General features: G+C 42.8%; 1 protein-coding gene across 1 annotated transcript; it reads right to left on the reverse strand.

The window, feature by feature from the left end:
• Nucleotides 1-11073: 11073 nt before the first annotated feature.
• Nucleotides 11074-98881, reverse strand: LOC122435699 (heparan-sulfate 6-O-sulfotransferase 2-like). Its single transcript, XM_043459830.1, has 4 exons — nucleotides 98877-98881; nucleotides 96137-96169; nucleotides 54847-54933; nucleotides 11074-14217 (listed from the first exon to the last, which is right to left on the reverse strand). Exons 1-4 carry the CDS (start codon nucleotides 98879-98881, stop codon nucleotides 13320-13322), a joined length of 1023 nt encoding a protein of 340 aa, XP_043315765.1. The 3' UTR covers nucleotides 11074-13319.
• Between the last annotated feature and the right edge of the window lie 45298 nt (nucleotides 98882-144179).

Genomic DNA, 144179 nt, shown 5'->3' on the forward strand with positions numbered 1-144179 from the left:
AGCAAATATGTATTGAGTACCTGAAATATGCTTCTTCTCTCCCCTGATGCACTGCCTGTTTGCAGCACTAGCTCCTTCTCATCCTTCATGTTGCAGTTTAAATGTCACCTGCCAAAGTAATCTTCCTGTTCACTCTAAATATTTCCTATTTGTTACCCTTTATCACTTTCATCTATACATTTCCTTCATGGCATAATAATTGACTTGTAATCTGTTTTGACTAATAGTCTTGAATGCTAAACTGTAAGCTCCACAAGAGGGGGTATCTTGTCTCTTCTATTTATATCTGAATATCCAAGATGAGCACACACCCAGTCACATGGTAGATTAAATATTTTTTGAGTGAATGACTAGCAGGACTACGTGAACTGAGAACTTTCAGATGTTCAAGATGGATTTAGAAAAGGCAGAGGAATCAGAGATCAAATTGCCAACATCACTTGGACTATAGAAAAAGCAGGAGGATTCCAGAAAAATATTTACTTTTGCTTCACTGACTACACTAAAGCCTTTGACTGTGTGGATCACCACAAACTGTGGAAAATTCTTCAAGAGATGGGAATACCAGACCACCTTACCTGTCTCCTGAGAAATCTGTATGCAGGTCAAGAAGCAACAGTTAGAAGTGGACAAGGAACAACGGACTGATTCCAAATTGGGAAAGGAGTACAACAAGGCTGTATATTGTCACCCTGCTTATTTAACTTATATGCAGAGTACATCATGCGGAATGCCAGGCTGGATGAAGTACAAACTGGAATCAATATTGCCGGGAGAAATATCAACAACCTCAGATATGCAGATGACACCACCCTTATGGCAGAAAGCGAAGAGGAACTAAAAGAGCATCTTGATGAAAATGAAAGAGGAGAGTGACAAACCTGGCTTAAAATTCAGCATTCGAAATCTAAGATCACGGCATCCAATCCCATCACTTTATGGCAAGTAAATGGGGAAACAATGGAAACAGTGACAGACTTTATTTTCTTGGGCTCCAAAATCACTACAGATGGTGACTGCAGCCATGAAATTAAAAGACACTTGCTTCTTGGAAGAAAAGCTATGACCAACCTAGACAGCATACTAAAAAGCAGAGACATTGCCAACAAAGATCCATCTAGTCAAAGCTATAGTTTTTCCAGTAGTCATGGATGGATGTGAGAGTTGGACCACAAAGAAGACTGAGCACTGAAGAATTGATGCTTTTGAACTGTGGTGTTGGAGAAGACTCTTGAGAGTCCCTTGGACTGCAAGGAGATCCAACCAGTCCATCCTGAAGGAAATCAGTCCTCAATATTCATTGGAAGGACTGATGTTGAAGCTGAAGCTTCAATACTTTGGCCATCTGATGAGAAGAACTGACTCACTTGAAAAGACCCTGATGGTGGTAAAGATTGAAGGCAGGAGGAGAAGGGGACGACAGAGGATGAGATGGTTGGATGGCATCAGCGACTCAATGGACATGAGTTTGAGCAAGCTCCGGGAGTTGGTGATGGACAGGGAAGCCTGGAGTGTTTCAGTCCATAGGGTTGCAAAGAGTCGGACATGACTGAGTGACTGAACTGAACTACCAGGACACTGGAACTATAAAGATGGCTGGGACAAGCCAAATCCATGCTTTTCTGGGGCTCACAGTCCATCAGAGGAGGGAAATGGGCAAGCAGAAGAATGATTGATAGAATGGCCTCAAAGAGCTTAATTCATCACCTCTTAAAGATACTCCTATCCCATCAAGTTTTTTAAAGTTAACCTTCTACAGTGTTGTAAAGTAATTAGCCTCCAACTAATAAAAATAAATGGAAAAAAAATAAAGTTAACCTTTATTGGAGTATATTTGCTTTACAATGTTGTGTTAATTTCTACTGTACAGCAAAGTGAATCAGCTATATGTATACACATATCTCCTCTCCTTTGGATTTCTTTCTAATTTAGGCCACCACAGAGCACTGAGTATACTTTCCTATGTTATACAATAGGTTCTCATTAGTTATGTGTCTTATATATAGTATCAATAATGTATATACGTCAATCCCAATCTCCCAATTCATCTCACCCCCAATTTTCCCCTTGGTATTCACACATGTGTTCTCTATGTCTGTGTCCATCAACAGGTGAATGGATAAAGAAAATGTGGTCCATAGACACCATGGGCTATTACTCAGCCATTGAAAGGGATAAAACTGGTTCATTTATAGAGATGTAGATGGACCTAGAAGCTATCATACAGAGTGAAATAAGTCAGAAAGAGAAAAACAAATATCATGTGTTAATGCATACATGTGGAATCTAGAAAAAATGGCAGAGATGATCTTATTTGTAAAGCAGAACTAGAGACACAGACCGATCAAGTTTTTGAAGTGTATATAAATCAAAGAGGACAAGTCATGCAAAAGACTATTTGCCATGCTAGGATGAGTGCTGGGATGGGGGTTAACACAGAGGTTTGGGGGAGCACAGGGAAGAAAGGACTAAATCCAGTTTGGAAGGGATCAGGGAAGATTTGCCAGAAGCAGTGACGTCAAAGCAGAGTCTGAAAGGAGAGCAGGGATTACTTATGTGAAGAGGGTGCTTTTATGTCTGTGGTTTTTAAGTGGAGGGACAAGCAATGCTGATATGGAAGGCAAGAGAGAGGCGGATATGGAATAGCATTGAAGGTGGAGAGAAGAGAATGTGTAAAATTCTTCAAGGTGGAATAAGAGACGATGGGAAACCTCTAATAGCTCCTCTCAGCTGGTGCCTGGGGTGTGAGGGGCAAGTGTTGAGAGAGAATACAAACAAGTGACACATTCTGAGAGGTCTTGAATGCCAGACTTTGGAGTGACACTTCAAGAGAGTCATTGAGTGTGCTTTATTTACAAACATATCATTTTGTTGGTCATATGCCACCATGCATTTGCATGAAATGATGCTAAAATTTAGTACTGATACTAAAGATAACCATAGTTTTCAGAACAAAAACTGAAACTTATGGACTGATCTTGGATTAGAACAATAGAAACCATGATTATCATGGAAAATGCAGAGTCCATGGCTGATGTACTGGAATCAACACACAGGAAATTCTCAGTACAAAGTCAGGTACACCTTGTGCATCTGCTAAATATGATAGTAACTGCCAGTATTATTGAGAATAGCCATTGTCCTTTTCCATCAAAAAAAGGGAACTTTAGACAGATAGTACTGTGTCAGATAAAATGCCCAGTATATGTAAAATACAGTACTGGACCCCTGAGGGGAGAGTAGGAGAAAAATAGAAAGGAAAAAAAATAGAAATCTAGTTTCGGCAGGGATTTTAGTAAATATTTCCTTTTAGTGATAATGAATTCAATTACTGAGTAACTTAGAGTTCAATAAATGGTTGAGGTGGGGGAAGACTGTAAAACATTACCAAGAAAAACAGTGTAGGTGTTCCATTAAAAGTTTCTGTATGAATAAAACATATGAGTCCAAAATAATAAATTGCTTCAATGCTAGAAATGTTTACCTATATTAATCCAATCTAATTGCAAAGTACCAGAACGCTGTTCTAAACTGCTTTGCATGTTTTAGCTCATTTAATCATTACCACAAACCTATGGAGTAAATACTATTATAATTTCAGTCTTAGAAATAAGGAAAGGCTCAGAAAAATGAAGTCTGGGTCACATAGCTAATAAGTCAAGGCTTATTAGAGTTCATTAAAACTCTGTTAAGATGGCAATCAGCCTAAGTAAGATTTTATAGAGTCTGTTAGAATCAATGATATCTCAAAAACTCCTATTTAAAATCATTTTGGATGGCCAATGCTTAGGGCAAGAAGTAAGGTTCCAGTAGTCAAGAGTCAGTTTCAAGGAGGGTGGCTTTCAATGGTGAGTCTTGGCAGAGCGGAGTGCTTCGGGCATTTAGTTGATGAGTGTGGACTTCCATCTGTAGATGGTGCAGAGCTCCTGGCACTTTCTGAGAAGGGCAGTGCAGAATCAGACCTATGATTTAGGACAGTAGCTCTCCACTGTACCTGAGCATCTTGGCATCTCCTTAGAATCTCACCCCAAAAGGCAGGATCTCTCACTTCACAACTGAAATTTTGATACGGAACCTCTGCAGTGGGGCCCAGGGTATTTGCATCTTTAAACAAACATGTCAGTGAGGCTTCTGAGGCCTCAGGTCCATGGTTTAGGGTTTGAGATGCAGTTTGAGGAAGATGAGTGTGGTGGTCGAGAAAGAGGCTGAGAACGGGAGAATAATTAAGGAGTTACTTTGACCATTCAGGTGGGCTACATAGAACAACAGACTGGTTCCAAATAGGAAAAGGAGTACATCAAGGCTGTATATTGTCACCCTGCTTATTTAACTTATATGCAGAGTACATCATGAGAAACGCTGGGCTGGAGGAAGCACAAGCTGGAATCAAGATTGCCGGGAGAAATATCAATAACCTCAGATATGCAGATGACACAACCTTTATGGCAGAAAGTGAAGAGGAACTAAAAAGCCTCTTGACGAAAGTGAAAGAGGAGAGTGAAAAAGTTGGCTTAAAGCTTAACATTCAGAAAACTAAGATCATGGCATCTGGTCCCATCACTTCATGGCAAATAGATGGGGAGACAGTGGAAACAGTGTCAGACTTTATTTTGGGGGGCTCCAAAATCACTGCAGATGGTGACTGCAGTCATGAAATTAAAAGACGCTTACTTCTTGGAAGGAAAGTTATGACCAACTTAGATAGCATTTTAAAAAGCAGAGACATTACTTTGCCAACAAAGTTCTGTCTGGTCAAGGCTATGGTTTTTCCAGTGGTCATGTATGGATGTGAGAGTTGGACTCTGAAGAAAGCTGAGCGCAGAAAAATTGATGCTTTTGAACTGTGGTGTTGGAGAAGACTCTTGAGAGTCCCTTGGACTGCAAGGAGATCCAACCAGTCCATCCTAAAGGAGATCAGTCCTGGGTGTTCATTGGAAGTGATGTTGAAGTTGAAGCTCCAATACTTTGGCCACCTCATGCAAAGAGCTGACTCATTGGAAAAGACCCTGATGCTGGGAGGGATTGGGGGCGGGAGGAGAAGGGGACGACAGAGGATGAGGTGGCTGGATGGCATCACCGACTCGATGGACATGAGTTTGAGTAAACTCCAGGAGTTGGTGATGGACAGGGAGGCCTGGTGTGCTGCGATTCATGGGGTCGCAAAGAGTCGGACACGACTGAGCGACTGAACTGACTGAGCGACTGAACTGACTGAACTGACAAAGAAACCTGACCTTGCATGGGAGTGCCGGGCAACCAAAACAATGACCTCCCTGTCAAGTTCCCTGGAGTCTGAGTAAAGCATGCTTCCAATGACAATGGACACTGGGGAGCACTGGGAAACTACTGATGACTGTTAGGTCAAGTTCATTCCTGATAAATCCTATTCATCTTGGCTAGACAGTGCTGAGGCTCCTTACTTAACCTTCCTTCCTAGTTGTTTACCTTTGCAAAGCCTAAATCTGCCTCTTGGGTCAAATTGACAAAAGTCTTTACAACAGAATCCCAAGGACATTGATGGGCACATGGTCCTGTTCTAGCTAGTTTCAGGGGCAGAAGACCTTTTTCCGACCTGACAGGAGAAAAAACACTCATGTGTTTGAGCTAATCCTTGAGAAAGCTGGTAAGGTTGGGTTCCAGCTGGCCTATTATAGCCCATCGAACTATGGTAAAGCCCTCTCTTCTAATACTTGACAATTCCTCTCAGGTTCTCTGAAGTCACATGAAATCCAATGGAGCATTTTAAAGTCACAAAAACTGTTAAACTTTTCTTAGGCCCAGTTAGGCATCAGTAAATCTTAGTGAGCCTCGTGAAGCCACAAGATTTAAGCCAAGCACAATGAGAGTAGAATGTATACAATTTAATGAGACTTAATGAGGATTATTGAACCTTATCCTGCCCTTCAGGCAAACAAGGTCAAAAATTTTAAAGTCAAATGACAGGGAAGCCAAACATTCTATTTCTTTTTTTTAAAGTGAAGTGAGCTACACCTCAATTTACATGACTTGAGTGTCGCCTTCCCTGAGGGCCCTTCGTGACTGCTAATATGATAAACTAGGAGGTGCTTTTAATGGGTTAGTGGCTCTCCTCCCTCCTAGGCGGCATAGATGCATTTTAATAGGGTCTCCTGCACAGAGTAGAGACTTGGAGTGTGGGAATTCCAAGCACCCACCTGGGTCTGTGTGGGAGGTAGCTGGATCTCTGAAACCCTCTGGGATCTCAGGGTACAGACAGGCCCATACTCTGACAATATAGGGTGGGGAGGTGGGTGGGAAAGGAAGGGGCCTGGTGGTGAGTCATCCTTGGCTAAGTGCACTAAAGTAGGTCCCCAGCCAGCAGGGGACATCAGATAATGCATTTTCACTGCTGGAGAGAGTATCCGTGTCTCAATTGGCATTTTGTTGATTAGATCTTTCAGGAGATCTGTCACTGGCTACATTCAAAGCTCAGAAGTAAACCTTAGGGTAGGTCTTTATACATTTAATTATGTAAAAAATCTGTTTTATAAATATATATTTTCAATTCTTCATCTCAGAGTCAGCCTTTAGCTATTAAAGAGATAGGCATTCACCAGACAGCTAGTTTTCATATTAGGAACAATAATAATGATAATACTATCAAACGCATATTAAGGTTATTTTGTGTCAGATTCTGTTCTGAGTCCTTTACAAATATGAACTCTTTTATTTCTCACAATAACCATTTGAAGTTGGAGCTGTAATTTTCTCCATTTATAGGGGAGGAAACGGGGGCATGGAGAGGCTAGTGACTTCTCCAAGGTCACAGACATGGTAAATGATGGGACTGAGATTCAAACCCATGCAGTATGGATCAAGAGCCTACATTCTCAATCTATAATATCAGCATTAATCTATTTGGGGGCTTAGGGGTTTAGGGTCAACCACTCACTATATTCTCATTTTGGAAGGAAAACCAGGATACATTGCTGAGCTTTAAAAAAGGAAATTGAGAACTATATGGTATGGTTTCATTTTTGTGTTGTGTGTTGGGGGAGAGGGAAAAAGTGAGGGAAGAGAGAAAGAGAGATGTTAGATTTGAACGTGAAAAGGACAAGGTGGTCTGGAAGAAATCATATAATTCCACTAGTTATTTTGGAAGAGTGAGAATTGTGTAGGTAATTGTTCATTTCATTTTTTACTTACATGCTTCCATATCATTTGCAGTTTTTACAAGCATGTAATAAAACACACACACATTGAAGAACTAATTAAGCTTTTAACTATACTCTCTGACACAGCATTTGGTTTAGATTTTCATAATTCTTTGGGGGAAAGATCAGATTCTTCTCTGTTCTCAGGCCTCATGAAATGATTTGCATATAATAGTAGGTACCCCATAAATGTGGGCTTTCCTGGGGGCTCAGACAGTAAAGAATCAGCCTGCAACGCAGGAGACCTGAGTTCCATCCCTGGGTTGGGAAGATGCCTTGGAGGAGGACATGGCAACCCACTCCATTATTCTTGCCTGGAGAATCCCCATGCAAAGAGGAGCCTGGAGGGCTACAGTCGATGGGGTTGCAAAGTCAGACACAACTAAGCACACATCCCATAAATATTAGTGTGGTGTTGTTGATTGGAAAGTATGTTGTCTGAATCACACTCTTCTATCCTCTCTGACCCTGGAATCATTACAGACTCTGCTGAGATTTTACTATTCGGGAAATTTGGATTGGCTCTCTAGCTCAGAGGTTGACCAGTTTTTTTCTCTCAAGGGCGAGAAAATAAATATTTTAGCTTTTTGGGCCATCAGTGTTTCAGCTGTTCCTGCCTCTGGGGTTGTGAGAGTAGCCAGAGGAAATATGCAAAAATATGGGCGTGGCCATGTTCCAATACACTGTTATTAACAAAAGCAGGTGGAGGGACTTGGCCCCAGGTCTGTCATTTTTTGAACCTCTGGTCTAGCTGCTCAGAACAGTGTTATTTACACTGAGAAATAGCTGATTTGCTTTTCTCAAGATAGGTTTCTCCTGCAGTTCTAAGTGTTAGTCGCTCAATCAAGTCTGACTCTGCAACCCCATGGACTGTATAGCCCACCAGGCTCCTCTGTCCATGGAATTCTCCAGATGAGAATACTGGAGTAAGTTGCTATTCCCTTCTCCAGTGGATCTTCCCAACCCAGGAATTGAACCCGGGTCTCCTGCATTGCAGGCAGATTCTTTACCATCTGAGTCACCAGGGAAGCCCTTGTTCTGAAGGTCTGATTGATGTGTTATAAATTTACTTTAGAATTTTTGAGGTCTTGATCAAGTTCCTCTGATGTTTAAGACCATCAGCTCATCTCACTCTGGCTATATGAGAGATTAGGATTGCCCTATTCCACAATCCCATGGGATTATATTTGGCGTCAGCATACACTGTATCTTATTAGACTCTTTACAACCCACACTCCCCCAGCCCAGGCTTTGTCTGTTTGCTTGTTCTGATTCCTAGTAAAGACAAGAGAGAAGCAGTCCTCAGAACAGGACAATAAAGCTTGGAGTTGCAGATCACCAGCCTAGCCGAGTCTGTTGGTCTCTTCTGTGTCTCAGGCATGGGGAGAGTGCGGTTGTCTAAAGCCTGGCCTGTGAGTTTTTTAGAGTTCTTTTCACTTCTAATTCCCCACCCCATGAAACAAAATCACCCGTGCCAGTGTAACAGTTCTTTAGATCTCCCACCTCCCAAAGACAGCCTTGCTTTTACTTTGCTATAACTCCTATTGAGAATCCTAAGTCCTTAGAAACTGAGCCAGTTAGTTATTTCTTCTCTGGGCTACCTGTAGCCCCTTTCCTCGGTCTCTGTGCCCAGAAGCAGAGTGCAGGTTTTCAATATTTTCCCCATTTCAGCGAGTACTCTCCAAGAATATCCTCCTGGAGGGTAAAGAGAAATAATCTTTATTTCCTAAATATTTCAAGTTCTTGAATCTAGAGGGCTACTGTCCATGGGGTCGAAGGGTCAGACATTACTGAGCAACTAATACTTGAGCTCTATATTCCTGTTCACAGTTCCGCCCAAGAGGAGACCATGGGGCCCTCTGACAAGCAGGAACTTTGACCACCCAGTTATTGCTCAGTGAACACTTGATGGGCAGAACTTTGTAAGTATGAATAGTTGGTAGGCTGAGTATAGTTAAACTCCTCAAATTCTGTAGCTTTCTTCCTTCTAATCCCATGATCTGGCATCTAAATTCTCTTTTGAAAAAGACAAGAACAAATCATCCCCACTCATAGTCATAACCATAATTTTTTTGGGAAAAATATGTACATTGAATATAATTAGAAGACATTGTCTTCATAACTTTCAAAGACAATATTTTTTTTTGCAAAAGCACTGTATGGTTTATTTATTTATTTTTAATTTTTCCCATTTATTTTTATTAGTTGGAGGCTAATTACTTTACAATATTGTAGTGAGAAGGCGAGGGTGGGATGTTCTGAGAGAATAGCATTGAAATAAGTATACTATCAAGGATGAAACAGATCACCAGCCCAGGTTGGATGCATGAGACAAGTGCTCAGGGCTGGTGCAAAGCCAATACTTTAATGCTCACGTTTAACCTATATCCCAGACAGAAGGGATAGATAAAAGATAAAAAATAAAAAAGTATTATTTTTCTTTCTCACATGCTCTTAAATGTGCAAGTATTTCGTTGAATAATTTTTAAATTAAAACACTCACATATTTCATTTGCATAGCATAAGGGATGGAATGTCCCCACCAGATTCATGTGTTGAGACTCTAATCCCACTGTGATGGTATTAGGAGGTGTGGCCTTTGGGAGGTGATCCATGGGAGCCCTCATGAATGGGACTAGTGCCCATATAAGAAAAACCCAGAGAATTAGCTAGCTACTTCCTGTGATATGAGGACACAGCAAGAAGACAGATTTCTGAAACTGGGAAGAGAGTCATCAGAACCCAACCATACTGGCCACCTGATCTCAGACTTTTGGCTTCCAGAACTGTAGAAAATAAATTTCCATTGTTGACAAGCCACCCAGTTTATGGTATTTTGGTATAGCAACCAGAGCTGACTAAAACACATAGCCAACTTTGTCTTTCATGGATAACTTTGTTTTATTCAAAAGAGCGAGGGTGGGATGTTCTGAGAGAATAGCATTAAAACAAATGTACTATCAAGGGTGAAACAGATCACCAGCCCAGGTTGGATGCATGAGACAAGTGCTCAGGGCTGGTGCACTGGGAAGACCCAGAGAGATGGGATGGGGAGGGAGGTGGGAGGGGGGATCGGGATGGGGAACACATGTAAATCCATGGCTGATTCATGTCAGTGTATGGCAAAAACCACTACAATATTGTAAAGTAATTAGCCTTCAACTAATAAAAATAAATGAAAAAAAAGAGAGAAGGGGATGACAGAGGATGAAATGGTTGGATGGCATCACCAACTCAATGGACACGAGTTTGAGCAAGCTTCAGGAGGTGGTGATGGACAGAGAAGCCTGGTGTGGTGCAGTCCATGAGGTAGCAAAGAGTCAGACATGACTGGGCAGCTGAACTGAACTGAATTGATATGAAAGCTGAGCAGAAGCTTTAATGAATCAAATAATAGACAATAACTGGCTTTAAAAATTATATTTTCACATATTCAAAAATGGCCAATATTGTCATACACTTGAGCAAAATACTTCCTTAAACAACAGCAGCACTAAAAGGACACAAAAAAGTAAAGAAAGAAATAAATTATGCACACTTGCTATCTGTCAGTTATTTGTTGTGACTTCTCAATATTCAATCAGTGAACTACCAGAAATATAGGAATTTTTATTGCAACTGTAACCTTTCAAATGACAAGGATTAACATTTTGAGCACATTTTTACTATGAATAATAAAATCATTTAAACTAGTAAAAAAAAAAGAGAGAGAGAACACACTCTGGACCCTCAGAGGGAAGCACCCAAGATTAAGGTCATTGGCACATGCTACATTAGAGTGGCTCATCTCATCTCCATATCTGGTGGCCAAGAGGAAAATAAGAAACTCCTTGAGAAAAGAGAATTCTCTCTGTGATGTCATGACGTCTAGTGGCTGCAAACTTTGAAATCACGAAATAACTCAGCGTCCGTAATTTAAACTTTATTTCATATCTATTGTTAAATTACACAAAATCAGTAAATGGTTTGTAAAGCTACATCACTGGACAGATGTTTACAGTTGAAGTCATGGGATTTACATGATGATGACCAAAATGTATATTTATAACATCCCCTATATACAGTAAATCAGTATAGACAGAGAAAATGCACTTAATCTCTGCAAACCATGCACACCACAGCAATAACACAAAATATTTTTTTTTCTGTAACAAGCTTTTCCACTGGCTCGGGCTTCATCCTGCTTTCCAACATTACCTATCAGCTTTAAAAGCAAACATCATCCATTAAAACAAAACAAAATTGAAATACCACAGTGATCTACAGAATCATTAGTTTAAAAACACAAAGTACACAAAATAGTTTCACTCTAAAACAGTTTGACGTTAAGGTATTTTGGATTTTGAAAATTTTTTTCCTTTCAGTTTTCCAGTTCTCAGATTCCCAGGACTGCGATACTGTCAGGCAAAACAAAATTTAGATCTACTGATACAAGCGCAGAGTCAAAAACACTTTTTAACCCAAGTACTCAGCTTCTTGTCCAGTTTGTGGCCTTATTATTACAGATGAAGCTAGATCATGCAAATGGGCAGATTGTACAAGACGTGACTTTATGGTCACATTTCTAAGCATGTCCCTCATGAAAACATAAATGCCACTTCCAGTTGCCTTTCTGATTTACAGCCAGAGGCTTAGTTTAAGTCCTTACGAAAGGACAGCAAAACCCGTAATGTGGAAGCTGCCCAGAATCAGGATGCTTGCTAGCATAGTGGGTTATATACTTCTTTTTGCCCCCTGCAATTCAAACTTGATACCCTGAAAGTATTTTTGCACAGACTTCCAATACCAAATCACTTTCTTCAACCCATGTTTCTGATGTTTAACCTCACTGCAGAATTCTTTTGCCTTTTGTTTTCTCAAAACTAAACCTGGTACACGGCTCACCCAAAGTATCGAGGTAAAGCTTTTGGTGTTCCTGAATAACGTTGGCTATCCTAGTGCTTATTCCAACCTTGTTTTTCTCTTGTAATTGTCTACACTCTGTCAACATGAAAAAGAACTAATGGGCTAGAAAGAGCCAGCCCAACTGGAAACATTACAATAAAAATGTACAAAAAGTAAATAACAATTCATTCACATTCAGGTTCAATTCTATCTGATCAAGAATAGAATACTAACTTCAGCAATATTTTAAGACACGCTATCCTGTTCAAGAGTTTCTTGATAAGGATCTCACTACACAAACATTGATAAGACAATTCTATAGAAAGAAAGTCCTGACTTTAATCCAGGATTATATATCACAATAAATTCAGCAACACACCATTTAGATGATGAAGAAAGATTCTAAAACGGGTTAGTTTGGAATGAGCACAACTCGGAGAAGCTTTAAAATGAATGAGAAGCAGCGCCAAAAGGATTCCAGAATTGTTGAAATTACAGTGCCCAGAAATCATCTGGAAATTAGATCTTTACATTGGTACTCCATTTGGAAAAAGTGTTTGGTTTAATATGAGATACACCCTGTTTAAAACCTTTAAATAACAGAAGGTAGAAAAAGTTTAAAATTTTAAACATCTCAAATAACAAGATGAGTCCCTTTCTACTCAAAAGCCAATATTTTTACATAAAACTACCCATGTTTGGGAGAGAAGTTTTCTATTTTCTACAGTTTGGTAAACTCTACCATCAGTTCTTATTTTATTTAAATAGATTCCTGGTTATAATCAGAAGAAAATGAAGTTTCGTGTTTAGTTTGTTTTATGTTATATTCATGCTTACCCCTGGAAAAAATGTTTGCTTCCAAGATTGGGTTTCGACAGTGTATCATGAATAATGTAAAGTCCATTTCTTAGGCATAAGTTAAATGGCCACATTTTATGTTTCCATTTTGTTCCTATGACTAATTTAAGAACTTCTTAAAATATCTAAACAGCAATTTCTGGTGAGTCTGGTTTGGCTTTTGGATTTTATAAATACTCCAACAAACCAAAAAAAAAAAAAGGCAATTTAATTATATATTGAAATTTGTTTTACCCACGCACAGTAGAACACTGAATTGAAAGGCAACTGTAAAGGCGACATCTTAACTTTTTTGAACTTCCAAACTTTAGGAAGCAGGATGTGTTTGGACGCTCTCATGTTTGAGGATCTGCCCTATTTTGACTGGCGCTTTGGGAGAAGTGTGTGAAAGCCTTTGGGAGCCACTTAGCGCCATTTCTCTACGCTGCCTATATAGTCATGGGTGCCATTGCTGGTGTTGCCATCGCTCTGCTCTTGGCCTGGATTCTGTTTCTGGCTTTCCTGGTTCTCCTTTGGGTTTGGATTCTGACCCGAGCTCTGAGTCAGATTCTGAATCAGATTCTGAAACAGATTCTGAGTCCCACTCTGACTAGCATTCAGGTTTGGGTTCTGACTCGGATTCTGACTCGGATTCGGGTTCTGGCCCTGACTCTGGGTCTGGTAATGGGTCTGAAGGAACCTTCCCTTCAGAAATTTGCGTTGTTCCTGACGCTTCCGTCTAGCTTCCTGATGCTCCTTCTGCCTCATAAACTGATACCTTTGCAAAAAGAGATCTTTTGCATAGCTGTACAATTCCATATCCAGAAAATTCAGTCCCTCAATACGTTTTTGGAGTTCCTCATTGATTTCTACGCTAGAGGCCCTAGTGGTGTTATACTGGGTAAAGGGAGAAATAAAGTTCATGTTGAAGGTTTTCTCAAACAGATACTGGGTCTTCCGCTGAAACTCAGTGAGGCCGAAGAACGCCATGTGCTTCAGATTCGATTTGGCACTTTCCAGGAGGACCTTGTTCCTCTGGTTTTCGGGCATGACCGACAGGTTGTAGCAGCCAACGAGTGTGAGGTCGGACAGCATGCGCACCTGGCGGTTGTTGGCTAGGTTATAGGGACAGTCCATGAACTCCTTCAGGGGGCAGCCAGACCAGTCGTCTCCAGTGTAGCAGCTGGGCAGCTCTTCAGAAGTTGGGGGCCTGCCGTCGCAGACGTGGAGGGACGCCTTCCATGTTGCCCCTCTCTGGACATGCCTCCACTCACTCAGGTACCGCGACACTGGGTCGCGGAGGATGGTGATGTAGTGGAAGTTCCTATGGACAAAGCACAAAGGCCAGTGGTCAGGGCTGTGGCTGACATAGGTGGAGTCGGGGAGGGGCATGGCATATGTGATGTTCACTGGTCAGGAAGCGAGGCCAAAGTAAAATGATGGCAATCTGGTGGCAGCTGTCCTGTGGACTGTGCTCTTGTCCCCTCTGTGAGTCCCACTAGCCTGTCCAGAGAGCTCCTTTTTAAAGCATATATATCGGGCGGAAAGGCCGCTCCCCCTTCCTCCTTCCCCCTGTTTCTCTCTCTCCAACTAGTGACAGTGTCCTCCCAATGACCTCATTTATTTCATACTCCCCACTCCCAAACTCCCATTAACTGATCATGAAATGGAGACTCAATGGAAATGAATGATTTTACTGAAGTGAGATGAGGTTGACAAGTACTCAAGGTCTAATCTTTCTCACAAAAGCATTCTTCTAATATCTAGTCTAATCAGGATATCTTATGAACAAAACCTTGTTGAAAGAGTGTCTGATATGATGCTTTTGATTCTGGCTGCTGTCATAACATCATGGCTCCTACGTGATGGCAGTGGAATGTGAAGATAGCAGTGCAGCCCGGAGCCTCCAGAAATAAACATTGCGGTTAGTCACCGACTGAAATAGACATGGGAGCTGCCAATGGCATATATATAAGTTACTACTTCGGTTTCAGCCTTCACTCACGTGCTGATATTCCCAGCAGAGGCAAGTTAACTCTATCAGTTCCAAAATACCCGTTTTCTTTACCCACTGAAAGGACACCCGGATGTCAGCATGTATGGAGGCTTTGCTGTGTTACTGTCTTCACTTTATTTATTTATTCATTTATTTTTACTGTCTTCACTTTAAAGCTGCAAACTGTAAGAGTTCTTTGCTCATATAGCAGACTAGTAAACATTTAAACCGCACACCCACACACACCCATACAGAGCAGGTGCACTCACACTCACTCACACACTCACACAGCAGAAGCATCCTGGTTTATGATGTGATCAAGGGAAAAACAACTTTGCAGCTGTACTTTAATTAAGAAATGAGTTTCCACTCAGGTTCAGTGGATAAAGGGTGAGGTCATGGATGGGCTTACTGTGGAAGGAAGATGACAATAAACACTGAATATTAACATTAGTTTCTTCAAGGAAACCTGGCAAATGGCTTGTAGCTTTTCTGGTTTATTCATCCCACCTGAGGGATGCTGCTTCTGCACCCAGGAATGAGGAGCCAGATAGAACCAAGTCAAGCACCCGACTGGCTAGGTCTGCTGGCTGATGTCCTCTGAACAAACATTCCTCCCAAGTCTTGGGCTCTGAGCAATGCAGGCACCCTGGGATCTATATCCTGTGTGCTTCTCTTCTATTCATGGTGTTCCCTCTGCCTGGCATAACCTTCCTTCTTTAACTGGAAAATTCTAGGCATCCTGCAATTTCCAGTCCAAGTATGATCTCTCCTCTGAGAAAATGTATCCCACTCCTGCTGCCAGTCATCATCTCTTCTTCAGTGACACTTCCACAGTTAACCTTTGCTAAAATATTTTTGATACTGAATCACAATTTTTTGTTTGTATTTCTGTTTAAAGTAGGTGTTCTGCGACAAGAAATCTACATATTCTTCTTTAGCTCTCATCTCATCCTTTTCAGTGTTGTACTAGACAGAAAACAGAATCCCAGTAACTCCTTTCATTACTTCTTTAATGAACTATCCCAGGGAAGAAGAAGAAGAGAGTTGGGAACTGGGAAGGTCATGCCTCATCATATTAAAAACTCTGGAGAATCTAAGTGACTGGCAAAAACCATAAAAAATTTAAAATATCACCTTCTATGATATTGTGGAGTGAACAAGCATGGGACACAAGAGAAGCATCCTGGAGTGAGGCTGGAGGGGTGGCAAACCCACATTGACTGGCCTCACTCTTGCCTGGCTGCGGCCACTCAAATTCATTTCTGTAAAGACCCACTGCTAACAACTAGCAGCTTTTCTTCCCCAGTAGCCTTGACCAACAAAGGTGACTGTTGTTCCCATGGGCTCCGAACTTCTATTCCTTGCTTTGGTATTCATTCATTCACTCACTCCTTTGGTAGATTTATTAAGCCTTCATGCTAGGCCTGAGGCCACAGCTTCATGGCAATTAGTCTGATTATTTGGAGAAAAAAGAAATTTATGAAGACCAGTGACACACTTGGATTAGTCTTTCAACCAGCTTTTCCAGGCATGCATTATAAATGGGTGTTTAAAAGCTCCATGATGGAGTCACCTTCATGCTCAGTTGACAGTCCTCCAGCCCACATTTGTTTTACTGATTTAAGCCAACAGTGACATCTTCTGGTAAATTCTAGAGTGCACCCCTTGTGCATGACTGTGGCTCTGCTCCCTAAAAACTCTCCCTTGTCCTTCAGAGCAGATAGATCATAACCACCAGGGTTAGTGTCTGAACCAGTGTTTTGTAAGCACCATCCCCACGTGGAGAGACAGAGGAGGCAGGCGGATATTGACAGAGCCTCTCATGTTACAGGTGTGTCCCTCCTCCAAGCTCATGCCTGTATGAAAGGAGGGCCATCCAAGGTGGGCAGCCTCGGGGTCTCTGCACTGTAGGATTATCAGAGCAGCAGAGAAATTAAAGGCGTCTACACGTGTGCACATCCATATGCTGGTAATGACAGCTACCATTCACTTAGATGCCAATAGCTCTGGAGAGTCAGGGATTGCCAGCAGCCCTCTTCTTCCAGGGAAAATAGGTCCAGGGTGCCAGACTGCCCCAACTAGAAACACTTGATGATGCTCAGAAAATGATCCTTGGGTGAAAAGGAAAATCAGCTCAAGGTGCATCTCCAGGAATGTCCAGTGGCCTCCCAAATGGCATAGTGTGTTGGAGGTGGAAAGGCAGGTGCAGATAACACCTGGAAGGTTTCACTGGGCTAAGGATTGAGGATGTTCATTATCCTAAGTGAGGGGTTGTCAGGAAAATGTCAGAGAAGACCCCGCCACACCCAGAGCAACTGAGGATGTGAGAGCCCAAGCCAATGGCGCAGTGAGTGGAGAGGCGAAGGGGCATGGAAACACAGGTGGCACTCTTCTGTGCTCAGGTCTGCTCCAGCACCTGTGTGACCGGCACTGGAAAAGGGCCCAATTATCGGTGTTCAGTTGCTAAGTCATGTCTGACTCTTTGTGACCCCATGGACTGTGGCACGCTAAGATTCCCTGTCCCTCACCATCTCCTGGAGCTTGCTCAAACTCATGTGCATTGAGTCAGTGATGCCATCCAACCATCTTGTCCTCTGTCTCCCCCTTCTGCTCCTGCCTTCCATCTTTCCCAGCATCAGGGTCTTTTCTAATGAGTCAACTCTTTGCATCAGGTGGCCAAAGTATTGGAGCTTCAGCTTCAGCATCAGTCCTTCCAGTGAATATTCAGGGTTGATTCAGGAAGAGGCCCTGGAGATGGCCACAGATAAGTCACAGGGCCCAGAGGGGAGCATCCCTATCTCATGTGCTATTAATGACTGGAACAGGCATGAGGCACCATGAAAACACCTTGCAGTGATTCTCAGCCAAGCCTAATAGTAGAAGGGTTTCTGTAGCTTTATTTTGAAAAACAAGGAAGAATTAGATGAGGCAAGAAGAGCGAAATGGAATATGACACAGAAAAGTCAGAATGAGCAAAGGCAGAGGCAAAAACTGGCCTACTGTGTACAGAGGAAGAGCACAGGAAACCTCTTACTGGGAGTTACTGGTCAGTGGCAGGAATGGAGGATGGAGAGGTAGCCATGGACAGGGTCGTGGAAGGCCTCAGATGCCACATTCAAGAATTGAGACTTCTGGGATTTCCTGGCCGTCCAGTGGTTAGGACTCAGCACTGTCACGGCCTAGGGCCCGGGTTCAATCCCTGGTCAGGGAACTAAGATCCCTCAAGTTGTTAGGTACAGCCAGAAAAAAAGAATTTAGATTTATGAAGGCAACAGAGAGGTCTTTAGAGGGTTTTAGGCAGGGGAGTAACACAATGGAGCCTGTGTTTTAGAAAGATCACTGTGTATGGTGTGTGGTGGAACTGGGGAAGTAAGTTGACATTACTGTAGAAAAGAAGACAGAAGAGAGGGCAGACTAGGGAGGCATTTGGAGGCAGGGTTGAAGTAACAAGACTTAGGGGCAAAATGAATGTAGGGGAGAGGGAGGAAGAGGGGTAAGGAGGCCTCCCAGGTCTCTGACTGAATGGACAGATAAAGCCTCAAAGAGTGATCTGGGCTTAAGATGTGGAGTTGTCAGCAAAACATGATAGCTGCAGACCTTGAGGACTTACTTAGGGAGCATCTGTTAATTCCACATGTGTGGCTTCAGGTATTGGAAGACAGCATTTCAGAAACCCCGTGGCTTCTCTTCTTTATGTTAAATCTAGTTTTCAACTATTCTCTCCACTGCTTCAGGTCCCCTCAATATGGCTTTGTTTGCCTCTGAACACATTCCACTTGATTGGAATGTACCCTCTGGGCACAGTCTGACAAGGAACAAGTAGGGCAGTTTATCACCACCCTCACTCTTGACACTGTTTCTCTTAATGTGGCCTCATATCACATCAGCCCTTTTGGGAGATGTAGCACTCCGCTGACACACCATCAACTACCTTCTTTCATTGTTTCACACGCAGGTCATTTGAAAACCCAATCTGCTTTGTCCTGAACAGATGCGGTTTGTCTGTGGCCCTGTTTAATTTCTCCTTGGTAGAGAAAGTCTAAGGCTGTCAGAACACATCTGGAGTTTGATTATATCCCCTGATATCTTCACCATATCTTCTTCTTGTCTTCTGGCAATGCCTGCATCCAGGCATTGATCAAAACAGAACAAGATGCAGTTGAGAGCAGGTCTCTGGTAGCTGCTGGAAATCTCCCCTTCAGGTTGATAAACCCAAAGGGTGCTGCCGAATGCTGTGATTTAATTTTAAACGAGTGAGCCAATCTCAGCCACGGAAAAATCACACTCAGCCTGTTTCAGTTAGTAGGGATTGGACAGAAATACCTTGCGACCAAACATGTCACTTCATTAGGATGACCAGGTGTCACATCTTTCGTGTCGTGACTCCCCTCAGTTAGCCATGTTGATTTAAAGACCCTTGTTTGGTGCCTCTGTGCGACCATGGTGCCTTGACAGGCAGGACACAGTGAAACATTTGCCATCCTCTGCAAGTCCAGGCCAACTTTTGCTTGGCATTGGTAAATAAATGTGGAAACAACAGCAACCAAAGGAAGAGTGTCCCAGGCAAGAAATCCGGGGGCCATCTTTGACTCCTCTCTCCCGCTTACCTTCAATGTCTGAATTTTCCCCGAGTCCTGCTGATTCTAGTTCTTTTTTTTTTAAACTTTTATTAGAGTGTAGTTGCTTTATAGTGTTATGTTAGTTTCTCCTATACAGTAAAGTGAATCAGCTATATGTATACACATATCCCCCCCCCCACCTTTTTAAATTTCCTTCCCATTTAGGTTATCACAGAGCCCTGAGTAGAGTTCCCTGGGGTATACAGTAGGTTCTCTTTAGTTCTCTCTTTTAGACATGGTAGTGTATTAGGCCAATCCCAGTCTCCCAGTTCATCCCACCTGCCCTTGCCCGCTTGGTATCCATACATTTGTTTTCCCCATCTGCGTCTCTATTTCTGCTTTGCAAATAACTGCTTCTATGCCAGTTTCCTAGATTCCACATATATGGGTTAATATATGATATTTGTCTTTCTCTTTCTGAACTTAGTTCACCCTGTGTAACAGTCTCTAGTTCTTATTTGCTCCCAAATCCATCCTTTCTACCACTGCCTGGGGTCAGACCCTCATCACTTTTCTACCTGATCACTGTAACAGCATCCTGGCCCACCTCCCTGTCCCCACACTGACATCCATTCCACACTCCCATGTGACACACATCTGACCTACCACTCCCTAGTTAAGACCTCTTAATGGCTCCCTATCAATTGTGACATGAAGTGCCAGCTCTCCACATGTGACCCACAGCCTTGTGGCTGGCACCTGACAACCACCTTTCTTTCTCTTCAGTCTGATCTCTATTAAGCTCCCTCGACACTAGTCTTTCTCAACCATGAGTAATTCGAACCCTCCCTGCTTCCATTCCCTGACCCTAGGACATTTGGAAATACCTGGAGACATTTTGGTTGCCACAACTGGGGAGCAGGTGCTACCGACATCTAGTGAGTTGAGTCTAGGAATGCTTCTAAACATCCTACAATGCAGGCTAGTGACTAATTATCAACAGTGCCAGGCTGACAAACCCTGCTTTATATACTATGTTCCAAGTATGCAAAAGTAATTTTAATGTTCTACATTGGTTCCCGGCAAAGATCCTACAGGTCTTTTCCCTTTGTATATGGAGTGCCTACTGTTTGGAATGGCTCCAATCTGTCTTTTGTAGATCACCTGGAAACCTCCAAGACTAAACTCAAAGATTGCCTCCTCCACGAACCTTTCCTTGACCTTCCGGGGCAGAGTTACCTACCCTGGTATTCCCCTGTTTCAACTCTGCTGGTATTCCCCCACTGTAACACTCAGCACAATGGGCTGTGATTGTCTAGTGATTTGTCTGCCTCCCCCATTGGACTATGAACTCTAGAAGAGTAGGGACCATGTAGCATTTATTAACATAAGCCCCCCACCCCAGGCTTGGAATAATGTTTGACATAAAATAAGTGATTAGTAAAAGACTGTTAATTGGATGTCTGCAGCAGAAACAGCAGAGCTTACGGTGAGCTCACAGGAAATGCCTATCGTTGTCTTTGATACAGGAAATGCCTATCGTTGTCTTTGATACAGAAAAGCCACTAGATGTCAGTATTAAATAACAGAACTACCATTTTACACCTGTGCAGGAACATTTTAAGGGGCTCTAGCTATGAAGGGTATCTAGTTACATTTAGCACTTGTCCCTGACTTTCTGTGTAGTAGTCCAATTTTAAAGAAGGGTGGGAAGTTTAAGGATATTAAGAGTATGTAAATGGATACAGTGACAGACTTTATTTTGGGGGGATCCCAAATCACTGCAGGTGGTGACTACAGCCATGAAATTAAAAGACATTTGCTCCTTGGAAAAAAGTTATGACCAACCTAGACAGCATATTAAAAAGCAGAGACATTACTTTGTCAACAAAGGTCCGTCTAGTCAAGGCTATGGTTTCTCCAGTAGTCATGTATGGACATGAGAGTTGGACTATAAAGAAAGCTGAGCACTGAAGAATTGATGCTTTTGAACTGTGGTGTTGGAGAAGACTCTTGAGAGTCCCTTGGACTGCAAGGAGATCCCACCAGTCCATCCTAAAGGAAATCAGTCCTGAATATTCATTGGAAGAACTGGTGCTGAAGCTGAAACTCCAATACTTTGGCCACCTGATGTGAAGAACTGACTCATTGGAAAAGACCCTGATGCTAGGAAAGATTGAAGGCGAGAGGAGAAGGGGACAACAGAGGAAGAGATGGTTGGATGGCTTCACCGACTCAATGGACATGGGTTTGGGTGGACTCCGAGAGTTAGTGATGGACAGGGAGGCCTGGCGTGCTGCAGTCCATGGGGTCCCAAAGAGTCAGGCACAACTAAGCGGCTGAACTGAAATGGATAAAAATGAGAACCGGTTTTCATGTTCATTGAAACAAACTATCCTGAAATAAGTACCCAAGTTCTAAGTCATAGATTTTGAGACTTGGCAGAGCAAGAAGAAACTTTGAGATGGTAAATCATCTAAATCAATGTCTTCACTTTAGAGGTAAAGAAATCAAGGCCTCGGCAGCAAAGATTTGCCCGCAAGTCACAAATGGCCAGTAGTTCTTGGGAATCAATCTAACTGCAAGGGATATTCCTGGGCTGAAGGCATATATTTTTAGTAGTTCCTGTCTTTGTGTCTGTTGATTACCTAGGATGGTATAATAATCCATGCCCAGAACAGACCAGTAATCCTTAAAAAGGGGGAGGTTTTTGGCTGCAAAGAGAGGGCATTTCTTTATGCCAACTAGTTGCACAGCAAGGAGCTGGGGGCATTTGTGTCTGGCACTTAAACCTGTGGTTCTGCCTGCAATGCAGGAGGCCCAGGTTCGATCCCTGGGTCAGGAAGATCCCCTGGAGGAGGGCATGGCAACCCACTCTGGTATTCCTGCTTGGAGAATCCCATGGACAGAGGCGCCTGGTGGGGTACAGTCCAGGGGGTTGCAAAAAGTTGGACACGACTGAGGACTAACACTTTCACTTTCACACTTACACATTAACTTACTTACACATCAACTCCCAACAATACTGGGAGTCAGATATTGTTATTCCCATTCTGATGATGAAGAAGCTGAGACTAACAGAGAATGTGATTTGACCCAGTGCCTCGCCACAAGTTAGGCTGCTGTTCTTGTTGAGCCGCTGAGTCATGTCAGACTCTTTGCAACCCCATGGGTGACAGCACACCAGGCTTCCCTGTCCTTCACTATCTCCTGGAGTTTGCTCAAACTCATGTCCATTGAGTGAGTGATGACATGCAACCATCTCATCCTCTGTCACCTCCTTCTTCTCCTGCCCTCAGTCTTTCCTAGCATCAGGGTCTTTTCTAATGAGTCGGCTCTTCGCATCAGATGGCCAAAGTATTGAAGCTTCAGCTTCAGCATCAATTAAATAGGATTGCTCAGATATGAACCAGTTTCTCTTTGACTGTAGAACATGTATTCTCCCCATCCTACTGCTGGGACACAAACCCAGGACTTCTATGAACAAGCTAAGGATGTAGTTCTCATATCATGGTCTGGAATCAGCAGCATCAGCATCACTTCATAAATTGTTAGAAATGCACATTCTTGGGTCAACCACTGAAGCAGAAACACAGGGGCTGGAGCCCAGCAATCTGTTTTAGCAAGCCCTCTGGGAAATTCCCTGTTAGCTTCCTGGGCTTCCCAGGAATCCAGCAGGTAAAGAATCCACCTGCAACGCAGGAGACCCCGGTTTGATTCCCTGGGTTGGGAAGATCCGCTGGAAAAGTGATAGTCTACCCACTCCAGTATTCTTGGGCTTCCCTTGTGGCTCAGCTGGTAAAGAATCCGCCTGCAATGTGGGAGACTTGGGTTCGATCCCTGGGTCAGGAAGATCCCCTGGAGGAGGGAAAGGCTACCCACTCCAGTATTTTGTCCTGGAGAATTTCATGGACTATATAGTCCATGAGGTCTCAAAGAGTTGGACACTGTGTGGGAAATTCTGATGCATGTGTGCTTGAGAACCACTGTCCTAGGCATGTGGCTTCAGACATCAAAAGTCCCTCAGAGATCCCGGGGGTCCCCAGAGTGTGGATAAGTGACCCCGAGAGACAAAAGCATGACAAAATAAGCCTAAGGAAGCCCACTGCTGTCCAGGGAAAGCCCAGAGAACTTGGCCTGAGCAAAGTTATGAAGATTATGCTGTAAACGTTTAACTTTCCTTTAAGGTCACTGGTTCAAGAAAGGCCACAATAAGTTTCTTCTTGCACCACTCAAAGGGGAAATAAATATAAAAGCCATTTTTTTTGTGGAAGGAGACCACTAAAACTGTACAAGTTAAGGTCATAGGAGCGATCAATAAAAAGTTAATTTAAGAAAGGAAACAAATTCTTAGCCCAAATCAATAGGACTGAACATTTTGTCATACCTGTAGCCTATTTCTGTATTTTAAAGTTCAGCTTTTGCACGCCTTGTTCATGGAGTAATGATTAGTGGTACAGAAATAAGAACTGTGGTTGGTGGTCCTAAGTAGACTTCGGGGTGGGCCTCTACATGACATTGAGTTATTAATGCTGAAGGTCTGGTCCCCTTCCGTGGTTGATGATGTTGAAACCAACTGCACGGAACCTCCCACTGCATGTAAATGACTAGGTCAAGGCAAGGAGGATGGCTTATAGATCAAACATTAATATGTGAGTGTAGATGAAACACAAGTATAGTTAATTGATTCAAAGGCAATCCCCTCCAATGGGACTGGATCCCCCAAGCCCTAGGACTGCCATTTTAACTGCTTTTCTTGAGTGACTTATATACCAGCAGTCTCCAAAGAGGAGTTCCTTAAACCCTATGAGCAGCTGTGGCAGCAGACTCATGTAAGAAGTGTGGGACTTGAAGAGGGGGCAACTTTGAAGTGGGTGGGTGCTCATTTAGATGTGTTGTCTTTGGTGCATTTGTCAAACCATTCTTGTGGCTTAGCAGTCATCTTTGGTCTAGTGAGAAATGTGAGCCTTTATAGTCACATAAAGTGGATTACTTCCAATCACTTGATTGTCTTCACCACACTGGATGCTGGATGTCTCTCCTTTTTCCCCTTTAAGCTGATGCTGTGACCAATTGATGCTGGGCAATGCAAGAGAGGTGGAAAACAGGACCCATCCTTGGGAGCCCACTCATCTGTAAGACAGCCAAGACTTTCACTGGCTCATTGAATGGCTTGACTTAAGAGTACTTAGCAGTACACAAGCACTCCAGCAAAGTATCTCCTGGACACAAAGCTAATTTAGAAAAGGCTGAAGGTCTCGCACCCCTCCAAATAAGCCATCCAGTTCTCCTGGCAAGGGGTTTTCTGCTGTTCTTCACACCTCACCCGAAGGAAGGAGCAGTTCTGTGTGTGTAAAGTAATACCTTAATCAATGCCTTAATTAATTGACGCTCCCCCACCCCTGGTTAACCAAACGTTAGCCTGTGTGTACTGTGGGGAAACATTCAACAAAGCACAGACAGATTTTACTTAAAAAGAAAGATGTTTTTCAATGCCATTCTTCTTTCCTATCTTTTACAAGGCAGAAAAATGATGGTTTCTTATCTGGTGAAAGGGAAGAAAAGGTTTCTAATGTCTGTAAATTTGAACCCAACGTGGAACTCTTCACAGTACTTCACACAGAACTCATCACCACAGTCTTGGTGATGTTTACTTCTTTTTAAAGGAAATCTAGTTCCTCTCCTTCCCAAAGCCCAGTAGGCTCCAAAGTACATAAATCTAAGGACTTTTGTAAGCAGTGAGAAAGCTGAGATTTTTAACAAGATGTGAAATTCCAAACTTTATGACCCGTAGTTACCAGCCTTCACCCAGAGTCCACTCAACTGCTTGGCAGCGTGAAAAATTTTGCTGCTTACCCTGCCCCCTGAATTTTATTGTGTGTGTGTTCTAAAATTACTCCATGAGTCTCAGATCATCGTACTCAGTGTGGTTCTGAGGTGGAAAGAACTTTTAGAGAAAACCCCTTCCAGTGTGGAGATGAGGTAGCAGGGGCCTCTTGAAGGGTATGATCCATCCATGTCCTGTAGAGACTAGTTCTGCTTCCTGCCTTCCCTTCCAGGGACTCCTCCCTCTCCACATGGTACTTCTCAGCTTCTGGAGTATTTCCATGCGGCATCTTCTGGCAATTTGTCATCCCCCAAGGGGTGGCATCTAGGGCAGCCAGAGAGAGGAGTTGGTTTTCTTCCTTTCTCCAAAGAGAGTGGGCAGAGGTGAAAAGGGGTAAACTTCACCCCCCAGGGGACAAACAGAAGGAAGCCAGAGGAAATGTCTAACTGCTACCACTGGGACCACCATGGTGAAGGTCTTGCTCTCCGGATAAGCATCCTTGGTATCTCTTGTCATGGATCTCAATGAAGATAACGTGACTATTATATATAAAGTTCTTGGAACTGAGCTTGGAACCCAGCAGCTAACAAATGTTAGATCTTATTATCGTTACTGTTGTGGCTCTACAGACATGGGTATTCAGCTAAAAGATGTTATTCAACCTTCCTAAAAATCACAAAGCTAGCTAATGACTGTCTGTCGGGTCTGTGTGATTCCTGAGCTCAGATGCTTGCCCACTGCCCTGGCTGACGGTGCCCTATTTGGTCTTTGGCCAAGCATGTCTGAGCCTGCAGCTGTGTGTCCTCACTGAGTCACACACCCCTGCTTAGACCTGGGCACTGAGGACAGCCTGAGGAGCTAGAGGCCAAGAGCACAAAGGGCCTGGCCTGAGTAGGAAGTCTCAGGAGGAGGGAGTTGGATATGCCCGGATGTGAAAGGAAGGACTGCTTCTGAGGTTTTCGTGGGCCCCTGATAGAGCCTTAGGGAGGGGATCTGAGCATGGCAGAGGTGGGGGCCAAGGGTGGGGTGTAGGGGGCCACCATTCTCGTCCCCACCTCCCATTACACAGACGAGGAAACCAGAGAGCTGGCTCCCTTGCCTTCTCCAGATTGTGGGAAATCTGGAGGCCCATGGGATCCTTCCTTCAGGGACTCCCTCGAAGACAGGGAACCAAGTAACAGGCCTTCTGCAGGTGGCGGGCAGTCAATAAATAGCATTTAAGGTTCTTCTGAGCAGGCTGCCGGCAGCTGCACTGGTTCACCTGGGCTGCTGGCCATGTGCTGTCTAGGAGGCAGGCACCTCGGGTGCGCGTGGGGGAAATCGTTAGAGGAAAACTAGTTGAGATAAATGTCTGCTCTCAACATTGTGGTATTTTCCAGAACAGCACAAGGGAAAAGTTTTCCCCTCCATGAAGCTGCCCCTTCTTGAGTCCTGGGTTGATTTTAATGAGCTCTAATATTGTTGTAAGGTGCTGAGAGAGACGAAGTGCAAACCCTGGCTTTTGTGGGGGAAACAGACCTCATTTACCATTTAAACTGTGAAGAATGGGAGCCATTCAGAATTTCCAGGGCTGGCTGAGTTGTGCCTCCATTCCCCCGGGAGCTTTTTTTTTTTTTTCTTTTTCCTGCAGGTATTCAGGCTGCAAAAGTCACAATTACTGGATAACACAGCTTGGCTGTATGTATGTGGAAATGAGCATCGTATATAGCACCGGGTACAGCCTGGTTTCCCCACAATGATAACACGGAAAATGGAAAAAGAACTCACTAATCCCCCGCTCTGTTCATTTCCAAGGCAAGCCATTCAATATCACGATAATCCAAGTCTGTGCCCCTACCAGTAACACTGAAGAAGCTAAAGTTCAACGGTTCTATGAAGACCTACAAGACCTTTTAGAACTAACACCCTAAAAAGATGTCCTTTTCATTATAGGGGACTGGAATGCAAAAGTAGGAAGTCAAGAAACACTTGGAGTAACATGCAAATTTGGCCTTGGAGTACAGAATGAAGCAGGGCAAAGGCTAATAGAGTTCTGCCAAGAGAACGCACTGGTCATAGCAAACACCCTCTTCCAACAACACAAGAGAAGACTCTACACATGGACATCACCAGATGGCCAACACCGAAATCAGATTGATTATATTCTTTGCAGCCCAAAGATGGAGAAAACTCTATACAGTCAGCAAAAACAAGGCTGGGAGCTGACTGTGGCTCAGATCATGAACTCCTTATTGCCAAATTCAGACTTAAATTGAAGAAAGTGGGGAAAACCACTAGACCATTCAGGTATGACCTAAATCAAATCCCTTATGATAATACAGTGGAAGTGAGAAATAGATTTAAGGAACTAGATCTGATAGAGTGCCTGATGAACTATGGATGGAGGTTCATGACATTGTACAGGAGACAGGGATCAAGACCATCCCCAAGAAAAAGAAATGCAAAAAGGCAAAATGGCTGTCTGAGGAGGCCTTACAAATAGCTGTGAAAAGAAGAGAAGTGAAAAGCAAAAGACAAATGGATAGATATAAGCATCTGAATGCAGAGTTCCAAAGAATAGCCAGGAGAGATAAGAAAGCTGTCCTCAGTGATCAGTGCAAAGAAATAGAGGAAAATAATAGAATGGGAAGGACTAGAGATCTCTTCAAGAAAATTAGAGATACCAAGGGAACATTTCATGCAAAGATGGGCTCAATAAAGGACAGAAATGGTAGGGACCTAACAAGCAGAAGATATAAAGAAGAGGTGGTAAGAATACACAGAAGAAATATACAAAAAAGATCTTCATGACCCAGATAATCACAATGGTGTGATCACTCACTTAGAGCCAGACATCCTGGAATGTGAAGTCAAGTGGACCTTAGGAAGCATCACTATGAACAAAGCTAGTGGAGGTGATGGAATTCCAGTTGAGCTATTTCAAATCCTAAAAGATGATGCTGTGAAAGTGCTGCACTCAATGTCAGCAAATTTGGAAAACGCAGCAGTGGCCACAGGACTGGGAAAGGTCAGTTTTCACTCCAATCCCAAAGAAAGGCAATGCCAAAGAATGTTCAAACTATGGCACAATTGCACTCATCTCACACACTAGTAAAGTAATGCTGAAAATTCTCTAAACCAGGCTTCAGCAATACATGAACTGTGAACTTCCAGATGTTTGAGGTGGTTTTAGAAAAGGCAGAGGAACCAGAGATCAAATTGCCAACAGTCATTGGATCATCGAAAAAGCAAGAGAGTTCCAGAAAAACATCTATTTCTGCTTTATTGACTATGCCAAAACCTTTGACTGCGTGGATCACAATAAACTGGAAAATTCTGAAAGAGATGGGAATACCAGACCACCTGACTAGTCCCTTGAGAAACCTGTATGCTGGTCAGGAAGCAACAGTTAGAACTGGACAAGGAACAACAGACTGGTTCCAAATAGGAAAAGGAGTGTGTCAAGGCTGTATATTGTCACCCTGCTTATTTAACTTATATGCAGAGTACATCATGAGAAATGCTGGACTGGAAGAAGCACAAGCTGGAATCAAGATTGCCGGGAGAAATATCAATAACCTCAGATATGCAGATGACACCTCTCTTATGGCAGAAAGTGAAGAAGAACTAAAGAGCCTCTTGATGAAAGTGAAAGAGGAGAGTGAAAAAGTTCACTTAAAGCTCAACATTCAGAAAACTAAGATCATGGCATCCTGTCCCATCAGTTCATGGCTAATAGATGGGGAAACAGTGGAAACAGTGGCTGACTTTATTTTTGGAGGCTCCAAAATCACTGCAGATGGTGATTGCAGCCATGAAATGAAAAGATGCTTACTCCTTGGAAGGAAAGTTCTAACCAACCTAGACAGCATATTAAAAAGCAGAGACATTACTTTGCCAGCAAAGGTCCATCTAGTCAAGGCTATGGTTTTTCCAGTGGTCATGTATGGATTTAAGAGTTGTACTATAAAGAAAGCTGAGCATCGAAGAATTGATGCTTTTAAACTATGGTTTGGAGAAGACTCTTGAGAGTCCCTTGGACTGCAAGGAGATCCAACCAGTCCATCCTAAAGGAGATCATTCCTGGGTGTTCATTGGAAGGACTGATGTTAAAGCTGAAACTCCAATACTTTGGCTACCTGATGCAAAGAGCTGACTCATTGGAAAAGACCCTGATGCTGGGAAAGATTGAGGGCAGGAGGAGAAGAGGACGCCAGAGGATTAGATGGTTGGATGGCATCACCGACTCGATGGACGTGGGTTTGGGTGGACTACAGGGGTTGGTGATGGACAGGGAGGCCTGACGTGCTGCGATTCTTGGGGTTGCAAAGAGTTGGACATGACTGAGCAACTGAACTGAAGTGAATTCCCCACCAACCTCTCTAACTCAAAAAAGAATCCCATGGCATGGTGGAGTGAGTACAAGAAGGGGCACCAGAGACAAAGATCGTGCTGGAACAGAAGGACTGATTTTGAAGGTTCTGGAGTATTAAAAGCTCACAAGCGCTTTAGAGGTACTATGCATCAAAGGGTCATTTTTCATGGTATAGATAAGAGACTCTGGACCATTGCATTTCCCCTCTAAGGCAAAAAAGGAGTGGTGTAGTTCTGGGGAGCCAGGGTCCAAGCACTCCTTCAAGTTACAACTGAGTATCACACTGGGATGAGCTGAGTCCCGGAGAAAAGAGATTTTTGTACCTATCTAACATGTGCCTGAGTGGGAAAACTTACAGTGTGTGAAATCAGACAATGATAATGTTGTGAAATAGAATTCCTGGTTCCATTTTGGTTGGTGAAAGGACAAGTATCCTACAATCTTTGACAATGTAGAAGCTCTCATTATTTATTTATTTATTTTTGGCCTTGCAACACAGCTTGCAGGATCTTAGTTCTCTGACCATGGATTGAACCTGGGCCATGGCAGTGAAAGTACAAAGTCTTAACCACTGGACTGCCATGGAATTTCCTAGAAACTCTTTTAAATGGCACTTTCCAAGCACCATCCGGGGCCAGCTGGGGCCTTAGTTTTTTGAGAAGAGGTAGGGCTATCTTCTCACAGAGCAGGGAATCTGGGTAGTGCTCTGTAGCCCCCTCCACACACATTCTCCCAGTGGCTGAAAACCACATTCCATGTGTGTAAACCCACCTGCCTGCTGAAAGCAATGCCCTTGTGACAGGGACTGATGGGAGTGCCCACAGATGAAGGTAACAGATCCATATTTTGCAGAGTAGCAGGGCAGGCCGGCCCCTCGGAGGTCATCTGGTCCAATCACTCTACCAACAAGAACACCAAAGACCAGAGCTGAATGACAGGGACTCACCCCCGGTCACATGAGTCATCTGTGGCAGAGCTCTGACCCGAAACCAAGTCTCTGACTCCTTCCTCAAGTTTGAGAATATCATGCTCAAGGTGACTGACAGACAGGAACCAGCTTCAGGAAAAGGCTGCTGCTCTGTTTTGTAGAAGCTCATTTATCCTCCACCACAAGATTTGAAAGACATAAAGAAGGACTAAAAGTCAATGCTCAGACTAAGAAAGATGTCTGACTCTGATTTTCCAACTGAAGGCGAATGCTTGAGGGAGCAACACCCTCAGAATCTATCTTCCATTAATCATACGCTAGAAAGACATGTCAGTGGGGAGTCAGATTCACTTACATGCTGCAGGAGCCGCTGACAGAGCTTCCCCCTTCCCACCCTTTGGGCTTGGCTTTTCTCCCTGGAATTGAAGTTAGTTCTCAGAGATAGTGACCCACAGTAAGTTGGACTGAAGGCCCCAGATGATTACTCTAAATGACATCTCCCTTCCCACAGTGGTTTTTCAGAAAGGTCATCTGGAAAAAGTCCACTGATACCCTGGGAGAAGGAAGGATAAAGGGAAAGAGGGAGCAAGAGAAGGATGGAGCCAAGAAGGGAAGGCTGGTCAATAACAGTCAGAAGTTTCATATGAAATGATGGATGGCTCACTCCTCTTATATCATTCATTCCTCACACAGGACAAAGTATACAACTACCATCTTACAGATCAAATTTGAAATTCAAACAAAAGAAGTGACTTACCCAAGGATATACAACCCATCAGCAGTGGGTGTAGAACCCAAGTCCCCTAACCCCCCAATATCTGTTTTCCCCACCATTCTCTATTGCATAATAAGCCCCTAATGGATGTCTGGATAGTCTGTTTCTCTTGTTTTGTGTTTCCAACCAGGCTGCACATTCCTTAAAGGTGAAGACCACTTGGGGGAATTCCCTGGTGGTCCAGTGGTTAGGACTTGGTGCTTTCACTGCTGTGGCTGGGGAATTAAGATCCTGCAAGCTAAGCAGTGTGGCAAAAACAAACAAAAAACCTGGTAATAATATAGTATGTACGGTATTATTTAAGATTTTTTAAAAAAGACTATGTGGCACTTCTGTTGTCTGTCAGCACTGGGCCCAGCATCTTATGGGATGCAGATTGGTGGATCACTTGATGGAACATCTCCCATCAAGCCTTGGAATTGGCCTCGATATTCTTTTTTGCCTTCTTCCACCTCTCTGTGCATCACCTCCTTCTCTCAGATCATTCATCACTAAACAAAGTCCAAGAGCATTATTCCTCAAGCCACATAGGTCTCTTATTCCAAACACTAACCTGCCTCTGGCTTGCTGCCACTCCTCAGGACCCAGTGTTGGCATTTTCTAGCCAGGAGAGACTGCTGCACACACAATACCAGCTGAAAGAATGAAGAAGGCCCCTTCCTCTCAAACATTACTGGACTGAGGCCCAAAATCCCACCCTTAGCTAGAATTTACTTTGTTCTTCATGATGGCTAGAAGCTGCTGCCCTCCAGTCTTCATCATCCCCATCCCTCTTCCTCTCGCCTTTTCCTGCTGGACTCTCCTGGCTTAGGCTGCTGGAAACCTTAGATCTGGAAAGAAAGTGCTAAGAGAAACTCCATTCATCAAGGTGTCATATACTTGGCACCACCACAAGGATTTCCATTCTGGAGGGGGCATTCCCTGAGTAGTCATGCTGTACCCTCTTCACTTCCGGCAGCAGCAGCTGGTAGAGTATGGAAATCACTTCCTGTAGGTAACTGGCTACTACATGCCAGTGAAAGGCTGCTTCAATAGTCCCAATCAGGATGCCTGATCTCTTCTGCTCAAAGAAAGCACAGGAATTTAAAATGAGGCCATTTGGTGACGGTTTTGATCAGATATCTTTCCCTTTCCAGAATCATGAATCAGTCATGAACACACAAGTTAAAACAAGATTTGATTTCCCTGGGGCTATTTTTGAAGTCCTCTTGTTTCCCTGCTCTACCTCCTTCCCACTGAACACTCAGGAGTCAAGGTGTTACTAGATAGAAACGCACAGCAACCTTCACCTTCTATTTCTCAGGTCATTTTCAAGGATTAAAGAGCTATTATTCCAAACATTTTTGAAGGTATAACACTCTTTGTCCTTTTCTTCTGAAAAGTTCTCTATGGCAAAAAAAAAATATTTTTAGCAAAGCACATTTTCTTTCTTTCTCATTAGATCCTTACAATACACCTGTGAAATAGATAAGGCCAGTCTGTTTCTCAGAGGCAGGTATTAGTGCACAGAGGTGAAAGGTCACACAGCTAGTAAGGGATCAAGTTACCTATGTCTGAAACCCACGTCTAGACATCCAGACTCATGTTTCTACCCCATGCCACTGTGCTCATTTATTTGAGAATGAAAGGAATTTTCCAGGAAGCAGTACAGACCTTTTTGCAACACGCTAATAGGATGTGCAACCAGGGCCAGCCTCATGGGGTGGCAGAATTTTCAGAGTTGCTGGAAAGCAGAGATCTCTCTCCTACAGTTGGCCAGGAAGCCACAATGTTGGGTTTATTCCTTTCATTTAAGGATCTGCCTTCTGTGTGTGTGTGTGTGGTGGGAGGGGGGGTGAATAGCAGGCAATATAGGGTAGATGGTCATGAAGTCAATAAGACTTATCAGTCATTTAGATGGCATAGGGTCTCCATGACTTCTAAGATATCCTTCCTATAAGTTTAATAATCAGCTCACGTTAGGGAGGGGGAAAAGGGGTGTTCAGGGCATAGAAAGAGATGGGCATCAAGTTTTAAGGAAGGAACAGGAAACTAAGAAGGAAAACTGAAGACTCCAAAGGCAAATATGGCTGTCTTAGACTTTTTCTAGGACTAAGGACCCATCAAGAATCTCTGGTTTAAAAGTTAAGTGTGAAAGCAAAGATATAAAGGTAAAGCACAAGGCTTCACAAGGGAAATGAGCAGACTGATTTTTCATTGAGTAATGCCCACGATTTATCACTAAGTTACTGGTCCAGATGTATCTTCCATCCTATGCCTGCACACTGGGATAGCCCAGCACGCAGACTCCTACGAGGGAAGCCAACCAAACTCTTCCTCCTTGTGCCTCACTCCTCTGCTTCTGCCAGTCTCCCAGGCACAACAGCACCTGCTTCTCTCTACCTGTCTCTTCAGACAGGACTGTCTTCTCAAGCCTTCCTTCCTCCTGATATCCACAGCTGAAGCAGCCATGCCTTCCTTGGAAGCCTCTAGAAAGGGTAATCTTGACTTCTCTCCAGGAACTCTGTGCATCTGACTTTCTGATGTTGGTGTTCATGCCCAAGTCCCCTTGTCCTTCCAAGGCTGTGGGCACTGTGGAAAGAGGGCAGGACTGGGTCCTTTTTATGTCTCTTTCCCTCTCTTCCTATGGAGGTAGCTGACCCCGAATCTAGAGACACACTCACTGATAAAAGCTTTGTACTTAAGAGCTCCGTCTCTGGGGTCAGAAAGTTCTGGAAGCAAGCTCCAGCTATGCAACCATGTGCAAATTACTTAACCTGTTGGTCTTGGTTTCCTCATCTCTAGGCACCCATTTCACGGTGTTGTGATTCTTCAATGAGATACCCCATGTTAAATGCTTAGCACAATGCAGGTCACCTAGTACATGTTCCATAATGATTGCTACTCATACTGTTTTTCTCACAATGAAATGTACAGTCCTCTCAGGCTCCCTTTATCAATCACCCAACAGAGACATCATCCCAGAAACAAAGGGAATCGTGTTAGGAGGGTTTGTTCAATGTCCTGACTCACACTCTAATTACAGCAACATTTACCCCCATCAAAATGCAGGGGAAGACAGGAACTGGTTTCAGCCTGAATCCACTATTTCTGGAGCCCACACGCTGAATGCCGCCGAAGCCTCCACTCCCTGAGCAGCGGTTTGTAGAGATGGAATAGCGGCAGTTTTTCATTTTCCAGAGTCCACTCACCCTTCCAAGAATCTCAATGCCTCATTGATTCATAATACAATGCATAAAGATTTCATTTTTCCTGCCCACAGTGATACATTATGGAAGCAATCTGTTTTGCCACTGAAAAGTTTGCTTAGTAGAAAAATTTGGAGTTTTGACATTCAGGAAATTACAGTCATCTGTAAAACACGATTGATATGCCAAGGCTAACATTTTCATTGCACTCGCAGAGCCAGAATAACTATGATAAAATATGTGTTACCCCACACACGTTTCAGGATCTTTTAAGGAAACATTTGTTAGCTCTGAGAACCCCTCCCAAGGCTCTGAGACTGTAATGGCTGTGCCAGTTAGCTGTTCACCATTCAAAAGGGGTATCTCCATTGACCAAACTGAAACCCGGGTCCTCAGAGAAAGCAACGGCCTAACATGTCTTCTGACTTGGCCTTGGTTGGAGGCTGGAGGCACATTTTCTCATGCTACCACGGTAAAGACATGAAAGAAAACCACGGCAAGTGAGTTTAAAATATTCCACCCCCATTGAGGAATTGTTAGTCAGCCACAAAAGGCCCAGGTATATATTAGGTAGAACTAGAAGTTGAAGGCTTACAAAAGAGAATTCAGACTGTTCTACATCTGCTTACATTTAAAATTTGCTCTCTATATTTTTACACCCAAGCATTTCTTTGTCTCTTTCTGGGTGTAATTTTCAGTGTTAAATGGCATCAGAAACCCGAGGCTCTGGAGTTATCCACCTGTTCAACTTTTGATTTTGGAATGATGAATACAATTTAGCTGAGGAATGTGCATGCTCTTTATGGCCCTATTGATGGAGCTGTCTGTTCACATTTGGCTAGGTTACGGGCAGCTTTTACCTGGTCCTCACCCACTGAGACCTGTGGGAAGTACACGTGCAAATGGTGTGGTTCTGGGAAAGGGCTTTGAGTGATCCGCTGTCCATCCCAAGGTCGACTTCTTTAGGCACTGAGAAAAGCCTTCTGCACAAAACATACAAGTCTGCGTGGTGGACCAAGCAGTCTTTAAAGACCTCAGGGAAGTCCTGCACACACTCATACTCAGTAACAGCAAGTGTTCGCGGACCCTTTACTAGGCACGAGCCTGAGTGATTAACATGGAGTAATCCATTTAATTACTCTCGGTATCTCTGAGGCAGGTGAGAGTACTCTTGTCCTGTTTATGGATGAAGACACTGACTCACAGAAACACTGAGCAACTCCTTCAAAGTCACACAGTTATAAGAGGCAGAGCTGGCATTCAAGCCTCCAACAGGGGGACTGTAGGGCTCATGCTTCTCACTTCTGTGCTGTATTGCCTTGCTTAAATGTTTTTCGGGGAAAAGCCTTCTCTTGTCCTCCTGAAGCTCTTGGTTACTCTTACCCCTTTTTTTTTACACTGACAAAGCATTCTCCTGCTCCACATTAAGCTTCTTGTGGCTAACAACTTAGCTTGCACAGATGTTAGAAGGGCCAAAGGGGATGGGAGGAGGAGAGACACAGTCAAGCAAAAAACATGATTACCTCGGAGCATTTGGACCCTCCAGTGGGGAAATCTGAGGAAAAATGATTTGGCCACCTGATGCGAAGAGCAGACTCATTGGAAAAGACCCTGATGCTGGGAAAGATTGAAGGCGGGAGGAGAAGGGGACGACAGAGGATGAGATGGGTGGATGAAAACACTGACGCAATGGAAGTGAGTTTGAGCAAACTCCAGGAGATGGTGAAGGACGGGAAAGCCTGGCGTGCTGCCGTCCATGGGGTCGAAAAGAGTCGGACATGACTGAGTGCCTGAACAACAAAAGGGTGTGGAGGGTCCATTTGCCCCCCACCAGGCTTAAGCTTTGGAGGAGCACCCATGTTCAGGGCTCCTGGATCCCACTGTTCCCCTCTGGGCCTTATTTAAACTGATTTGGCAGCTAATTGAGGGAGGCTGAGAGAGAGAGGAACAAAAAGGACTCATCAGAAGTCTAGAATGAGGGGAGGTAGGGCTTCCCTGGTGGCTCAGCTGGTAAAGAATCCTCCTGCAATGTGGGAGACTTGGGTTTGATCCCTGGGCTGGGAGGATCCGCTGGAGAAGGGAACGGCTACCTACTCTGGTATTCTGGCCTGAAGGTCACAAAGAGTCAGACATGACTGAGCGACTTTCAGAGGTTAGAGGAGAAGAGGGAGAAGAAGAAAGCACCATCAAGGGGTTGGTGTGCAAAGGAAAGGATGGAGGGAGAACAGAGAAAAGAGCAGAGAGGGGGGAGAAAGTAGGATACAAAGGAAGTGGAGCGAGGTGGGGTGTGCAGGGGGCTAAGAGGGGAGGAGACTGAGGGGAAAGGCAAATGGAGGTGCTCTTCCTCCTGCTTCCTGTGATCCAAAGCCAGTCCACACCAGCTCTCGCCTTCTTCACTAGCCATCCTTGGGTGCAAGGCTCTTCCCTTGCTCTGGGATCCATCCATATGACCTTGCTCTTTCCCTTCTCTGAGCTACGAGTGCACTTAAGAGTCGGTACTTGACTCTTTTCCTTGAATTTTTACATATGCTATTTTTTTAAATTTATTTTATCCAAGTCTATTTGATTTACAACATTGTAATAATTTCTGCTGCCCAGTAAAGGGACTCAGTTATACACATATATGTATTTTTTCATATTCTTTTCCATTATGGTTTATCACAGGATATGGAATATAGTCCCCTGTGCTATACAGTAGGACCTTGTTGTTTATCCATTCTCTATATACTAGTTTGCACCTGCTAATCCCAAACTCACAGTTCACATGCTAGCTTTTTTTAGGATACTCTTCAGGGTTTGGGATCAACTCTTACAACATTAATTCCACCCCCAATTCTCTCTCTAACCATTATAGGAAATTCTTTGAGCATTAGGGTGACTGACATATTAAGTCTCTTATAATCATTAGCTCATATTTACTAGCACATACTTTATTAGAAAGGAAATAAATATCCTTGTAGATATGGGATGCGAGACAGAGAGTTTTTCTTGGGAGGGAAGACACTGTTTGGAGATGGCAGATGCTGGGGGAAGGGACCAAAAGGACACCCAAGGGAAGAATGGTTGTAAGTGCCCCACAGAACTCATTCACTTAACAATTCCCCAAGAGTCTATCTTCTGTATAAACCCAGAGATCCCTGATACATTCGAGTCTTTATATAACCATTCTTCTCTATTTATATGATACACATGACTTTAAGAAATAGTTCTTAAATACTCCTGGGTATGAGTAAGAAAGCTTTTTGGAAGTCACTTCAAATCCTTCTTAGAAGTAGGCGGGATATTAAAAAAAAATGGGGCAAAAATAGAAAGCTTTCCTCCTTTGTTTATCTCCAAGATGCCTTACGAATTGATTTAGAGGGCTGTATTACTCTGTGAGTCACACATTTGGCTAATAGCAGGTATTGAAAGCCAGAATCCAGGAAAAGGACCTAACCTATTCTGAGAAAATTCCAGGGGCACCTCACCCAGACAGTTCCTGTGTTCGCTGCATTAGCATGCGAGTTCTTTACCACTAGCGCCACCTGGAAAACCTATATATATATATATATACATATATATATATATATATATATGCCAACTGCAGCAGACATAAAAGATGCGGGTTTGATCTCTGGGTCTGGAAGATCCCCTAGAGGAGGGCATGGAGACCCACTCCAGTATTCTTGCCTGGAGAATCCCATGGGCAGAGGAGCCTGGCAGGCTACAGTCCATGGGGTCACAAAGAATCAGACATGACTGAAGTGACTTAGCACAGACGCACGCACGCACACACACACACACACACACACATACATATTCATTCTTTTTTAGATTCTTGTCCATTATATGTCATTACAAGATATTGTCAAGTTCTCTGTGTTACACAGTAGGACTTTGCGGTTTATCTATTTTATAACATATGTAGTGGTGTGTATCTTGTAATCCCAAACTCCTGTTATCCTCCTCCCCCTCTCCCTTGGTAACCACAGATTTGTCCTAGCCCCTTTCACCGAGTTCTCTAGCTTCAGAAATTCAATCCCTTACCCACTTAGCAATTTTCTTCATTTCTGTCCTTAGACAATTTCTCTTACACCTCCCCCTACTGTTCTGTTTCCTCCAACTGGATCGATGACCCACTTGGCATTTACATTTACAAAGCAATTGCATTTACATAAGATAGCTCTTATCAAGAGCCCAAAGAGGCACAAGTATAATACATATATAATAAGGAGAGTGCCTATTCATCACCCACATTTACTGTGCCTTCCTACAGGATAGACTGTTCTAGGAACTGGTATATGAAGGGAGAGAGCCCTGTAAAATTTATCACTAAAGGTAATCAATGAGTTTTCAACTAATGCACTCTCCACCTCGAGGGTGAATATAACAAAAGTATAGGGAAAACATATTTACTCTGCAAAGTTTGCTGAATTTAATTTGCACTTTCATTGATTTCATTTAATACAAAGATTATATAATCAGGAAGTCAGTAGCAATTGAGGATACCAAGCCTAGTCTGCGCCCATCAGGGCATTTTGGTAATATCTAGTAATGGCAGGAGATTCTCATTTAATTGAATTGGAAATGCAACATATATTAGCTTACAGAAACTTAATCAGTGTGATCAAATTAAAACAGGCCACTCAGACATACCATCCTGATTAAGGCACTTGCAAACACTCCACAATTATCAGAGATTTGTGGTGTTAATGATTTAAACTGAGGTTTTTTCTCTGGGGATTCAGCCCTGGACCTTTTTTTTTTTTTTAAACTGACAATTAGAAAACTCCATGCTTTATTTTTAAAAAATGCCGCAACAGTATTATTGACATTAATTCTCAAAGAATGCAGGATAGGAAAGAGCATGTGTTGCTGATTTTTTTTTTCTTTTAACAGTCACTGCCTTCTCTTCAGGAACATTAATCTCAAAGCTTTAGCTCTTGGGAGTGGTAATGAAGTTCGGCAATGGTGAAGTGACCATTTTTAAATGTATTAGGGGAAGACTCCACTTTTCTGCTTTCTGCAAAGCAGTTCCACGTTCCATGGAAAGAGGTTTGCTTACAGCCCTATTCAAAAACCACTTTAAGTGAACCAGCCTGTTGTCCTGGGTAGGAGATTACAGAAGCAGGCCATTTCTTTTAAATGTGTTCTCAATAGACCATTATGAACACTAGCCTGGGAGACGTGAATTACTCCTCCTTACCCCCCACCCCGCTTTAAAACCCATCTTCACAGCCCACCACCCTTAAAATGCAGCAGTAGTAAATTACCTAGAAAGGATCTCTGGTTTCTAGTACCATTATTTGTGTGAATAGTGGTGATGAGGGTTTGTCTAGCTATTTGTTTCTACTTTAGTCAGCAAAGCCAGTCCCTACATTTAATCATAGAGAAAATGGAGATTCAGAGAGGCTAGGTGACTTTTTTAAGGTGGCAGAGTGAATAAGGATCAGGTCCGGGGCTAGAGCCCCAGTCTTTCAATTTTCAGGGTTTTTTGTGTTTCACCCATTGATGCTTGGGCCCAGCCCAGTCTCAATTAGGACAAGTTTCAAGTCATTGGAATCTGCCTCCAAAGGATGACGTACTATAGAATAAGTGAGTCAGTTAATGGAAATAAGGACTATGGTGGGGACAAAGCAGAGGATGAAGAGAGGGGGATATTGTACTGAGATGGGGTGGGAGATCTGACTTCCAACAGGCCCGGCAGCAGCCTGCTATGGCAAGATGGTTAAAACCAACATCCACCACAAGCACGATCAGGCATTATTTCCCAGATGCTAGTTCGGAAAGGCAGGGACAAGTGATGGGTTAAAGTGAAGGGGCCTGTGGGGTAAAAGCATCCTAGCACGGTTCCCTGCACCTGTTTGTAATCTCAGGGGAAAGCCACGAGTCCTACACTTCATTCCATACCCAACTCCCCAACATAATTCTCTTTGTTTAAAATAATCTCAAGGACCCAGGAGAAGGAGTCATTTATTTATTCATCTGTTCATTGAAAACATAGTGCTAAGTCATTTAACCGTTTTCATATATTGAGTTACAAGGCATTCACTTTATACTCTTGCAATAAAATGAAACAAGAGAATAAGTAGTCTTTCCCAGAGTGTGTTGAAGACACTTTATTCTGTTTCCTACAGACAATTTACAGAAGTGTCTCATATCAGTGCATATACTAAGAGCATGATGTGTTCGGGTACACTGTAGAAGAAAAAAAATTTCCACATATTCTTCCTTAAGGATTCATAGCCCTGCATTAGCTGGAGAGAGCAGCAAAGAGGTGGAAAGTTAACAATAAGAATGAGAGCTGTTACTTCCACAGTTTTGTCTTTTATCACCCAGCATCCACACTCCTCCAGTTGCATCTCTGGTTGCACCTTCTTTACAGAGCACACCACTCTGTTCTTTGGATCCTAGGTATCTGTGCCTATGAGCATCTTCTCTGCTTGAAAATAAGATGCTCAGGACCTTCCTGGTGGTCCAGTGGTTAAGACTGTGCTTGCAATGCAAGAGGCATGGGTTATATCTCTGGTTGGGGAACTAAGGTCCCACATGCTTCGTGGTATAGCCCAAAAAAAAAAAAAAAAAGGAAAAAGAAAAAAAGATGCTTAAGAGCAGCGACTGAATCTCTTTCTGTTTCAGCCCTGTTTTCTCCACCTCCTCCCCTCCTTCTCTTACATCCACCTTTCTACTCCCATCCACCCCTGCACCTGGTATTGTGGCATCACACACCAGATGTACAATATTTACTGATTGATTTAATGAAGACACTAGTTCCTGGTTAAATGCTAAACGGATATTGTTCAAGAGGTCAAAGGGATGCTCTCAGACTGCATCGGGAGAGATAGGAATGACGAAGTGGCATATTAACTGTGTTCTGCAATGTAAGTAGTAACAATAACTCCATTTAGTGAGCACTCATGTGGCCCAGGGGCTTCCCAGGTGATGCTAGTGGTAAAGAACCTGCCTGCCAATGCAGGAGACACAAGAGATGTGGGTTCGATCCCTGGGTCAGGAAGATTCCCTGGAGGATGGAATAGCAAACTACTCCAGTATTCTTGCCTGGAGAATCCCATGGACAGAAGAGACGGTGGGCTACAGTCTATAGGGTCACAAAGAGTCAGACATGACTGAAGTGACTTAGTACACACACACGCGTGTGGACCAGAATATTTGCATAAATTATCTCACTGAATCCTCAAAGGAATTCTAGTAGAAACAGCTCCAACTATTACTCCCATTTTATGGATGAGGAAACTGAGGCCCAAAGATGTTAAGTAACTTGTCCAAGATGCAGAGCTGGGAATGAACCTATTCCTATCTAGTTGAAAGAGTGGGCTCTTTCCAACAAACTAGGATTTAGACAGGTGTTGCTGAAGGATGGAGGCCACTCAAGATAGGTGCAATGGTGTGGAAAAAAAATCGGAATGTGGCAGACAAGGAGACCAGTATAACCAAGGGGTGGGCTGAGGTAATGATGACACTAGATACTTGTGAGAAAGCTGAATTAGTCAGTGAACATAAAACACTGGAGAGAGAGAGTTTAAAAATTATAATAAAATTGTGTATAGGATTACATAGAATACCTACAATGAAGAAATATATTAGAAAAGCCCATGGGCCTTCTAATGGTATTCAAAATAACAATACAGGGCACTTCCCTGGTGGTCCAATGGTTAAGACTCAGTACTTCCAATGCAGGGGTTCAGGTTTGATCCCTGGTCAGGAAACTAAGATCCCATATGATGCAAGGTGTGGTAAAAAATTAACAAAAAGTTGAAAAAAAATAATAACAATACAGACTTTGGCCTAAACACCCACCTGACTATTTTCAGGGAGAGGATGGTTTAAGCCACTAAAATAATCCTTTCTGCAAGCTAATGGTCTTTTCCTCCCCTCCAGGTTTCATTACAGCCTAGCACAGACGCCAGTTTAAGGAAATGGAGTGGAAATTGTGTGTGTTCATCTAGTCTTCAGAGCAGAAGCCAACTGAGGAGCATTACTCAAAATCTGTGGCATTTTTTCCTCCTCCAAGTGTTTCAGATTCAGCCTGGGTTTAGGGATGAGATCTCAGGGAACAATCACCGGTCAGTCAGCTTCCTTTCATCTCTTCAGAGCAATCTGGCCATAAGAAGGGAGGCATCTCTTTTATTTACTTCTTCCTCTTCTTTTTTTTTTAAGCTGTTTTTGCTTTTTAAAATATTTATTTATTTGGCTGCACCAGGTCTTAGCTGCAGCACATGGGATATTCGATCTTATTGTGGCATGTGGGATCCAATTCCCTGACCAGGGATTGAACCCAGGGCTCTGCATTGGGAGAGTGCAGTCTTACCCACTGGACCACCACGGAACTCCCTGGTTTTAAGAGCTTGCGGAAGTGGTACAGCGGAGAAAAGCTGGAATCCCATACTGTGCTTCCTCTATATCCTCAGACTGGGGCTATACCAAGGGTTATCAAACTCATTCTAAGCATTCTTAAAAAAATGAAATGTAGTCAGACCTCAGTATAGATAACAGATTAAAATGGAGTCACCCTCATTCTCAGCAGTCTCTGAGGTGCTGCTTTTGCACCCAAGGGTTATTCAGAACATAGATTGAAAACCACTGATCTAGACATAGGAAGGATGCAGTAAGCGCACCGTGATGGCTCCCTGAGCCCAGTTAGCCTCTTTAGTCTTCTTTTGAGCCATTTTTCCATCTGTTAGAATCCAAACTAGGAATGGAGAATGGTGACCGGATGGACAGGCAGATTCCTCGCCAGATGACAGACATTTACAGAGCAGGGAGTATGTGGGAGGGAGAATAAACCTTTTTCTTGGTCCTCCTATAGCTTAGCACAATACGCCTTGTCCATTGTAAACATTAGGTAATGAATGGGAACCATGACTCCCACTTTAAAAGAAACTAAAAAAACCTAGCAGCCATCCACAATATCATGCCTTTGTTTCTTTCTCGCCACCAAGTGGGTGACAGAGACCCAGATTGAATCCAGGTAAAAACACCCCACGGCCTCCAAAATGAATGTTTATAAAGACAAAGCCAGCTTATCTGCATTTCATAGAAGGAGGAGCAGTCCTGGGAAACAAATGTGGGTGGGTAGAAGCAGCAAACTATTTTCTGATCAAGATCACAATGAAAGTAGGTGTCCTTGTGACTACTGTGAAGGCATAGAACAGCCTGATCACGCTTCAAGGTTCCATAGGCACAAATGGGACAAGTTAAGGTAAACGGGCAGAGGCTGACTACAGAGCATCTCATGAAAGCCCATGGAGAACAACACATCTCCTCCTCAATCATGAGAAAGCAAGACACTGTTGAGGACCTCTTGGAAGCAACCCCAGCACTCTTCTGTCATTATGCTCTGTGACTTCAAAAAAGGAGAATCAGTGCTCCTGGCTCAGGTCCATAGCCAGCCATACTCAGAGCTTGTCTCTGCTGAGGTGCCTGGACAGCCACCCTGAAGGGGACCCTCCGGATTGGGTATGATCCGTGCCACCAAATCAAGTGATGAGCTCTCTTTGAACCACTGTCAGGGGTAGTTTTCAGATTAAATGAGAAAATGTATGCATTTAAAGCACTTAGAATAGGGCCTGGTGCTTCTCTGATGAGATTACTCAGTGCTTACTCTTGCTGACTAATTACCAGCCCATTGATGACCATCCCAATGAATTTACAGAGCATTTATCATTATTTACAATCATGATAAATGTAGTCATTTTTTTTTCTCTCTAAAGGCAACCCACTCCAGTATTCTTGCCTGGAAAATTCCATGGACCGAGGAGCCTGGTCCATGGGGTCGCAAAGAGTTGGACACGACTGAGCCACTTCACCTCACTTCAAACTTCAAAATTATGTTCAGAATTTTGTAAAAGTTTCTTTAATTTTCTTTTTTTTTCATTTATTTTTATTAGTTGGAGGCTAATTACTTTACAACATTGTAGTGGTTTTTGTCATACATTGACTTGAATTAGCCATGGATTTACATGTATTCCCCATCCCGATCCCCCCTCCCACCTCCCTCTCTACCTGCTCCCTCTTCTTTAATTTTCTTATAAAAACTTTAAGCTGGTGTTAGGGTACAAAATTGTTTTCCTTAAAATAAAATCATTTGACTAGAAAAAAAGAATAGGGCTTGGTGTATAGGGAGCACATAATAAATGTTACTGCCTATTTAAAAATTCCTGGTCCTTGGGACTTCTCTGGTGGTCCAGTGGTTAAGAATCTGCCTTCCAATGCAGTGCACGTAGGTTCGCTCTCTGGCTGGGGACCTAAGATCCCACACACCGTGGGGCAACTAAACCCTGACGCTGCAACTAAGACCTGCATAGCCCAGACATGGCTGGAGTCTGGGCGCCATCATCTGTTACCTACGTGACCTGGAACAGCTCAATGTCATCTCAGATTTCTTCTCAGTAAAAAGAGTTAATCATAACCTTTTCTTTATAGACCTGTTGTAATGACTAAACATGACAAGATAACATTATGTAAAGCACTTTGCGCAATACCGACATACAGAAAGCACTCAATAAATTGTAGTTAGTAAAAGCATCATTATAGTAGTGGTGGTTTAGTCATTCAGTCATGCCCGACTCTGAGGCCCCATGGACTGTAGCCCACCAGGCTCCTCTGTCCATGGGATTCTCCTGGCAAGCATACTGGAGTGGATTGCCATTTCCTTCTCCAGGAGATCTTCCCAACCCAGAGACTGAACCTGGGTCTCTTGCGCCTTCTGCAATGGAAGGCAGATTCTTTTCCACTGAGCCACCTGGGAAACCCCAAAAGCATCATTATATATTTGCTATATATGAGGAATGGTTCAAATCTTTTCAAGGTATTACTCTATTTAAATAAATTTTTTCTCAAATGTCGCATTTCAGTGAGGTCTTCTCCAACCACCTTATTTAAATTGACAAATTTTCTGTCTGTATCACTCCTTATCCCTCTGCCCTGCCCTTTCTCAACCCCCTCCTTAAAACTAACTTCTAAAACACTTAATAAATAGTCTTCTTATTTAATAACAGTATCCCTCCACTAGAATGGGTATGAGGGTAGGGAATTTGGTTTGTTTCTTTCTTTGTTCAGAGCCTACAATAGTACCTGATATCTCACAAGCAATCAATAAAAGTTTTGAATGAATGAAGAATTTAATCCTCAAGAAAATCCATGAAGCAGACACTGTTAGTATGTCCCTTTCACAAGTGAAGAAACTGATGCATAAAGAGATTTAGAAACTTCCCAAGGAAGTGCTAGGATTTTAAAGTAGTGACTGGGCTCCAAGATTTGTCATCTTAACCATAGCACTATACTGTTTCTTTTAAAGAGCTCATGGAGGGAAAGAATGAGGAGTGGGGTGAGGGGAAAAAGGAGAGAAAAAGAGGGAGAAAACATGAATGAGAGAATGAGGATAATGGAAAAGAGTGTATACGAGCCTATGAAATTTCGAGTTCATCTTTCATTTTGCTTTTCATTTCGCTTTTTGTTCTCCTCCTGCTTCCCATGAGAGTGTCTACTTTTTGTTGATAATGAAACTTCTGTGCAAGACTTTGGGAATCTAGCTTTGGCCTTTTGATAAAAGCAGTGATCATTCATTTGTCCCCAAAATATCATCTTTAGAGGACACTTCCATTACCCAACTATTGCTCCATTGCTTTTATGTGTCTTTTGAACAAAGCTAAATGGGTAGGAATTATTTACACATTAGATAACTCATAGCTATTCAACACTGTACTAGAGGTTCAAACCTGTTCAATAAGGCAAGGAAAAACACACATCCATAAAAATTAAAAAAAAATCCATATTGGAAAAGAAGAATAAAACTATCTTTATTCACAGATGACATTTTTCTGTGTAGAAAATCTAATGGAATCTTCAGAAAAGCTCCTGGAATTAATATGTGAGCTTAGCAAGTTAGTAAAATATAAGATTGGTATACAAATACCAACTGTACTTCTATATCCTAGATATCATACCAAGTGAAGTAGTCAGACAAAGAAGGGCAAATATCATATCAATTCCGCTTATATGTGGAATGTAAAAAAAGGAAACAAATGAACTTATTTATAAAACAGAAACAGACTCACAGACTTAGAAAATAAACATGGTTATCAAAGGGGAAAGATGGGAAGGAAGGATAAATTGGAAGTGTGGGATTGACAGATACATACTACTATATATAAAATAGATAATCAACAAGGACCTACTGTATAGCACAGGAAATTCTGCTCAATATTCTGTGATGACCTATATGGCAAGAATCTGAAAAAAAATAGACACATGTACATGTACAACTGAATCACTTTGCTGTACCACTGAAACCAACACAACATTGTAAATCAATTATAGTCCAATATAAAAAATTTTTTTAGAAAAAGGAAACTTGGAGAAAAACAATTGGAAGTTAAAATAATAGAATGCTATTTGCCATGCCATCCAAAGTATGAAAAACTTAGGGATACATCTGACAAAAGACAGGAAAAATGTGTACACTGAAAACTACAAAACATTGCTGAATGAAATTAAAGACAAATTCAATAAATAGAGAGATATGCTGTGTTTATAGCTTTTAAGACTCAACATCATTAAGATTTCAGTTTTTCCCATATTTGATACACAGATCGAACATAATCCCTGCCAAAATCTCAGTAGGTCTTTTTTCTTTTTCTGGAAATTTACAGGCTGATTCTAAAATGCATATGGAAATGCACAGGACCTAGAATATCCAAAACAACTTCAAAAAGGAAGAATAAAGATTCACACCATCTGATTTCAAAACTTATAAAGCTAGGGTAATCAAGGCTGTGTGGAATTGACATAGAGATAAAATATTGATCAATTAAGAATCTGGAAAAAATAAATACATATTATATACATATATTATATATAATTGAGTTTTGATTTCAACAAAAGTGCCAATGGAGAAAAGATATTCTTCTTCAACAATGGCACCAGAACAACTAGATATCCATATGTAAAAACAAAACTTTGACCTTTACCCTGCACCATATCCAAAACTAAAATTACATAATTGCCCTAAATGTAAAACCAAAATCATAAAACATCTAGAAGGAAACATAGATGAAAACTTCTGTGGGACTTCTCTGGTGGTCCAGTGGCTAAGACTTCATGTTCCCAGTGCAGGGGGCCCAGGTTCGAACCCTGGTCAGGGAACTAGATCCCACGTGCCACAACTAATAGTTTGCAAGCAGTAACTAAAGATCCCATAATGTCTCAAGGAAGATCAAAGATCCCACATGCTGCAACCAAGACCCAGTGCAGCCAAATAAATAAATACAAATAGATATTAAACTAATAATAAATAAATACACTTGCTTTCTCCCCCAAAGGCAGGTCATAGTTTTAAAAAAAGAAAAACAACTTTGCATTTTTGGGTCTGGCAAATATTTCTTAAATACACTACCAAAATCATAATCCAGAAAAGAAAAAAGTGAAAACTGGATTTCAACAAATTAAAAATTTCTTCTCTACCTTTAAATGCTTCTACACTCCAGATTTTTAGTCAGTGTTGGATTCACAGTAATTATTTGGCTAGCACTGTGTTTCCAGACTCTCTTAGAGTTTGCAGCTCTTCTACTGCAAACCATACTGGGTCATGCTTGATTGGTTATTTGTGTGAAAAACAACAGATTTGGCCTAGAGGCATTAGAAGATGCCACTGATTTAGGCTCTGTAATTCCTTGAGGTCAGAAAGAACTGAGCCACAAGTAAAAAATATTGAGGTATAAGGGCAAGATGGAGAAATGATAGATAGATTGGGGGGGGGGAGAAGGGATGGAGGGAGGGAGAAAGAATTCCAGAGAGAGAGAGAGAAAGAGAGAGAGAGACAGGGACTGTGATGGAGAGACAGAGGTTTGTTACTTGGAGGAAAATGGAGGAGTCCTGTTGAACATCACCCTTCCTTGCATTCCTAGGACTTCTCAAGTGAGATAGAGGAATGGAATTTCAGCCAGCACCTGGAAAGTGGACATAACCTGAGCTCCACCAGAGCAGTGCCAATGAGAGTTCTCAACCATGTATGCCTCAGAGGAAAAAGAAGAGTTATTGAGGACCCCTGTTCTAGAGAGCAGCATGTGGAGCCCATGATTTTGTGTGGCAGGTGAGAAGGGAGAAAAATGACTCCTCCCTTCTAAGGCTCATGAGCAGAACACTCTTATTGACTAAGCTGGAGAACCAGGAGCAGCATGGGCAGTCAGATCCTCAGGGGGGTTTTATCATCATGATGGTAGGTAGTATACTCTACCCCCGAACCATCACAGAGACACGGTGGTGTACCTACTAGGAACTATTTCCATGACTGGACTGTTTCTTCCTGGATGGTCCAGGACTTTCTTGTCTCAGTCTATGGGCATGATGTATGTATTGCCAGTGGTGCTGAGGCTTCTGCATCCCCATTTCTGGAGCTGGCAAAGCAGATAACCAGAGCTCTGATTTGGTCAGGATCATACTGGCCAGGTCACACTGTCCCCAGCTGCAGTACTTTGGCAGCTGAAGCAAGCATAATCACTAGTTGACATTTATTAAGCAGTTTGCCACATGCCAGGCACTAGAAGAGCCTTACTTAGCTTATGATAATTTTATCCTCACAATAGCCCACTGAGGTAGGTACAAAGTTAATCAGTGATAGAGCCAGGATTCACATTCAGGTGCATCTGACTCCATAGCTGATGTCCTTTCAAATATACACAAGGCTGCATGATTGTTTTATTTAAGGAGCTCTTTGAACAGCCTCATCTACAGTTTGTTGGCACTTGGTGAAAGCTCAAAGTATGCCAAACCTATGTGCTACTGACCCCTTGTTATTAAAAGTCTTTTTCAAATGTTTTATATTAGCTTCCTGTCCTATTAATAAGTGTACCTTCTTGGGTAGATTTGACCTTTTTGTTGTGACCAAAGGTCTTGCGCTATCCTGGATGTGGAATATTGGAGGAAAAAGGCAATTAGGCTACAAATGTCCTGATTCTCGGGCACACTCCATGTTGTTCTTATAAATACGTTCTGACATCAGCTTATGTCTCTGTCATTTGTCTTTTTCCACAAAGGAGCAACAGCAGAGAGGGAGGGGGAGGGAGGGTAGGTGGAGAGAAAAAGAGAGAGTGAGTGAGTTTGGGGCTTTGGTTTTTTACAAACCTTTGTGATATTAGACTTAGCCTAATAGCTAAACTAAGGCATCATCATCGCGTCGAACTACAGCGATGATTTGAAAAGTTGAATACTTGGCCATTTGATTGCTGTATTCATACCGCATACCACAATTTTGAAGTGAAACTATACACACACACACACACACACACACACACACACACACACACACTTTCATACAGACAGGCAAAAACTAGGGGTTTGGCGGTAGTCACAGCCTACTGTTTTAGAAGAAATACATGGCTCTCAATGACAGGAAATGACATAATCATGAGATCATAGTACACAGGACTTGGATGCTAGTAATCCACCTGTAAACAACTCAATCTGAACATAAAACTGCACCACACTGAATCCACACAGAACATCCAAGACTTTGCCTCTTCATTCTAAGGCAGGAAAGTTTTCCATTTGGGTCCTGCCAACTAAAACCAAAGGACTGGTGTGTTTATTTATGAAGCTATGTGCTCCTGACTGTGTTCATCTAGAGACTGCTGAATAGATAAAGAGGCCCGTTCATTATGAGACAATTTGGCAAAAACAGGTTGGAGTCACTCTTCCTGTGGTATCTGCTACCAGGATTGGCCCTGGATAGATGTGTTAAGTGAGCAAGGTTTGACTTAACCATCTCAGATTCCCCTTCTGTCCTCCCTTTCCTCCATTTTAGCATCCTTCCTTCCCTCTCCAGTTTAATTTATTTCAGCTGACATTTATGGAACGGAATTCAACATTTATGGCATCTTTTACCAAGCACCGACTTGGGTGCTCTGCCCTGGTCCTATAATATTCATGTCCTCCACTAGCATTTGCAAATTGAACTTGGTCCTTGTCTTTCCATACCTTGAGTCTATGTGAAAAACATCTCAGGCTGAGAGGACTGATTGCTTTTCAGCATCATCTGCAACTGCCTACAATCTAATTTTTAAATTGATGCCTCTGAATATTACACACATACACACATACACATCCTCAGCCTTGGTTGACTGACTTGAGGAAAAACAGCTATAGTAATCTACAAGTTCTCTTTATTGCTTTCTGGATGAAGGGGTGTGTTAAAGGCTCAAGATAGGTCAACAGTAATATTGAGAAAGGGTAACTGTCCAAACACAACTAGAATATGGTACTTTGGTGAAATAGTGAAGTATTTGAAAAGTGCATGCTATTTCCTTTCGTCATCACTACTGTTACATTTTTTTTTTAATGGAATGATTTCAACTTCTCCCCAAGGTCTCCATTTTTATGGAGACTGACAGAATCCACAAACATGGGTATGGTGGTGTACGAAGGGCATAGCACTCAGCTGGACATCCTGAGACCAGGCTCCAAGCCTTGAGGGTGTGATTAACCAAAGTGTCTTGCTATCTGGGAGAACTGCAGCATACGCTGAAGTGGAAAGCACAGGACAAGTATTAGAATACCAGGATTCTAGGCTGACATCTGCGACTAATTAGATGCGTGGCTCCGGGAAAGTGACTGACCCTTCTTGAGTCCTTATCTGGTCAACAAAAGAGTTGGTTTCATGTGACATATGAACATGTTCTGATACAAACAGAAAATCTGTAACAGCTCCAGTGGTTAGCATGCATGCTCAGCCTTGATGGTTTAAGTGCTTGTTGGGAATAACCCAATGGATCAGCAAAGGGATTGTCTGTGGCCTGATGCATTGGACAGAATAACAGACTCACGTTAGCAGAGGGAACTAAATTAAATATGGCAGCCTGGTCTGTTTGGTCTCTGATCAACCTCTGCCAAACCTATGCTTCCTGATCTCCGTGGTATGGCTCTGCACTGCTTTTTATTTTCCTGTTCTGTCATTTTGGCTCACTGTTAGCATAGAATAAACTGCATATACCTCCCTGAAAGCCACTGCCAGGGTAGTCTGGCTCTGCTGCTCAGACATATCCCATTCCATCTGGTTCCTCCCTGAAACAGAGGGCTGGCTACCCAGCTTCAGATGCAGGCAATAAAACTGAGCAAGCAGAATGACACAACTTTTAAGCCGTAGGTTTCTTAATCTACTAAGCCTGCTATACTGCATGTTGGTCGGCCACAGATGAATTGAGGTTGGGAAAAAAAGCAGAATTGGTTTTTCAGTTTTAGCTTTGACCTCATCCACAACTCTCACTTGTTTTCATCAACTTGAGAGGATTCTGTCCATCTTAGTGATTAATTTGCATTTTCCTCTTCTGCCCTTGCCCTGCCACATGGGAGATAAATGGAGACAATTAAAGGATTCAAGGGTCACTTCTCAGAAGCCTTCATTGATATCCCCACATGATGTCTTATCCACCTGGACCTCAGCATTGGTTGGGGTGACTGTGTTGGGTCCACCAATGGAGCTTCTGTGACTGCCTCTCTGTGAATACCACGTTGCCATCCTCTGTCCTCTGTGAAGACTGTGAGTTCCTTGAGGGCACCTATTGTATCTTATGTTTGTCTCTGTGGCCCAGGGTCTAGCACAAGGGCACAGTGTCAAAGTTTGATAGATTTTAGTGATGATTATTACTATTATTGGTGCTAAGGAAGGGTTATGCCAAAACTGTTCATTGGAAGACCCCATATAAGCACACAATATCCTCTCCAAGCCTCCATTTCCTCATATATCAAATGGAAATAATAATAGTGCCTACTTCATGAGCTTTTGGTAGGTGAGAACTAATGAGACAAAATGTATCAAGTGCTGGGGGACAGAGGTTGGCCCGTATCACCCACTCAACACATACTGGTCGTTATTATTTGGGGTTGTGAGGAATATTTGAGGCAGCTTAACTTGTCTTCCAAAGGGAGGAGGCTAATTACTTTTCAGAGAAGAATACACCTTCTATCTCCCAGCCTGTATCTGGCCTCAAAATAACACAGAGGAACTCTTAAAAACTGGTCCTTGTCTCCCTGTAATTACGTCAAATAACATGAGAAAAGCCAGCAGAACCACACCCACCCCAGATGCTGACTGTTGTGAAAAGGCCCCATGGGGAAAACCCCAGGGGGTGGGGCAGAAACCCACCTAACTCCCTCCTTCCCCACCACACTCCCCCAAATCCAGGAAATAACCACTCTCTCTGCCCAATAATAACATGTGTTCCTAGACATTGACAGACACTGTTCTGTTCTAGACAGTGTGGGAAAATGACACCCCCCCCCCCAGATAGTCTCACCATATTCGTGGAAGGTCAGTACTGCTGCTGTTGACAAAAATTTTCTGAGAAGGAGAAAATGTACAGAGAAAGAGTTTAAAAAAAACAAACTTCCTGCCAACTGATGGGAGATAAGAGAAAGGGAACCTGAAACATATCCTCGAAGAGAACACCGTCTATTGGAGAACTTTTTATTCTTCATTAATAAACCCCCGCCCCGGCCAAAGAATGAAGAATTGACAAGAACAAGCACAATCTGTGGGTCACATACACGAGAGACAAAAGACACCTAGCTCAGAAGGTGCGGGAAGGGAGGCCCTCACCATGGCAGAAGCTTGGGAGCTGTGCAGATCCAGCAAGCGGGCTCTAAGATCGTGTTGATCTACTTAAGAATGTATTTATGCTGGCCTCCTATGTTAACAACTCGGGAATGGTATTAGGTGTGCGCTCCCTATGTCATCTGAACTCCAATTCTACCAACTGCTCTTTTGTGGCTCACTGAGACTCTTCACCCACAAGGTAAGAGTCTGGGTTCCCACAAAGCCAAAAGACACAAAACAAGGTTCCTTTCAAAGCACAACAGCAATCACAAGTATCCCTAATTATACATCAGGTTCTAATAAATGGAGACCGTGCCCTGCAGGTGTCAGCAGGAAAGGTGTGTACAAGATACCCAGACAGGGCCTGCCGTTTCTGCAAGCGTGGAGTTCAAAGTGATTCTCCAATGCATCTCTGTTAACTGTGGGCGCATGCTGACGATGAATTGGGACTAATTTGGAAACAGTCAGCTGCTGGAGAGTGTGTGCATCAATTCCCTTCCTTTATAATTTATACAGCATTTTGATTGTGGTGTTCAGCGATAAATAACTGAAACGAGTTCTAACTGCTCCGAGAGGCCGTCTTACGTCTTCACCACTGCTTTTGATATTCTCCAGGATAGCGCACATTCAACTTTATATGCAAACCTGAAATGGTATTCAGGAGAAGAAGAGGGGGAAAAAGGCAGCCAATAGATCTTTCACTTTGGGAATTGAAAATAAGATCATATTCAAACTGCAGCATTTATGGCCCAACGCTGAATACATAAGATATGTGACCATTACAAATTCACCTTTCGTAGCAAAGCTGTGCTCTTTTAGTGACATAGCTTATTGCTAGATTAGAGCTTTTAGCATGATGAAGGCATCTTTCATCTTCTCCTGGATGCAGGCTGTGTGCTCCTTCGGGGCTGTATTTCTGCCTGTCACAATGCCCAACAGCGCTGAGACAGAGAGCTTACAAGAAGAGGACCCGAGTCATTCACCAAAGGGCTGCATCCAATTTGAAAAGGGAGCACCTACTTGGAGATATCTTATCTGCAAGAGATCACACGCTCTCCGATTGCCATGCTCTGCTAAAGCCAAACAGAGAGGTCAGCCAACACTGTTGCATGGAATCAACCCAAAGAGCAAATCTAACATCCCAAATATTCAGCCAATCCAAGTTTTTGGCAATATCAGAAAGACAGTTTCAGGTAGGTCACAGTACAGGTTAGTCCCCAGGAAAAGAATACACATATCATGTACATCAGTGTACACTTACACATTGTTACAATGTACACACACTTAAACCAGGCCAGTTATGGAATGGCTTTCCCGATTCTTCTAAATCCACCCCAAATCTTAGTGTATGGATCAGACAGATGTTCATGGATTTCACAAAGCATAAAATGATTGATCAGCACCACTGCTTCTCCTTTCTTGAATTTTTGAGACGTACAGTTCAAATCTCGCATTGCTATAAGTCCTTGGCCTTCGTCACAATCAGTCCTAAAAGCTCTCTTTCCAAAGTCATCTCCTGACGCTCCCCTCTCTCTCCTCTCCCCTCTTTAGTCCTTCATGCACCCAATATTCCTGACACCTGCCTCACTCATTTAAATTCCCCAGTGACTAACCCAAAGCGAAGTCCACAGAAGGCATTCCGCAAATCTCTGAATGAATATGAATGAACGACAAAATGAGGACAGCACATGGCTTTGTGACAGCTATGTCAGATGCATGGGGGCACTTTTCACTTACTTCCCATTCTTAGATGTGTTCCGGGCCTTTGCAGATGATGGAGAGTTGGCGCCTGGAGTAGTGTTTGCTGAACCCTGTTTATCCTTACTATACCCACAGAAAGAACAGAAAAAGATATACAACCATGACCACAGAGACAAAAATGAATTAATCATTTCATTTCACTCATTTCATTTAAAGACTTGCAAGGTGCCTCTCTTGATCTCTCAATGTCTATGTGTATCTCTCTGTCTCTCTTGTCTGTCAAAATAAAGCATGATCTTATCCAGAGCTGACCTTCAAAGGTAAAGAGAGTGGGGACCGTTGGTCAAATTCAAGGAATGCTATTCTTCTGACATCCAAAGCTTCAGCTGGTGGATGCCATTCATGATAACCACAGCCCAGGGCCCCAGGGAGGCTCTGGCCAAAAAAAAAAAAAAAAAAAGTCTTTAACATAAAATCCTTTATTTGTCTCTGGGTTCTCTGTACTATGAGTTCAGTTCTGAAGCTGCTGACTTATTGTGAAGTATGTGGATGTCAAATGACTTCTAAAAGTCTTTGGGAGATACTATCAGATGAATTAATAATTCTCACTCATAATGTTAGCATAGGAAGGCCGTGAATCCAGATATTCTTTCAGGAGAGGCACCACCTGCTTCATGAGTAATTGAATTTAAATCTCCACCTTCAATAACTCCACAGCTTATGTCAAACCTTGGAAACAATTACGAAATAAATCACTAGGAAGGTCTGCTTAATCTCATCGGGTTAATAAACGCAGACGAATTAATCACTGGAAGGTAAACAAAGAGGAATAATTGATTGGAGGCTTCTTGATTACTTTATTCTATTTTCTTTATCAAACTATTTTTACCATTATCTTCAATTCAGCTGCTCTGCCTTGAAATTATTACTTTACTTCATCTTCAGATTTCCATGGAAACCAATTCAAAGCCCTTTTCCCCACTTGATGATGTGTGGAATTATTTATCCTGATTTCATCAGAAAGATTTTTATTTTTTTGTTAGTAAGATCTACGTCAGCATAACCTTTTACGAAAAGTTTAGGTAAAAAAGAAAAATACATAGCTTGGCTTTCAGTGAGTATAATAGAGCCTTCCAAAGGCACAGAATATTGTCTGAGAGAATGTCAAAGAGCTTTCCAGATATTTATGAATCTTTTAAGTACATCAGAAATAGGTCTCTACAAAGAGCTGTATTTAAATGTGGGGTGAGGTGGGGTTGGGGGGTCAAGAAAGATATTCTGCCTCACATCCATCAGCTTTAAGTGACTCCATGGATGTGATTGGAACAAGACATAACCATGGGTTCCTGGTGATAGAAACGGCCTGCCATGCAGGAGACCTGGGTTCAATCCTTGGATCCGGAAGATCTGTTGGAGGAGGGCATGGCTACCACTCCAATATTTTGCCTGGAGAATCCCAAACACAGAGGAGCCTGGTGGGCTACAGTCCATAGGATCACAACGAGTCAGACACGACTTAGCAACTAATACTCCCAGTAACTGCCAAGGTGATCCAGATGTGCGTGGGCACAGGGCTAATCGACAGATGGCAAAAGTTCCAGCAGGTAGGGTTGTGTCCAGGAGGACCTCAAAACAGTTCTTTGAAATGGGAGTCACCGAGGTGAGCTCTGATCCTTCTGCTGGAGTGAATGGCTCTGGACAGTGGCCACATAGTCTGTCTCAGAGGAGGTGTCAGAAGTCCACTGAGAGAGTGCTGAAGAGCTCACGCAGTGCTGCTCCTGCCTATCCATGCTGACTTCCTGGCAAAGGACTTCTTAACCATCCCTGGACCATACCAGTTACCCTTGGCATTCAGAACTTCGTTCAGAAACGAAGTGATAACACCAAACCACTGGACAAAAGATTGGAGCTCAGAGAAGTCTAAAGTGTCTCTTTCAGAAGGCTGATGCTGTCATGTGAGGGATGAAATATGCTGTGTGTTGCAAAATTTAAGCAGGTCTCAAATCCACACTCTGCTCATTGGCCACTGAGTCTTCCTCCTCCCAGCCTCTCACTCAAACAGAAGGCAGTGGGAAACTTTGCTAAAAACCTTTGGAAACAAAGACCCTTTTGATCTTGCAGGCTGCTAGGCTCAGAGGAGGTGGTCATTTAACACCCTGTTCCCCCAAGTCACTAAGTTCATGCATTCTTGTTCTTTTGAATAAAAGACACCCATCCCAACTGCTGTAGTCCCAAATCTTTTTGCCTTTTTATACTGTTCATGGGGTTTTTGCGGCAAGAACACTAGAATACTGGTAAAGATTGAAGGCAAAAGAAAAAGGCAGCAGAGGATGAGATGGTTGGATAGCATCACTGCTTCAGTGGACATGAACTTGAGCAAACTTCAGGAGATAGTGAGGGACATGGAGGCCTGGCATGCTGCAGTCTAAGGGGTCGCAAACAGTTGGACAGGACTTAGCGACTGAACAACAACAACAAAATTCCCAAACCTGTGCGTTGGGAGCCAAGGATCCTTTAAAATCATGACAAGTGACCATGTTTAAGGCCAATGCAGAGCACCACAGGACATCAGGAAAAGCTGTCAGCTGCCTTATTATTGTTAACTGCTGCTTTGGAGGTGGGGGTGGTGGTCCTGGAGCAGTTGTCCTTTAAGTGATAGAAATAAGGACTCCTCTAACCTACTGCCAAATCCTGCAAGTGTAGATTGGAGGGGGAATAAACACAAATAGTTTCTCAGAAAAATTTCAGATGGAAGGCAAGGCACCAAAACTAGGGGTGAAAGTAATCAAAAATTCAAAATGTTTATTTCATGCCAGCAGCAGAGATCCACTGACAGGGGCGAAAATGAAAGTCACTCAGTGGTGTGTGACTGACCCCATGAGCTGCCATCCACCAGGTTCCTCTGTCCATGGGGTTCTCCAGGCAAGAATACTGGAGTGGGTAGCTGTTCCCTTCTTCAGGGGACCTTCCTGACCCAGGGATCAAACCCAGGTCTCCTGCATTGCAGGAGGATTCTTCACTAGCTGAGCCGCCAGGGAAGCCCAACAGGCAAAATGAACCTGAAAGTGGGGGAGGGATGAGCAGAACAGTGGCAGGCTTGGATTCTTGGAGTTTAACTTTGTAGATGTATCAATATTAAAGACTGTTGTATAGAAAGGCTGGCCAAACATTGAGGGGAAAGAGCCATCGTTCTTCCTCAAAGTTCCAAGCTAGGTAGGTAAGTCTGGACAAGATGCTATGATTTTGAAACTTGGAGAAAGAAAGATCCTGAGTTTTCCAGAATTGATCCAAGAAAGAGAAAGACAAAATCCTGCAACTGCAAACTGAGAGCCTCAGAGATCTGGAAAAACATGGGTGGACAACCCAAAGATGAAGATGCTGCCAAGGATACTGACCATGGAAGGAAACATCTGGTAATCCCAAGGGCTTCAGGAATAAGTCCTGCCTGCTTTTAGGCTATATGGGTGATAATTTGGGGTATATGAGGTTCTAGAGGGCTGCCTGAGATTACAGCCAGTTTCCAATTTACACTTCTGGAACAAGAGTACCCCAGCCATCATTATTTTGTCTGTCTCTAGACCACTTGTCAGCCCTTTTGACTTTCATCTCCTCTTTGGATCTTAAAAGCTATGGCCCAAAATCCCAGAGGGCATGGATCCAGGCTTCTCCCACTCCTCAGGAGTAAGCTATCTTCTTCCGAGGGTAAGATTCTTTCCTCTCTCCCTCCCAATCCAGCCTCCTCAAAGACATATGAACACAATTCCAGGTGAGTTCCTGGTAGGAAAATGTAATGAATGCCAGCACTCTCTCTGTCTGCTTGGTTGGCTGTCCATCAAGTATCAAGTAAATCATTTTCCACAGGCTCCACAAATGTCTCCACCACCAGAGAAGTGGGGAAAAAATCCTGCAATATTATGCACATTGTATTCAGGTGGGAAAACTATGACTAACTCAATTCGTCAGCATTTTCAGAGTGTTTCTGATTGAATAATTTGATGCTGAAATGGCATCCAGTGTACTTCACCCAAAATGGCAATCAGATCCACTCCAATCTGGATTTTTGTAGGTCAGAGAGGTATCTGAGGGAGACAAACCTAGCAGTTCAAACATCCTTGACTCACTTTCTTGGTGGGTGGCATACAGCAACTTCTGCATTTCTTGTAGTACTTTGTAAGCTCTCTTTGAAATTAATTCATCTCAGATCTATGAGAAGTAGTTGTGTTGCTCTAAGCACAACAACACTGAAATTTTAAAAATGAAATTTCAGGGTCCTAGGAAATTGAAATACTATTTCAGGAGGGGAGTTGGGCTATAATACTCAGTGTCTACTGTCTCTTATTTGGCACTTAGCATGTGGTACCTGCAGACCTGCAGTGTTGTTTATATTTTACTGTTTTTCTGTCTCTCCAGCTAGCTCTTAAGAGGATGCTTCAAAAACATTTCTTAAACAAATGAAAAGGCTGCATTTTGACTCAGTGGAAGAGTTCTGTGATTGATTATTGATGTCTGGCACCAGTGTGAGAGAAGGAAGTGATGACATACCAATCCCATATGGTCCATCCCTAAAGAAGAATGGTCTGGGAAAACTGGATTCCAGTTACTGATGGTTGATCATCACGTGAATCACAAAGACGGGTAAGCTTAGAAAGGATGCTCAAGCAAAAAATCTGTTGCATTTGTATGGCTTTCAGTGTTTTTCCAGTGTGTGTTCTTATAAGTGGTAACAGAGATGAAACCCAAGCTGTTTTTTGGGGGTTACTTCAGGTCTCTCTTGGGAAATGGTAGCTACTCCTTGCTCCCTAGAAATGACCCTCAGCTCCTTAGAACTCCCAGGAAAAGGAAATGTGCTTAAAAAATACAGACTCTACCAAGGATAGAAGCTCTCATCTAGTATTCTTTCCAAAAGGTGCTTGAGTACCCTCTACAGCCTATCACCCCACCACGTGGTTGTCATTTGCAGCCCTTTAAATCATGATTGCTTCCCCATGAAAGCTTGCTTTTCTATTTTCTAAGAGGCTCATGTTGCTGAAGTATTTTTGCCCTTGTCCTGTTACTGAGCAAGATGGCTCTTCAAATATTGATTTCCTTTAATTAGAGCTGATGAGGCTTCTTCATTTCATTTTTTTGTCTTTCTAGGTTATGTCCTGAGTGCTTTTCTTTCTTGGCTCCGAACTTTTTCATTTTCTTCTACCCGAAGTGTCTAAAGGAGAGTCCACACCTCTTTAAAGCATCCTCTTCTCATGATCTATGGTTTCTGTTAATCATCAAGCAAAGAAAATTCAGTTCTCTAAGCTGTGCTTTCCTTTAGCTTCCTCCCCTAGGTTCCCTTTGCTTAACTATGGGCAATGACTGAGGGTCTTGAGACAAGAGAAAAGCTCATCTTTATTGCTGTGAAGCCTGGTGTGGGTGTGATCTCTCAGAAGCAACCTCAGGCATTCAAAGCATTTACTCAGAAATCTTGCCTTCTAATCCTGGCTGCCAGGAAGGCATATGACTTCCTTGTGTCTTAGGATCGTCATCTCTAAAGCAGAGGGCATTCAGCTGATCAGGTAAACCATTCACACAGAAGTTCACAATTACTTTACTTTGCAATTGCAGAGCTCTTGGCAAAGACACCTGGGACACTTGCATTATCTTGCCCTCTCCCCCTCCGTGAACTTCTCACTCTCACAACTCACCACAGGGGGCACTGGGGACAGGAACATGAAGCTTATAGATTATTGTTGCTGTTTTGCTCTCTTCACCTCTTGACACTTGCTGTTTCTGCCCAGGGAAGGTGGTTGCATCCCTGAATGCCTCACTGAGATCAAGAAAGAACATTAGTCACTTTCTAAATTATACTGTCCCTTCATCTCGGCTGGCTAGTCACCTAAGTCTTTACCAAGGGCTTGGACGTCGGCTACAGACTGTCACAGAGGCCACTGGAACTGTGTCCTACCACAACTGAATTCACATCTAGTCCTGGACTACTCCATCAGATAGGGGATTGAGAAGCAAACAAACAAACAAAAAAAGATCATAGTTCTGGTATTGGATGGTTTAGGGTGATTGAGACCTGAAATATGACGGGAGCTTGGACCAGAAGGATCATTATGGGGATGGAAAGAAGGACACCCTGCACAGCATAGCAAAAGGAAAAGACTGAACTTGAGAAGTGACTCCATCTAGAGAATGAGAATAAAGTCTTCAAGAAAGCTGATGAGAAGGTTGGAAGTTGAATGCCTGGAAAGATGGAGGTGCCAGTGAAAGAGACAGATTAGTTGGGAGGGGCATCTGGGCCAGAGAGGAAGATGATGGATTTGGTCGGGTGCTGATCGAGTTGGGGTGTTGATGGACAGTGTCTAGCAGGCAATTAGAGAGATGGCACTGTAGCTCAAGAATAAAGACAGGGTCAGATGTGCAATCATCTCTCTCACGTGAGAGTCAAGGTGGTGATGGGACAGCGATACATTGTGATTAATGAGCGGACGTTTGGATGAGGGACAGCCTGGACCACAATCTGCTTTCTTCCACCCCAGTTTGTGATGATTTACAAGTGGGTTACAAAGTCTTATATCCCAAGAGATATAAGTGAACTGGTTGTATAGAGTTCAATGCTAAAGTTAATGAGAAACTGCAGCCCTTGAGCCTTCTGCAGGCCACTGATTTTCTTCATCCTGCGCCCATAGGCTGCTTGTCCCCATCCTCTTAGTCCAGCCAGACTGCTTACAGGTCACAAGGGGAGAGGTGGGTGGCATCACTGTCAATCCATTCCCATAACAACAACACCTAACAAAGTACCTCCCAGGCTGCTGTCACCTTGGTATAAGGAGGGCAGCCTGGCAGAGAAGCAACACGCAGCTTTAAACTTTGGCTTCACTTGCAGCTCACATCGCTTCCTCTTTGCTCCCCTCTTCCAAGGTCTAACCACGTGGCAGGGACTATACCTCCCATAGATTATGCTAAAATCCTCTCCTATTTTTCACTGTGATTCCCTTCCCTTCTCCTGTTCTCAGCCTTTGCACTGTGCCCCACTACCTGGCACCCTTAGTCACCCTTTCTGAACATCCTTAATGGTACAAAGATGACACTACTAGGAACATCACCCCAGTTGGTGGGGGCAGCCTGCCTGAGAGCAAGTCAAGAACTTTGCCCTTGCAGGGCTAAAATACAACAGACCTCCTGAGTTGAGCTGAGTTCTGGAGGGCACTCTTTAAGGAACTGTGGCCATGACCTTTTCCACATCAAGGCAAGCCTTGGCCTGGAGCTCTTGGTCTGCAACCTACCCACTGACTCACCGAACTTCTCTGAGTCTCAGCCTCCTCGTCTGCAAGTCCTACTTCTTAAGCCCACGGCATAGTTTTGCAAACTATAAAACCTTAAATAATGTATTTGCTCAAAAACGTTTACTGTGTATTTGCTGTGTGCCCTTCATCGTGCTGGGCCTTGGGGATGTATTGATGAGTGGGATAAGTTCCTGCCCTCAGGCAGCCCAGAGGCCAGTGCAGGTTAGCTTGTTAATTGTTACAAAACAACACCACATACCAGATGGGACAAAGCAAGTGTGAAAAAAAATATTGAGTTGGCCAAAAAGTTCGTTTGGGATTTTCTGTACCATCTTATGGAAAAACCCAAATGATATTTTTGGCCAACCCAATACTAGGGAAATAAACCAGACAGTAGCCACCTATGCTTAGGAGAACCAAGGAAGGCAAAAGTAAAGCTGAATTACTAAGACAAAAATGACGATTTTTGATTTGCGTTAACCTACCTTCCAACAGTGGCTCTGAGACTTAGATGTCAGCATTACCTGGAGAACTTGTAAAACCCAGATGGCTGGGTCGGACCTCCAGTCTCTGATTCAGCAGGTTGAGGAAGTTCCCAGGTGATGCTGACATAGCCGGCCTATGGAGCATATTTTGAGAAGCAGTACCTCATGGCTTCTTGGCCTTTTAGCTAAGATCAGGCGGGCAGAACCACTGCCTGACAAGACACATGAGAAAGCCACACTCAGTAGCCACCGAGGGGTTACAATCCGCCATTTGCATTGGCTCTGTTTTCCAGGCAACACGATTAGACTCCTCTGGATGAAGTGTCTCCACCATCCCGCCGTGCTGCTCCTGAGTCAGGAAAGAGGCAGACACAAAGGGCTGCCGACATCCAGCCCTGGGGAAGCTCGTCTTTCCTGAGGAAGTGGCAATTACTGCAAACACCACAAAGTGGAGCTCAGAGCCGGTGAGAGAAAGATTGGATCTGACAGCATTAATTGAGCTTGAAGTTTTATTTACTGAAAATGATCTGGCGTAATTAAAAATTCACAACTGGAGTCTAGCTGGTGAGCATTATACATTAGGCAGTCCCTAAGAGGAGGCCGGAAAAGTCTCAGTGAACTTTTAGGAAAAGCCAAAGAGGCCAATTACCGTGGCAGGAATTAGCACACAGAGAAGAAAGAGAAGTCCATTCATTTCCTCGGAAGTGTGATTCTGACTTTATACTTCAGAATGACATGAACCAAGGCTGTTGCAGGGGCAGGCAGGAACTGATCATTTATTCGTTTCCTTTTCCTTGGTGAACAATTACTTTGTTTTGACTTTCTACTAACTCTGTTCTTATGGTATTTTCAAGAATGCCCACTCTGCCTGCATGTTATATACTAAACTGAGGACAATGGAGGTAAATTGTGTTCCTATCTGTTCGTGAAGTTAATTTCTTGAGACATCTGTCATATAGAAGGTTTTCAGTACCTGCTGACTGCTAAGCATCCTGATAAACGTGGCTTCTGACATATGTTTGTTGAATAGAACAGACTAACCCATATGAAGTTAGAAGTTTTGTAACAGACTCATGTGCCTTTCATTTTTTGTTCAAATGACTATATCAGACTGCACTGTAGGCTTACAAACATGATAAGACTATTGCAGTGCCATTTCTCGGCTCCAGTGCCCACAGATACGAACTTGAGCAGACTAAAACCAGCAGGAATCAGCACTTTGGAGAATGGCATTGCCAAATGAACTGAAGGCAACACTGAAGTTGTGGGAAGAGCATGGGTGCTGGATCAGGCAGATACGGGGTCGCCTTCTGTCTCTGTAATAGCTGGAGGATCTGGGACAGGTTCGATGATGGAGGCAGGGTTGCTCCTGCCTAACCAAGGCCTCTGATCTTAACACTGGGGATTCAGGGTACCAATTCTCTAGCTGTGTGTTGGAATTCAAAGCGAAGAGCATTCAAATATACTTTTGTGGCTGAACTCCACATCTTAAGAGCGTTCTAAAGGGGTAAAAGTGCAGCTGGCTTCCCAGGTGGCGCTAGTGGTAAAGAACCCACCTGCCAATGTAGAAGACTTAAGAGACACAGTTCAGGAAGATCCCTGGGAGGAGGGCATGGCAACCCACTCCAGTATTCTTGCCTGGAGAATCCCGTGGACAGAGGAGCAAAGAGTCGGACACGACTTGAAGCAACTTGGCACACAGCACATACAAGGTGTTGATTGTATTCAACATGTAAAATTGCAGCTGGCTCCTTAGAAATAAAGTGGAAGGGCCATGTCCACAAGGTGTTGAAAGTGTTTTCTGGGGTAGTTAGGAAAGAAAAGTTCTCTCAACTCTGCTCTAGAATGTCTCTTTATAGCACTGTATCTGTAAACCAAAGGTTTTCACACATTTCTCTTCATTTATATTGAGGACAGTTTAAGACTCAAAAATATTTCCATTTTCAAACTGCTCAAGTGTCACCCATTCAGGGATCACATATCTGTGTGAACGCATGCTGTTTCTAAGTAGGGGCTCTTTTACCAATGTCATCTGTTCTATGATGCATATAGGCAACTTCTAACTTGCTTTTCTGAGTGAAATCCAATAATCAGCTTCTTTCTGTTGTGTTCCAATTTGGAAATCTGAGCATTATTCTACTGTGTATGTTCATGGAAGATTAAAACACTAAAAATTCATGGAAACAAATCTTGTTCTCCATTACTCATTAATCACTGTTAAATGCTAGGTCTTACATAATTTATAATAATATACTTCTTTCCACGAATATGAGTGTTTAATAACAGTCTAGTCTGACACAGAACACTTAGCTAAGCCAAAGATTAAGATGAAGGCTCTTTATTGAATATACCCCACTCCAGGCAAGGGAAAGACTCAGAAATATGGAGCTAGAAGTGTCCTCAGAGAGAAGAAAGTAAGGTTCAGAGAGGAGAATGGATGGATCCAAGGGAGATATCCAAGGATGGACATTGAGTTAATGATAGAATTTGGCTGGCACCTGGCAAACTGGGCCAGCGCCCCTACAGAATACAGAACAAGGCAGGAAAGCTTGGGACCAAAGAAGAGGTAAACATGAATGAACTGCAGCTCTATTTGCCAAAATAAGTAGTACAAGAAGCAAGGTGGGGAGGAATTCTTTGAGAGTGGGGAGAGTGTGTGGAAGGAGATGAGAGGTTCAATTTTGGGTTATGTTGAGATTTATGTGCCTGTGGGACACAAACTGACAACTGGATCTATGGTTGCAAAGCTTAGTTACATATACCTCAGCTGAAGAATGGTCTCTAGAGATTTTGGAGTCTTCAGCATACTGGTGGTATTTGAAAATCTTAAAGTAGAAGAGGTTATACAGGGAGAGTATGTAGAATGAGAAAAGAAGAGCCTGGGAAGAAGATTAAGAAGAACAATCTAGAATGGAGAAAGCAGGCTCATGCAAACCAAAAGGAGAAACTGGATCTGGAAGCATGGATGTTGCAATCATAAGAGACGCATTTGCTGACTGTAAAACAGTCTTGTGTTTTGGGTTTCCAACTGCTCCATGTTGCTTTCTCCTAGCACACTTTTCTAATTAGTTGTGGTATTGCATCGGTTATGCTGTCCTTTATAATGCCAAGAGTATTTGATAGAGGAGAAGCCTTCTTGATCACATGCAAACTGTTCTCATCAATTCCTGGAAAACATGATGCGAAGTATGCTGAAGGAAGTATCTTGTACCAAATAAATCCATAATTTTCAGCTTTAGACATATTTTTTCAGTCTGTCCTCACTTATCGAAACAAAAGTCAGTAAAAACAGAAACTGTTTTAGTGCCTAACCTAGATGAAGCAACTATACTAAAGTTTATGCAAATATAGTTATAATCTCCCAAAGAGCACTAGTCTGCTTTTCATTATTGTTCCTGTTGTTTGCTTCCTCTATTATGTACAAAATCAGAAATGGGCCTTAGTGCTCCCCCCTTGGCTTTAAAAGGAAATCTTGACTCTGGAATAATCAGAATTCAAGTCAACCATATGGCAAGACCCACATGTTTTACACTTGGGAAGGCCTGGGCTTCCTGGGAATCCTGATAGCATCTCTGTCACCTCTTTGTAACATAGGTTCTGTTCTTTGAAATAATGGCCCTCTAGTTCAAGACAGCAACTAAACAGTCAATTTACTATTAACAAATTCTTTAAATCTATACAAACTGGGTGTCCACATATTTCTCCAGAGCAAACACTGAAATCACAATGGAAGATCTCACTGTCTGGGAGCACTTCTTGGCTTAGGGAAAATGGAGATATGGAGAGGTAGAAAACGACAGTGATAAAAACATGAAAGGCACAAATGAAGCTTATTACTGCAAAAGTCTAGCCCAATGTTCATAACAGCAATATTTATAGTAGCCTGGACATGGAAGCAACCTAAGTGTCCATCAATGGAGGAACGGATACAACAGAATATTACTCAGTCATAAAAGAGAATGAAACTGGGTCATCTGTATTGATGTGGATGGACCTAAAGCCTGTTATACAGTGAAGTAAGTCAGAAAGAGAAAAATATCGTATATTAATGCATATATGTGGAATCTAGAAAACTGATACAGATGAACTTATTTGTAAAGCAGAAATAGAGACACAGATATATAGACAAATGTAAGGATTCCAGGGTGGGGGGGGAAGGTGGGGTGGGATGAATTGGGAGATTGGGATTAACATGCATACAGCACTGTGTATAAAATAGACAACTAACGAGAACCTATTGTACACCACAGGAAACTCTACCCAGTGTGTAGACCTACTGTGCTGTGCTGTGCTTTGTCACCCAGTCGTGTCTGACTTTTTTTGACCCCATGGACTGTAGCCCACCAGGCTCCTCTGTCCATGGGGATTCTCCAGGCAAGAATACTGGAGTGGGTTGCCATGCCCTCCTCCAGGGGATCTTCCCAACCCAGGGATCAAACCCAGGTCTCCTGTATTGCAGGAGGATTCTTTACCGTCCGAGCCACCAGGAAAGCCCGGTGGTGACCTAAACGCAAAGGAAATCCAAAAAAGAGGGGATATATGTATATGTATGGCTGACTTACTTTGCTGTACAGAAGAAAGTAACAACACTGTAAAGCAAGTATATTCAATAAAAAATAAATAAATAGAGCAAAGAACAAAGCCCTTGTGAAAAATGTCCTCCGTACTTGCCAGGAACAAATCTTACTATGGGAAGATCCTGCCCTCTTCCTTACCTCCCTCAACCTTGTGAGAAAATGACTGCCTTCACTCTGTTATTGATGCTGTCTATGAAGGGATGCCAAGAATGTTAAACCATATTAAGCCACTTCCAGATCCCTCAATGGGGAATAGATGGGTCAGAACACCCCAGCAATGGGTTGTAAAGAATGACTCCAGATATGCTCTGAAGGGCCAGAACCTACCTTGGAGTTCAAGAATGTCAGTTAATCACCATGCTCTTGGGAAATAGACCAGTTCTTCAGACTGCATCTGGAAGGGGTAGGTGGGACCCTGAAAGTAGCATAGTAGATTCCAAAAAGGGAAAACAGAGTTGACACTTAAAGGGAAACAAGATGGTATTTCTCTCAGGGAAACCCACAATGGGGAGGAGAGGCACCCAGATAGATGCATAAAAGGCATACGAACCATCCTTTGTGGTTTAGGGGCAAAAGAAATGTGTTTTCTAAAGCTGCTCCATGCTTCTCCTGGGACTCTTAGAATTACGGATTTTGTGACCTTGTCTGCTCTATGCTAATTGTGTTTTCCTTTTATTTTTCTCAGTGTGATTTATTAATGTTACCTTTGATATTCTCAGCTTGTCTGAGGCTTATGGGAGGGTCGTTCAGCATGAAAGTGACAGAAACTCAAGAGGGAGCTGAAACCTCAGAAGCCAAGTGTGACCCTCTTACTCTCAAAAAGTTTTGCTGTTCTTTCTTTCTTTGAAATCTCCCTCAGGAGCTCTTGTTCTACTCATTTCTTATAGGCCTGGCTAGGACTGCTGTTTAAATTAAGGGGACACAGCCTTTACCGCTGGCTTGCCAGGATGTCAAAACTGAGCCAGACCTTGTCAACACACATTGTCCAACTGCCTATGGTTCCAGAGCAAGGTTACCCATGGCCCATGTGAGACCATGAACTCCAGGGACCCAATAGCTTGCAGGCCTGGGCCCTGACCCATCCAATTTTGGTTTCTGGGCACGGTATAAAGTCTGTTTTCCTGGACAACATCTTTTCTGGAACAGACTGTCCCTTTCAATAAATGAGCAGATAGACCAGAGTCAATTTTTAATTCTGTCAATTGATGGCCACAAACTGAAAGTCAAGCAGAGCACCAACAACAGCAATCCTAGTATCAATAATTGCCACAGGGCAGCGATGCCCACGCTGAAAGGTTCTGGTTTAAGTGGAAATTTCCTTCTTGGCAGTTCTATACAACTGGCTCCAGAGATAAGAAAAAAACAGGGAGGTGAACACTGCTCTATGTACCCTTGCCACTTTTTCTGATATTTGCAGGCATCTAGAATTACAATGAAAGATTTATATAGGGGAGAAGCATCAAAGCTAGGGTGGAAATAAGGGCTGTGACTAACAGAAACACAGTTTATTCCCAGAAGCCCAAGGTCAGAGTTAGCAGCATAGGCCAGGGAGAATGCAGGTTGGTGTTAGACCATTGCAGGCTAGGCCACAACAAAATTTTTTTGTCGTTTATAACCAACCACTATCCTAAATTAAAACTAGCTTCTCCTAAGGTACACCTATAATATGACCCTGGGGAAAAAACAAGATCAATAAAAATATTTTTAAAAGGGAGAGAGACTCATTTTCAAAATCTTGGATAGTATGATATTTGAAATTGAGTTTCGGAGGAAACTCAGAGGATTAGCTCTGAGTTTCCTAGCAACCAAGGTCATAAGGGAAACAAGTTGGATAACAGCATTCTCAACTTGTGATAAAAAGGAAGGGCAACATTTTGTCAGGGGAGTCAAACTTATTCCTGGTGTTGAGTCTAAGAAGCACAAATTTCTTTGGAAATACAGAAGTGTTTCTAGAGGACAATGTCTTACACAGACCTTTTTAAAAGTCAAGTTGAGAGGAATATAATTTCCAGACTGTAAAATTCATCCATGTTTAACAGCTGAGGATATCATGTTAGAAGGTAAGCCAGTGGCAGCCACACCACATTAGCTTAGCTGCCTGTGGGTGGCTGCCACTGGCTTACCTTCCTGTTGACCTAACTAGATACTGGGGGAGGGGGAGGAAAACAGAGAGGCAAGCATTTGAACATGGACCCTAGACCAGTGGTTACTCAAACCACCTGCTTACTGGACTGCAGAAAAGATAGATCCCATTGAGTCACCTGTGTCATGGCTATGCTTCCCGAGTACAGCTCAACTGCCTGGATCCTGCTCCCACCTCAGCAGTTGTATCTGCTGTCGACATCCTTTTGGGAGCCAGGGAGACGGCCAAAATCTGCAGAGAAGCCCTTCTTCCAGTTTCCCTTGGGCTTCTTTCTTTGTTGAAGATGCCTAACGCATTGCTCTCCTGTCAAACTCTATCACCCATTCTCTTTCATCCTTACCTCCTCCTTCTATCGGCAATTCTCATCCTATGCCTTCTGTCAGTTCCTCAGGGCAGGGCACTGGCTCATCACCTGAACTGCAAATCTAATGATTTGATGCACTTTGCAGGTTCAGAGATCACTTTTTTTTTCTTGCTCATAGCTTATCAAGGAACAGAGTAAGGAAACAGATATCTTTCCCCAAAGGCATACTCCCATTTAATCAAAGAAGACACAAAAAGGCACCAGGGCAAACAAAAAGGCTCCCTCTTTCCAGACCTTAACAAATTAAAACCCACATTAATTAATTCTCTGGCCTTTTAATTGTTCCTGGATTAAATATACTGAGGTGATTTTTCATTCCAGCCCAGGTTTTCACAAGCTCAATAATTCACTTAGGGAATTCTGACATCACATATTTGGCCCTGCTTGTCTATGAAGTCAAAAGAAGTAATTCATTAGCAAGTAAGAGGCATTAATTAGATTTTGGTAAATTTACACTCCTGAAAGATGCTAGTTCCATCTAGATTGTTGGAAAGGGAACCAGGCTCAGAGTTACTTGGCAAATGAGGAGTCAGTGTAGGCAGTGTGACAAAGTCTTGAAACTGATCTTAAGCAGGACCACTAGGGCCTATACTATATCCAATGCATGCTGGTCCTCTTAAAGGTGTCACCTGGAGAGGCTGTATACAGATTCCAAGGATACTGCCAGTATTCACAATGTTTCTAGAGCTCTTCTCTGGAACTATCTTCACAGACAATTATGAAATATGTGAGAAATACCATTCATGATTGTGAAGCCACACCTCACTTTGGGCCCCAACCATAGAACCAAGTTTGCCCATCCAATTTGTACATCATAATTACCTTCTGATGACATTTTACTGATCCGTCTAGTCAAAGCTATGCTTTTTCCAGCAGTCATGTATGGATGTGAGTGTTGGACCATAAAGAAGGCTGAGTGCCAAAAAATCAGTATGTTCGAACTGTGGTGCTGGAGAAGACTCTTGAGAGTCCCTTGGAATGCAAGATCAGACCAGTCAATCCTAAAGGAAACCAATCCTGAATATTCATTGGAAGAACTGATGCTTAACCTGAAGCTCCAATACTTTGACCACCTGATGCAAAGAGCTGACTCAGCGGGAAAGACCCTGATGCTGGGAAAGATCAAAGGCAGGAGGAGAAAGGGACAACAGAGGGGACAGGGGACAGAAGATAACTATTTCCTTACCCTGTCCATCTATCCAACCAATAAATGTTTGGATGGCATCACTGACTCAATGGATATGAGTTTGAGTAAACTCCAGGAAATAGCAAAGGACTGGGAAGCCTGGCAGTCCATGGGGTCACAAAGAGTCAGACAAGACTTAGCAACTGAACATAACATAACCTAATGCATGCTAAAAGGACAAAGATGTCTCCTTCAGAAAGCAGAGTCAAGAGAACACGCTACCAATGCAGCTACATGGAAAGCTTGATTTTGTTGAAGAAATCTGCACCCTTTTTCATCTATTAATTCTACTATGTTTGTTAAAAAATAAATCTGTTCTGTCCTTTTATTCATGGTAGTGCTTTGGCTTCATTCTCCTTTTGACTAGAAATAAATCCTAATACCAGTAGTCCTAGATAATTCTTTGAGAGTATTCTTAGTAGGTAAGGATGAAAGACCCAGGTACCAAGCTGAAATTCGCCCCTCACCTTTTAGCTCCTCCCAACATGTGATGTTTCACTGACTTCTCTAATGGAAATACTTCTGCTGATGCATAAGGAAATAGATTCATATGTCAGTGCCTTCAAAGGTCCATTAAACATAACATTATTTAAAAGCACATTAACTATCCTAACCAGTGTCAAACAACACCAGGGAAGCACAGGAGTTTGAAGACTAATACAGAGTTTCAGGATACTGAATGAGAATGTAAATCACAACTCTCACTAATTAAAACTTTGGCCCTTTGATTGCTCCTGGATTAAGTTCACTGGGGTGATTTTTCATCCTTGCCTGGGTTGACACAAGCCCAATAATTCACTCCGGCATTCTGACGTCACCTGCTTGGCTCTACTTGTCTCTGGAGTCAAGAGAGGTATCTCATTAGGGAGGGAGAGGTATTAATTAGACTTTTGTAAATAGCGACCATGAAGGATGCTAGCTCCTGATTTCACCCAGACTGTTGAGAAGAGCACTATGTGGACAGTTGCAGAATCTGGGTCTTTGTTCTAAGCCATCACCAGTCCCTCAATTGATTGGTACACCTCGGTTCACACAAATGAAAAATGGGGTAAAACAAGGCAGTCTCACTACCTGACTTCACAGAATAATGATGGTGATAAATAGGAAATGTCAGGTGATAAAATTATTTTATAATTAATACATGGGTGATGATTCTGTTTTTATACTCATTATAGCAGTCAAGGCCTTACTGCACAAGTTCATAGCTCTCATCTACTATTATTTCAACAACAATGCACTTGCCACCTGCTACAGGCAAAGCTCAAGTGTTACAAAAATATTATGTGCTCTTGACTCTCAAAGAGATTACTGAGTTGTAATGTTAAATTCTAGGACACTCAAATGAGCCCTCTTCCTTGCCCCTTGCAGCTCTGTCATGGTACATTTAGGAGCACTAAAGGAATAATTAGTTCACAGTAGTTTGGCTTTGTGACCCTTTATACACCAACAGAAGTCCTCTACTGCGCCCACTGTATTCACACTTTTCCCTTCTCTACCAGTCGTGGGTTTCTTTGCCTTGCTGCCTGGATGCCCTCAATCCACGTGTCAGGTCCCCTTGTGGGTCTTCTGAAATAGAAGTCAAGGACAGGTCCCTTGGGGGTCTCAGCAGTAGGGGAGGGGAGGAGAGGTTTGGATGAACACTCCAAGGTACTACTTTCTCCTGGGAGAAGCTGGATGATGAAGAGGAGAGCCAGGGAGCCAGGGCTCATTTGGATGGCTATTTCTGCTGTTTGTTAAAGCAAGCCTCATTACCTCATAGTGTTGCTTGGCTTAATGAAGGCCCTTGCTGAATAAACAATCGTACCTAGAGGCAATATGAGCATTCTGAGCCCGTGAAGGGCACTCTTCTGTTGGGGGAGGGGGAGAATCAATGGCGAGTGATGGCTGAGGGATCAATACTTCTCTGAATGAATTTCATCGTAAGTGACACCCCTTTGGGATAAGGAAGGGCTGACTGGAAATCAATCAAGGTTATCAACTAAACAACACTACTGAGAGTATTCAGGTGCAACATTTGAAATGTAAACTGGTGATCATACAAGAAATCGCAAGGAAATTGCTTGTAACCTGGCCAGACAGAAGACACTGATAAGTCGACATTTCCGAGAATCTTCATACAAATCTTCAGTTGAGTAACTAGACCCATCAGTGGAAAGCTTTCTTTCGATTTCAGAGAAGCCTTCTGAAATACAAATTTCAGCTGCTTTGGATGACTTTAGCAGAGTATAAAAGCCAGGATGGGGCAGAGTTGGGGGTGGGGACCCCGTCTCTTAGACGTCACAAGAGCCAAAAGCAAGAGAGTTATAGAAACCTATGAAAATGGCAAGATCTCCAAAACAAAATGTAATTGGAAATGTAAGCTCACAATTATAAGAAACTATTGATTAGAAACATAAGAAACTAATGGGAAAATTACAAAGTACAGTACTCAAAATAATCTGGTTCAAAGAGGCAGTGATGGAAATGTGAAGCTGAAAGGCCACTGACCATCTTAGCTGGGAGAATAAATCTCAACTAGGCACAGAATCCATCCTTTTCTTAGATTTCAGCTGCACTAATACAGGTGCTTGGAAAAGAGGGAGAAAGCAGAAAACTGCCTTAACAATGTGGGCTTAAAGAACAGTTCGGTTCAGTCACTCAGTTGTGTCCGACTCTGCGACCCCAAGAACTGCAGCACGCCAGGCCTCCCTGTCCATCACCAACTCCCAGAGCTTACTCAAACTCACGTCCATCGAGTCAGTGATGCCATCCAACCATCTCCTCTGTCATCCCCTTCTCCTCCTGCCTTCAATCTGTCCCAGCATCAGGGTCTTTTCTAGTGCGTCCGTTCTTCACATCAGGTGGCCAAAGTATTGGAATTTCAGCTTCAATATCAGTCCTTCAATGAATATCCAGGACTGATTTCCTTTAGGATAGGCTGGTGGGATCTTCTTGCAGTCTAAGGGACTCTCAAGAATCTTCTCCAACACCACAATTCAAAAGCATCAATTATTCAGTGCTCAGCTTTCTTTATAGTCCAACTCTCACATCCATACATGACTACTGGAAAAACCATAGCCTTGACTAGATGGATCTTTGTTAGCAAAGTAATGTCTCTGCTTTTTACTATGCTGTCTAGGTTGATCATAGCTTTCCTTCCAAGGAGCAAGCGTCTTTTAATTTCATGGCTGCAGTCACCATCTGCAGTGATTTTGGAGCCCAAGAAAATAGTCTGTCACTGTTTCCATTGTTTCTTCATTTATTTCCCATGAAGTGATGGGACCAGATGCCATGATCTTTGTTTTTTGAATGTTGAGTTTTAAGCCAGCTTTTTCACTCTCCTCTTTCACTTTCATCAAGAGGCTCTTTAGTTCTTCTTCATTGCTTCATTGACTTCTTGCTTCATTGACTATGCCAAAGCCTTTGACTGTGTGGATCACAACAAACTGGAAAATTCTTAAAGAGATGGGGATACTAGACCACCTGACCTGTCTCCTGAGAAATCTGTATGCAGGTCAGGAGGCAACAGTTAGAACTGGACATGGAACAACAGACTGGTTCCCAATCGGGAAAGGAGTAAAGAACAGTTAATCAGTGCAAAATATGTCTTTAAACTGCATGAGAAATGATTCATGGGTTGAATGCCCCAAGGTGTAAAATGTGCCCTCCTAACCTTCCAGGGCTGATCCTCAGCCACTTCATTTATCTCCTGAGCCTCTGTCCTAAGCCAGCATCAATCTTCTGTCATCCTTAGTGATGAGTTCTAGGAAGAAGCTGTAGGTGAGTATTTAAATTCCTGCTGGAATTCCATTATTTAATAATGCCCTTGGAAAGCCTAGCTTTGTATGGCATTTTGGTGGGAGATGCCACAGTGAAGAGATCAGTAATTAGCCAGAAATTGGTACAAATAACTGCCTGTCCCCACAGCATACCCAATAGAAAAGCCAGTGCTATTAGAGGTATCAGAATCTACACCTTTTTTTAAAGTCAAATTGCTGACTTAACCATTCAGGCTTAAGCTACAGCTAATCAATACAAAATGTGGCCTCGAATGGCCTGTAGATACCAAATTGCTTGCTGCTGGTTATATGAAACAGGTCATTACAAAGGACAAATGATAAATTTTCCTCTTAATGTCATTTCAGATTATTAGGAAACCTAACATTGTATTATAGAAAGTATAAACATCTCATGTACCTCTATAGAAAAGAATTGATAGACTGTCAGCACAGCACAAGATTCCAGTTTTTGCACTCTCCGACATAAATCACAGCAGGATTCTCTATGACCCACCTCCCAGAATATTGGAAATGAAAGCAAAAATAAACAAATGGGACCTAATTAAACTCAAAAGCTTTTGCACAACAAAGGAAACTATAAGCAAGGTGAAAAGACAGCCCTCAGATTGGGAGAAAATAATAGCAAACGAAGCAACAGACACAGGATTAATCTCAAAAATATACAAGCAACTCCTGCAGCTCAATTCCAGAAAAATAAATGACCCAATCAAAAAATGGGCCAAAGATCTAACCAGACATTTCTCCAAAGAAGACATACAGATGGCTAACAAACACATGAAAAGATGCTCAACATCACTCCTTATCAGAGAAATGCAAATCAAAACCACAATGAGGTACCATTACACGCCAGTCAGAATGGCTGCTATCCAAAAGTCCACAAGCAATAAATGCTGGAGAGGGTGTGGAGAAAAGGGAACCCTCTTACACTGTTGGTGGGGAATGCAAACTAGTACAGCCACTATGGAGAACAGTGTGGAGATTCCTTAAAAAACTGGAAATAGAACTGCCATATGACCCAGCAATCCCACTTCTGGGCATACACACTGAGGAAACCAGATCTGAAAGAGACACGTGCACCCCAATGTTCATCGCAGCAATGTTTATAATAGCCAGGACATGGAAGCAACCTAGATGCCCATCAGCAGACGAATGGATAAGGAAGCTGTGGTACATGTACACCATGGAATATTACTAAGCCATTAAAAAGAATTCATTTGAGTCAGTTCTAATGAGGTGGATGAAACTGAAGCCCATTATACAGAGTGAAGTAAGCCAGAAAGATAAACACCAATACAGTATACTAATACATATATATGGAATTTAGAAAGATGGTAACGATAACCCTACATGCAAGACAGAAAAAGAGACACAGATGTACAGAACAGACTTTTGGGCTCTGTGGGAGAAGGCGAGGGTGGGATGATCTGAGAGAATAGCATAGAAACACGTATATTATCAAGTGTGAAACAGATCGCCAGTCCAGGTTGGATGCATCACACAAGTGCTTGGGGCTGGTGCACCGGGATGACCCAGAGGGATGGGATGGGGAGGGATGTGGGAGGAGGGTTCAGGATGGGGAACACATGTAAATCCATGGCTGATTCATGTCAATGTATGGCAAAAAACCACTACAATATTGTAAAGTAATTAGCCTCCAACTAATAAAAATAAATATAAAAAAATTCCAGTTTTTGAACTTGATTCTAAAAGTATGGTGGTTAATAGTATACGTTATTGAATTCAGTTATATTGAACAGAGTGTTCCAATGTCTAAACTCCCCTTTGGTTAAGAGCCGGGGCCCAGAGAAACTTATTTAACTTTTTCAGATCAGGAAGCTACCTTTATTTAAAGCAGGAGTTGACAAAACATTTTCTATAAATATTTTTGGATTTGCAGACTTTGGTGCTGCAGTAAAAAAGTAGACACAGGCAACACCATAAACAAATGTGTGAATTTCATGTCATTGTGAAGTGTCAAAAAATAGTTTTCTTAATTATGAAAAAGCCATTTGAAATAAAAAGCAAACTAAGCTCACAGGCCATGGAAAACCACAATGGACTAGAATGGCTCGAATGGCTGACCTCTGATGTAAACCCACATCAGCAACTTCCCCAAGACATGGAAAGTCTTCCGTTTCCAAGGGTACTAACTTTTAAGTAGAAACCTCTGAGAGATTCAGGTGCTTTATGTTCAAATAGCAGAAGTTTACCCCAGTGAATATATGAGTTTGGGAAAAAGAGACATAATTTTTGTTAAGTTCTAATCCCATACAGAGGTTTCTCCTCACTTCTTGCCTTCTCCATTCTTAACCTCTTGTCTTCATCTTCTTTCTTTTCTCCACTTTTTCAAGTTACCACAGTTCCTCTTCAGTGTCCTCTTAGAATCCAAGAGACGTATTTATAAATCGATTATCAGTATTTGCTCCTAACCGAGAATCTTCCACTGATGTGTCTCCCAGAATTGCCCATCTATATCTTAAACCCATTCCAATTCTGTGGCACTTTTATTCACAGGACATTTTGATGTTTTTCTTCACAAATCTTTTTAGAAATGACAAGAACATAAAGTGAAACATTTCTCAGTCCTCTGTATTCCCCTCCACCCCACCCCCAAAAATCATTCAAACTCCTATTCAGAAAAGAGCTGTTGTCTGCAACACACTATCATTTAAAACACCACCAGTAAAGCCATTGACAAAACTGGCAGTTACAGTCAAATGCTATGGTGACAAGCGCTGTGCACACAGTGATATTAATATGTGGAAGTGTTAGAGATAGCTGGTGGTATTATTATGCCAAGTGTCAAGGATGCAAACTTGTTGACATGAATTTTTGTGAAAGAGCCAGTATTATTACTGGGTTACTGGAATTGTTCCCAAGGGACAGATGAAAGCCTGCACTCATCTAATAAAGTGAAACACCTGGGCTATAGACCCAATTCTAGCTCTGTTTCTGCTGAAACTTCTCTGAGCTTTCCTCCTCATTCTGTAAAATGGAAGGGTTTGGAAAGATCCTGAAATACTCCTCCCGGTTATGATTTATAACCATTTGAGTCGGAACTGGTGACAAAGGACAAAAGTGAAGCTTGCTACCACTTAATGTCAGAATGATCAAACCAATGAATACCTCCGGCTGCTCCTGGCTGGCTGTCGCTGGGCATAATGGGAACAGAGGAGGTACTTTTCTTACATAGTCAGTTGCCATATTGTCTGGTTGCTGCCACTCTTTACGAAACAAAATTGAGATCTGACTTATAATTTATGTCTACTTATTACATGTCTGGAAGGTTAAGTGCAGTGCAGTCCCAGACAAGAAAAAGTCAATAAGCCCTCAGGTTGTTTTATGGAAATACATATCTCGATGGGCTGTACTATTGGAATGCCTTTGGCCTAGAATAAAACCCTTCAGGATTAAAACCACTTCCAACAAATCACTCAAACAACAACAGTCTCTGAGGGTTTTTCTCTTTAACTTTTCTTCATCTTGAACGCTAGGCAGTTGCTCCTCAGGTGAAACAGATCACCAGCCCAGGCTGGATGCATGAGACAAGTGCTTGGGCCTGGTGCACTGGGAAGACCCAGAGGGATTGGGTAGAGAGGGAGGTGGGAGGGGGGATCGGGATGGGGAATACATGTAAATCCATGGCTGACTCATGTCAATGTATGACAAAAACCACTATAATATTGTAAAGTAATTAGCCTCCAACTAATAAAAATAAATGGGGAAAAAAAAGTAAACTTCTTTCCCTTCACAAGGCAAATCTTAATAAGCTATGCATTTTGAACAGTTCCACACTCCCTGGGCTCTTAGTCTGACAAGTACAGCAGAGCGTCCTGCATGTGGGGGGTAAAGGGCGCTGTGGCTGGCAGGCATCAGTTGCTGAGTTGTGCGTGGCTCAAAAGCACTGGCTCAAACCGATGGTAGGATAAACACTAGAAGCATCTGTTTCCAGGTTTGTTCCTTGGGCTGGAGGGAGCAGGGGATGCTGGCTGTTTATAGAACAATTTACGGTTACAATTTCAGTGGTTGATTACTTGATTTCTTAATCCATCTCCTAATCACAGATCAAACACGGGTTTCAATAATGAAGTCATTTTAGGCATGATTACAAACAATCTCCTACTGAGGGCTTTTGTCTTGGAACAAGGAGCTCTCTTCCCACGCTCAGCATAACACGGATCAGAACAGCACTGCAGCTCTTCTGCCCAGGCAGGACAGGCCTTTGGACTAGAACCGTGCCCTCTTTCCCACGAACATTCGTCTCAGTGTGGTCATGCAGTAACGGTGGGAGTACCGGGGTAACTATCACAGCATGGACCCACCTCCTCCGACTCTTGAGCTATTACTATCTTGGGACAAAACGGCTATTTCACCAACTCCCTTGCTAGATGGCCTCAGATGGCTCCTTATTGTCTACCAGTCCAGGTCTGCATAGCAGCCTGGCTTCCAAGACCCTCCCCGAAGAAACCCAGCCTCACACATCTAAATGCCAACACCACTGCTCTCCCCAGGTCCTCTAGGCTTGTCTTTGCTTCTGGGCCTTCCCCAGGCTGCTTCCTCTGCCTGGACTGCCCTTCTGCATTTCTTCCTCCTGGCAAGCTGCTGCTTCTCTTTAAAAACCTACAGTGGCTGCCTTTTCCTTGGTGTATTCTTCTCCATGGCCCTGGGCAACATCCATGCCTTCCTCTTGGCTCCATTTTGTTCAGATCTGATTAGATCACATTGAATCATAAGATTTCTCTACACTTTTATGTCCACCTTTTGTGGATTGCGAGCTTTTTTGAAGGTAAGTAGACTGTGTTTAATCTCAGCATATTTCCCCCACCTCCTTTACATACAGGCTGATTGGTCCTCAGCATACCCAGGACACTGTCTCTCTCCCCATACAGGTGAATGTCTTACATGACAAACACGGCAGAAGCCATGGTACCTCCTAGGGACTGAACCCAGGAATAGGTTAGAAGTCATAGTCACTTGCAGGAACTCAGACATTTGCAGGCTGACCTGGCTTCAGGGCAATGGGAGAAATGGGAGCTGTTCCCTGCCAAGACTTCCTAGCCATCGACTTAGAGGTTCCTGTAAACCCATGCTGCAGAAGTGACCTTCACACAGTCCTGACAGCAAAGGAGGATGGCACTCACCGCTGGTGTCAACACGCTCTAGGAATGAAGAGTTTCAGGGAAGGCCAAGGTTCTCTAACTGGCGTTCAGGGAAGGATCTTGGAGGACAGAGCTTAAAAAGAGCAGCAGTGTGTAAGCAGGAAGGCCATGCTTAAATAAAGGAGGGGAGATAAAGGAGGTGAAGGCTGAACCCAATTAAAATCGTTGGGGGGGATCTACATCACATGTATTTTTTTTTAACCACCAGCTGATTATAAACTATATGAACACTCCTAAAATCAGTAAGATTTTGCTTAACTCCAATGATAGCTTTTAAGTTTAAATAACACTTCCAGTCTCTCTAAAAAAGCAATTTTAAAAGAAAATGAGGGGCTGCCCTGGTGGTCCAGTGGTTACGACTCTGCCTTCCAATGCAGCAGGCATGGGGTTCAATTCCTGGTGAGGGAACTAAGGTCCCAGATGCTGCAGAGTGTGGCCAAAAATTTAAAAATAAGAGATATTTTTTAAAAAGGAAAGTGAGCTACTTAGTACACAAGCAGACTGTCTCACCTCCCTAAGAGACCTAAGATGGTCTCAGCCTCCAGCACTGAACTCTGTGTGTGCTGAAAACCTCTAAGTCGTGTGTTTAACACCATGTCACATGTAGGTACTCACGGACTGGGTCTGAAATGAATGTACAGGTCTTATTTTACAACCATGTTCCCTGAAGAAAACTGAGGCAGCCATCACAACATTCAGTAATTTAATGTGTTTTAATGTGATTGATTGTTTAAAAACAAGACTCCTGCCTTCATTCCACAAACACTGACTGAAAACCTACTGGGTTTCAGGCACTAGGCCAGACATTGGAGACACAAGGATCAATGAGACAACAGCGCTGAACTCCACAGTACACAATCTAGGTAGGGATGCAGATGGTTAGAAAATAACCCATCTCCTCTTCCACCATTTGGCTGCAGTTGCTCTCTAAAGAGATCATCAGTGATGGCCTGCCAACCAAGTCTGGTGACCTCTTTTTAAAAATCAGACTTCTTGGCAATCTCACTCCTATGACATCTGAGGAGAGACATGACTGAATTTAACCACCAAGCCCTGCAAATATCTAGAGGAAGAGCTTTCCAGGCCAAGACAGGAGCAAGTGCAAAGGCCCTGAGGTAGCAGCAGACCCAGTATAGAGTGAAGCAAGGAGAAAGGTATGATTAGAGAAGGAAGGTCACAGGCCAGAGCAATAAAATATGAAGTCAGAGAAAAAACAAGAACCAGGCGATGCAAGCCCTTGCAGGCCACAGAAAGGCTTCATTCTTGTATTATTTGTGGGATGGAATGCCACTATCAGATTTTGAACAAAGGAGTGACAAAATGTGAATTAACATTTTAAAAGGATCATCAGGTTGGTTGCTGCATGGAAAACAGGCTGGACGGGACCATGGTGGAAGCAAAGGAACCAGCTTTTTACAGTGGCCCATGGAAGAAATGATGGTGGCTTGTTACAGAAAACAGTCTGGAAGTTCTGTTAAAAGCTAAAAATAGAACTACCAGGTGACCCAGCAATCCTCCTCCTGGGCATATAACTGGAAAAGACAAAAACTAATTTGAAAAGTTACATGGACCCCAATGTTCACAGCAGCTCTATTTACAATAGCCAAGAAATGTAAGCAACCTAAATATCCATCAACAGAGAAATGGATAAAGGAGATGTGGTACTTATACACAATGGAATATTACTCAGCCATAAAAAAGAACAAAATAATGCAGCAACATGGATGGACCTAGAGATTGTCGTACTGCATGAGGTCGGTCAGACACAGAAAGACAAATATCACATGATATCACTCATATGTGGAATCTAAAAAAGTGATACAAATGAACTTATTTATAAAGTAGAAAAAGATTCACAGACACAGATAACAAACTTGTGGTTACCAAAAAGGAAATGGAGTTGGGGAGGGATAAATTAGGAATTTGGGATTGATAGATACACACTCAGTCAATCAGTTTAGTCACTCAGTCGTGTCCGACTCTTTGCGACCCCATGGACTGCAGCATGCCAGGCCTCCCTGTCCGTCACCAACTCCCGGAGTTTACTCAAATTCATGTCCATTGAGTCGGTGATGCCATCCAACCATCTCATCCTCTGTCATCCCATTCTCCTCTCGCTTTCAATCTTTCCCAGCATCAGGGTCTTTTCCAGTGAGTCAGCTCTTCACATCAGGTGGCCAAAGTATTGAAGTTTCAGCTTCAACATCAGTCCTTCCAATGAACATTCAGGACTGATTTCCCTTGGGATGGACTGGTTGGATCTCCTTGCAGTCCAAGGGGCTCTCAAGAGTCCTCTCCAACACCACAGTTCAAAAGCATCAATTCTTCAGTGCTCAACTTTCTTTATAGTCCAATTCTCACATCCATACATGACCACCAGAAAAACCATAGCCTTGACTAGACGGACATTTGTTGGCAAAGTAATGTCTGTTTTTAATATGCTATCTAGGTTGGTCATAACTTTCCTTCCAAGGAGTAAGCGTCTTTTAATTTCATGGGTGCAGTCACCATCTGCAGTGATTTTGGAGCCCCCAAAAATGAAGTCTGCCACTGTTTCCACTGTTTCTCCATGTATTTGCCATGAAGTGATGAAATTAAAAGACGCTTACTCCTTGGAAGGAAAGTTATGACCAACCTAGACAGCATAGTAAAAAGCAGAGACATTACTTTGCCAACAAAGGTATGTCTAGTCAAGGCTATGGTTTTTCCAGTGGTCATATATGGATGTGAGAGTTGCATTGTGAAGAAAACTGAGCACCAAAGAATTGATGCTTTTGAACTGTACTGTTGAAGAAGACTCTTGAGTCCCTTGGACTACAAGGAGATCCCACCAGTCCATCCTAAAGGAAATCAGTCCTGGGTGTTCATTGGAAGGACTGATGTTGAAGCTGAAACTCCAATACTTTGGCCACCTGATGCGAAGAACTGACTCATTGGAAAAGACCCTGATGCTGGGAAAGATTGAAGGCGGGAAGAGAAGGGGACAACAGAGGATGAGATGGTTGGATGGCATTATTGACTCGATGGACATGAGTTTGGGCAAGCTCTGGGAGTTGGTGATGGACAGGGAGGCCTGGCGTGCTGCAGTCCATGGGATCGCAAAGAGTCGGACATGACTGAGTGACTAATCACAGCACAGCATATATAACTAAATCACTCTGCTGTACACCTGAAACTAATACAACATTGTATATCAATTATACTTCAGTATAAATACATAATAAGAAATGATAGTAGCTTAGAGGGGGGTGGCAGAGGAGATGATGATGAGGGTGGTCAGATTACCAATATATTATGAAGGCCAATGGATCAGATGTAACCTGGGAGAGAAAAAGACACATGAAAGATATACTGAGGATATGGGGGAGCAGAATTGCCATTTATGGAGGTGGAAAAGATTCTGAGAGGAACAAGTTTTGGGGGGAAAGTCAGGAGTTCGTTTTGGGGCAGGTCAAGTTTGAGATACCATTAAGCTTCAGAGGAAATCTGGACTGACAAGTTGGTTATATGAGCCTGGAGATCAGGGGAGAAGTCAGACCTGTGATGCACATGTAAGCCAAGCCTGCCTCCAGCCTTTCAGCATCCTCTCCAAGCAGAGTCCGTGTGATTCAATTGATATCAGCCACTTAGTGTAAGAATAATCCTTGCCTGAAGCCAGTTTGGCCTTTTCACCTTCTTTCTCACATGGTGCTCATCCTGGCCTTCATTCTCAAGACTTGTTTGGCCTGATAAAGTGGGAGTTGTAGTGATGACAAAAGCTGCTTAAGAAAGTACAATAGGACTTTCACTGTGGCCTATTGATGAAGACTCCATGCGTGGGTTCCATCCCTGGTTGGGGAACTAAGATCCCATAAGCCATGTCACATGGCCTATATATATATATATATAGAGGGGTGCAGCATAGACTCTGTTTTCCTGATGAGCTACCTTTCACTGAAGAAACACACATTTTATTAAGTTTCTTTTCTTCTAACATGTACGAGCATCAGACTATGAAGATCTGGATAAACTCAAAATGGAATCTTAGACGCCATAGAGACCAGCATTCAATCAAATTCATTTGGAGGGGGACCTACCATCAGGCAACTCACCCTCAAGCTAAGCTTTTGGGGTATTTTTTAGGGGGAGTTGGTAAATTGTAAGCCCAAGAAAATCACAGTATTTTGTTTCTGGCAAAAACCAATGAAAGGGAAATCAACCACATACTACAACCTGTCTGGAGCGTCATTTTTGGCTGCACTCACTTTGCCTTCCAGGTACCTGGTTCTCTCCTTACTAAAGTCATTTGCTAGCTGCTGGGAGCTTGACAAGTACTAATTATTCTCATCAGTTCCCCAACCCCACAAACTAGATTCACAAAAGTTTAAAAGTCATACAATTTGAAAGCCTGGAGAACACAGTGTGTTCCAAACTATCCACTGAGCTTTAGAAAGACACAGGTACGCAGACAGAGTTGGGCAAGAAGATCCATGGTAGGTTATTTGAGTTTCCTCATCTGCAAGTGGTACTAGCCACTCCCTACATGCCCTACCCCCACAGAAGGTTCTGCTGGGGGAGCTGAAGTAATGGTGAGACATATAAAGCCTGACATCTGCGTTCTCCTTCCATTTTGGTATGAGAGGTCATTTACAGATCTTCACACAGCTAGCTACTCTTCTGAGCCTGTAGAAGAAAGAAAGACAGCCATTTTGAGTCAGAAAATGACTCAACCTGACTGGCAGGAAGCTCGCTCAGGGCCAGGCAGAGGAAACCTGCCAATTCCTCAAATCATCATGGCAGTATCAAAAGTAAGGACACATGTGTGTGGATCTGGCTGGTACCCTTGGTGATTCAATGTCCACTGGCCCAGTAGAATACTGTACTATTTTTGTGAAGCTAGCAGAGGTGTGTTTGCCATCAGTCTGTCTGTCTGTTTGCATGCCTGCCTGTGTGTATTTTCTACCCACCCACCTGCCTGGCCTGTTCATTTCCTTAGAACCCAAAAGCAGAATTAAAGAGTTGGTAAGTTCTATAGAGTCACCTTCTAGCACACTCCTTCATCTTATAATGGAGAAACTGAGGCCCAAGGAGAAGTGACTTAACCAAAGCCGCAGAGTGAATTTAACAGCAGAATTGGAATTTTAATTCCAGGTTGGCTGATTTTCAATTCTTGGTCTTTGTCCATCTATGACTCAGCTTCTTTTTAAAAAATTACTTATTCATTTATTTGACTGTGTCAGGTCTTAATTGCATCTTGTACGATCTTTCATTGAGGAGCACGGACGTAGCTGTCCTGCAGTATGTGGGATCTTAGTTCACGGACCAGAGATCAAATCTGCGACCCCTGCATTGCAGGGCAGATCCTTAACCACTGGACCACCAGGGACGTACCTTGACTCAGCATCTTGCTACCTTGTTTGTCTTCCTTTGTTTTTATTTTTAAAAACTGAAGTATAGTTGATTTGCAACACTGTATTAATCATGGCAAAGTGATTCAGTTAAACATATATATATACACACACACACACACATTTTAATATATCCTATGATAAACCATAATAGAAAAAATATAAAAAGTAAAAACATAATTAAAAATGTGCTTTGTCTCTGCATTTCTTTTTTAATGAGTTTTTATTTGAGTATAGTTCATTTACAGTGTTATGCTAGTTTCTATGATATAACAAAGTGAATCAGTTATATATACACACGTATCCCCTCTTTTCTGGATTTCCTTCCCATTTAGGTTATCACAGAGCATTGAGTAGAGTTCCCTGGGGTATACAGGGAAGTAGGTTCTCATTGGTATCCATTTTATATACAGTAGCATATCTCTGCATTTCTGCTTCTCTCTCTGTCATTGTCTGCTATACATAATCCCTGGGAAACTGATGTTGGCTTGGCACATGCCTTACTTTTACAACATGTTCTCACAAAGGCTCACATCCCTATAACATGATAACTCGTCAACCCCCATTAATTAACTGCATTGCCTCAGCTCCAAGCTTTGGTCATGTCTTGGTATATCTCCTTTTGCTAAAAAGGTCAAACCAAGCACCTTAATTATTCCACAGATTTGCTTTCACCTGTGGGATTATTATAACTCAGAAATTTCTCAAGGCAAGTATCCTAAATTAATTTTTTATGATACCTCTTCTATCCCAAGTTGACCCTGACCTTAGAGTATTTGAAATACTGTGCATATTTCCCCATGGCAAATCAAGAATTCACTTTTAATTTGATCCCTACTTTTGCAATGCAACTTGTTGACAGTTAAAAAAAAAAAAGAAGGAAAGAAAGAATATTGCTGGCTTTCTCATCCCCAGTTTTAAAAATAATACTATAATCCTCTACATACATACTTTTGCATACTACATACAAAATAGCTTTCAACTTGAAAAGTCACAAAAACAGAGGAAGAATACTCTTCAGAGGTTTCAAAAACCCTGGAGAATGTGACTTGCCACTTTCTGTTTTCTTTGAATTAATGAGAAAGGAAATGAGCATATCAGGTGTGATGGATATGGTTTCCAGTTTGTTGTCTGGTTTAGATTATAAGCTCCCAAAAGACAGGGCTAGCTTAATCCTCTGCTCAGTGGCTATTTAGTGTCTGATATAAACAGGCGATGAATCTGCTTTTGGCTCAGTTGCAGTTGCTGCTAGAAATGGAGCTGGTGTTGCAGAAAGAAAAAAAAAAAAAAAGAAAATCAAGGCTAGCTTCTTACAACAAGTCAGCTGATGACTACTCTGACTTAGATTGGTCTTGCATTTAAGGTTCTCCTAGAATATTCTTTATAAACTCCACTTATTTTGAAGCTAGAGTTCACCATTCTGAAAGTGAAAGTGAAGTCGCTCAGTTGTGTCCGACTCTTGGCGACCCCATGGACTGCAGCCTATCAGCTCCTCTGTCCATGGGATTTTCCAGGCAAGGGTACTGGAGTGGGTTGCCATTTCCTTCTCCATTCACCATTCTACCTGCCTTTAAAAACTGGCAAATAGATTTTTGAATTGAAGTATAGTTGACTTGCAATGTTGTGTTAGTTTCAGATGTACAGCAAACTGATTCAATTATACATGTACATGGGCTTCCCTTGTGGCTCAGCTGGTGAAGAATCTGCGTGCAATGCGGCAGACCTGGGTTCGATCCCTGGGTTGGGAAGATCCCCTGGATAAGGGAAAGGCTACCCACCCCAGTATTCTGGCCTAGAGAACTCCATGGACTGTATAGCCCATGGGGTTGCAAAGAGTCAGACATGACTGAGTGACTTTCACTTTCATTTATACATATATTTCAGTAGCATTGTAAAATTGACACTGAAGGCGTCATACAGAAAGGAATAGATGAGACTTATGGAACTTTCCTTGTGAAGGGCTTAACATGAGGTTTTATGATCACCGAGTATTACACCACATGGCTCTTCAATGTTATAACATTGTGTGATTTTCAGGGAATCTTCATTCAAAGCTCCTATCCTCCCATCTTATTTCATTTTCTCATAAAAACATACCAGCACTTATAACTAATTAATTTTTAGGTCTTCTTAGTTAATTTCACTCTTATGAATTTCAGAAATCCCTCAGTGTTTCCTGCATAACCAGAAATTAATTCCCTTTAATTAGTCAAGAAAGGTTATTTGAGCAAAATAACATCCAAGTAATCATTTTCCCCTGCATAGGTTCAGAAGGTAAGTTATGGTCTAAAAGGCGTTTGGGAGTCAGAAAATGACTCCAGCCAAAAGCATCACTTAATGTTCCTTTCTTCCCTGTAGCTTTTACTCCTTTTCATGCAAACAAGCTGTAATGGGCCTAAGAAACTCTTTATTTTGCCTCATGCATCATCTCTGACATTGTCAAATCAATTCATATGAAAAAATTAGAGAAAGACTATGCACAGGCTCCTCATAAAGTCTATGTGCATTTATATTTTAATATAGGAACAATCAGTAAAGGCCATTTAAAGGCTCATTTATGCCTGTTTAGAATGACTCTGACATTCCACAGCTGTACATGAGCAGCCTTCTCTTAGGGCTCCTGACAAATGAACAAGAGCTCCCAGAGAGGAGAAGGTAAACGGTGCCCCATGGCAAGCAAAAATCAAGTTGGAAATTGTAAAAGCCATAAGAAAAAGACCAACGTGCTACCAAATGCCATTCACACATGCTGTCTGGCATACCCATGGCCAAAAATCTGAAAGTTGAAAAGTTTTCAAACTGCATCAGGCCTTGATAATTCCAGTGTCTGGCTGACGAGGTGATGCTGAGCTGTCCAGAAAAATCAGTGCAGTAAATTGGATGCTGAGCCAATGAAAGTGAAGGGACAGGAAGCCCCATGGTGCCATGGTGACAGTCATTTTTTTCCTAGGCGCAATTTTAGGATTTCAAATAAAGGCTATTTGCCAAACAGGAAATATTTCAACTTTGGAAGGGGAATAGAAATAATCTAGTAATTCCTACCTTGTGAAATAGTGTTCTCCATTTTATGTGCTCATAAGATCTTCTATGATATATAGTTGTGCTACAAATGCTCTGGACAAAGCAGTGAGACCAAACTAGTGGAAAATATTGCACGCAAAAAAGCAGCCCACCTAGAAGAGTGTAATAGAAAGATAAGGCAGGGGCAACAAACACAGCTGGAAAGGATTCAAAGCACTGAGAACCTAAATTAAAAGACATTTAACTCTTTTGATGGAGAAAGGGCTAGAGCTATAATTAAGAGTGAGCATTAAAGAAATAATGTATATATAAAAAAAGAAATGATGTATACATTTAACTGTGGAGCCCCAGTCTATAGCCCTGTCTTCATTTATTTCAACTGAATCTTGCATTGCAGGCTCTTTTTCCAATCCAGCTACTCTCCCCTCTTGGTGACCTTGGACTATCAGCTGCCCCAAAGCCTCCAAAATACATGCACTTCACCTATTGCTAAGGGATTTTGCCTACTTTCATTGATAAAATTCTTTGAGAATAATGAATTACAAATGCTGTGAACAAAAATAGCACCAAGAATTAAATAGCAAAAGTAAGCAGACAAGCAAGCATAATTCCCAGGTAGCATAGGTAATTCCAAGTCAAGGAACAGGATGGGATGCAGTTGACCTGAACTGTAGTCCTGAGTCTGCCACAAACTAGCTGGGTGTGCTTAGATAGGTCATTGTCTTGGTGAGGATCTATTACCTCATCGGCACAACCTCACAGGCTTTTAAATGAGAGCCATGCAGGCGCTCCCTGTGCTGTCTCCCTCATCTCTTTCCTTAAGCCCAATTCTTCTTCAATGTCAATATCCTGTGAGAGTAGATCAGAGATGTACTTCTTTGGGGTCTCTAATCCCTCTTGGATCTTCTTCTTCAGACTCTCTGACCACAAAATCATGCCCGGCTTTTCTCTGGAAAAGAGTGAATTCCTAAAATCTAATCATGGAGCTGATTCTTATATTTATTTTACTTTCTAAAAGATGTTTTGGGTGCAGACCATTTCTAAAGTCTTTATTGAATTTGTGACAACATTGCTTTTGTTTTATGTTTTGGTTTCTTCACAGAGAGGCATGTGGGATGTCAGCTCCCCGACCAGGGATCAAACCCACACCCCTGACACTGGGAAGCCTTAACCACTACACCACCAGGGAAGTCCCTGATTCTTGTGTCTAGAACATTGCAGGTATCTGAAATTATGGAACAGCGGTAACATAGAAGGGCACAGCAAGTGTATTTCAGATGTTGGTGACTTTCTAGCTCTTCCTCTTCTAGTTGTCCAAGCCCACCTTTCCTGCTTCCCCATCTTCTCCCACAAAGCCTGGTGCAGCAGATGTAGGGAAGGTGTGAGGAAGTTAGGGAAAGCTACCTTTCCAACTTCAACTTTGGTTCCTAACTGGGCTTTGGTGAGGTGCTGAGGCAGACAGCACCGCCATGGCTGCAAGAATCCTGAGTGGCCCTCTAAGAGTTAAGACGCTTCTCTTGGCACCTGACACCTAAGAGGGCAATGCCTACGCCATGTCATTGTGAAGCCAACTTAGAATACCTTCCTTCATTTTAGTAGTATTTGGTTCTTCTTGAAGATTTCCTGTGGGCAATCTGAAAAGAGTGAATTTTCAGATATTCCCACAAGAAGTTGACAGTTGCATCTGTGGTGTTGCATTGTTGCCCTGGCTAGTGGAGGTTAAAACAAGAAGCAACGTTTTAACTTCTCATGACATTTATAAGAATTGTAAAGCTGGCTTTTGCTAGAAAACTTATGCTTAATCTAAGCAGTTCTGATATACTGGAAAATGTTTCTACACATCCACTTTACAAAATTAAACAGAATGTTGGAAAGAGATCTTGGACCACGTCTCTGAAAACAACTAATTGTACCACTTTAGAGCTAAAAGAACCAGGGATCATCTACTTTGAACACTGCTTTTATACATGAAGATACAGGCTCAGAGAAAGGAAGTGCCATTGGCTAAGGTCCTATAGCAGTGAGACACTGGTCTTCCAATTCTCAATTCAGGGCTCTTGCCACTACAGAAATGGGCAAAACCAAATGCCGCCACAATTACTAGCCTTTCATGCCCGTGTTTTTCTTTCAAAAGCTAGTTTGTCTTGAGTAACAAAAATGCTGTGAGTAATCAAGAGAAATATCCCTAAGGATTAATAGACCTATTCACATTCTATGACAGGAAGTAGGTGGATCTGCCAAATTCTAATGCTGAAGAAGAAAAGAAGAGTACGGAACAGAAGTTTAATAAGGAGCACACTCTGGGTTATACTTCAGGACGAACTAAGGGGAGGCGGTCCTAATGATAGAGCAGTGAGAAGCAGAAAAATGAGAATTGGTACTGAAACCAGGAAAGTATGAAATAGAGGAAACCAAAGGTCCCAGGCAAAGTGTTAGCGAAATCTGTATGAAACCTATAAAAGCAAAGAGCAAAATCACCTTGATCACTCTCCATCCATCCAATCATTCTCTGTCCACTTTTTTTTTTCATGACATTTATCACTCTCTGAGATTAGTTTGTTCATTTACTTATACATTGTTTATTTTCTATTTCCCTCTAATATGTGTGCACACTCCCATTCATGTACACTCACATCCCTTAAGAAACACAAGAGGAGAAACCTTGCATGTTTCATTGTCCCCAGTGCCTAGAACAGTGCGTGGAACATAGTAAGTGCTCAGTAGATACATTTTGAATGAATCAATAGAAGTTAGACTACAACTGATGAAAGCTGTGAGAATAAAGACATCCAAGATTATAAATTCAAGGATGTTTTGACTATTCTTACTTTCAGTCAGAATAAGAGAAGTACATCAACATCTCTAGCTCATTTAGGGCAAGAGAAATAGGAATTTTGATCAATACATGCACCATTATCATGAGAGCTTTTGTGCCATGGAGGTCATAAAGGGGGTGCTGGCACAATAAAAGGGAAATGGTGCCATCCGCATATCCATAGTAGGACTTTTGGGGCCTCAAGTTTGGTTTGCAAGATTACAAATGCAATGAGGAATCTCTGGGACCTGAGGGTAACCTTGAAGTGGACTTTGAAATAAACAGCTGGGACTGACAATACTTGATACAAGACTTGCAAACAAAGGGCCATGCCAAATTTCTAAAGAAGAAGCTGGTGTGCACCCAGGAAGGCAAGGGACTCACCCAGTTTTCTAGACCATTACAATTTGGAGGGTCTAATGACCTTTGCATATTCCATAGGTAGTAATTCAACTGGGGGGACTGTACTTAATTTGGGGAATGGGGGAATGAGGTCACCTTCCTTCATAAGGAATATTGTTTCCAGTGGTAAAGTTATAAGCTAGGTCTGTAGTTTCTGTAAGAATATCTTATTTACAAAGAATTGTTCTAACAATAATATGCAGCAATACTATTAACCAAGATTTGTGTATCTCTTTGCTCTAATTAAGTTTTAGGTCAGACATAATTATTCTTACTCTGGCCTAAAACACTGAGAGCCAACTTGAAATGTAAAAACCAAAGTAATTCAATATTTACTAAATTTAAAGGAAGTAAAATAAAATTGAAGTAAAAGTAAAATAAATTTGAATTTATGCACATTCTTTTCCCACTTTAGCAGTGGCTTTATTTCCCTTAAGTTCCTCTTTTGTCATTATGATTTTCAGCAAGATTATAGTCTTTGAATGACTTGTCATATGCTACAGATATTTCAAGACCAAATTAAACTCTCAATGCACTTGCATATAACTAAAGAAAACTGTATTAGACACTTAAGGACAAAGACACTACACATTCTGTATTGACAGCCCATTGTTCCACAGAAAGCATGGCATCTGGAAGGTGTCCAGTAAATATCTGCAGAATAAATAAAAGAAAAAAAATCGATCTACCATGCGATAGAATTATTTTCACACATTCAAAATGTCAGGCATGTCTGACCCAGCCTGTGTGTATGTGTCTACACACACAGTGCTCTCAAAATTCCCACATGTTCATCCTTCAGGATGAAGGCATTATCTTTCCTCTGGGCACGTATGTTTGTATAACAAAACACTGCAGCAAGATTCACCGTACAGACTGTCCCAAGAAAGATCATTTTAATTAACCTTTCCTCAAACATACCAAACTACCAACACTTAAAAATTGATCTCAATTTTCACTTAGGAGAACTGTTTCTTCTCCCTGGAAAATATATACCTTTAAAAGTTTCAATTGCCAATTTATATCTCCAGTTCATAATCAAAGAAATTCACAATTGACTTGTCATGCTTTCCCTGGAATCTCAGTGTGAACCACTTTCTTAACTTAGACTACTTTTACTTCTGCTCAGATGAATGCTCAGAACGTCTTCCTTGTTTTTGACCCTTAATACTTCTCGAAGCTAGATTCCCCCATCTGCATTCCTGAGGCAGGATGACAAAAGCCAGACTACACTTCAGCCTCCTAGGATATCCTGCCCTGGAGATGCTCAGCAAGCAATTGGAAATTGGAGCTAGCCTGGAGCTCCGGAATAAGTTAAGGGGAGGTCAATTTGGGAATCATTAGTGTAGAGGTGAAAGGTGAAGCTATGTCAGGAGATGAAATTACCCAGAATGAGCACACAGCAAGAGAAGAGAAGCAGATCAATGACAGGACCTTGGGAATTGCTCCACTGAAAGGAGCGGGGTGGGAGCGGGGAGAGGCTGGGTGTGTGTGTGCGTGCATGTGTGTGCACACGCTCATATGTGTAAAAGAGATCCAATCAAGGAAACTTAAGAAGTGTTGAGAAGAAGACAGGAGGTGAGCCAAGATAAATTAGGAATGCTTTCAAACAAGAGAAGATGTGTAAAAGTTCCAAAATCACCAAAAAGAGTTCAAGAACACTAAAGCTGGAGGAGCCAGTGGATTTTTAAACATGTCACAGATAATCTTGGAAAGCAGTCTTCTGGGTGCCATCCTTGTGAAATCCGTGTGATCATATGCTGATGTGTACAGGTGCATATGCGTGTGCGCCAAACCATCACAAGATGAAATATAAGTGTTGCATGAGACTGGTACTAGGTGTGCGAGACAATCGTGGTACTAACCATTACCACTTATTGACTGTTTACTATATGCTGGGAGCAGTGCTAAGCACTTGATATGCATGATCTCAATTCAATCCTCACAACAACCCTGTAAGGTGTTTACATGTGAAGATACAAAGTCCGCAGAGGCTAAAAAAATGACTCAAGGTCACAGTGCTAGAAAGTGACAGGCAGCACCAGGATTGGACCCAAGAACATTTTGACTCTAAAAGCCCATACTCTGTCACTGAAGAAACACTTCCATATGCTGACATTAGTGACATCATCCGTGTATGAGGGGAAGAGAGCTGGTACATCAGTTGAGCGTCTCCTATTGACAAAAGTACTTTGACAAAACATCTCCTTTCACCCATATACCATCAACATCATGGCTATGTTTAGGTTAACTTTATGAAGGAACATTTAAAGAAATCGGATTCATTTTTTGGAAAAGAAGCCGGAGTTGTATAATTTCAAAACAACTGGTTATCATTCAAATGTATTTACTACAATAGCTCCCAAGGGTTTGAAAGTTTTTTTAAAAAAGTGTGGCATCATTGATTTGGTGGTTGTTATTGATATTCAAATCACTGTCTATCAAACTCATCTGAAAAGTGAGGGAATTTGATAGGGTAATCTTAAAGGCCTCCTCCAGTCTTGACTTCTTATGATTCTCATACACAGGTCGAATGCCAATCATTTTAAAGGTACAAAATATGAAGCAGAATGGAAAAGCAGCAGCAGAACTGGTTTGCGTGTCAGCATCCTTTTATTCCTTAAATTTATAGAGGCATACTGTTAAAATATTATTTAAAAATCAGTCTTTGGTTGTTCAAGGCATTGCTTGTGAACTTAAGTAGAAACTTGGAAACTCCATCACAAAATGATACCCTGAAAATCCAGGAAAATAATTTTCTTGCAGCCAACTGCAGACCTTATAATACAGCTGGCTATAGAAAAAGAGAGAGACAGAGAGAGAGAGAGTTGCAAACACTCTGGCAGTTAATGTTTTTGCTGCCTATAGAAACACAAATGAGGTTCTGGTCTGAAACAATTAGCCTTGCTGTTAATTGTGCATGTGTGTGGCAATAATGCAAGGCATTTGGGATGGCTCCCACTGATTGTTCCCTTCTTTCTCTGGATTAGAAAATCCATTCAGACAACTAAATAATAGCAAGCATTTATGCAAATTGTTAATTATTAGGCAGAGATAATCATAATCTTGTATATTTATAAAACTGAATATACAATGGGGATTACCAAATGAATTGTTGCTTTATTTTACTAGTGGTCGAAAAACATGCTAGATTTGCAAATAGTTTTCATACATCATTCAGTCCACCAGAATTAAAAATGGCTCCCATGGATGTTTACCAAAGCTGATTCTCTTCCATATCACCATCTGTGTTCTTCTCTTCCTTTCTCACAAACTAAAAGCAGGTAAATTATTCTGACAATAGTTTCTGGTCAAACTACTCAGCCCCATAATAAAAATAAAGAATAACTCATGACTTGTTTTGTTATATAGCAAGCCTATTAAGACAGAGATGATTCTATCATGGAGCAAAATTTAAAACAAAAATAAAACAAAATTTGTAACATTTTCCCTGTGAAAGCAATTATAGGGATAATAGTCTTTAGGTTAATTGGCTATTATCTTAATGGTCACCCACTCTGTTTTATTTGATAGATGAGGAAGTCAAGGCTCACAGCAGACATAGGAATTGAGCAAAGTCACTCCACTAGTTAGTAGCAAAACGTAGTACTGTTGCCACCATGATACACCCAATCCATGATGCTCAAATGCCCTCCTGTACTAATATTGTGTGATTAGGTGTCTATACCATTTATCTCAATGAACTATAACCTGACTATGGAATTAAACCCTGAATTTATGCTTCTTAGATGTCAAATAAATCCATTGAGACCCTAATGGGAATATGGAAACCCAGCTCCTGAAAGCCAAACTGGGTATCTAAGATATGGTCAACCCACTCTATTTCAGTGAGTCTTCTCTCGTAGAGGAATCCAAAGGCTATAACCTTTGGTCTTCTTAACTTATCTGGCTAGAGAACAAATAATATAGATGGGTAGGAAGAGAAAGTAGAGACACTGGTAAATCTTTCTGGAGCCAATAAGCCTAGAATAGGCCAAATACAGTACTGGTGAGCAGGATGATCTTAGAAAACCAGGTGCCAAGCTAGGAGAGCCACATTTACAAAATGGCTGATAATTCTCCCAGCCTCCTCAGCACTGACGGCATTTTGACGGCACAGCTCGCAGGAACAGTCATTGCCTGGAAAGACACTATTCTGTCGCATTCTCAACAGCCCGACCCCAGAGTTAGAAACTTTCCTGTGTTTGATTAGACTTGCAGAGTTCATGTCACAAAGGTCCCTAGCCTATGGGGTTACGCTACCTTGCAAGTCTACATATGTACATACTTTATAAGCCCTGATACTTTCAAATAATTCATCTCCCTTCAATAAAATGCTGAGCTAGTTGTTTCATAAACCACCATCCAGCTGAGTGACAGGCAGGTGCACCTGAAGCGCTGTGGAGAACGCTTTGTTGGTGGTGGGGTGGGGTCTTCATAACAGAACACTCCACAGTGTCTTCCAATTTCAGCAAAAAGGAAAAGAAGCTAGTGACCTACTGCCCGACTGGGATGCTGGCCCTGAACTTTCGCCCCACTTCTGAACTAGGTCATCTTTCAGACCTGAGACTACATGCCTGGGTCATTTCAGCTATTTTAAACTAAAAAAGAAACCTGGAAAGAATCTATCCAAGTGGAAACCTAACTATTTATTGTATGGAAATTAAACTGATGGGCAATGGCAGAGTCTATGTATTCTAGCTCACCTGGGTTCAGTTAAACTCAAAATCCATTGTCACTTACCTTGCTGCATCTAGAATCTGAAAAATCCTCCACCTGTTAAAGGAACAGTAAAACCAGGTGCTAGCAAGAGCTTGATAAGAGAGGAATTAAAATAATAAAAGTTTTCCATTTTGCTTTGATCACATTTTTTTTCAGCTTTCCAAACCTTAAGGCAACAGCTCATGGATGGCTCCCTAATTCTGTTCCCCACTAGTTCCTCTCATGTAGTGGGGAGATTATGAATCAGAGGGCTAAAAGGGACAGGGCAGCGCTGAAAGTCAAACCTCTGAAGGGCTATGGGCTGAGAATGAAAGATCCACCATTCAGTCATAACTAATTCCACTCCCCCTCACACAGGCAATGGCAATCTAAGCAAAAAACCAAAGTCAATAAACCAAAACCAAGACCATACCAAACCAAGCACTGTGGCATCAGTAAAACAGAAATGCCTGATTGAAAGGACCTAGGGGGAATTTACATGGATTTTTCATATTATCAAGGATATATGAAACATAAATAACAAAAAGAAATGAAAGAATGATTAGACTTTGTGGATGTTCTTCCAACCGATGAAAATTCAAAGCACACAGAAAATGATACATAAATCATCACTAGTTCCTTCCACCCAAATGCAAGACATCCATCAATGTAAGCAATGTCTCTCCTTTTAAAAAAATACTCAGTTGCTTCCATATTATATCTTGAGTCACAAAATACTAATTCTACTATGTGGATTTCTGATATTGGCAGGACTGGGAAGTTGTCCATGGGACAATCTCTAACTTGAGAGTTCAAATGGGCTCAGATAGTTTTTGTTTTATATTAAGCAAAGGATATTATAATATGCTAATACTTTTGTGCCCATAGTGAGTTATATAGCCTGGACATTTTCTTTGGAGGAGTATTTCTTTACATTAAATATGTCTTGAGGTTTTAGAGGTGAGTTAAGAGAGATTTTCATAGCATGGCTAGCAGACATAGCAATATGCCTTGCATCATTGTTTGAAGAACAACATATGGCTCTTTTATCATCAGCTCTTGGCATGACTAAGGCCCCCTTCCCTGGTTCTGTGAGTTGTGAAGCCTGGTGGAGAAGCAAATGTGATGAAAACAAAAGTAATGTAGTTAGTGACATCAGATCTGTTAGACAAAATACCTACATTAGCTGACTTACCATCCAGGGCCCAATGTGATCCTCTTCCATTCCAGCCACCAGAAAGAAGTAATCTAGAAAGTTCTGGCCTACCACAAGACTTAATTTCCCTACACAGTGAACAAAGGCTACTATCTCTTCCACTGCACTCAGCCTCATGAACAAAAAATAATACAACTTTGGGTGAAAAATAAAAATAATAATAACAACATGAAAACATAAAGTTGTATGTTGAATATTCGTGCTAGAAAGTTCTGAAGTCTAATATGTAGCACTTTCCAAAACTCTAATTTTATTTTTTCAGCATTAATAGAAATCCTCAAATAATATAAGTATGTACATAATTAGTGTTATGGGGACCAGATCAAATTTAACTTTAACCAGGGGAACTACTGCCTCTTGAGATTTTTTTAAAAATGTCTTTGTAAGCTTCTCAACTGTCTATTAAAATTTGCCTAGGGATTACACGGAGAAGACTTTTGGAAGTGCATTGTCTTACCTGGGAATTCAGGTTGCCAGAGGTAGATTATTCAGTGGTGATCCAGGAAGATGTTATAGGTGCACCAATCAAAAGGGTGGACAGTCAACAGAAGTGAATCAAAAGCCAGGGGGAGAAAGATAAAAAGGAGAGACATACTGATTAGAAAAAGTGAATTAACATGAGGAAACCATTTTACACACACACACACACACACACACACACACACACTTTGGGAAGGTTCTTACATGGAATCTTTTTTAAAAGACCTTTTAATAAAGTGAAAGGATAATTATGTAATGTGACATTGTTTTTGCTGTTGTGTAGTCACTCGGTCATATCTGACTCTTCGTGACCCCATGGACTGTAGCCCGCCAGGCTCCTCTGTCCATGGAATTCTCCAGGCAAGAACACTGGAGTGGGTTGCCATTTCCTTCTCCAGGGGATCTTCCCATCTGAGGGATCAAACCTGCGTTTCTTGCATTTCTTGCACTGGCAGGCAAATTCTTTATCACTGAGCCACCAGGAAAGCCCCATGTAATCTGATAGCGGTACTAATTATCACTACAACAGCAATCCTATTACAATATACAAGTGTATCAAATTAACACATTGTACACCGGAAATTTACAGTGTTATATGTCAAATATATTCAGTTAAAAAGCACCCCCACAAAATATCTATCATTTATTATGTAACAGGCATCGTTAGAGGCACGTAAGGATGCAGCAGTGAGTAAAACAGACACAAATCTCTGCCTTCACAGAGTTTACAGTCTTGTGAAAGATTTTTCCTTACACCATCTGTTTGGAGCAGAGCTCCCACAGAAATATACTGTCTGTTACTAACTCTAAGAAAACATCTCTTCTCATTTTATTTATGTCTTTATGTATGAACACAACCACTGGCATCTGATTCCACATCTGGATTGGAAAGGCTTATTATTCTGATTGGAAGAGACGTGATTGCTTTTCACCAGTTCTCCATGTGGAAAGTCCCTCCCCAAGGCTGTTAAGTCAAGTTTCTTTTCAATGAGGGCATTTGCTGTTCACAGAACTCCAAGTGTATATACCTTGAAATCCTATGAAAACAGGAAGTCTCTAGAGGGCAGTTTTATAATACTGGGGTACCGCATCCTGGCAGAGTTTTTTCTCTAACACTCTGAGACTGGACTCAGCATCCTTCAGCAAGCCACCTCCTGGGGAAAGCAACAGCAAGTGGTGACAAAAGGGCCTGTGGGGCTCACGCCCATGACCCAGACACTGGCTGGAGAAGAAGCAAGAAGAGTAACCCTCCTCTGGGCCAAGGTTCAAGATGGAAGTAAACATACCTCAGTGACAGCTACTACCTAAAAGTCAAAATAGCAGGGAAAGGAAAAGACGAAAATGAAGGGAACACATGTTGATATATATCAATGGAAAATGGGAATTGAGGGGTTGACACAGGAGCCCCAAACTCTAGACGGGGATTTTTGCTAACAAGAAACCTCAAATGATGACACCTACCCCCTGGCATTTACATTCAGAACGAAAAGTGAAGCTATCTGAGCACAGGGAACTATATCCAATATCCTGGGGTAAACCATAATAGAAAAGAATATTTAAAAGAATGCATATATATGTATAACTGAATCACTTTGCTATACACCAGAAATTAACGCAACATTGTAAATCAACTATAGTTAAATTTTAAAAAGTGAAACTATCTATTCACTTTGATATTAAGGATCCAAATTAAGATGTAGGAGAAACAGGATGATGTAAAAATCCAAGACCCTTTGCCTAAAAATTGGTATTCCTGGTTTCTAATCCAGTTTTACCAATGACTCATTTGATCTTGGGCAAATTCTCTTCTCCAGTCTCAGGGAGTCATACGAAAAGAAGGATTTTCACAAGGTGGTTTCTAAAAATCCTCCAGTTCCAGGATTTTTGTAATTCTCTAATAGGTTTGCCTTTCATTTTGGTGCCAAGTTAGTTAGAAGAACAGCAATCTCTAGTCATTTTCTCTGTACAACATGCCATTAGCAGTTCAGAGAGCCCAGAGCCCCACAGTCTGAGCTTATGAGTAGAGGAAAACATGGCCAAAACAATAATAGCCAAGTTGAAATGCAGCCGATCATCATTCTGTCCAGGAAAACAGCTTTGTTTATTTGAAACAGAGAATGGCTGGTTCTCTAGGATGGAAAAGTTACACAAGTAAACTTAATTGAGAATAACAGGGAAAATCTAATTGATAAACAACTGATTCCCCCTCCCCTTTTCTCTTTCTGCTCATGCAGCTGCTCCATCTGCCAAGAGCCTAGGATGTTGCTGATTGCTGTCAATCAACACGGACCGCCACAGCCACACACTCACAGATAAAGGCTTTCATGAATGCTCAGATTTGCAAAGGGTGGTTAAAACCAAACAAAAAAACCTACCAACACTGTCTTGGTCTGATTGCTAATCTGTGGCAGACAATACCCCATGGGAACCAATTACTGACCACTGTTCGTTCCAGAGCTACCAAGCCAACAGCACATTCAAGCTCTCTGATTTGTGACCTTGGATTGCTTTGCTCCCACACCCGGAGCTGCTGTGCCCCTGATACCCCCACCTTCTCACCATGTAAGATGCCCTTCCACTCTTGTCTTGGTCTGATCTAATACACTGCTGCTCAGTTACCGGCCAACTCGTTATTGTATCTCCGACCACATCCTCATTTGATCTCTGAAGGCCAAATACAGTACATCCTAGTGAAAAAGTTTTCTGCATGTTGAACCTGGTCCCCTAAATGGGAAGGCGTCCCATGCACAGAAAGTCTCCAGGTGAACGATTCATTTTTTATTTTGTTTTCAAATTTTATATTTTTATAAATATATTTATATATATTCAAAATTTATATTTTATATATTTGCTAATTATCATTAGGTATTTTAAAATTTTATTGAAATATAGATTTCCAATATTGTATTCGTTTCAGGTATACCGCAAAGTGATTTAGTTATACATATACATATGTGTATATAAATGGCAGCTGCTCTGTGACCCCTTTAAGCCCACTCTCCAAAGGGGAAGATGGCTCTTGGGTTCCCTATCTGCAGTGAGGATGTTGGACTAGGGGCTTACCCAAAGGCCGTTGTTCATTAGAACATTTTAAGACTTTATAATGAATCTGACTCAGTCTGGAACCTATGAATAGAGTCTGGGTTCTGAACCAACTGAGGCTGAAAGAAACACTCTTGCATTGCTCTAAGAGACTTTGGGGGCCAAAGGCTGAGTGGACAAGTTTGTCTTCAGTGGCCCACTCTTTCAATTATGTCTCCAGACCTCCCTTGGGTCTTCAGGGAACTGCACTTGCACATGATTGTGACCTTCTGGCCAGTGCCCAGCATGTAAATTAGGTGTGACTGGGCTTCCCTTGTGACGCAGCTGGTAAAGAATTCACCTGCAATGCAGGAGACCTGAGTTGAATCCTTGGGTTGGGAAGATTCCCCTGGAGAAGGGAAAGGCTACCCACTCCAGTATTCTGGCCTGGAGAATTCCATGGACTGTATAGTACATGGAGTAAAAGAGAGTCGGACACAACTGAGTGACGTTTTTTTTAAACTGAATGTAATAAGCCAGTTTGGGGGGAACTACTGATGGCTGAATTGCGGTCACTCTCTGAGGGTGTATTTGGACTGGGTGGTCACACCTCAAAGAATGACCAATATGGGCAGATCAGCTGCTCTGGGCTGTCAGCTCCTTCTAGTACCATCTCTATCAACAGCATGGAGTCATTCTCTAACCCAAGGTGGGATTCAGAATTCAGGTGGCTGCTATAAACAAGTGGTTTCAAAGGTCTTTCTATCACCACCGATCAATCAATCACAGTCTCTGAGGGGTGATCTTTTATTTAGTCTTTGGATTATCTTTCATTTAGTTAATTTTTTGGATGATCTTTTAGAGATCATTAGTGTTGCAGTTAATGCTGCTACACAACCTTCTTGACCCCCGAGTCTCTGAAGACTTGCTGCAGATCACAGAACACCTTAGTGGCAAGGCTAAGACCTGACCCCAGATCTACAGGTCCCCTTCCCTGCTGGTGTACTACCCACCCCGCATCCACCATCAGGCAAGCAGGTATCTGTGCCTCCACATACAGCCACATACCCCTTCGGAGCAAGTCAAAGGGCAAGGGCTGCAAAAGACTGGGAAAATAGCCCTAACAGACCCCCAAGAATTTCAATTCTTCCTTTCTAGTAGCTATGAAATTGTAAACACATTTTCCTAAGCTGCTCTCTCAGGCTGTTTTCTGCCTACACGCACATTGACTACATCACGTGGTAACAATCAGCGATTCCTCTGTCCTTTCCCTTGTGAGAAATAATGCCCAGTGCCTGGGCTCCGTATTGCCAAAACACCAAGCACAAAGTGGATCTGATGAGGAAGATGACTACAGTCTTTTTCAGAGTGTTTTCTTATCTGTTGGCGAGACAGGCAATGCTCTCAGTCGCAGAGGTCTTCCCTAAGCTGTTTGTTGTCAGCTATCTTTATAGCAACGGCTCTGTCCGCTCACCCCGACCCCTGTCCCTCAGTTTTTAGTAAAATCCTCCCATTTTGGCATCATAAGAGTGCCCTCTAGCGCTGATCTAATTAAGAACCTGGAGGCCGTGGGATTCTTGTTTTCTTGGGAAATGGATCTGGCTGTACCTTGTCCTTGGCTATGCCAAGACACATTCTTTCTGAAGCATCTCTGAAGCACCTACTTGACAATGCAGTCATTCACAAAGGAGTGAAAGGAACAGTTTGCCATTTAAACAAACAAAGCAAACCAAAAAAAAAAAAAAGAGAGAGAGAGAGAGGTCATTAAAGAAAACCTGGCTTGTCTTTCCTCCTGAGATGCATTCTGACTCATGATGTGTGGGCACTGTTTGAATTATAAAACGGGGTGCACAGATGCAGGCTGACTCCATCAACTGAAAGTTGACAGTATTTCTTAAAAGTTTTTTTAAAAAAACATGTATATAATTTTAAAGGTTACTTTCCATTTACAGTTATTACAAAACGTTGGCTACATTCCCCCATGTTGTACAATAAATTGTTCAGCCCATCTTACCCCCAATAGTTGGTACCTCCCACTCCCTCTCCCCTATCCATCCCCTCCCTCCACTCCCCACTGGTAACCACTAATTTGTTCTATCTGTGAGTCTGCTTCTTTTAAAAAGCCGACAGTGATTTTTGAATGTGTTTTTGAATTCCCCAGATGTAAACATCTGTATTTGTATGTTAGGTTTCAGTAATGTGTTTCTTCAGTTTGATCATACATATACTTTTGCTTCCAAGGAAGCATAGACCATTGAATCCCTTAGAAATGTTCTGGGTATAACAGTGCTTGCTTTCTGATAATAAGAGTCAGCAAAAGTTTCACTTAGAACATAAACATAAATCTGCATGCATGTGTGTATTTCTATGGTTTATTTTATCTCATTTTGTCTCTGTATTTCAGATTTGGGGATCTGGAAGATCCACAACGAATGCTATCTCAGACTAGTTCAAATCCTCAGGGAAGATTTCCACTGTGCCCTTTACATTCTGCTTCACAAGAGACTGCTACTCTACTGAATCCCAAATACTGGATGCTGACACAGACAAAGAATGGCAAGCTGCCAAGGTGACACAGAACTGCTTCATTCACATTTTCACATGTTTAAAACACAGAGCATGACAAAGTCCCTAACGAGCAAGGATTTGGCAAGTGCTAAAGTAAGAATCGAGATCATTCTCAGGAAATATTCAGCCAAGTCATTAAGAGGATCAGACAGTAGTGACACGTGGAATGTTCCATCCCGGACATGTGTCACCTGCTTTCATCAAGGAACTTCCAGCTCTGCCGACATCGAAGTGTGGTAGGAGCCACTGGCTTGGGTCATTCACAACTGTCCTCAAGCCAGCCCTGAACAAAGTGGGAACCAGAGCCAGCCCAGGCTTCGGAGCTGACAGAACTGTGTTCGAATCTCAGCCCTCCAAATGTCTTTGGTTGCTTCAAACCCGTCAGTCTCACTTTTCTCAAAATTGTGACCTCCTTGGTATCTCCAGTAATATCTGACAGATGGCACAAACCAGGCACTCAATAAAACCTGCTGAATTTACTAAAACCAACCATTTTAATTTTAAAATAAATGAAAAGTATTCCTCACTGTCCAGATGTTTGGGATGAAGTAAGAGAAACATTGGACTAATGGATTCCACTGTTATACATCTGTGTTGACTGATTGGATCTGTCCACAACATGGAAAGTAAACTGGATTCTCAAGGGAAAAAACCTCTGTTGAAGACTTTAAGCCACTGCTGTTCTTGCCCACATAGACCTTGCTAGTCTCTATCAATGTGACAAATCAAAAGGTCCAGGACTACCCTAGAGACTCCCCGTTTATTAATGGATTTGGCTTGGTGCTATTGATGTATGCACCACTTTTTGAAAATTCATGATCAGTTCGACATTTTTGTGGACTTTGGACACCTTTCCAAATGTGAAGATGTAGCACCATTGTTAGGACAAAGCCTCTGTTTTCATGAGGAAGCTGATTTTCTTTTATAGCAGAAATCTCAGTTTCATGTCTTACCTGAAGTTTCAAAACCAGGTAACAAAAACAACATGAGTGTCTCTGCCCCCACAAATCCAAAATATGGGACAAGTGTGCCAGAACATCTGGGAGAGTACACAGAGTTATCTTTTCTAGAAATCTTGGAAATTATACCTAAATGACAAACAGTAACAATCATACTATTAGCTCTTAAATAATGAGTATGTCCTACATGCCAGACACCATGCACTTTACAGGAATTGTCTCATTTCATCCCAAGCAGAAGTCTATACTCATTGTACAGATGATCACTGAGCCCCAGAGGGACTGGCACAACTAATCACTCAAATCCAGAGTTGTAGGATGCCAGCACCCAAGCTCATTGGCCACTAAGCTGTACTATACCTATGAGGAGGCATCATTCTTATCTTTTTATAGGTAAAGTAGGTGAAGCTCAAACAATTACTTGCTCAAAATCATGTATCTAATAAGTGAAGGCGCTGAGATGAGAATATTCAATATGCCCTGACTTCTAATCTTTTTTTGAAGTCTAACTGATTTATGATATATTTCAGATTATACTCCATTATAGTTTATTACAAGGTGCTGAATATAGTTCACTGTGTTACATAGTAAATCCCTACGGTTTATCTGTTTTATATATAGCAGTTTGTATCTCTTAATCCCACACTCCTAGTTCATCCCTCCCCACCTTCCCCTTTGGTAACCATAAGTGTGTTTTCTATGTCTGTGAGTATGTTTCTGTTTTGTATATAGGTTCATTTGTATTATTTTCTAGATTTCACATATAAGTGATGGCATATAATATTTGTCTTTCTCTGTCTGACTTATTTCACTTTGGAATGATAATCTCTAGGTCCATTCATGTTGCTGCAAATAGCAATATTTCATTATTTTTGTGGCAGAGTAATATTCCGATATGTATCTATACCACATCTTCTTTATCCTTTCATCTGCTGATGGATATTTAGGTTACTTCCATGTCTTGGCTGTTGTAAATTGTGCTGCTATGAATACGGGAGTGCATGTATCTTTCAAATTAGAGTTTTTGTCTTTTCTGTATATATGCCAAAGAGTGGGACTGCTGGATCACATGGAAACTGTATTTTTATTTTTTTTAAGGAACCTCCATACTGTTCTACATAGTGGCTGTACCAATTTACATTTCCATGGGATAGCAAGGTTCCCTTTTCTTCACACCCTCTCCAGCATTTGTTATCTGTAGACTGTTTGATGGTGGCCATTCTGATCAGTGTGAGGTGATAGCTCACTGTAGTTTTGATTTGCAGTTCTCTAATAATTAGTGATGTGGAGCATCTTTTCACGTGCCTGTTGACCATCTGTGTGTTCTTTGAAGAAATGTCTGTTGAGGTCTTCTGCCCATTTGTTGATCAGATTTTTTTTGATATTGAGTTATATGTGCTGTTTGTACAATTTGCAAATCAACCCATTGCCCTAACTCCAAATCCTATGCCTTCCCTACTGCACTGTGTCCCACACCTCCACAAGGTGCACACATGGAAAGAGTCAATGTGTATACTCTCTCTGGGCACACCAGACCAGCACTGAGAGTGGAGTTTGCCCTCTAGTTTCTGTACAGACTGGCAGCATGCTTGGAAGTGATGTGTTGTGTGTTGCTCTTCAAGCTTCTCAAGGGACCATTTTTCATTTTGAATTTCAGAATAAACGTGCAGGCTATGAGTGCCAAGCACTTGAATACACAAGGAAGAGAGGTTGTAGCTCATTTGAAGATGAAAACCTAGTGTAAATCTTTACCACAGCTATGCTGTTCCCCTAGGGCATAAATCATGTGGCAGTGGGTGGGCCAGTAGCCTGTGAGGAAAAGAGGTTGGCAGGCAGATCAGTGCTCTCTGTGTCTCTCTCTCCTCCCTCACAGCAGAGTGGAGGTGAGGGGGTTCTTTCTGCTATTATACCTATATTTCCTTATTTTTAGCAAAATTCATTTAAATCATGTATATCAATATTTTAAATTTTACACACACACACACACACACACACACATATATGCCCATCTTGGAACTAAGGGCATATGAGCTGTCAGCTAAGTGGGATGATGCTGTGGGTGCTGTGATTTCTTGGTGTCTGCACACAAGGGATCCAGCTGAAGTCTGCATACAGCCCTAGGCAGTGCTCATCTCCATAAGCAGAGCTACCCTCAAGGAGTCCCACCTCAGCCCCACAATGGTAGCCCCATGGCAGCAGATCAGTGTCTCTTCCTGAAGTGGGCAGTCCCCAAGAGTCAGAAGAAGAGTTTGGAACTGCTCATTTGAAGCTGGACTCGCTGAATCGCTAATTGCCCAACTGGCACATCATCAGGTTACTTGCTCATTCATCCTGATCGATGTGGGTTAGGGAGGTGGGCAGTGGGTATCCTGCAGGCAGCGGAAAAATCACCAGGCAGCTGGGTTTGTGGAAACCAAATCGCGGTTTTCCAGTGCACACATTCTGACCAATCTCCAACTGCCCAACCGTTGACAGTTGCCTTTCACATTCTGGCTTTGAATTACTCTGTGCTCAACCCCTCATCAGGTAGGTAAAGATCTGGAAACCCACATGAGCTGCTGCTGGAAGGGAAGCCCAGTGTAAAGAAATCTTTCTCTAGAGAAACCCTTTGAATATATATCAGGGTAGTTATTTTAGGTTTGGGAAGGAGATCTTTTCCAAAACAAGAGAACATTTGCCTTTGATTCAAATGTTATTCTTTACTTTTCTGACCTATATCTAGATTTTAACAGATTTATTGAGATATAACTCACATACCACATAATTCACCTATTTTAAAGGGTACAAATCAGTGGTTGTTAGTATAGTCATGGATATGTGGAGTCATCACTACACTCAATTTTTAAAACTTTTCCATCATCTCAAAAATGGTAGCTGTCACCCCATGTCCCCCTACTCATACTCTGACCACCACTGATCTACTTTCTGTCTCTAGGGTGGTTGGTGATTTAGTCGCTAAGTCGTGTCTGACTCTTGCAACCTCATGGACTGTATGTAGCCCACCAGGCTCCTCTGACCATGGGATTTCCCAGGCAAGAATACTGGAGTGGGTTGCCATTTCCTTCTCCAGGGGATCTTCCTGACCCAGGGATCGAACCCAGCTCTCCTGCATTGCTCGCAGGCTATTGCATTGCAGGCGGATTCTTTACTGACTGAGCCACCAGGGAAGCCCCCTCTGTCTCTATGGATTTTCTTATTTTGGACATTTCAAGTAAATGGAATCATCCAACGCAATGCCTTTTGTCACTGGCTTCTTTGACTTAGCATAATGTTTTCAAGGTTCATCCTTGAAACATGTAACAGTACTGCATTCCTTTTCATGGCCAAATAATATCCCAGTGTATGGCCATCCAAAGTAAATACATAAATTAAATATATCTAAACAACATCATCCCTACCCACTAGACAAACCCACAGTCTGCCCTGAGCATTTGCCATCAGCTATGGTACATCTATGACTAGTACCATGGGGGTACATCGTGGAGATGAACAAGAAGATACAACAAAACGACCAATTATTCACCCAACAAACATCTATTGAGTGTCTCCTATGTGCCAGGAATGTGCTGAGACACTGGGAATGCAAGAATGAGCAACCCACTGTCTCTGACTTCCATGAGCAAATGGTGAGGACAGTAGTGAGGAAAACCATGCATCATAAATAGTAGCTGTAGTAGCTGAACAGACACAAATACGAAAAGCACCAACAGGCTGTGGTCAGCTCATTTTCCACTGGGGAGGAATCCTGGTGGAGGATGAGGCTCTTGAGTCCACAAATATTCAAACTAGCCTAAGAGAGGGCAGCAGCCAGGGATTCAGGTGTCCTGTTTGTCTGGCATATTTTTTAGTTGAGATGAAATTAACATGAAATTAACCATTTTGAAGTATACAATTCAGGAGAATTTAGTACATTCACTTGTGCAACCACCACCTGTCTCTAGTTCCCAAAGGAAACCCTGTACCCATTCAGTAGTCATTCTTTCTCCCCCCTGCTCCCCTCAGCTCCTGGCAATCACCAACGTCCTTTTTGTCCCTAAGGAACTGCCTATTCTGGATAATTCATATGAGTGGAATCATACAATACATGGCCCTTTTAGTCTGGTTTCTTTGACTTAGCATAATGTTTTTGAGGTTCACTCATGGTACAGCTTGCATCAGCACTTCATTCCTTTTTATGGCTGAACAATATTCCATTGTATAGATGCATCACATTTTGTTTATTCATTCATCCTTTGATGAGTCTTTGGGTTGCCTTAACTTTTTAATTGTTTCTTGAAAATTTTGAGAGACCACAATCTGAATCTTTTTTTCACACCAAAAACATTTTGTGTTGGGGTCTAGCTGATTAACAATGCTCTGACGGTTTCAGGTCAACAGTGAAGGGATTCAGCCACACATATACATGTATTCATTCTCCTCCAACCTTTTCTACTATCAGGGTTAATGCTGCCATCAACATTCATGTATAAGTTCTTCAATGTGCCGATGTATGTTTTCATTTCTCTTGGGTATATACCTGGCAGTGGAATTGCTGGGTCATATGGTAATTCTATGTTTAACTTTTTGAGGAACTGCCAAACCATTTTTCCACAGCAGCTGCACCATTTTACATTCCCACCAGCAAATTACAAGGGTTCCAATTTCTCCCAGAGATTCAATTTTATTTCTTACTCCAAGAGAAGAGTTCCATTAAATTGGAGACACCCAATTAGCCCAAATGATTGACCCCATTGCTGGGCATTAGGCACTGGGCCCCTTAATTAATGCTTAGGCTGGTGGCAGAAACAAAGCAAATGAGGACAAAGAGGAGGGTCCTGCCACAGCTCTGGGAGTGCCTCTGCACATGCTCACAACCTAAAGGGGAAAGCATGCAGGTAGACTGTGAAACCATTCACCTGACCCACATCAATAGAATTCACAGCATCTTGCCCACCAGAGAAGTGGGAGGAGTGCATTCTCAGCTATAAGAGCCAAACCCTGCAAAACCCAGGAGGTGATTTTATGAAAGAAATGACATGAAATCAATAACGACTCTGACAGTCATGGAAAGAACAGCACGGCCTTCTCTATTAGACGAGAAATTGGAAGACGTGTCAATGGGTTGTGAGGGCACTTAGATCCCATGATATTTGGCACCAGCTTCTGTCCCTTGGAATAAAGATCTGACAGATACCTAGGAAATAAATAATAATGATGAATGTTGAGTTCTAAAGATGATGGCATATAAGTATATCACGGAAACCTGCCCTTACGGTTTGTCTCTCCCCTGTAGTAATGAGACAGTTCTACCAACATTGAATCCCCTCCTCCTCCAGCCTATATCACTCCCTGGGCAGGTGAGCGCCACTCGGAAGCAGCCTTAAATCTTTCAAGCTACACAGTGCCACTTTCCTGAGCTGAGACTGTCACTTGCCAAGATGACGTGCCACCATCCCGAAAGAGCTGAGACACGATCCCAAACGCCCCTCTTCAAAGCCCGAGAGGCTCTCCTGGGGGAGAGGAAGCCTGGGGAAAGCATCTCAATGATCCCTGTCACCTATCAGATCCTTGGATCTTCAGTAACCTAAGACTTTATGTGGGTGGATTTCAAATACTTTTAGAAGCACAACCCTCTTTTCAAACAAAAATCTCCCAATGACTCCAGTATATAAACACACAACAACTGAGCTTCTTTGATTTGAAGAGGGGGTGGGGTGAAGGGAAAGGGGATGAGAGCAGAGCTGCCATTTACTGGCCCCAGGATGGGCAGCGTGCAGCTCCACAGAACACTATTCATGTAAAGCAGCAGTTCTCCATGTGGCAGGATGACACTGGTAGTCCTCAAGACCCACTCCAGGGTCCCTGATGTCCCCCTTTAACAAATATATGGCTGTATGAGGCTATATTTTCTTCATATCCTTTGACCAAAGTAACATATTATGAGAAATGGAATGCAGAAGCTGATATGAGATTCTGTCTTCTATAAAGCCAGATATCAAAGAGATTTACAAAATATAAAACATTGTCATTATTTTTTTTTCCTTTGGAAGTCAGTTTATTTTCTTAAAAATTTTATGCTAATATGTAATAGACGTATTCTTAGAGAGAATACTAAAACCACTGCAGATGGTGACTGTAGCCATGAAATTAAAAGACTTTTATTCTTTGGAAGAAAAGTTATGACCAACCTAGACAGCATATTAAAAAGCAGAGACATTACTTTAACAACAAAGGTCTGTCTAGTCAAGGCTATAGTTTTTCCAGTATGGATGTGAGAGTTGGACTACAAAGAAAGCTGGGTGCCAAAGAATTGATGCTTTTGAACTGTGGTGTTGGACTGCAAGGAGATCCAACCAGTCCATCCTAAAGGAAATCAGTCCTGAATATTCATTGAAAGGACTGATGCTGAAGCTGAAACTCCAATACTTTGGCAACCTAATGCAAAGAACTGAGTCATCTGAAAAGACCCTGATGCTGGGAAAGACTGAAGGTGGGAGAAGGGGACAACAGAGGATGAGATGGTTGGATGGCATCACCGATTCAATGGACGTGAGTTTGAGTAAACTCCAGGAATTGGTGATGGACAGGGAGGCCTGGCATGCTTCAGTCCATGGGGTCACAAATAGTCAGACACAACTGAACTGAACTGAACTAGAGTTAATGCATGTTTTTGAAAATTGCTTAGTTTTAAATTCAAATACAGTCAATACCAATAGATACATGCCATATAAATAAAACCGCCTTTGAGCCTCAGTGACTAAGTGTAAAAAAGTCCTGATATGGAAAAGTCTGAGAAAAAAGTCACTATGCTGTAACTGAGAGTTGTGCAAAGCCTGGGGGCTCTAGGGGGTGGATTGGAGGGTCTGAGTTCTGCATGCTCAGCCTCCTCCCCACCTTCCATGCCCCTTGAGGAAGCCCTCTGGATACATCTTCAGAATCCCAAGGGTCCAAGTTTGAAAATAATTGATTAGTCCAGCCCTCTTACTTTAAAAACCAGGAAACGAGGGAAGGCAAGGGTTATGGATTTGTAAGGCAAGAACAGCTGGGGTTACATCCTGGTCTTCTGCCCTTGGTTCTGGATTCAGGTTCTCTCTCCTGCCTGAGCTGCTATGAAAATAACCACAGCAGCGCTCACTGGTTGGACTTTCTGTGTCTGCACTATGCTAGGCAGTCTGTAATATCCAGCTTGAGCCACCCCCCAGTGCCTTCTTGTTCCCACTGGGCAAGCACATTTGGCCCAGAATGCTCCATGTTTGCTAAATCCACAAGGAGAGAAAAGCAGGCAATGGGCTGTCCACCGCCCACCCCCCCTTCCCCACCATATTCACCTCTGAATCAACACAAAAGCCCTGGCTTTCTCAATACAAAGAATTCAAGCTGGCACCGGCTTCCTGAGCACATCTTGATAAGCAGCATGCATCCCACCAGAGAAGGGATTTTTTTAAAGCCAGGAATCAATTAATTTAATCTGGTTCCTGTGTGGTTCAAGAAAGCCCCACATGGGCAACAAATGGGGACTTAAGAGCAGGGTCCTGGCAATTGGCCATGCCGTGACTCCACAGAGGGTGCCTCTGTGCATCCTCTCCTTCTGCCCAAGGCACACCTCCATTCCTTTGAAGAGACTGCTGGGAAGGAGCGAACTGGATATAGCGTTAGGCTAATCCTTGTACTACAAGAGTGACAGTCACGGGGCACACAGTGTCTGAAAAGGATCTAGGTAAAATTCTCACTCATCTCCCAAAATGACAGAGAGGGCCTACAAGGACTGGCTAGGCATGACACCAAGGTAGAAGTCCACCTCAGAACCACCTGGGAGGCCATTTAAAACACCCAGGACTGCGGGGCCCTGTGGCAGGGAAAATTCTGCTTTCATCCATCAGGGATGGATGGCTAATGCGCACTCCAGATGAGGAACCAATGAGAAGCCAACTCCCTCACTTACAGATGGGGAAACTGAAAGCCAGAGAGGGAAAGAGTTACAGCTGGGATGAGACTCTGAATACTGAGTCCTCTGGGCTATTCACAATTCCAGGCTCTGCTCAATTGAGGGGAAAACTAGTGTGGGCACACTCTTATGTGTGTTGGGGGGCGGGGATGGTCAGGGGCATTTAGAGATAATCAAGCCATTTATATTTGATTCACACTTTTCATTTCACATTCTCCCCCTTTTCTTCCGACTTGATCATTGGATCCAAGTCTTTCACTTTTGATAAGGAAGCTGGGGGCAAGAGTGGAGAAGAGTCAGATTCTGCCCTACATGAGATTTAGGATCCAAATCTCTGCTTTCTTGCCTGTGTTCCTTCCAAATTGTATACAGATTGTATCGGGTTGGTCAAAAAGTTCGTCTGCATTTTTCCATAACATCTTACAAAAACTTGAACGAACATTTTGGCCAACACAGTATTTCATTAGTATTCTTCCCACCAAGGGGAAACTTTGTTAGAAGCCAACACACTCCCTGGCGCTATGGCATCAGCCTGCCCTGAGAGCTGCTCTAACTGCTGGTTTCCAATCTAAGCTTATATTCCAGGGCTGCCCTGGAAATATTGGTAAAGCCAGCACAGCTAATATAGACAAATGATGGCAAAACTAAAGGGTAGCGTTGCAATGAAATAAATTATTTGCATAGGTGGGACTTCTCTTTTAATTTTACTATTTTAAGGTTCTAAATTCTTTTCTAGCCTTTATGTATAATTAAATACAGATGTTCTCAGAGCTTAATGTCAGTTTAAATTCCAGCCCTTGGAAAGTAATTTGTTTGCATGTTCAATGAACAAACCATTTCTTAACGGTTTCAAAGACCCAGGCTCATGCATCATGAATCAAGGTTGCCTTTATCAAAGCCAAAAAGGTCAAGCAAAGTAGGCCTGCAACTCCCACCTTTTAAAGAAGAAAAAAATCAAGCTTTTGGTTCTTTGTCTTAACGGCACACATCTTAATTTCTTTAGGTATGTGTATGACAGTATGAATGATTCATCTGTGCCCTCTCCACACAAAAGGCAGGTAAATCGTGCTCACTGTCCCATGATGATGATAAGGGCTTCCCAGGCGGCTCGAGTGGTAAAGAACCTGCCTGCAATGCAGGAGACATAAGAGACCCGGGTTTGATCCCTGTGTCGGGAAGATCCCCTGGGGGAGGGAACGGCTACCCACTCCAGTATTCTTGCCTGGAGAATCCCCATGAACAGAGGAGCCTGGCGGGCTACAGTCCATGGGGTCACAAAGAGTCAGACACGACTAAACCGACTTGGCACGCACATTAGCATGTTCCGTGGTGGACTGAACAATTGGAGGGACATTGAGTAACTCCCTCTGTGCTGTGGGCCTCAGTTTCTTCATCTGTATACAGATATCTCTGAAGTTCTTTGGTCTCTAACAATAGAAGGTAACTAGACAAAGAAGGGCTATCCCTGGAGGTGATTTTAAAAGATACTATCTTAGAAAGCAGTTTCTGAGGTTTGAAGTTTTTCAGGTTAGGCAATCAGCAGGGAAATTAGACCCATGGGTTCTTAGCCAAGTTTCTCCCTCTGGCTTTCCTCCCTCTGTCCTCTCCACATGCAGAAAGATTTCAGCTGTTCCAGCCCTTTCTCAGTGGCTCCAAGATTATTCCCACTCCTTTAGACACTCCACTAGTTCATGAACTCTATTCTCATCCTGCATTCTCCAGTCTCTTAGGGTTTCTCTAGTAAATCTACACACATGTGCTCACTCAGTTGTGTCCAACTCTTTAGTGTAGCCCACCAGACTCCTCTGTCCATGGAATTTTCCAGGCAAGAATACTGAAGTGGGTTACCATTTCCTCCTCCATGGGATCTTCCTGACCCAGGGATTGAACCCACATCTCCTGTGTCTCCTGCTTCGGCAGATGGATTCTTCGCCACTGAGCCACCTGGGAAGCCAAAAAAAGATCCCCTGGAGAAGGAAATGTCAACCCACTCCAGTTTACTTGCCTGGGAAATCCCATGGACAGAGGAGTCTGGTGGGCTACTGTCCATGGGGTCACAAACAAGTTGGACACAACTCAGTGGCTAAACAACAAATCTACATATATACCAGAGTCAAAAGGGATATTTCTCATTGACAATATATGACCAAGGTATTTTATTAAATGAAAACATAAACACGTTGTTAACTAGGATATATAGTATGATCCTATGGCCCCCAACCCCACAAGGAAACCAATCAGCCAACTCTTTCCCATATGACCTAAGTCTAGACTACGGTGGTTTTCACTTCTCTCTCAAACTTAACAAAGGATCATTTTGAAAGTTACCCTATAAGTACTTACTAATGGGTTCTGTTTTACCTTTCTTTGTTCTAATCCGAGGTATTAACATTTACAGAAACTCTCTTTTTCAAAATGTGTTGAAATTATGGTTTGATTTGAATTTCTTAAAAGGTTAAGGTAATAGAATTCAGAGCAGGAAAAGACTTTTGAGTCTAAAGTTTCCATATTAGGAAGGCTAGGTAAGAGTAACAGAGTATGGAAACTTTGAGAAGAGTACTGGAAGCAAGATGACACACTCAAGCCAATGTTTAACAGTACTCTGTGATTTTTTTTCACTTAATTCTAACAACAATACCTTAAGGTAAGGTATAATTATTTCCATTTTACAAATGAGATAGAGAGATTAAGCTGCTCCCAAGATCAAAGCTAGAAAATGAAATAACTAGGTAGAGACTTGAACCCAGTCCCTTGTTTCTGGAGCCTATGAACTTCATCAGTGCTTTAGGGTAGTATGATGTTTAAAAAGTGAAAGTTTAAGGATCTTTGAATCTGGTTGCTAGTCTCAACCTTATTTCTGACTCTCCAACTCTCTGAGAAAATGTACACTTCATACTAGATAATGTCTAAGGTTGCTGCCAACTCTGTATTTTTGGATCTGCAACAGAATCAAGAAAAGTTGCCAACTTATTTGATATACAGATGACTGAGAGATGATGGTGATGGAATTGTCTGAGGTCAGAAGGTTGGCAACACACACCTACAGGAATGTCCACAAGACCTTTGAACTAGAACTCAGGAGACAGGTCTGGGCTGGAGACACTGAAGCTTTCCTCATGGCAGTGACAGTCTGTGAGATCTCGACATGAATGTAGGGAGAAAGAAAGGCAAAGACAGAGGACTGAGCCTCTGAAAAAACCGTAGGTAAAGGTATGGAGTGTGTTTCCCTGGTGGTTCAGACGGTAAAGCATCTGAGTGCAATGCAGGAGACCTGGGTTTGATCCCTGGGTCAGGATGTTCCCCTGGAGAAGGAAGTGGCAACCCACTCCAATATTCTTGCCTGGAGAATTCCATGGACAGAGGAGGCTGGTACTGGCAACAAAGAAATAAAAACAGAGAAAATAGCACAATGTCAGTTTCCCCAGTAGCTCAGCTGGTAAAAAATCTGCCTGCAATGCAGGAGAGACCTGGGTTCGATCCCTGGGTTGGGAAGATACCCTGGAGAAGGGAACAGCTACCTACTCCAGTATTCTGGCCTGGAGAATTCCAGGACTGTATAGTCCATGGGGTCACAAAGAGTCAGACACTACTGAGCGACTTTCACAATCAAGCCTAAGGAGTCAGGACTTTAAAATGGGAGCAGAAGTGAGATGGTCACAGGTGGGGAAAACAAGTCACAAGCCTGTGAACTTTCACAGCCCTTTCCCCTCTCTTAGGACATGTCTCTCCCCACATGGGCTCCCGGGTTAAGAGTGAAGCTCCACTCTTCTAAGGATGCCCGAGACGTAGTAGGCACTCAGTGTTCTTCCACTGGACTAAATCACATTTCTTCACAACCAAAGGAAACAGGATGCCTAAAAAGCATAGGAATGGGGCAAAAGTAACTGCAAACCAAAGCTCGACATTTATGAAAACAATAAGCCACGTTGGCCCTTTCAACCAAACCTACAGTCTACGGCCATACCACCCTGAATGTGCCCAATCTCGTCTGATCTCAACCAAACCTACATAGGCCTGGATACCATCATTAACTGTGCCATCTATGAATAAAAACAGAAAGGATAGTGACAGAAAGCCCTGGAAAGATACAGCATGTGAGCAGTGATCGGCACAGCTACCATGGAGTGGAGCTTTTCTGGAGAGAAAGCTGGAGGGGAGATGGGGTGGGAAAGTAGTGGGGTGTGTGTGAAGAGGCCTGAGAAAAGATGAGAACGACAAAAACTAAATAAATAAAAAGGCAATTTCATTATCATTTCAATTTGGGAAATGAAATTGTATTGTTTTCCTTGATTTTTCAAACACACTTGAAAGATGTAAACACAAGAGCAAAAAATAATGAGATCTTGTCAATGTCTGGAATCAGCTGTCAACTGAGCCACTCCTCATACACAGCTGTCGTTTGGTGCTCCGGCTTCCCAGGAGGGAGGCTTGTACGTGCCCAGAATGGTCACAGTCTCACTGAAGCGGGCATAGTCTCACTGAAAGGGGACGATGGCAGGGCAGCAGAAGTTAAGCAGGGTGGGAGGTGGGCTCCATAAGCAAGACACTGACTAGGCAGCCTCTTGGGCAACAGGTCAAGGACCTAGAAGGTCAAAGCCGGAGTCAAGAACATATAAAGAATCCAGAAAGTTCCAAAGGACAAAGGTGTGCGAGATAACAACGAAGTGGCAGAATCCAGTCTGCCACAAGGAATTCAGGCAATTAATCATGCCTTCAGGGGCAGACAAGTTGCAACGGTTTCAGCACACAAGCAATCTGGAACAAAAGTGTGTGAGGGGAGTTCTTGGCACCAGTCATCAGAGTTGAGATAGGAAGCTTATTCCCAAGGCTGCCTTCGTTTACAATTTCTCTAGAGCTCTAAGCAGAGGTGGAGTATGGCTGGCCTTTGCCTGAGGACACACAGAGACAGAACAATTGGAGCTGCAGAACAACGGCTCCATGGATTTTCCTGATAATTCAGGATTGAGCACTATTCACTTAAAAGGAGGGTTCTGCAGCACTTCCGCTCTGTTCTGAGTAACCAGAGACCATAGTAAAGGTCATATATGGTGTCAGTCTGACTTTCTGTAAAGTGGGTAAAGGGATGGGAATTTGATGGGAATATCATTGACAAGAGTCTGACTCCAAGTTTGCCCTATTTAATCCAAAGACCTAAGAATAACCCTGTTAATATTAGTCCTGACACTCCAAGTCTCCTAAGTGAGATTCACTGTATAATATTTCATCACGGGAATGAAAATACATGCACAGAGCTTCTATTAGCTTATTTGAAGCAACAGTTAACTGGACATGGAACAACAGACTGGTTCCAAACTGGGAAAGGAGTACGTCAAGGCTGTATATTGTCACCCTGCTTATTTAACTTATGTGCAGAGGATATCATGAGAAATGCTGGGCTGGATGAAGCAGAAGCTGGAATCAAGATTGCTGGGGGAAATATCAATAACCTCAGATATGCAGATGCAAAGATATGGTAGATGCTTTCTACCACCCTACAGCAGAAAGCAACGAGGAACTAAAGAGCCTCTTGATGAAAGTGAAAGAGGAGAGTGAAAAAGACTGAACTTCTATTTTTTAGGTTAAACATCCTTGGAGTCATCTCCATTCTTCTTTGCTTAGTCTATAATCAAGTCCTCTGCAATAGTGTTGAATACAAGTAGCTTATTGTAGTCCTAATGATATCCTGCAAGTTGCCCAGTTTCTCAACAGGGGTGGAGATGCAGTAGCGTTGACTCCAGCAGGGTTCATCACAAACCAACTCCTGTCTTACCAAACTGATGGTGTTATGTGTTCTTACACATCCACACTGCCCAGCCCAGCCTAGGCACAAAGTAAGCACACCATAGCACTCAGTGAGAGAATGAATTCTTGAGTATATAAATGAAAATGATCACACTTAAGATGGAAGAGTGAGATCAGGTAATGGGTCAGAGTATCTTAGATAAATACAGAGACCTCCTTGCTCTTCTTTTTTAAAAAAGCTCCTTATTTTTAGGCTGCATTGAGCAGCATGTGGGATTTTAGTTCCCTGACTAGGGATTGAACCTGCGCCCCCTGCAGTGGAAGCACAGTCTTAACCACTGGACCACCAAGGATGTCTCTGCCCTTCTTTAAAGTGTTGCTCAGTTGTGTCTGACTCTTTGCAACCCCATCGACTCTAGCCTGCTCTGTCAGAACTCTAGAGGACTCTAGGCTCCTCTGTCCACGGGATTTTCCAGGCAAGAATACTGGAGTGGGTTGCCAGTTCCTTCTCCAGGGGATCTTCCAAACCCAGGGATTGAACCTGGGTCTCCTGCATTGCAGGCAGACAGTTTATCATCTGAGCTACCAGGAAAAGCCCAAGAAAGGCTTCCCTCAAAGAGGAAGACTCCCTCTTTGCGAATGGAACAAAGAGAACCCAGATTGTAGAGGATAAAGAAGATGGAAAGAGTTGAGTTTATAAGAATATGAGTAGGAGACAAGACTCTTGCAGGCATCACAGTAAAACAACTGCCAAATGACGAATGCTGGAGAGGGTGTGGAGAAAAGGGAACCCTTGTACACTCTGGGCGGGAATGCAAACTGGGGCAGCCACTGTGGAAAACAGTATGGAAATTCATCAAAAAAATAAAAACAGAACTACCATATAACCCAGGAATTCCACTCCTGGGTATATATCCAAAAAAACCAAAAACACTAACTTGAAAAGACAAATGCACCACAGTGCTCAGAGCAGCATTATTTGCAATTGCCAAGATATGGAAGCAACCCAAGTGTCCATCGACAGATGAATGAATAAGAAGATGCAATGGAATATTAGTCATAATAATAGAATGAAATACTACTCAGCCATTAAACAGAATGAAATTCTGTCATTTGAAGCAACACAGACTTGGAGGGCATGTTAAGTGAAATAAGTCAAACAGAGAAAGACAAATACTGTATGATCTCACTTATACACGCAATCTAACAAATAGAATAAACTAGTTAAGATAACAACAACAAAAAAGCAGACCTACAGATACAAAGAATAAACTAGTGGTTACCCGTAGGAAGAGGGAAGGGGGGAGGGACAAAATAGGGGACTAAAAGGTCCAAACTACTTTGTATAAAATAGATCAGCTACAAGGAGTTATGGTACATCACAGGGAATACAGCCCATATTTTGGAGTATAATCCTTAAAAACTGTGAATTACTATATTGTACACCTGTAACTTATATAATATTATACAGTAACTCAGCTAGGGCTTTCCAGGTGGCACTAGTGGTAGAGAACCTGCCTGCCAATGCAGGAAACACAGGAAACACAGGTTCCATTTCTGGGTCAGGAAGATCCCCCAGAGGAGGGCATGGCAACCCACTCCAGTATTCTTGCCTGGAGAATCCCATGGACAGAGGAGCCTGGTGGGCCATGGTCCTCAGGGTTGCAAAGAGTCAAACACGATTGATGTAACTTGGCTTGCATGCATGCATAATTCAGTTTTTTTTTTAAAGACTCTTAGACTGAAGATAACCTGGGCTCCAAGAACTTGGACAAACTGAGGAAAACAGTGAAATATGGCTCCAGAACTAATCTTCTATATCCATGTGTGGGCCTGAGAGTTGCTTCTTTGTAAATCACATGGCCCCTCACAGATCCTAACATCCGCTAGAGAATGGAGTCTGGTGTTCTCCAGACAGGCTCTGCTATCAATGACAACTTACTGGATAGAGGAATGAGACAACAGTCAGCAATTGGGCGGTGCCCAAACATGCATGTGGCTCATTTTTTTTCTTTTTGCCGTTTTTCTGACAGGGTCACCCTTTCACTCCAAGCTCCTGCCACCTTTAGCAGCAGGGAGAGAGAGATGGTCAGGAATTCTGGCCTGGGCTCGGTCCTGCGAGCCTATCTTCAGCCTAAACACCAGTTTGACTAACTTTCTGATTGAATCAAATCATTGTTTCTCCGAATGATTTCACTGAATCCCTCAGGTCAATTCTAGGAAAACAGTCGCGGTGGCAGCGGAAGCAGCCAGCACAGCTGTTGGGGCATTTCTCGGGCTGGAATGAGCCCTGTCGCCCTAGGGTAGACGGAAGGCCCCTCCCGGGCCGGGGAAGTGGCAGCTGTGGCGGCCGCCAGATTAGGCTCGGGAAGGGCTGGCCAGCTTCCCCGCTGGCTTCGGAGACTGAGCTCCTGGTAGTGGGGTCGGATTAGGGCCTCACGATGTGGGCTCCCTCAGCCAGCGCCTGGCCTGTGCTCCCACCCACCGAGCTGAGCCTGTTCTTCAATAACCCTTGGGCTGAGGCCACAGCAGGTTTTCTGATCCAGTTCTGACCTGAAGAAGTGACACTCAGGGAGTCCCCTCCCTCTGGGAAATCTCACTGCATGCTGCCTTTTCTGGCTGCTTCCTCCCTTCTCATTTCTCTTACCTCCCCAGTTAGAGTGATAACTCCTGTGTGTTTTTCGTTCTGGGTCTTCGTTGCAGTGTGCAGTCTTCTCCCGTTGTGGAGCATGGGCTCTAGAGAGTGCAGGCTCAGTTGCCCAGCAGTATGTGGGATCTTAGTTCCCAACCAAAGATGGAACCCACGTCCCCTGCATTGGAAGGAGGATTCTTAACCACTGAACACGGAAAGTCCTCCTCCCGTGTGTCCTGTTCACCCTTCCTGATAGCCCTGGGGATGGGATGGGAACCATCGGTGTAAGATGGGCTCACCTATCATGGACTGAACATTGGTTTGCTTTGCCTAACTCAGAGACACCCTCCCCAGGTCAAAGAAAGTTGTCTTTCTGCCTATTGCTTTTTCCTGATGTTGACAAATTCAGATGGGTCTGTGACCAGACCTTGCAGTGGAAGTATACAAATGCTTTCCCAATGGGGATGCAAAGCTCTGGGGAAAGAATGGAACAAGACTGCTGACAGCAAGAAGGAAACCTCTGCGCTTTGGTATCAACAGTTAATCTACTGTGGCACATCTTAGGAAACTAAACGAAATGCAGTAACTGCTATGACATTGAAGCTGTGTTGCAAAAATGATTTTGTAGAGCAAATAACTATCATATACTGGCTATTTTATGCCTTATTGAACAACCAGCAGTTTATGAAAACAACACGTCATAAATACTGTCATAAATAAACTCCGGTTCTTGAGTGGAGACCATCAGGATTTGCAGCAACAGAGAATCATGTGATTCCTCATTCTCCCTGAGCTCTTTGGCTGTTTGCCCTGCTTTGGGTCTTGGTTCGCACGTAGCTTCACACCCAGGCATGTCTTCTGGAACCCAGGACCCTATACTATATACAAGGTACTGTGGAAGAGTTCTGGAGAAGGAAATGCAACCCACTCCAGTACTCTTGCCTGGAAAATCCCATGGACAGAAGAGCCTGGTAGGCTGCAGTCCATGGGATCGCTAAGAGTTGGTCATGACTGAGCGACTTCACTTTCACTTTTCGCTTTCATGCATTGGAGAAGGAAATGGCACCCCACTCCAGGGTTCTTGCCTGGAGAATCCCAGGGATGGGGGAGCCTGGTGGGCTGCCGTCTATGGGGTCGCACAGAGTCGGCCACGACTGAAGCGACTTAGCAGCAGCAGCAGCAGTGGAAGAGTTTGAGCTCTAGTAAGGCCAACATAAGCTCAAGCAAAGGAGATACTTTTATGAAACTGAACACTGGATACTGGGGAGGAATGGAAGGAGCCTCAGACTGGGAGTCAGGACACCTGGATTTTAGTCTTGGCTTTGCTATTAACCAGCGACACAACAAGTCACTTTACCATCGGAAGTCACTTCAACTCCGGATGCTCATCTGGAAAGTGCTGATAATTGCACTTGCCCTTCCCGCCTCCCAGGGTTGTAAGACAAAATGGTACTTTTAAAAGCTTTATAGACTGTAAATCACTAGATGCATGATGGGATTATCGCTATTATTATACTTTGAAGAGGCAGCTGCCAGAGGCAGTGAGTGAGTTCCTTAAGCACAGTGTTTAAGGATAGGCTGCCTGACACGGGTGCCAGGAAATCACAGAGGGGATTGCAGTGGCAATAGATATATCGAAGATCCTTTTAAGCACTAATTCGGTGAGCTGGGAATGTACAGACTTTTCATAATTTTCTTAGCAGTGACCATGTATTTGAGTTGAACTGTCATTTTCCAAGCTTCTTTATTTTTTCAAGTTTTTTTACTAGTTTTTTTCTGATTACAAAATCAATAATACTCTTTACAGAAAACTTGGATAATGAAGAAAAGTATGAAAAAGGAAAAAACCACCAATAATCACTATTTACATGGCATATTTACATTCAGTAATTTTTCTATGCATTTTACTGTTTTTCAAAATTGGGACGTTTTACAAAATGGGATATGATTATACGAGTTTTGTATTTTGAAAGGATTTATTTAAAATATATTTTATACCATAAACAATTTCCTTAACCTTAATTCTTTGACTATTCCCTAAGAAGATGGTTTTTGATAAATAGCTAAGTAATATTCTAGTCTATGATGATACCTTACATTTAACTAAGGCATTTTAGACATTCAGAGTCCTGTAGTTTTCTTTCTAGGTAATGCTTCAGTAAAGATCCTTATACATAAACATTTGTATCTGATTATTTCTCTCAGTGAAATTTCCAGTAGCAAAACTGTAGAGTCAAAGCATATACACATTTTTAATTCTCTTGATCACACTGCCAACATGTTCTCCAGAAAGGCTGTGAGTCATTTATGACTCTTTACCAGCACTGTATCAAAACAACCATTCCACTGCATCCTCTCCAATCCTGGGAATTTTGATTTTAACACTTCTCAGCTATTTTATATGTATAAATAATTTTCATTCTTAGTTTTAATTTACAGTTCATTGGTTACTAGAGAAGTTGATTTTTTGTCTTTTGTTTATTAGCTATTTGTACATAATCCGTTGTGAATTGTCTTTTGTATTAGCTCCCTGTAGAAACTACAATTCACACCGCTCTGCAGATGTAATCAGTTCTGGGTCATCAATACGAAAGGAGAACAGGGGTGTTTTGAATGAGCCCAACCCCATCAAAAACTCCTAGAGGTACTCTCCCAACAAACCACTCACAATAGCGGAGGTGGCGTGGGGGCTGGTGGTAGGGGGCAGAAAGGGAGGCAGTATACTGAAATCCGTCAGTGATTTGTGTTTCCCTGCATTTACTTCTCCAGCTCTGCTTCTTGTATAAGAGCTAATGAGCAGCGAAACTGACAAAAGACTAAGGAAAAAAAAGAAGAAAGGACATGGTTAATCCCTTAACTAGGACTGAGGAATGGATGGAGTTTGCCTTTAGAAAGGGAAAAAAAACTACAAGACTTATTTATTTTTTTTAAGCCATGCAGTTCCCAGTATGCCCACTTGATGGCAATCCTCCACTGGTTAGGCAAAAAGGTAAGGGTTCCCAAGGTTAGGGAAACTGAGGAAGCAGCTGCTGAAACTGAGAATCAGGCACATCGAGGCAGCTGACAGTTAAACACAGGCAGCCTTTAAACACTGCCGGGAACACGGCTCTCTGGTGTGCAAGGGACTGGAAAACAAGGGTTTCGCTTTGATAGACAATGTGACTTTGTGGACACTGGCTGGAGGGGCAGAGAAGAGGGAATGCGCTTCCTCCTACTTCGTTTGTTCCTTCTTTTTCGCTGCTGTATTTCGTGTGTCATTTGATTTACTTCTTTGTGCTGAAAAGGCAAAATTACCTACTTTGTCAGTAAGGACCACAGGTTTCTCAGAGGCTCTAGCGAGGTTGTAGGGACTCAGAAGCCCCAGCCTGGTTGGCAGTGCTGATGAGACTGTTCGGGAAAGCTGAGAGCAAAGTTCCTGAAAGCAGAGAATGAAAAGCAAACTCATAAGGTCCTTCGAGGCTTGTTCTAACCCCAGAGACAGATCATCTTCGGAATCATGTCAGCTTGAAAGCTTACGGACATGAGATCTTGGACAAATGACCACATCTCTCTGAGCCTATGTGTCTTCTGTTAGAAAATGCAGGAAAACTGTATTTACTTCATAGCATCCAAGGCAAACTACTACTGTGATGATGATGATGATGTAACTGTTCCACCCAAGGATGCAAAAAGCAGGAGATAACAGCAGTTACTAAGACCCTCAGATTTGGATCAGACAGTCCTAGGTCCTAATATGGGCCCCAAAACTTACTAGCTATGTTTAACCTTCCATAAGTCATCCCTCATCTTGGTAAATGAGGATAATAATATAAGACCTATTCCATAGGATGTTATAAATATTAACAGAGGAAGTGTACATAAGGTACATGGCAAAGGGCCTGACATACAGTACACAGCCTTTGGTAGGTGCTATTTGTAATGGTAGTATTAAAGGAAAGTTTTCACCAGTCTTCAGAGAGCACAGTCAAGAGAAAGGACTTGTACATCCGGTACAAAAATTGAATGGTCTTGTGTGGTCAACCAGCACATGGAACCAGGCAGATCTCAGGAAAAGCAAGCACAGGACACAGTCCACACATGGAATCCCCTGTTTCAAATCATGTGCATTTGCTTACAGGGTAGTTTGGGTTTGTTTTTTTAAGACGTTAAGGTTGAGACAGAAGTTCACGCATGGATTCAGCTGTTTCTCTCGAAGTCACAAAAATAGTCAAAGGTCAAATCTGAAGCCAAACCTCCCTGGAAACAGACCAAGAGACAGGCAATGGCTTGTCTACTGTTGCATAGAAGGAAATAGGGTCCAGATTCCAAAGCTATCAAGAAGGCTTCCTCTCACTATGTCCTGCCCACTAGGCAGGCTCCCACATGGCTGGTCCTTCATAGAGCACATGGCGTAAAGGCCAAACAAGGATTCCTCCAAATCTGGGTAAGCCACTGTGGAGTATCATCGGCTAGCCTAAAGTAATCCGCCAATGTTTCTCCCAACAACAGGTGCAAATACGGGTTTTGTTTGCACTTCCGTTCATCCAAAGCTTGACCCTCACTTTTTTACACATCAACTTAAGGAAACGATTACATGGTTATTCAGAAGTCACGCATGAACATCTGGTTTTCCATGGCACTAAATAATTTTCCTGATTTTATGGAGCCCAAGTCAATATTTAAAGTTACACACATTTCTCATGTTCCTCACCACTTAAAAGATTTAAGGGCACAAGGTGAGCCCTTGGAGGCCTGTCTAGGCACAACGGAAATATTTCAGAGAGATGCCTGTTTGAGTGTGTAGATGCAGCAGTCGGGGTTCTCAGCAAAGCCAAGCACAAAGTAGGTGTGTCAATTCAAGATTTACAGACGCACAGAGAGAATAACAGGGAAGACTGTGATGTGAGTAGCACCACAGTTGGCCTCTGCCAGACCCAAACCTGCCAAAATAAATATCAGCACACAACGCCTCCAAAAATACCCAACCAAAATAATCAAGAAAGTAGATGACCAAGAGCTGGTGACTGGCTGGACTCATGGGCCAAACCCCACGTGCTACTGGACAAGGATTAAGGTAAAGCTGCAGGTCAAGGTTTAGAACATCAGTTAGGCAGAAGTTGGGGAGACCTGGTTTCATATGATCCCTACAACAGGATCTCAGGATGGTCACTGATAGGCAAAGAGAGGGAGACATGGAGCAGCATGCTCCATAGCTGTAAAAATCGGGGGTCCATCTTGTATCCCACACTCCTTGTGGGAGAAAATGACGAACTGAAGCATAACTGAATGAAAGGGATGGGAATGGCAAAGAGTAAAGAGAAGGCGTCATACTGAGGAGGGGGCTGAGAAACTAGGGCAATTTCCTAGCAACCATCAGGATGATGATGGTGACTGATACTTATAATAGCCATCATTTATGGACCACTCATATCCCAGGCACAGTGCTACATGCTTACATCAAGTCACTCTTCAGCTATGACAGAGGATGAGGAAAGTGGTGCACACCCAGAGATTTTAACCTACTTGCTCAAGTAACCTACTTGCTCAAGTCACTGGGTCAGGAAATGGTAGAGCCAGAATTCAAACCCAGGCCATCTGACACCAAAGCCTGTGTCCTATCCACTCTACTCACTACAGTGTTATTTATCATACGAATCATCAGAGCTACTATATTCAATGTTTTTTAAGTATATGCATCAAGAATTTTTCTAAGGAATTTTCATGCCTAGTTACATAGTACCCTCCCAACAACCCCATGAAGTTTGTAATATGGATAAACAAGACAAGTGAGGCACAGATAGGTCAAGTCACTCGTTCAATGTCACACAGCTAAGAAGCTGCAGACTCTAACGCCAGAGTTGAGCTTTCCTCTCAACTTGCTCAAGAGGAAACGTGGAGGTCATGAGCAGCGTAGCCCAGAGATTCGAAGGGCTGCTATATAATGAGGGAAAAGATCCATCAGTCCCTGTAGTGCCCCAGGGCACTTGATGTCTTTACTCCTTTCTGGTTTTAATGGCTTGAGCCAAGTGGGCTCCAATGCGTGCTAAAGAGATGTTCTCAGTATTGGCAGGTTGTCTGGCCTCTCAGGCTACAGTGCCGTGGTGCAGCCTTCCTGAGTGACTCCACCAACCCAGTCAATCAAATAATCTATGAGTCCGCCACTCAGGTGGCTGGAATGTTTTTTCACTCCATTGACCTGTTTGCACAGAATACATTTACAGGCTGCTTCAGGGCTATGTCAAAACAGCCCCCCACCAAGAGCTCTCTCTCTGTGAACCCCAAACCTCAAAAACCCCAAAGTCAGAGATCTGCTTCTACCATGTGCCCACCACAATTTCAGATGAAAGACAGGACGGAATGGAACACAGGCAAAAAATACAATTTACAGTTGAAAATGACTTAAAATCTGCCTCAGGTGTACTTTAGAAGCAATATTTTAAAGTCCATGTGAAATGCTGTCATCCGTATGGCAGGTTCAGGTGCTATGATGAACCAGTGAAGTCAAAGGCAAAATCATCAGTGCCTCATGGCCTTATAAGCCAAGGCAAGAAGAGAACTGTGTCACTCAGATACTCTGAACCCTCACCCATGTGTTTATGTCCACTCAGACACAGGTCAGGTGAGAGCAGAATTACTGCTCTCTGGAGTCTCTCAGACCTTCACAGACTTGGACAGGGAAATCCTGAGAGTTCTGGCTTAAAGGACTGCCTCTTTTTAGAACTCCCTAGAAAGTAACTGGCGGAGAAGGCAATGGCACCCCACTCCAGTACTCTTGCATGGAAAATCCCATGGATGGAGGAGCCTGGTGGACTGCAGTCCATGGGGTAGCAAAGAGTCAGACATGACTGAGCGACTTCACTTTCACTTTTCACTTTCCTGCATTGGAGAAGGAAATGGCAACCCACTCCAGTGTTCTTGCCTGGAGAATCCCAGGGAGCCTGGTGGGCTGCCATCTATGGGGTCGCATAGAGTCGGACATGACTGAAGTGACTTAGCAGCAGCAGCAGCAGCAGCAGAAGAAAGTAACTGGAGTCAGACACGACTGAAGTCACTATGCATGCACACATGCAGAAAATAAATAAGAAGGAGTGAATACATGACCACCTTCTACTTAGGCCAGTGGTTTTCAAATCTGGTTGCACATCAGAATCATTTGGAGAGTTTGTCAAATACTGATGCCCAAGCCTGACTCATGACCTTCTGATACAATTGGTCTGGGGTGGGTGGGGAGCCTGAGGATATTTTTTCCTATTAATCTGGTACCAGTTTTTCTTCCCTAGAGTCTTAACATTATTTTTGAATTTCTGATAAAAGGTTTTGAATGTACAATAAATGTTGAGAATGACAGACACAGACCAGGAAGAATCTGTCTCTTGTGGTTCATCATCAGCTGCCTATCCTGCTCCAACTTTGGCCATGGTGCAGAAAGAAGAGGCTTTGCCCTTTTTCCTGGAACAAATGCATCTAAGCCAAAAACACTGCCTCCATGACCCAGGATTCTGCAAGTCTGTGGCTTTTAGGAAGAGGAATACCATTAAATGCAAATCTGTAGAACTCACTAGAAGGTCAGAGAACCAACACCAAACCATTTAGTTAAGAAGCAAAAAATTTTTTGACCTGAAGCTCTAGCCTCCTCATTCTCCACCCACCCCTGCCATGGAAGATGCCTCTCCCCTGTGATGTTTCATGAAGGATGATAAAATTCAGCCATGCCTTCTAGTATAACCAAAATCTATTCAACAACCTCCATCCTGAAAAAAAAAATAACAAGCATCTGAAATGAAACACACCGGAGGACCGTACTGGTGTGTGCCGGGCAGACACACCACCACAGAGAAGGGCTATGCAGGACTGGGGCTTGCAGACTCCCAGGAATTATCACACCCAACAAGGAACAAAGAACTCACTTGGATTTCTCATTCTCTCCCCAGTGGAGTGTTTTTTTTTTTTTTTTTTTTTATTTGCTGAGGAAACAAGAGTCAACCTTTGTTACATTGGAGTCCTCAGTTGTCCACTTTGGGCCAGACCCTGTGCCCAGGAAATGGAGAGGACATGGTCCCTGTCCCCAAGGAGCTCAAAGTCCAGCCAGGGAAGCGGATATGTAATCAAAGACATACATCTGGTGTGAAAAGAGTGAAGATGGGGAGGGGTTGAGCAGCTCAGTTTGGGAAATCAGGGAATGCTTCCTGGAGGAGGTGATGTGTAAACTAGACAGACCTCTTCTTCCCTCTGTGGCCACTGGAGGGTAAAACCTCTGCCAAAAGGGGGCTTAGGGCAATGATAAGATATTGCCCACATAAATCTCCTCTGAAGCTGAGAAAGTTCATTTATTCTCTACTTATAAGGCATATGAAGTAGGTAGGGGTCTTGCTGGTAGGGAAATGTGACTAGAAAGAAATAGGACTTCCCTGATGGCTCACATTGCAGGAGACCCAGGTTCCATTCCTGGGTCTGGAAGATCTCCTGGCAAAGGGCATGGCAACCCACTCCAGTATTCTTGCCTGCAGAACCCCATGTACAGAGGATCCTGGTGGGCTACAGTCCGTGGGTTCGCAAAGAGTCAGATATGACTGAGCGACTAACATTTTCACGTTCACTTATCTGGGGGAGGGGAGTAGCAGGTAGGCCTGTTCCTCTTTCTTCTCCACCCCTTTCTCTATTGGCAGCAATTCAAACACTCCCCTGGCCCCTCCCTGAGAATAATCTGCTGCTCTTACCTGCTTCTGGGAGAGGCAATGGAGTCTGTGGTTGATGCAAAGAGGACTAGAGAAAGAAGCCTGAGTTCTACCCCAGCTGTGCCGCTGTGAGCCACGTGACCACAAGCCAGTCCCTTCCTGCCTCTGGGCTTTAATTTTTCTCTTGATACAAGAGGGGGTGGGCTCAGTGCTCTCCAAGCCCTTTCCAGTTCTCATGCTTTCTGATTCTCTGCTTGTCCAAGGTTAGACAGACTTAGGGTAAAAAGAACAACCCAGTCAGTGCTGTGGCTTCTGTCATCTCTTTGGAAGGCAACAGTAGGCTTGCAAGATTTGGAAAATAAAGCCACGTGAAAGGCTAGCCATTAGTGACAAAAGCCCTACCTTATTTTTCTCCAGTTGAAAAAAAAGGTTGACATTTTTTTTTTTTTTTTTCAAAATAAAGCTGCTGCTTCTCTGCCACAGTGTATGGACAGTCAGCATGCCCAGGCATCAGACATCAGATATTTCTTTTCTTCCCCAACATCGCTCTCTCTGTGGGAACAGGGAGTCTCGTATCAATAATAGCATTAAAAGGGAACTACCCTGCACCATAGCTAAGCTGCAATTCCCACCTGCCAATCAGAGAAAAGCGATTCCAAATCCTATAGCCATTACTGTCTGCCTCTTTTCTTTTGAAGGATCCTTTGATTCCTTTCTTTCTTTTCATCTTCTTTGGCTTTTCATGCCAACCATGAACACTTCGGTGATACTCAGGAGTTTGTTAGGGGCTGGCCTCCTGGTAAGCCTCACTCAGGAAAGGACTGCTGGTAATGGGACCAAAATAAATCTCAGACTTAACTTCTCTCTCCCAAAGCTGCCCTCCTTGGCACCATTTAACGGGAGGTAGACAGCTACACATCAGTCTTAGGCACTCCACGTGGAGCCGTCCACAGTTACACACACTTGTGCATCTACAAATGCTGACCAGGACGGGGCTGAGTCCTAAGGGATCACAGTCCTAAGGGAAGAAGCCTTCTATAGTCAGGAGCTCTCGACTGAGTTCATTCCCTGGAAAACCACCGACCGTGGGAAGCCTCTCGTCTCTCAACTAAGTTGCCCCCAATACACCACATGCGTACATGCCTTTAATCACACACTTCTCCCTGCTTGGAATAGCTTCCCCAACTGAGCCAGCTCAAATATCACCTCCTCCGAGCAGCCTCTGCTGACTCTGTCCCCTCCCAGGAAGAAGTAATCCTTCCTTCCTGTGGGTTCTCCTGGCGCATCATGTTCTTGCCTCTATCGGGGTACTTATTCCATGACGTGAGAGCCAGCTGGTGACCTGCCTGTCGCTCCTGAGAGACGGTGAGCTTCACTTAACCCTAAGCTCAGCCCAGGAAAAGTTTCAGAACTTGAACCAAATTGGGGTGGGGGTTGGTAAACATAGCCTTCACCGGTGACGTCATAAAGGGGCCCTTTACAGCAACAAAATTTCATGGGGGTCCAAATGAAACGTGGCACCACAGACAGGCTTGATTTTAGGGTTTGGTAAGGGACATCTTCTAGCCACATGAGACTGGTGGAGAAATAACTTTCTGTAACTTAACTCACCAGATGTTTTGCAATCAAGCTCAAGCACTATTTAGTTCAGGGGGACCCACAAGATATGTGTGTGTGAGGCAGACAGCTGATGGATGGCTCTGAACTGCGGGCTACATGCCTGTGGGGAATTGCATGGTGGGGGGAGGGTCGGGGGATGGGGAAAAGAGCAAAGCAGCCTGGTACATTTATTTTCAATCGGGCGATTCAGTTGTATAAAAGCAAATTGGAACCCTTGGCAGAGCCGTCCAGCAGTATCAAAGATCTATAGTCACTGCAGCCTAGTGGGAGGAGTACCACTAGTTACAGTTGCTTGGCTGTAAATAAAATATCCCCTGGAACGAAGCATTTTAATTTGAAGTGATTCTATCAGGAGCAGCTGACAAACCTTTCAAGGAAACTGGCAGTGTGAAGAGGAACCTCTATAAAAATAGGAAAAGGGCTTTGAAAAGAGCTAATGAAGTTTCAACACGCAGCCCTGAACACGAGCTGGGCCCATTCGGATACCGGTCAGTGTGTTTCAGAAACAGAGCCAATTAACCAGGGTGGGGGACTTCGGAGGGCACACTTGCCAGCTCCCTTCTTGAACTTTCCTGTGAAACACCAGGCGCCAACAGCCTCCGCCCAGCCAGCCTTCCAGCACAATCTGCGGGGCCCGGGCCTTAGCTCCAGACTGCACAAGGTCCAATCTGTGCACGTGCACTTGTCACACCCTCTTCTGAACCCAGACGTGATCAATAGATGTGGATGGACTTGAATTTCTGGAGGAGGTGTTCTGTTTTGTTTTTTTAGAAAGGAAAGGTGCCAATCACCATAAAAGAGCCAAGGAAAGCCTGCAAGCCACCTTGCCCGGTCGGTATCAAACCAACAGGAATCGGGATAAAGAATGAGCAAGTAAACCAAAAGCCACAACTACCTATTTTTAAAACTACAACAACATGTGGGATGAACAGTAGTGCTGCTAGCTTTGTTTTTATCTACAGACATCTGTTTGGGGTTTCTTTGACTCCAGTACTTGATTTCTATGGTGTGATGGGACAAGGGTCTGAGATTTGGGGTAGAACAACTTGGATGTATATGTGTAGTTGCACAAACAGGCATAACATTGTCTGCAGCAGGGAAAGAAGCTCTCAAAATGCTGGGATTTAACAAGTACCCAGGAAAATTCCCCTGTTCCCAGCTTCTCACCCCCTTCCGACCCCAAACTGCAGCTGGAATCTAAAATTACACCATTCACCAATCAAGGCTTTGGTTTAAGTGTTCACCCATGGGCTTGAACGCTGAATACCTATCTCGTGAATTTTGATTCAATGAAAGCTGAGCGTATATATTAATAACAAGCCACACACACCAAATCGCAGGTCCTTGGGTCCCTGTAGAGCAAGCCAGATGGAGATTTTACAGGCCAAGGATTTGTTTTGGAAACGCTCTACATGGTTTCTTAATCCACAGTCTAGTCACCCACAGCTCAGCCCAACCTGTGGGTACACAAAGACAGATCTGGGGAGAGGACAGCTGCCATTCTGGATCCACTCCTCCCCCAAAGAACTCTGAGGAGCAGTGTGCCCCACAAGGGGGGGAGTGCTTCCTGTGGCAACGGGTGCTTCTATTCCTCACCACCCCTCCCGCCCCACCCCGCCCCCCGCTTCCCCATCCCCCTGCACTCTGCATCCTCTGCTTTTCAATGAGGTCATCTACTCTTCAGCTGCACAATCAAAAATAAGTAAGGAGTAGGCCTCCAGACTAGTGACTGTTATTAAAACTAAACTCCATCAGCACATTCTCAGGACTGCACCTGGGAAGGCAGATGCCTGATGCTGCCCACTCTCAGGGCTGCTTCTGGCTCCCAGGGACCTGAGTGCAAACCTCAGACAGGGGTCATCACACATTTCAAATGCAAGGAATTCAAAATGCAACACTGACAAAACATGGGAGGAAGGAGGGGTAAGCCCCCTCCCCAGCTGCTCTCTGCTAGAAACCCCTCCTCACCAAGGAGCCCTTCCTCCTTGTGGGCCTGGAAAGGAAGAACTGAAAAGCTTGGTCCTGTGGGAGCACACCTACGGATACCATTATTTCCCATGCTGTCTCTTCCGGGATTCTCCCAAGGGAGAATCTTTGGTTTCTAAACTATTTCTCACTGATTAATCAATCAGCAAGAAGGAAACACCCCTGCAGAACTGGCGGGCCTCCTGCAGCACACTTCCAGAGGAATTTCAGGGTCTGCACTCTAGTGGAAGTGTCCCCCACACCCGTCCTAATCTCCCAGCAACTCTCCAACGTCTCCCACAGGAAGAAACGCAGGTTCTGTGGGGCTAGGTAACTTGCCCAGATCACACAGAGAAGAAATTCTCGCACTCAGATTCATACCCAAGTCTGTTTGAAGCCGGAGCCAAGGCTCGTATACATGAAACCGGATGGAGTCTCTGGCATTCATTTTCTAGCACTTCCTCCTGCTAACCCCCAAGAGGCAGGGCTGTTAAAGAACAGACACCAGATTCAGTCACTTACTCCAATGGGAATCACACCGCCTGGCTCTGAAGGATCTTCTTACAGAGATGCCCGTCAGAGATGAGATGGTACACTCCGAGCTAGTGTCAGTGCCACCTCCTCCCGGATCCCAATTCCCCTCAAAACAAATCTTTTCACCAGAGTCAAGTCAGAGACCGGAAGAGCTCGAGTTGGCTCAACACTGTGCTTTCATTGATGCGGTTTCACCTGAGGGAATAAAGTGAAAGCAGTTTCTCTACCTCGAACCAGGGTGGAGGTCGGAATAGGGGGAGAAGGCAGGGCAGAGGAGAGGTCTGTGCCTATGACATTATGCCTTAAATGGATATTTGTCTTCTCTTGTCAGTACTGATGGGAAAAGAGGGAAAAGAGGAACAAGAGGAAGTAACAGGAAGAATGAAATCTATTCTGGTCTTGTCACCTTCAGGAGCAAAGGGCCAGGTTTCCAGAGCTCTGGCTGAGGGGTGGACGCGTGCAGCAAAGATGGCCTCTCTCTGTTCTGGGAGAACAGTGTTTCTCTGCAGAAATAAAGCAGCTGCAGGGAAAGCTCTGGCTGGCTGGGCACAGAAGGGCGGCCTCTCTTGGATGACACCCTGTTTCTATGGCTTTGGCTTCCAACCACTGCCTGGCCTCCTCACAGGGCTGGGAAGCTGCAACTTTCGAAAGTGCCCACTAAGCTTTTCTAAAGATATTCCTTGTCAGAAGTCAAGGAGTGGAATGCAGCTTACTCTCATGAGAAGCTTGTTGGGGCAGGGGGGTGGGGGGGGTAGGGGGGAAGCAGAGAAGGGAAGAGTACTATGGTTTTATTTATATACAAATAAAGAGAATGTAGGCCAAGAGGACAGTGTGTATGGTTCTGTCCCAGGAAACTAGTGCTAGGAATGTATTTTGAATTCAGGCAGCAGGGCAGGACAAGGTGAGGCAAGTGTGGTACTTAACCTTGGGTGTAAAATTTAAGGCGGTGTCAAAACACTCAGTACTCAGGATACTTTTTAGAACACACGTTTGTATTTTAGAACAGTTTCATATCTACAGGAAAATTGTGAAGACAGTACAGAAAGTTCCCCCACCCTCAGTTTCCCCATTATTAATGCTTTGGATTAATAAAGTACCTTTGTCACAATTAATGTCATAATGAACTAAAGTCTCTGCTTTATTCAGATTTCCTTAACTTTCACGTCTTTTCTGTTCCAGCATACCACATGACATTTAGCTGTCCGTGCCCTTAGGCTCCTCTTGGCAATGACAGTTTCTCGGCCTTTCCTAGTGTTTGATGACCTTGACAAATTTGAAGAGTACTGAGCAGGTATTTTATGGGATACCATCCTACTGGATTTTTCTTGATGTTTTTCTCATGCCCAGACCAGGGCTATGGATTAATGGGAGGAAGACCACAGAGGTAAAGTGTGACTGTCATCACACCATAGTGAGGGTATGTACCATATGTACTATCCACATGATTTATGACTACATGCACTGGCCTTCCTCACCTAGCTGAGGTAGGGTTTGCAAACTTCCTTCACTGAAAGGTTACTCTCCTTTCCCTTTCCACAGTGTGTTCTTCAGAGGGAAGTAACATTTCATAGCTCACACTTAAGGAATGAAGAGTTAAGGGCAGTGTATTTTTTAGGTGAAACATTGACTGAAACTGTCTACCCTGGCCAGACACCATAGTAATGATTCATGAGAGTTATTTTACAACAGGAAGTCCAGGTAAGGGATGCGGAACTAATAAGCCACCACCAACCTCAAGAATTCAGGAAAGGTCAAAAGGAGACACCACTCTATAAGTTGTAACAACTTCCCAGAATCCTTCTCACTGAAATTCATCTTGGCTGAGGGATGCATGCACCACCAGGAAGGACCTGAGTCAGAATGACTGGCCAGAGACAACACAGAAACCAATCCCATCACCATAAAACCCAACACTGCTAGCCACATGGCAGAGCAATTCTCCTGGGTTCCTTTACCCTCCTGCTCTCCTCCCAGGCGCCCCTTCCCAAGAAAATCTCTTGCTTTGTCAGATTTTTGTGTCTCCTCAGACAATTCATTTCTCAGTATTAGACAAGAGCCTCCTTTTGGGCCCTGGAAAGGGTCCCCCTTCCCGCAACATACTTACACAAATTATTTGAAATTACCCTGCATGGGAGATTTGTTTCTTCAGACTGAGGAGATGCGGGTTCAATCCCTGTGTCAGGAAGATCCCCTAGAGGAGGGTATGGGAGCCCACTCCAGTATTCTTGCCTGGAGAACCCCCATGAAGAGAGGAGCCTGGCAGACTGCAGTCCATAGGGTTGCAAAGAGTCAGACGCGACTGAAGCTATTGAGCACGTATGCACCTCCCCACATATTTAATAATTTGTTTGTATCAATATGGACTCTGATATGTATAATATACTTTGTGTTATATATACTCCAATACTACTTTTTTTTTTTAAGTTGCTTTCTTTTGCTGCACTGCATGGCCTGTCGGATCTTATTTCCCTGACTAGGGATTGAAGCCGTGACCTAAGCAGTGAAATCATGGAGTCCTAACCACTGGACGGCCAGAGAATTCCCTATACTATCTTATTTATTTTGTTTCTCAAACTTTTCCAGCTTTGGGGGCATCCCTGGTAGCTCAGCGGTTAATAGTCCACCTGCCAGTGCAGGAGACACTGGTTCAATCCCTGATCCAGGAAGATTCCACATGCCACAGAGCAACAAAGCCTGTGCACCACAACTATTGAGCCCGTGCTCTAGAGCCCAGGAGCCACAACTGCTGAATCCATGTGCTGCAACTCCTGAGCCTTCGCACCCTAGAGCCTGTGCTCCACAACAAGAGCTGCTGCTGCTGCTAAGTCACTTCAGTCGTGTCCAACTCTTCGCGACCCCATGGACTGCAGCCTACCAGGCTCCTCCGTCCATGGGATTTTCCAGGCAAGAGTACTGGAGTGGGGTGCCATTGCCTTCTCCGCCACAACAAGACAAGCCACCACAATGAGAAGCCCTCACGCTGCAACTAGAGAGTAGCCCGCACTCGCTGCAACTAGAGAAAAGCCCTTGAAGCAATGAAGACTCAGCACAGCCAAAAATTAATAAATTAATAAAATAAATTTTTTTAAAGTTTTCCAGCTTTGGTCATTGGTAGCTCTTTCAGCTGACTCCTGTGCCATACCCCCATCAATGTTTTGCTTTGGGGATTTGTTTGTTTTTTAGCACTTCTTTACTTTCTGGCACTACAGGATACTCCAGGCTCATCTTGTATATTTCTTGCCCCGTATTGTATATTTCTTCATAGAATCAGTCATTTCTCCAAAAAGCCTCAGTTACTCTTACTGGAGAACAGTATTAGTGACCAAGATATGAGTGCTAGTTGAATAAATCATCTTTTATTGCAATATTCTAAAAAAACAAATCTGCAAACTCTCACCTCCAGTCTATCTGCCTGTTTTTGTAAATAAAGTTTAATTGGAACAAGGGATATAAGTATTGGGGGTGGGCAAGAGAGGCAGGCATGTTTAAGGGCAGAGTTGTAGACTGTCTTTATGCACAAATTTCGTATTTGGTCCATCTTGAATTTCTCTGCACTCATTTTGACATGTATCACCAAAATATTTTTTATTCTGATTACTGAGATTTTTGGCACCCCCTTAAGTTTTGTACCCAAGTTGAGTATCTTGCTCACCTCACCTTACTTTGGGCCCTAATAGGGAGCAGTCAGCAGTCCGGCTTAGGGTCAATGACTGAACTTGTGACTTCTTCCAGTGAAAGGGTGCTGCTTAAGGCTCGCCTCTGACTGGGCATCGTCATCTTCAGCAGAGTTGTGTATTAAAACAACAGATCATCCGACCTCAGCCCAGCCCTCCTAAACCATACTTTGTTGGAGAGGGTTCAGGAACCTGCCATTTTATTTATTTTTCAACATTTACATAATTTTATTTTATTTTTAAAATTCTATACTGCTTTACAGTTTTCAAAAGTTTCACACACATGATTTCATATAATCTCATAATAAACCTTCTTCCCCCTACCCTCATATTGCACCTCCCCACTTCCTTCTCCCCACAAGTAACCACCTGTGTGTTCTCTATATCTGTAAGTCTGCTTCCTTTTTGTTTTATTCATTAGCTTGTTTTATTTTTCAGATTCCCCATATAAGTTTTCTCATGCAGTATTTGTCTTTCTCTGCCTGACTTAATTCACTTAGCATGATGCCCTCCAGGTCCATTCATGTTGCTGAAAATGGCAAAATTTCATTCTTTTTCATGGCTGAGTAGTATTCCATTGCATGTATAGGCGTGTGTGTGTGTGTGTGTACGTACCGTATCTTTATCCATTCATCTATTGATGGATATTTAGGTTGCTTTCCTATATTAGTTATTGTAAATAATTATGCAGTCAACATGGAGGAACCTGCTATTTTAACGTGAAGGAATCCATGACAACTATCCAGTGTGATCCCAGGTCTCATGTTTGGGAATCACTAAGTTAAGCCATTACTGCAGGTCTGTGGATGGGAAGGGCTTCCCTTGTGGCACAGCAGGTAAAGAATCCGCCCACACTGTGGGAGACCTGGGTTTGGTCCCTGGGTTGGGAAGATACCCTGGAGAAGGAAAACGCTACCCACTCCAGTATTCTGGCCTGGACAATACCAAGGACTGTATAGTTCATGGGGTTGCAATGAGTCGGACACGACTGAGCAACTTTCACGTTCATGTGGATGGAAAGGTGGCATTTAAAAAGTATAGGTGAAAGTTTTCATGCACTCCTTTGTGTTTAATGATGACATTTGTTTTATAATTTCAAATAATATTAATTGAGGGGGAGCAGTGTATGTATGGCTCCAATTGAGATCCAGGTCTTTAAAGTGGTTGCATAAGGTTGATCCCTTAGCATGTATGTCTGGAAGACCCAAAAGTACCACTTTGGGTCCAGGGGAGCAGGACTGCATCTGGGCCCTGACTATTTTCTCTTCCACTCTCACTTACTGACCAAGTTGGGGGCAGTGGCTACTCATTTTGGACTTGCTATTAATCAGCCACAGGATAACATCTCTTGCTGATTCATTTTCCCCTGGAGTGCGTACTCCCCATCTCTTTCCTCCCTTTGGCCAGTCTCCTGGGCTCTGCCTGCTCTCCATCTTACTGGGCCTGTGGCTTCTGGCCCATCTCATCCTCCTTGCTCTGCGGGCACACTTGTCTTAAGATTGCTCACACTCCTGGCTGTTCTCCTGCCTGAGCTTCCTCTATCCCTCTCTCTCTTCCTTCCCCACAGCTCTCTCACCTTTTTCTCATACATGATTATGATCTTGCTTTCTTTCTCACTCTCACATTCTCTCTTTCTTCCTCTCCACTTTCTCTCCCTCTTGCTCTCCCATTCCTTGTGTGTGTGTGTGTGTGTGTGTGTGTGTGTGTGTCTTTTGAAAGCCAGAGTCATTTCCCTAAACACATGGAGTACCCCAGAGAAGAAGAACTAGGCCAGCTCTATGGGGAAAACAGGAAAAAAAATTTTTCAGCCACAATGAGGAAAATGCCATTGGGTCCAAGACTCTCAAGAGGGATCTAACAAAACTCTTTAAATCCTTGGGGCTAAAGGTACTGTCAGGCTATAGATGTGCAATCTAGCATTGTCTATTAAAGATAAAGCAGGTGGCCTCATTAGAAGCAATCAAAATTACCAAAGGGGAAAACCACTTCACAGGGAGGGAAGCCCTAACAGCTGGGGCTATTTGAGACTAATTGTCTAACTCGCCCTTAGGAACAGGAAGCTGAGGCTGAGGGAGGAAGTTGTTTTAACTCACCTCAAATATGTTACCAGCCAAAGAACTTCCCACAGTATAAAGCCAGCGTCTCTGAGAAGCAGCCAGCAGAGAGGTGAGCCTTCTGGAGAGTTGCTAGAGGATTTCAGAAACAAGCTTCAAGGATGGAGTCACTTTGATTTCTGGCACCAAGACAGGCTGGAAGGATCACTTAATAACCTCTGGAAACTTATCTCTGGGCCACTCTTTGCCACGGAGCAGGGAAGCATGATTTGTGGCACTTGGGCAGATGCTGGGTCGTGTATGGATGTTATCAGACTGCAGAATCGGGGTGGAGGGGGCCCCAGGTTGAGGCTGGTGCACTGGAGACTCTCTCTCTGTGTGTATATCTTTGTGTCTTTCTGTCTCTGTGTCCGTCTCTGTCTGCCTCTCCCTCGTCCCTTCTCCCCTCCGTAAGTGAAAAGTTAGCTGAAGGCCCAGTTTTAGAAAGAGGTGATTTAGGCAATGCGCTGGTGTTTTTACAATACTTCTAAAAGTCTTTTTGAGACAAACATATGCCAGGGGCCAAAATAAAACATGGGCTGCTCAAAAATACTTTTCCTTTTGTTTGAAATATTTGCCTTTTAAAAGAGATTTAACAATTTTGTTTGGGGCTCATTTATAGGAATCCATATAACTGTAGCAACGTTAAAAAAATCATTCAATTTCCAGAATGCAATCTGATATTTATTAAGCTCTTTCCTCAAGGAACAGAAAGGACTAAGTCAGTGAAAGTCACTGAATCTTCTTCCCCAAAATGAACAAACATGAGAAAACAAAATATCCTTGAGCATGAAAACTTCAGAAATTTCTATTTATTAAAATGCAGAGATGGGTCTTCAACAACACTTTTCAAATTTCATCTCATGGCTGAGGTTAAAACAAACTGTTAAAAACTAGTCTTACAATTTCACTTAATGTATTTTCAATAACAAATATGGCTACTTACTTAAAACTCTCCAACTATTAATAAAATAGGAACCAGCCATAAACAGAAATGAATGAGAAATTCTCCTTTGGGGTTCCTCCTTTTCAGTGTAACACTCTGATATAACTTTTGTGACTAATCTGATTATTATTATAATAGTACTCTGATCCCCCCTCCATATGACTCCTGAGAGCAATGTTTCAGTAAGTTCAGTCCAAAGACCAATTGCATCTGAATCACTTGGATTTACTTGCCCAAGAGTTGTTTCTCTGGCCTCACCATGATTCTGATTCTGCAGGAGCGGGGCCCAGAAATTTGAATTTTGAATGGACAGCCTGGGTGATTCCATGCAGGCTAAAGTGTGAGGATCACTCACACTCTTGAGTAGGGCAAGGCACACTTACCTCTGTAGGGCAAGACCTAATAGAGGAAGCACATTTAAATTATGAAAGTGAAAGTGAAGTCGCTCAGTCATGTCCGACTCCTTGTGACCCCATGGACTGTAGCTCCTCTGTCCATGGGATTTTCCAGGCAAGAGTACTGGAGTGGGTTGCCATTTCCTTCTCCAGGGGATCTTCCTAACCCAGGGATCAAACCCAGGTCTCCTGCATTGCAGATAGATGCTTTACCATCTGAGCCATTAGGGAAGCTAAATTATAGAACTCCCTTATGTGTCTATCTGATTTTAGAATTAATAGGAGAAACCCCCTTGACTACCCATAAAAGCAAGGTTGCCAACATGTGTTAGTCTTCCTTATTCCCTTTCTGGTCTTACAAACTACAGCAAAGTTGCCCAAGGTAGGGAGATGGTTTCCTAGGAAGAGGTTGGTCTTATAAAAGATGGGTAGTTGAGCAGGGATGAATGGAATGAATGAATAAAGAAGATGTGGCATATATACACAATGGAATACTATTCAGCTGCGAAGAAGGAAACCCTACCATTTGTGACAATGTGGATGGACATTGAGAGTATTATGCTAGGTGACATAAGTCAGACAGAGAAAGACAAATACTGTATAATCTCACTGACATGTAGAATTTAAAATAAAACAAGCTCCTAGAAATAGAGATCAGATTTGTGGTTGCCAGAGGCAGAGCGTGGGCTTCCTTGGTGGCTCAGATGGTAAAGAATCTGCCTGCAACGCGGGAGATGTATGTTAACTAAACTTATTATGGTGATCATTTTGCTATATAAACATATAGCAAATCATTATGCTATACACCTTAAATGTATACAATGTTAGATATCAACTGTATCTCAATAAAACTTTTTAAAAAGATTTTTAAAAATGAGAGAGCAACCAAAAAGGCCTAACTAGAAGTCCAGGAACCCCACACAAGCAGAAAATCTGCCTGAACATTGACTATGCCATGAAGCTTGCCAAGCTTGTCTCCAACAAGCAAGAGAAGCCTTCTCAGGGAGACCACAACCACTTCAGGCAAACTGACCACGATATGAGGCCTTCATAGATATTTGCCAAATTGGAGAGTATTTTCATCAATGAAGCTTCTTAAGTGTTAGTCCTTTTCCCCCACTTCTTTCTTTAGTCTTGAGCCAGCTGGAGCTTCTCTCTTTTGTGCTTTGCAGCTGACTCATCCATCCCTTTCCCTCCTCACATGGCCTAGTGAAGGAAGTCTAGGAACTGCCCCACTGCAAAGACATAGTTAGGCTGCACCTGAGTGCTGATAACCTGGGCCCCTTGAACCTGGAGGGCGGGAAGAAATCAGCAGCTGCAGAAACAACTGGAGACTTCAAAGGATTGCATTTCCCCTGAGGGTTATCTGGAACATGCCTCTCAAGACTAAAATTCCTCCCTTGGAATGTGGCATGATGGAAAGTCAATGCAAAGAGGCTGACCTGCTCACCTCCTTCCTTGGGCTTTCCCATAATTTGTTGACAAGGAGGTTAAAAATCCAGCCCTCCCCTCACTCAAAGCTTCAAGGCCATTTTATCTTTCAGCCACAAGACAAAGATAATCATGTGAAGTAGGACAGACAAGCATAAAAGAGATGGTGTCTGTGTTGGCCAGAGTGAGAGTTTATCTCTTCTGATTGTCCATTCTGTTCGCTGATAAGCCAGTCCTAGGCTATCAGTCTCTTTCCTCCATTTAGCAATGCATTTCTGATTGACTTTTGGAAAACACTTAACTATCTAGAAGGCACCTTCCTGAACTCCTCAGATTTCTGGAATGGCTTAAAATCCAAAAGAAATCTATTTAAAAGCAAATAATTTGGCTGGTGGGGGAGGGGGAGTGATTGCTTAGTGGGTACAGGGTTTCCTTTCGGGGTGATAAAAATAGTTTGAACTAGACAATGTTGTGAGTGTACTAAATGTGGCTAAAGAAGCACACTAGAACACAGTGAATTTTATGCTATGTAAATTTCACCTCAATTTTAAAAAGCAAATAACTTGGTGATGTAGAAATTTATTCTGAGTCCCGAGTAGCAAAGAAACAGAATCAGGATGATGCAAAATCCTGCACAACAAAAACAGCTAAGACCACAATATACTTGGTGATAATAGCCAGGATTTATTGATCACTATGAGCTGAACCCTATGCTAATAATCAATATATGCCTTTACTGAATCTTCACACAACACTTCACTTCACCCTATGGGGCAGGGTCTATTGTATATTTTTTTAACTTTTTATTTTGTATTGGGGTATAGCTGATTAACAAACATTGTGACAGTTTCGGGTGAACAGTGAAGGGACTCAGCCTACATATACAGGTATCCATTCTCCCCCAAACTCCCCTCCCATCCAGGCTGCCACCTAACACTAGGCAGAGTCCTATGTGCCGTACAATAGGTTCGTGTTGGTTATCCATACTAAATATAGCCGTGTGTACATGTTGATCCCAAACTCCCTATCTTTCCCCCCATCTCCCCACTTCAAACCATAAGTTTGTTCTCAAAGTCTGTGTGTCTCTTTCTGTTTTGTAAGTAAGTTCATTTGTATCATTTCTTTTTAGACTCCACATATGAGATGTAATATGATATTTTCCTTCTCTGACTTACTTCACTCAGTTTGACAGTCTATAGGTCCATTCATGTTGCTGCAAAGGCATTATCTCATTCTTCTTAATGGCTGAGTAATATTCCATTGTATATATGTACCACATCTTTATCCAATTCCTCTATTGGTGGATATTCAGCTCATATGCTTAACAGTATCAAAACAAACAACCCACTCAAAAAATGGGCAGAAGACCTAAACAGATATTTCTCCGAAGAAGACATACAGATGGCCAACAGACATATGAAAAGATGTTCAAAATTGCTAATTATTAGAGAAATGCAAATCAATACTACAGTAAGGTATCATCAGATCTTCACACAACAATCCTATGGGACACAGTCTGTTGTATGTTTTTTTAACTTCTCATTTTGTATTGGGGTATAGCTGATTAACAATGTTGTGATAGTTTCTGGTGAACAGTGAATGGAGAATGGCCAGCCAGAATGGCCATCATCAAAAAATTTACAAACAGTAAATGCTGGAGAGAGTGTGGAGAGAAGGGAACTCTCCTACACTCTTGGTGGGAATGTAAACTGGTAAAGCCACTAAGGAGAACAGTATGGAGGTTCCTAAAAAAAACTACCATATGACCCTGCAATCCCACACCTGGCCATATACCCAGAGAAACCATGATCTAAAAGGATACATGCACCCCAATATTCATTGCAGCATTGTTTACAATAGGCAAGACATGGTTCTATTGTATTTAGGATTCACTGAGGAAATTGAGGCTCAGAGGAGTTCAGTGTCATGCTCAAGGTCATATAGTTAATAAGTAAATACTTGGCTCCAACTCATAGCTATCTGGCTCCAGAGAGCATGCTATTCACTGCTGACATCTTCTCTTTTTTTTTTTTTTTTTTTTTTGCTGACATCTTCTGAGGGAATATGTGACCCATAAAAGCTCAGTTTCTTTACACAAAAACCTTGAAATGGCAGAGTTAGGATGGCCAGGAGCACTGGTGACCAGAGAGGCAGTAATGTGGGGTGAGGTGGGGTAGGATGGGGTGAGGAAGGAAGGTGACTGTGTACTCAGAGTGAAGACAAGTTTCAGA

The sequence above is a fragment of the Cervus canadensis genome, chromosome X, assembly GCF_019320065.1.
Source record: "Cervus canadensis isolate Bull #8, Minnesota chromosome X, ASM1932006v1, whole genome shotgun sequence".
NCBI lineage: Eukaryota > Metazoa > Chordata > Mammalia > Artiodactyla > Cervidae > Cervus > Cervus canadensis.

Bases quoted from the DNA above. Each gene is read 5' to 3' on its own strand.
- LOC122435699 (XM_043459830.1), bottom strand. The intron at 54,934-96,136 runs GTAAGTGACAAT...CTGTGGGTATAG, and splicing joins CAGATTCTAGATGCAGCAAG to TAAGGATAAACAGGGTTCAG. The intron at 14,218-54,846 runs GTAAGTGAAAAG...CTTTGTCCATAG, and splicing joins AACACATCTAAGAATGGGAA to GAACTTCCACTACATCACCA.